We start from the raw sequence: 144,179 nt of genomic DNA on the forward strand, positions 1-144,179 counted from the left end.
AAATGTACAGCACAGAAACAGGCCCTTTGGCCCATCTAGTGATATTAAATATAGGAGCTTAATAGGGTGATGAATCAAAAGTGAAATTTTATAAAAGATCATTACATCTGATTTCAGCAGAATTGTATATCGTATAATATGCCTTTGGAAAGGGATTTAAGAAAGTTGTCTCATGATTGATGCATTTTCTTTCAGTGTAAACCTAACTCACTTCAACATCATTCTTTTGTCAATTATGTTACTTGCCATCACATCAAAGTGCACGAATGATGCCAAAGTATTTGTACTTTTGGATCCGGATGCTGTATAATCTAGCAATTGAACAGTTAAATATGGCTGAGTACAGCTGCAACGGACTAGTTAGTACTGACGCAGATGAAGGTCATGGCGTAGATTTTGGTCTGTCCTTGAATCCCTTATCAAGAAAGTGCTTTGAATGACTGCTGCCAAGTTTTTTTTGCTTATGTATAAATAGACCTTTGTTAAACTTAAAACTTCTATGGCACAAATTAGGATTCACTGTCTACTCCAATATAACTTTTACAATTATAAGAACATAAATGTAAACAGCAACTCCTTTGCATGTCTAACTGTCTTTGCATGTTCTGTGCTCTATCATTCTTTCGCGGCATTTATGCAGGAACAGGACAATAGTCGTTAAAGAATGGCATAAGCAATCATTAAAATAAGAATGGAATAATTAAGAGGTAAATGGAAATATAAAACTTATTTGTTTCTGACTAATGGCGTTACTATTCCAGGAAATTGACTTCAGTTTGAATGATTAAATACTCACTCGGACACTACACACTGTTTGAAGTGGCAATTAAATTGACTCTCACTTCAAACATAATAGGTGCAATGGGTGACAACAAATAATTAATGAGGTGTGAGCCGAGTACAGTGGAAACATTATTCTCCATTGCTTGAGCATCAAAGGCTAGGTTTAGGGTTGCCACCAGTTAGATCAAGTTAATCAGGATAAACCTTAAGTTTCTTTGCCATAAAAGGTGCATATTTTATCAAAACTGTTTGGGAAGATATTCATCGTAAAAGTATATTTGCACAGTCAAAATGTACGCTATATATAAATATATTTTATATATCCTTGAACTTGATCTTTGAATGTAGACTCCATGGCAACTTTATTAGGTACACCTGTACACCTGCTCATTATACTTTATACTTTATTGCCGCCAAACAATTGATACTAGAACGTACAATCATCACAGCGATATTTGATTCTGCGCTTCCTGCTCCCTGGATTACAAATCGATAGTAAATATTAAAAATTTAAATTATAAATCATAAATAGAAAATAGAAAAGGAAAAGTAAGGTAGTGCAAAAAAACCAAGAGGCAGGTCCGGATATTTGGAGGGTATGGTCCAGATCCAGGTCAGGATCGGTTCAGCAGTCTTATCACAGTTGGAAAGAAGCTGTTCCCGTACGAGTCTTCAAGCTCCTGAAGCTTCTCCCGGAGGGAAGAGGGACAAAAAGTCTGTTGGCTGGGTGGGTCGTGTCCTTGATTATCCTGGCAGCACTGCTCCGACAGCGTGTGGTGTAAAGTGAGTCCACGGACGGAAGATTGGTTTGTGTGATGTGCTGCGCCATGTTCACGATCTTCTGCAGCTTCTTTCGGTCTTGGACAGGACAACTTCCATACCAGGTTGTGATGCACCCTAGAAGAATGCTTTCTACGGTGCATCTATAAAAATTAGTGAGGGTTTTAGGGGACAGGCCAAATTTCTTTAGTTTTCTCAGGAAGTAAAGGCGCTGGTGGGCCTTCTTGGCAGTGGACTCTGCTTGGTTGGACCAAGTCAGGTCATTTGTGATATTGACCCTGAGGAACTTAAAGCTTTTGACCTGTTCCACTTGCGCACAACCGATGTAAATTGGGTCGTGCGGTCCGCTACTCCTTCTGAAGTCAACAACCAATTCCTTCGTCTTGCTGACATTGAGGGATAGATTATTATCTTTGCACCATGCCACCAGGTTCTTAATTTCCTCTCTGTACTCAAACTCATCATTACCTGAGATACGGCCTACAATTGTGGTGTCATCAGCAAACTTACATATTGTGTTCGATAGAAACTTGGCTACACAATCATGGGTGTACAGTGAGTACAGCAGGGGGCTGAGTACACAGCCTTGTGGGGCACTGGTGCTCAGAGTGATTGTAGAGGAGAGCTTGTCCCCTATTTTTAGAGCCTGGGTCCTGTCTGTGAGGAAGTTGAAGATCCAGCTGCAAATCTGAGTGCTAAGGCCCAGATTCCAGAGCTTAGGAATCAGTTTATTTGGAATGATGGTATTAAAGGCAGAGCTGCAGTCAATGAAAAGGAGCCTTACGTATGCGTCTTTATTCTCCAGGTGTTCTAAGGAGGAATGTAGGGCCAGAGAGATGGCATCTGCCGTTGACCTGTTGCTCCGGTAGGCGAATTGCAAAGCATCAAGGTTGACCGGTAGGCTGTGGTTGATGTGTGCCATAACCAATCGCTTGAAGCACTTCATAACAATTGATGTCAGAGCCACAGGTCGATAGTCATTCAGGCATGCCACTTTGCTCTTCTTCGGCACTGGGATTATCGTTGCCTTCTTAAAACACGAGGGGATCTTAGACTGAAGCAGTTGAAGATCTCAGCAAACATTCCAGCTAGCTCGCTTGCACAAACCCGGAGAACCCGTCCTGGGATGCCATCTGGGCCCGTCGCCTTCCTTGGATCTATCTTCAAGAAGGCTCTTCTAACGTCCTCCTCGGTGACGATGAATCACGATGCCAACAGGTCCAGTTCATCCGGAGGGAGCGGGACACTTCTTCTGTTCGAATCTTGCGTAGAACACGTTAAGTTGGTCAGGAAGAGAAGCGCCTCAGTTATTGATATTCCCAGCCTTTTCTTTATGCCCAGTGATCTCATTTAGACCCTGCCATAGTCTACTGGTATCCCTCTGGTTAGCCTGGGCTTCCAACTTGGCTCGATATTGCCTCTTGGCGCCCTTAATGGCTTTCTGGTGTTCACGCCTGGATTCCGTGTAGCGACTGGTATCCCCGGACCTAAAAGTCACAGCTGTAGCCTTCAAAAGGGACTTGACCTCATAATTCATCCAAGGTTTTCGGTTAGGAATACCCGGATCATTTTGCGAGACACACAGTCCTCCATGCATTTCCAAATAAAGTCCGTGACGGCTGAGGCATACTCATTGAGGTTAGCTGCCGAGTCCTTGAATACTAACCAGTCCACCGATTCAAAGCAGTCACGGAGGACCTCATCCGTTTCCTCCGTCCAACGTGACACTACTTTTGACACCGTGACCTCCCGCTTCAGTTTCTGTTTGTAAGCTGGGAGGATGAGTACGGCCTGATGGTCCAATTTTCCAAAGTGAGGTCGTGGGACGGAATGGTAGGCATCCTTGACTGCTGTGTAGCAGTGGTCAAGTATATTCGGGCCTCTAGTGGGGCAGGAGACATGTTGGTATAACTTTGGCAGCGCCTTTCTGAGGTTGGCCTAGTTGAAGTCCCCGGATGTAATGAGCAAAGCCTCCAGATACCTGGTCTCAAGTTCACTGATGTTGGCATACAGTATGTTTAGAACACACTCCATGTCCGCCTGGGGGGGAATGTAGACCGCTGTCAGTATGACCAAGGTGAATTCCCGTGGCAGATAGTAGGGACGACACTTCACCGACAGGTGTTCCAGGTCCGGGCTGCAGGAGCTTGTCAGTGCCACTGTGTCCGAGCACCACGCAGTGTTGATCAGTAGGCAGACACCACCTCCCCTCATCTTTCCCGAAGACGCTGTACGGTCCATCCAATGGATCGAAAATCCCTCTGGTCGGATGGCACAGTCGGGGGTGGTAGGGGAGAGCCAGGTCTCGGTGAAACAGAATACACAGCAGTTCTGCATCTTCCTGCAGTAGGTGAGTCTCCCTTTAAGATCATCCACCTTGTTCTCTATGGCTTGCACATTAGCTAGTAGGATGGTGGGCATAGGGACCCCGAAGCCCCTCAGCTTCAATTTGACCAGCAGCCCAGCTCTTTTCCAACGCTTCCTTGGTAAATAGTGCATCTTTCCAGGTTTCCATCGATGCAGTGTGTTGTTGTCAGCTCTTTGAGGTTGGTGGACGCGTCCCGCGGGGATTGATCGGCGAGTCGCGTCGTCGGGCACTCCGGGTCGGGCCGAGTGACAGGGGAGGCTCCACTGCCACTTCCAGCTGCCGGGGGCCCAGGCTGTCGATTGGGCCAGGCTCCTGGCCGAAACAAGTCCGTAAGCCGAGTCACAGTTGCGGAGGCCTCCGCTCCAGCCGAGCCTCGGGCTCGATTTCCAAGGTCGGTGACGGAGGCCTTACTTTTGGCAGTTGTGGATGGCCACCAACGGGGCTTTACAGTGGTTGCTCCAAGGAAGCGTCTGGGGCACCTTGAGGTCTCCGCCATCACTTTTGTGTGGTCGGCTGCTCCAGAGCGGTGCTGGTCAGAATGGGCTGTGTCTCCAAGCTCTCTGGCATGGTAGCAGGCCACGGGTCTCCAGGAACATGGTGGGCCTCGGACCAGGCCTCGCTGGTCGGGTCCAGGTGCGGTCTGGAGTTTAAGAAGTAATTCTGGCGTGGTGGTCTCCAGCTGGGTCAGTAGCTTTGCCAGGGTGTTGTTGATCTTGCTAGATGTAGCAGTTTGGAGGTTTAGAAGGGTTTCTCGGGTATAGGGTAGTGTAGATAGCAGTTTGCTCGGGAGTGAACACGCAGAGTCGCCAGTTACCTGCACCATCTTAATGAAAAAAACATTAATGCAAGTATCTAATCAGCCAATCATGTAGCACCAACTGAATGTATGAAGGCATGCAGACATGGTCAAGAAGTTCAATTACAAACTTGAGAAAGTCTGCAGATGCTGGAAATCGAAAGCAACACACACGCAAACAAAATGCTGAAGGAACTCAGTAGGTCAGGTGGCATTTATGGAAAGGAATAAACAGTCGATGTTTCGGGCCAAGATCCCTTCTTCAGGATTGAGAAGGAGGAAGATGCCAGAGTAAAGAAGGTAGTGGGGGGGGGGAGAGGGGAAGGAGGCTAGTTGGAAGGTAATAGGTGAAGGCAGGTGGGTGGGAAAGAACATAGAACATAGAATAGTACAGCACAGTACAGGCCCTTTGGCCCACAATGTTGTGCCGACCCTCAAACCCTGCCTCCCATATATGCCCCTAACTTAAATTCCTCCATATACCGGTCCAGTAGTCTCTTAAACTTCACTAGTGTATCTGCCTCCACCACTGACTCAGGCAGTGCATTCCACGCACCAACCACTCTCTGAGTAAAAAACCTTCCTCTAATATCCCCCTTGAACTTCCCACCCCTTATCTTAAAGCCATGTCCTCTTGTATTGAGCAGTGGTGCCCTGGGGAAGAGGCGCTGGCTATCCACTCTATCCATTCCTCTTATTATCTTGTATACCTCTATCACGTCTCCTCTCATCCTCCTTCTCTCCAAAGAGAAAAGCCCTAGCTCCCTTCATCTCTGATCATAATGCATACTCTCTAAACCAGGCAGCATCCTGGTAAATCTCCTCTGTACCCTTTCCAATGCTTCCACATCCTTCCTATAGTGAGGCGCCAGAACTGGACACAGTACTCCAAGTGTGGCCTAACCAGAGTTTAATAGAGCTGCATCATTACATTGCGACTCTTAAACTCTATCCCTTGACTTATGAAAGCTAACACCCCATAAGCTTTCTTAACTACCCTATCCACCTGTGAGGCAACTTTCAGGGATCTGTGGACATGTACCCCCAGATCCCTCTGCTCCTCCACACTACCAAGTATCCTGCCATTTACTTTGTACTCTGCCTTGGAGTTTGTCCTTCCAAAGTTCAAGTGCTGGAGAAGGAAGTATCTGATAAGAAAGAAGAGTGGACCATCGGAGAACAGGAAGGAGGAGGGGACCCGGGGGAAGTAATAGGCAGGTGAGAAGAAGTGAAAGGTTTACTGGAAAGAGAAATTAATGTTCATACCATCAGGTTGGAGGATACCCAGATGGAATATAAAGTATTGTTCCTCTACCCTGAGAGTGGCCTTATCTGGACACATCTAAATGACTTTGCACATGGAGTGATTGTTGGTGCCTGAGTTGGTGGTTTGAAAACCTCAGAAACTGCTGATCATTTGAGGGTTTCACATGTAAGTCTCTAGAATTTACAGAGAATAGTGTGTAAAATGAAAAAAAGGCCATCCAGTGAACAGCATTTCTGTTGGCAAAAATGCTTTTTTAATGAGAGAGGTCAGAGGAGAATGGCCAGACTGATTCAAGCTGACAGGAAGGCAGCAGTAACTCAAATAACCTTGTGTTACAGCTGTGGTGTGCAGAACAGCATCTCTGAATGTACAACACGCTGAACCTTGAAACGGATGGGCGACAGCAGCAGGAGACCATGAACATACTCTCATTGCTCGCTTTATTAGGTGCAGGAGCAGATGCTGGTATGATCTTCTGCTGCTGGTTCATAATCTGATACTTAAAGGGAGATAAGTTCCTGAACCTGTTGATGTGGGACCTAATGCTCCTTTATGTTATTTCCAACAGCGGCAGTGAGAAGAGAGTAGGGTCAGGCTGTTGAGGGGCCTTGAAGGTGGATTCTGCTTTCTTGCGACAGCATTCCTCGTAGATGTGCTCAGCAGTGGGGAGGACTGGGCTGAATCCACCACTTTTTGTAGGCTTTGGTGTTTCCATTCTAGGCTGTGATGCATCCATTCGGGATACTCTCCACTGTGCATCCTGTCAAAGTTTTAGATGGCAAGCCAAAACTGCGCAAACCTTTAAGGAAGTAAAGGCAGTACCATGCCTACCTTGTAATGGCACTTAAGTGCAGGTCCCAGAAAGATCTTCTGAAATGATACCACAAAGGAATTTAAAGTTACTGATGCTCTTCACCTCCAATCCCCTAATGTGGGCTGGTTCGTGGACCCCCGGTTTCTTCCTCCTGTAGTCAAAAATCAGCTCTTTGATTTTTGCTGATGTTGAGTGAGAGGTTGTTGTGCATGGACGGAAGGCGGCACTTTCTCAAGGCAACAGATTAGATTAGATTATGAGGACTCGCAGTCCTCTTTTATTGTCATTTAGTAATGCATGCATTAAGAAATGATACAATTTGTTCCTCCAGAATGATACCACAGAAACACAATACAAACCAAGACTAAAAATAAACTGACAAAAACCACATAATTATAACATATAGTTACAACAGTGCGAAGCAATACCATAATTTGATGAAGAACAGACCATGGGCATGGTAAAAAAGAAGTCTCAAAGTCTCTCGAAAGTCCTATCATCTCACGCAGATCCCTGCCATGAGCTTTCAGCGCTGCAAACTTGCCGATGCAGCATCCTGGAAACACCTGACCACAGTCCGACTCTGAGTCCGTCCAAAAACTTCGAGCCTCTGAACAGCCCTCTGACACCGAGCACCGAGCACCATCTCTGCCGAGCGCTTCGTCCCCGGCCCTGGCAACGGGCAATAGGCAAAGTCGAGGATTTGGGGCCTTCCCCTCCGGCGATTCTCGATCGCACAGTAGCAGCGGCAGTGAAGCGGGCATTTCAGAAGTTTCTCCAAATGTTCCTCCGTGCTTCTCACGCCCGTCTCCATCAAATCAGGATTGTGCACGGCCCCTATTTAACAAATACGATATCAATTTGGAGTGGCTGCGCGCGCTGCGTCACGCCGCCATCTTCTTCTCCCCTCCAACTTGCTTTTTGCTGTGTGAAACACCAATCTAAAGGAGAAAAAAAAATGATATTAATCTAAACAACACCACTATGTCATGAAATTGATAATTTAGCAGTAGCAGTACAAGTATAAAAACAAAACTGAATTACAGTAAGTATATATATATATTAAATAGTTCAGTTGAAATAAGTAGTGAAAAAAAACCAGAAATTTAAAAGGTGAAGTTGTGTATATGGTTTCAATGCCCATTTTGGAATCGGACACCAGAGGAGGAGAAGAAGCTGTTCCTGAATTGCCAAGTGTGTGCCTTTAGGCTTCTGTACCTCCTTCCTGATGGTAGCAATGAGAAGAGGGTATGTCCTGAGTGATCGGGTACTTAATAATGGACACCACCCTTTCTGAGGCATCGCTCCTTGAAAACATCTTGGATACTACTTAGGCTAATACCCAGATGGAGCTGACTAATTTTATAACTTTCTGTAGCTTTTTACGATCCTGTGCAATAGCCCCCTCAGACCAGACAGTGATCCAGCCTGTCAGAATGTTCTCCATGGTACATCTTGTAGAAGTGTTTGAGTATTTTAGTTGACGAACCAAATCTCTTCAAACTCCTAATGAAATGTAGCTGCTGTGTTGCCTTCTTCATAGCTGCATTGATATGTTGGGACCAGGTTAGGTCCTCAGAGATCTCGACACCCAGGAACTTGAAATTGCTCACTCTCTCCACTTCTGATCCCTCTATGAGGATTGGTTCATGTTCCCTCATCTTACCTTTTCTGAAGTCCACAATCATCTCTTTGGTCTTACTGACATTGAGTGCAAGGTTTTTGCTGTGACACCACTCAACTAGTTGATATCTTGCTCCTGTACACGCTCTCATTTCCATCTGAGATTCTGCCAACAGTGGTTTTATCATCAGCAAAGTTTTAGATGGTATTTAAGCTATACTTAGTCACACAGTCATGGGTATAGAGAGAGTAGAACAGTGGGCTAAGCACACACCCCTGAAGTGTGCCAGTGTTGATTGTCATCAAGGAGAAGATGTTATTACCAGTCTGCACAGATGGTGGTCTTCCGGTTTTGAAGTCAAAATCCAATTGCAGAGGTAGGTACTGATGTCTCCCACTGTAGCTTTTCAATCAGGACTGCAGGAATGATGGTGTTAAATGCTGAGCTACAGTCAATGAACATAGGTGTTTGTGTTGTCCAGGTGATCTAAGGCTGTTTGAAGAGCCAATAGGATTGCATCTGCCGTTGACCTATTGTAGTGACAGGCAAATTGCTGTGGGTCCAGGTCCTTGCTGAGGCAGGAATTCATTCTAGCCATGACTAACATCTCAAAGCATTTCATCATCACTGTAGAGGTGCGTGCTACTGTGCAATAGTCATTAAGGCAGCTCACATGACTCTTCTTGGGTACTGGTATAGTTGTTGCCCTTTTGACCGTAGCAGTGAGAAGTTGAAAATATCTTTGACTGCACTAGCCATGAGTTTTCAGAGCCTTACCAGGTACTCCATTGGGGCCGACCGCCTTGCGAGGGTTCACCCTCCTGAAAGACAGCCTGACATTGGCCTCCGAGACACCAGGTGCAGCAGAGATCTTTACAGCTGTAGCTATATTCTCCAAAGCAGGCATAAAAGGCATTGAGCTCATCCGGTAGTGAAGCATCTCTGCCATTCATGATGTTGGGTTTTGCTTTGAAGGAAGTAATGTCCTGCAAACCCTGACAGAGCATCTGACCTCGCCTCCAACCTCACTCGGATCTGTTTCTTCGCTCTTGAAATAGCTCTCCACAAGTCATACTTGGTTTTGTTGTGCTGACTTGGGTCGCCAGACTTAAAAGCCACAGATCTGGCCCTCAGCAGACAATGAACCTCTTGGTTCATTCAAGGCTTTTGGTTTGGTACAGCAAGTTTTTGTAGGCACACACTCATCCCCACAGGTTCTAATGAAATCGATAAACAATCTGGCATACTCATCCAGATTCGATGATGAATTCCCTAAATACAGTCCATTCCACCGATTCAAAGCAGTTCTGTAAGCGCGTCTGTGCTTCCCTTGTCTGTACCTCCTTAGTCCTCACTGCTGGTGCTGTAGTCGTCAGTCTCTGCCTATACTCAGGAAGAAGATGTACAGACAGGTGATCAGACTTTCCGAAATGTGGGCGTGGAATAGCATGATAGACATTCTTGCTGGTGGTGTAACAGTGGTCCAGTGTGTTGCTTCCTCTGGTATTACAAGTGATCTGTTAATGATAATTATTTAGTGACATTTTCAAGCTGGCCTGGTTAAAATCCCCCATACTGATGGGGAAGGTGTCAGGGTGTGCTGTTTCATATCTGCTGATCACAACGCTCAGATCACCTGTTTGACGTCGGCCTGAGGTGGAATGTACACTGCTATCAAAATGATCGCTGAAATCTCCCAAGGCAGGTAAGCTGGGCAACATTTCATTGCAAGATACTCTATGTCTGGTGAGCAGAATTGGGACATCACTGACACGTTTGTGCACCGAGAGGAGTTGATCACGAGGCATACACCTCCACCTCTGCTTTTGAGAGACTCGACAGTCCTATCTTGACGTCAGGATAGTGAACTGGTCAATCGGAATCTGATAATTTGCCAAATTCTAGTGTGTTCTAGGCTAATTGACCAACCTCTCCTCAAACGACTCTTCTACCATCCCTGGAATCAGTTTGGTGAACGTTTTTATGGTAAGGATGCATACAATACTCCAGTCGTGATTTTACTAAGGCTCAATATAATGTAGACAGATAAGCTTACAGTTCTGTGGTAAATCAAGATTCCTTTCAGTATGTCATTGTTTCTTAATCTATTATTACTTAAATGATAATTTTCAATTCTGTTCTCCCTGTCAAAGTAGATAATTTCATATTTACCCAGCATGGCAATGTAGCAGTTAGCATAATGCTCTACAGCACCAGCAATTTAAAGATTGGGGTTCAAATCCTACCATTGTCCCTAAGGAGTTTGTATGTTCTCCCTGTTATTATATAGGTTTCCCCCAGGGTTCTCCAGTGTCCCCTCACATACCAAAGACATATGGGTCAGGGTTAGTAAGTTGTGGGCATGCTGTGTTGATTTCTGGTCAAAATGGTCGACATCTTCTGGATAGATCATGAAACCATCTTTTTCACTTCTTTTATGTCTTTTATGTTTGTTTCTCTTCTTGAATGTGATTCTCGAACTGCTGGAGTCCATGTTTTGCTGCTTGGAAATCATTTGGGTGTTCCAGTGCTCTGCAGTCTCCAAGAGGATTCTAGGAGGAAGATCCAGCGTGCGTGAACCTCGTAGCGGGTGAGCTGTGGGAGGGGGGGCGCAAGCTGATCTTTGGCTCCATTTCGCTGATTAAAGCTGCCATTGTTCGCCAATTAAAGCGATGAGCGAGACTGAAGCATTAAAGCAAGTGCAGAGGGTGAGCGCCGGCTGCCTGCCTCTTGATCGGTTGCTCTGAACCAGAGAGGGGAGAGTCTGCTGTTGCTCCCGGTACAGAGTTAACTAGGTTTCTTTTCTGTGTTTTGGATGTGGACTTATAAAAACAGAATATAAAAACTATAAAACTGAAAAATAGAGTCTATAGTCCAGACTCTATTTTTCAGTTTTATAGTTTTTATATTCTGTGTTTTTTTTTTGCCCGATCTTCTTGATTTTTTTGGAGAGGGGGATTTGGGGGTTGATGTGCCTGTTCCATTATGGTTCTTTTTATTTGAGAGGAGCTGTGATTTGGGATTGATGATCATGCCATCTTTGCTTTTATTTCTTTGTTTCATGACTAGCAGGAGAATTGAAGAATTTCAGAGTTGTACACTTTGATAATAAATAAACCTTTCAAACTTTGAACCTTTGCAAAGCATGGTGGCACTTACCATCTGCCCCCAGTACATCCTCGGACTGTGTTGGCTGTTGATGCAAACAACATATTCCACTTTTTTTTTGATGTTTTGAAGCACATATGACAAATAAAACTAATTTTTAACAATTTGATTGTTGAGATTGAGTCTTTACTCATGTAATATTGCATCTGCCATATAACTGCCCACTTACTCAGTTTGTCTAAATTGACAAACTTTTACCAAAGCTAGCCTCTTGTAGGTTTAATGAATTATGTTGTTGTGATATTTTGTTTTCCTCTGTTTTTCTGTATAAGAGAAGAGTAACTTGGCCTTTAGAACATAGAATAGTACAGCACAGTACAGGCCCTTCGGCCCACAATGTTGTGCGACCCTCAAACCCTGCCTCCCATATAATCCCCCACCTTAAATTCCTCCATATATCTGTCGAGTAGTTTAGACAAAAACTTCTGCTAGAAAACTGATGTGTATGTATAGGGGTGGGCTGAGCTGCAGTGACTCTTGTTGTCAAGTAGGCCACCAACATTCAAGAGAGCTGATTTTAATACAGATGGGTAGTGGACCCTAGACCATTGCAAGGTCCGGGGACACAAGAGATTCTGCAAGTGCTGGAAACCTTGAGCAACACATGCAGGATGCTGGAGGAACTCAGCAGGTAAGACAACATCTATAAAGGGAAATAAGCAGTCCATGTTTCTGGCCGAGACTATACATCAGGATGAAGGGTCAAGGGTCAGTCCTTGACTACATTCGATCATGCAGGTACCCAGTTATTCTCAAATGGGAGACAACTCCTGCAAAATTTAGAACTTAAGGGGAGAAAGAGGCAACTGGCAGTGTGAACCTTGGACTGACTAGCAGCAGGTAAATAGCTCTTTTTGAACAAGGAAGCTGTTGGCCTGGGCTCAAGCTGAAAGGAAATGAACATTTCTCAGCTCATTTTCTGAAAGGATTCATGTTGCCCAATGCAGATAGACTGTGCACCTCAAGATTAACCCATCCTGATCATAAGACTCCTGCCAGGATTTATCAGGGCCAGGAATATTTATTACCTTGTGACCAATTTTCCCTCTAAATTTTAGTAGTCAGTGTGTGCAAAAATCTAATATTGTGCAAATTTTTTTTCCTGTGACAAAAGTATGTGCGCACTGAATGCATACATGGCTCTGTTTACGTAGGTTTACAAAATATTTGACATAACACTGCACAGAATAATAACGAAATAACATACATATTTAAGCCACTCAGTTATTTTTTCTCTCTCCTGTCTTTGGCATTTATCCATTCTTTGTAGACTCTATCTAGATTAATAGAATTATTAATTACTACATTATTTTAGGTAACTAACCTTCTGTGTGCACATTAACTTCCTTTGTGCGCTGGCTGAAAAACGTGTGCGCACACGCACATGCACACAGCTTAGGGGGAACATAGCCTGTGACCAACGTTTATAACTTCGCGCACTGCAATTCCGAGTTGATTCCACAACCTACAGACTCACTTTTAAGGTCTCTGCAATTCCCGTTCCCAGTGTTATTTATTTTTCATTTGCATAGTTTGCCTTCTTTTGCACATTGATTGTTTCTCAGTGTTTGTTAATGTAGAGTTTTTTGTAAGTTCCATTTATTTCTTTATTTTTCTGTAAATACCTGGAAGAAAATGAACCTCAAGATAGTATGTGGTAACATATAAATAATCTGATAATAAATTTACTTTGAATTTTGACTTTGAGGATTCTGTTGAATCTCAACTCCTTTTAAAAGCTAGATATTAAAGTCACCTGCGTAAGGACCTCACCTCAGGTTTCCACACTTGGAGTAAGTATGGGAAGTAAGAGATCTGTGCTTTAATGACTTTCCCATTTAGACCAGGCGGAGATTTAAAAATTCACCTCCCGACATAATGGTGAAAGTTAGTGATGATGGACAAGAAGGCTGAAGCCATTGGTACCTTGGAATGGGTCAAAAATTTCATGATGGAAGAGGTGAAAGGAAGAAGAATGGACATTGTATACAAATTATAAAGTAATACATTGCATAATGATTTTAATAATTGTTTTAAATTAAATAAGAACTGGGCAGACCATTCTGTGATGACAATGTTGTCTTAGCCAAATCACAGTATAATTTGCCCAATCACAGTATTTGACATTTGCTGTTCAAACAGACTTCCATATTATCTACCTGCAGTAGTCATACTACTTCTGCTGATTGTTTTGACAATGTCATTCCTATCTAATGTAAACCATGGTTGTCATTCTGATTAGCTAAATTAATCTATATTAATTGCACTAAATACACTATCTGTATAAATACATTACCCAATCAAGGCATGGCTGTTAAGCAATCTACAGGTGGCTTGCACAAACCTGAATAGATCAGATCAGACAGGAAGAATTTTGCGCCTAATCTTCTTCCTTATGACTACAGTTAATTGCGTTTTAGCTCTTTCCATTTCCAACACGCCAACTGTATCACCTCAATAGAATAATGGATATTGACTGACTTACATGCACTAAGTTTACAAAATCAACTTCATCAAATGCTTTATAAAATACTAAGAACATATAGGGTAAGATAACATATAGGGTAACACTAAGAACATATAGAGTAAGATAACATATAGGGTAACACTAAGAACATATAGGTAAGATAACATATAGGGTAACACCAAGAACATATTGGGTAAGATAACATATAGGGTAACACTAAGAACATATAGGGTAAGATAACATATAGGGTAACATAAAGAATATATAGGGCAAGATAACATATAGGGTAACACTAAGAACATATAGAGTAAGATAACATATAGGGTAACACTAAGAACATATAGGTAAGATAACATATAGGGTAACACCAAGAACATATTGGGTAAGATAACATATAGGGTAACACTAAGAACATATAGGGTAAGATAACATATAGGGTAACATAAAGAATATATAGGGCAAGATAACATATAGGGTAACACTAAGAACATATAGGGTAAGATGCTGAGATACATCCTAAGATGCACTGGGCCACATCATCAGTGATGTAACCTGGGGTCATTGGGTGTTTCAGGTTTTTCAACATCAGACAGCTTCACCCAGGCAACCCAGCTGTTGGCTAGAAGAAACTGCAGTCTGATCAAGGACAGGAGAAGCAGACAAGTTACTTTGTTTCCCCCATTTTGTGGGCTCTGAACAGTTTCTTGCTCTTGGATAGTCTAATCAGAGCAACTGAACGTGGACATAGGAAGCTTCAGGTAATGACCTGCTAAACCTGAGACCATCTTCAAACAAATAGCCATTTGTTACGTAAAGGACATGGACTCTGAAATGATCCTTGCTCCGGGACAATCTAATCAGAGCAATATCCCTGAGACCATTCTCAGAGTAGCTACTGGTTTTGCAAAATGCCAGACCTGCAATCGGTAATCTCGTTAGACTCGGTCTGGGTTGCCTCATTTAAGTGGGTTGGACCAGTCAAAGTATAAAGACACAAACACACAAGGCTGGGGTGGGCAGAGCCATGGAACAATGTTGGCTGTAGCCCTGGACAATGACCAGTAAGAAGGTGACCCAGGTAGGTCAGGTGATCTTGAGCCAATGGAGTGGAGATCCAATGGTTCAATTGTATAAGAGTCAGGAGCTCCAAATTCACAGGGGCGATAACTCTCCAGCAGCCAGAGACCAACCACCGCCGATAAGGAAGACCCCGCGGACACATGGAGATCGGGACCACGAGGAACGCCTAGCCGGCATAGATTCTTTTCCTGGGTAATATCCTTTTCTCTTCATTGACTGTTCATGGACTGTCAGGGAATTCTAGTAGGGTGCACACAGAGACAGTTCGTGAACCCACGTACTTTTAGTTGAAACAATAAAAGTTACTTGCTGGTAACTACAGATTCTCTGTGCCTCATTATTACAAGGGGTGATTCTTGAAACACAGCCATGGTTGATCAGGCCTCAGCTTGTGTCCCAGCAGCAGTGATCCACAGCTCATACCTCTTAATCCATAGCTATCTGGAGGCTCGCTCAGCAGTCTCTATGATGGTCCTGATGCCTCCACCCCTGTTATGCCAAGGAGAGAGTAGGTTCTGGAGAGCGAGCAGGCTGCAGAACCTACATACCCCACCTCTAAAGGCTCACAACGTGCCCTTCACCCCTGTCTCTGCACTGTTCTGCCAGTTCCTATTTTACAAAATCACCTTTATCAAGTGTGTTATAACATCAATAACATTTAGGATATGAAGAATTATTACAACCAAGCACAACTTGCCCTAAAAGAGCACAGCTGCCACTGGACATTTAGATCAGGTGCAACTGATAGTGAACCGACTACACCAGCTTGGTCAGGTAGCTTACTGACAGTGCCAAAATGCAAATATGAATGTCTGTTGCAATTTGCAATGAGAGGCTAGAGAAATAACTTAAATAAAGATTCAAAGTACCTTTATTATCAAAGTATGCATGCTGTATACAACCCTGAGATTTGTCTTCTCACAGACAGCCATGAAACAAAGAAAACCATGGAACTTCAAAGAGAAACTTCTAACCCCCAACGCACAAAAAAAACTGAGCGAGAAACATAGAATACAAAACACCAAATCAGAAAGTAATCGAAGGAGTCCTGGCATATTCGGTTCAGCTCAGTTCGGTTCAATCCAGCGCTGTGTAGCTTGCTATCTGCATGCCGCATGATCAAAATCACTCCTAAACAGCAGCAAAAACAAGGAGTGAAGAGAAACTCACTTTACACCACACGCTGTTGGAGCAGTGCTGCCCGGATAATCAAGGACACGACCCACCCAGCCAACACACTTTTCATCCCTCTTCCCTCCGGGAGAAGGCTCAGGAACTTGAAGACTCGTACAGCCAGATTTGGGAACAGCTTCTTTCCAACTGTGATAAGACTGCTGAACAGATCCTGACCCGGATCTGGGCCGTACCCTCCAAATATCCTGACCTGCCTCTCGGTTTTCTTGCACTACCTTACTTTCCCTTTTCTATTTTCTATTTATGATTTATAATTTAAAATTTTAATATTTACTATCAATTTGTACTCCTGGGAGCACGGAGAGCAGAATCAAATATCGCTGTGATGATTGTACGCTCTAGTATCAATTGTTTGGCGACAATAAAGTATAAAGTAAAGTAAACCAGAAACACATCATAATGTGAACTACAGAGTCGAATCCACACACAGAGATAGACTTAATCCTATGGTTGACTAATAACATAATGAGTTGATAAGGTACATTTCACTTACCTAACTGTAAGACAGTTACATACAGTAAATTGGGGCAGCACAGAAGCATAACGGTTAGCGTAAAGCTATTGCAGAGCCAGTGACTCGGGTTCGATTTCCGCTGCTGTCTGCAAGGTGTTTGTATGTTCTCCAACGAGGTGCACGGGCTTGTAGATTAATTAGTCCCATGGGAGTAACTGAGTGGCGTGGGCCCGTTGGAAGGGGCTGTTACTCTGCTGTATCCCTACATAAAATAAAACAATCTGGAAAGTAATGTTAACATACTGAGGTGGAAAATAACTTTTGAAATTGGACGGCAAATGTCGCTCTACTTAGTAGTATCTTGGTCTCATTATATGAATTAACTGATGGGGCAATGTAGATCACCAGTCTGAGTTTTGGCTGTTGATTAGGTAGCTACTGCAGCGGTTCATGATTTAGAATCATTTTAATTTGTCCCAAGAGGTGACTTGAGTGAAGTTCTATGAATCATGTTACTTAAAAATAGCTATGTTTTGTTTCGATTGTACTCTAGATAAATAGGAGTCTTCTTGGCCATCGTCACCTCAGCATCATACTCTTTTAACGGTAATCGCTTCACGTTAATGTCTATAGTAATATCATACCTCTTTAAATCCTGTTCAACTAGTTTTGAATTTTGTTTTTATTTGACAAATATTTTACTTTCTCTTCCATGGGTGATGTTTCCTTGCTAATGACTTAATGAACTGTTAATCCTGAATAATTTCTTGTACAAACAGTGACATGGACTTGTATCATCTGCCAAGCGGTATGTTTGCACTGGCAAGTGATTAGGAGATGGAATCCTTCAAAGTAAAATCACAGGGTGAAATAAAAGATTGCACCGACGTTCACTACAGTGAGAATAACAATGCTTGAGAAGTCAAGAGCAATTTCTATTCATCTGAGCCTGCTTACTTAAATAGATTTTTCCCCATCACTCGCAGAACCACGCTGATGATGAATGTAGCTATTCAGTTTAACAATGATTAATGTGTCTTGGCTCATATTAGTAATGTTATGGTGATCCTTAAGGATATGAAAAGGATAACCATTATGGTTTTGTTATTCTATGGAGTTGTAATAGCAGAAAAACAGTGCTTCTTCCAGCTGATTAAAAAAAAGGTTCAGTAAAATTCACATTATGTTCCAGTGAGGTAGCTCCAATTTGAAGGCATGAATATTGATTTCTCCTTCTGGTAAAAGAAAATTGTCCCTTCTCTTCCCCTTTTCTCCTATTCCCCACCTCTTCTCAACTGCCTATCATCTCCCCATAGTGCCCCTCTTCCTTCCCTTGCCCCTGTGCTCCACCCTCCTCTCCTATCAGATTCCTTCCTCACCAGCTCAAAGTTTCCTCTAAGGTGTGTATGTGTACACATCTTTTATTTCAAGCACACAAAGGAATTTAAACTGTGAACAAAAGGTTATCGTCGTCTACCTCATTGACATGTTAAGTATATTTCACAATTGGACACAATCACATTTCCTTTTCCAGTTTCTGATACAGATGGTGTTGACAACATAGAGTTTGTGGTAATTTGTCTGCAGATTTTAGAAATGGCTTGTTGAAGAAATTATTCAGTGTGCACATGATGCAGTCACTGGGCAAAAAAATTGCACAGCACAAGATTTTTGCGCACACAGGTCATTACAGATTAGCTGGAACATTGCTCCAGCCCCTTACTTTTCCCTGATCTCACCTATCACCTTCTAGCTATCTTTCTTCCCCCCCGCTGCCTTTTTATTCTGGCATCTTCCCCCTTCCTTTCCAGGCTTGAAGAAGGGTCTTGGCCCAAAATGTCAAATGTTTGTTCAGTTCCAGGATGCTGCCTGACCTGCTGAGTTCCTTCAGTATTTTGTGTTTGTTGCTTTGGATCTCCAGCATCTGCAAAATCTCTTGTGAGTAGGTTCAGTAAACAAATCTTTTACATCACACAAACTGAAAAGATTTCATGCATCAGCTAGAGAAATTACATCTATGTGATAAACCAAATTCTCACTGTAGACACCTGCTGTTGAGGCTCAGAGTCACAGAGTGTTACACTATGGAAACTTCGGTGATGGACAAATGGGACAAGTTTAGTTGGGAATCTTGGTTGGCATTGTCCTTCAGTCTGCCTGGACCATGTCAACCAAGGTTCCCATCTAAGCTAGTCCCATTTGCCTATGTTTGGCCCATATCCTCCTAAGCTTTTCCTATCCATGTATCCGTCCAAGTCCCCTTTAAAAGTTGTTAACGTATCGGCCTCAACTATTTCTTCGGCAGCTCTTTCCGTGTATAGACCACCGGCTGGGTGAAAAAGTTGTCCCTCAAATTCCTATTAAATCTCTCCTTTCTCGACTTAAACCTATGCTCTCGAGTTCTTGATTTCCCAATCCTGGGAAAAAGGCTGTGAACAATGACCCTCATGAGTTTAAACAACTCAAACATCATTCCTCATGTTCCAGTGATAGAAATCCTAGTCTACTCAGCCACTCTCCACAACTCAGTCCCTTGAATCCCAGTGGCAACCTTGTAAATTTCTGCCTGCTCTCCAGCCTAGTGGCAATTTTCCTATAGCAGGGTGGCGATAACTGAAACTGGAACATAACATCTTAATTTCTATACTGATGACAGTCAGCATACCAAAAGCTTTCTTCACATGGACTTGTGCCCTTAGGTCCCTCTGTTCTACAACATTCCCCAGGGTCCTACTGTTCACAGTGAAAATCCTTTCCTCATTTGTCTTCCTAAAATGTAACCCGTCATACTTGTCCAAATTAAACTCCATTTGCCATTCCTTGGCCCATTTACTCTGCTGATCATGATCCCTCTGCAATTCCTGATAACTATCTTCACTGTCTATATCACCACATATTTCTGTAAAATTTGCAAATTTACTAACCATGCCTTGTACGTTTTCATCCAAATGTAAGGGGTTTCTTCTTTCATGTTACTGCTTAGGTTAATCAAAACAGCTTCTTTGTTATGTTATAATTAAAATGGTTTCTTTGTTATGTTAAATGCTGAGAAAATTCTTTCGCTGCAGCTTGTTTGGGTTATATTATTGATAAGAGAGAAAATGAACTAATGGGTGTCCATGTTATACTTTTTTGGGGTGATATTCTGTCTCATATGGCTGGGAAACAATGTTTTTGGCGGGCTTTTGGAGGAGAGACCGTGAGTAAGACGGGCGTGCCGGGAGCGCTCTGATCAACCTCCTTGGGTGGTCCCGAGTTACGAGTCGAGGGGGTCGGCGTGGATCGTAGGGTGAAGAGAGACGGTCCTGAGCTCCAACTGTGTGCACGAAGAAATTGAACTTTGATAAGTCTGGTGCCTTTTTCTTTTCCTTTTATATTGTATCTCTATTAATCTCATAGTCGTAGTAAGATCTATAAATTGTAATCTGTAAAATGTACATTGTGTGTTGTCTGATGATTGATGTTTGAGGTTGAATCAGGTGGCATTGCACAGCAACTGAGGCAAACGGGAGACATGGTTGGGCGGCGGACGGAGTTTCCCCTAGATAAATACGAGCCGATATAGCTGAGTGTTACACAAATAATTAACATAGGTGACAAACAGCAATGGGTCTAGAATAGAGCCCTGGGAAACAACATCATCTTGAGCTTTCTACCATCAAGGCATTGCTTACTCTTCTTGGATCTCATGTAACTGATTTTTCCATAGCAGCTTACCATTCAGAATCTTATCAAAGCTCTTTCTAAAGTCCATATAGACCAAGGGTTCCTAACCTTTTTTATGCCATGGATCCATCCCTACCAATAACCAAGTGATCTGTGAATGCCAGGTTGGGAACTCCAGATGTATACCATGTCTACTGTCCATCTGTCATCAATCTCCTTGGTTACGTCTTCAAAGAAAAACTATTATGGGTATGAAATAGAAAAGCAGCCAGTATCTGTCTGTAGAGGTATGAAATTCAATTGATGTTGATTGGTCAGTCGAGGAGTTGAGTTGAGGGTTGACTGCTGGACTTGAACATACGAGATTGTGAGGGACGGTCATTTGTCAGAAGCAACAGGTGAGGTTTGCAAATCAGTGGATGAAGAGATGCTCAGAAGGGGATATAGTGAGGGTATTAGGACTGAATGTCTTTAAGGGAACCTTTTTGAGATGAATTACCTGCATTATGGTCAGACAAGTTCCCTTTAAGAAATACTGTTACAGGCCAGTTGTACTTGAAGGTGCAGTTGAAGACTGCTTCCTCACAAATGGTCTGCAGACAATGAGGATCATAATGCATCAATAGAAACTGTATAAGTGTGTGTTTAGGTCAGGATTACAGAGAGAAAAACTGAGTGTAGATCCTCACTTTTTTGAAACATTTACTTTTAAATGAGCCTTGTAAAGTGCAAAACTATGGTACTGGACATTGTGAATTTTCCTCACATATGTTTATTGTTACGGGTTAGTAAATAATTTGATCTTGCTTTTGTACTTTAGATGCCTGAAAGATGAATATAGTATAATAAGAATTTGTTCCTGCACCTTAGCTTGTTACAGTCTTTATTAATTGCTTAGACAAAGAGACCTGGTTTAATGGATTCAGGTTTCCAGTGATACAGAGTTGGATGGGAAAAGTCTGAAAAGGAAGCTTCCAGAATTCTGAAAAGGGACTTGGGCAGATTAAATAGTGAGACAGGAATTTGCTGCAATGTGGGGAAGTGCAAAATTCATCACTTGTATGAAGTACTGCAAAATAGAATGAGCTTGAAATTTGGTAGTGTGGAATTGTGTTTTAAAGCAAAAGTATTTTGCAATGGTAACTTTTATCACAGTCTTCCTTGGGTGTAATGTTATTGAATGTGAAGGCTACAGGGTACGGTTGGTGCATATTGCATGATTTAAAGCTTTTTATCTCAAATACATGCCCATAAAATGGAGTGGGTCTCAAAACATGCAGCTGCAGACCACAAGGTTGTTTCACACCTCATCTGGAGCAATCTGCTCCAATCTGTGCTAATGTTGGGATCATTCCAGTGAAGCAACACTTGGAACAGTCACTTTCAGCCCTGCTGTCTTCTGTATTTCTTCAAGAGAAAACCCACAGTGATTAGATGCCTAAATCTGGTAACACAAAATTCCACTGGAGATGTGTACTGCTGTCCACTTTAGATGAATCAAATATCGGAAGCAAGTACGACATTCATGAATGTACCCCTTACCCCTTCTGTTCTCCTCACCTGCCTATCACCGCCCTCTGGTGCCCCCCTGCCTTCCCTTCTCCCGTGGTCCTCGCTCCTCTCCTATCAGATCCCTTCTTCTTCAGCACTTTATCTTCAGCACCTATCACTTCTCAGCGTCTAACTTCATGCCCCCTTCTCCATCTATCTAACCTCCCTCCCCCTCACCTGGCTTCACCTATCGCCTCCCAACTTGTCCTCCTTCTCCTCCCTCCAGCCATCTTATTCTGCCTTCCTTCCCAATACTGATGATGGGTCTTGGCCTGAAACATTGACTCTTACTGAATTCCTTCTGCATTTTCTACATGTTGCTCTGGATTTCCAGCATCTGCAGAATCTCTTATCTTTATATCAACACCCAACATTAACTTTTTTTCTCTGTAAACTGCCACCTGACTTATTGCATATTTATGGCATTCTTTATTTTTATTTATAATAAACTTGTTTATTTAATATGCAAGTCCACAAAGAACTGAAGACTTGCCCAGGGATTATAGCACTTAGACTTAGTAGCACACAAATTATAGCCACTTGTGGTGTCAAACACATATTTCATATATGTTTAAGACAAATCATTCTATCCACACAGAACCACTTAGCACAAATGTCTTTTATTAACTATAAAAGCTAAATGCTTCAGAACAGACTCATCAGTGGCTGCCAATGGCTTTTTCTTCAGTCAGTCCCACATTAACAGGACTCCGACAGTCCCCTCTTTGATAACACAGTGAACTGTCTGGGCATTTAGTCTCACATCCATTGACATTTTGATGGTAACAAGTTTCAGATGCTGTGGCTGGAAGTGGGGAAGAATAAAATGGCCCACTTCAGCAATTTGGCCACACAGTCTCCACACAGTATAATGCTCTACAGGCATGCGGCTCGAGTCAGAAGGGTAAAGGGAAGATAGCTGGCTGTAAATCAGACTTTAGGGAGCATCAACTGTTGGCTGCATGATGAGGGAAAGGGAATTGCACTCGACTTAAACAACTGCAACTATTGAAAGAGCTCTGCCACAGGATCTCAATCATGTTACTTACAAACACACTGATAAGGCTATCTGTAGTTTTATGTCTTAATGTGCTGTCCTGACTTAAGTGGTTAATTATCATCTTTGAATAACACTGAGCAAAGAAGCTTCTTTCACCTCTGATTTTAACCTCAGCCTTGTCCAGTTTTTTTTTAAAAAAAGAAACTCAAGTGCTTGTTGAGGTAATGTCATTTTGAAGCCAGAGAAGGCTGGACAAAGTCCCTAGATTTCTATACACAGCCAAACAGTGCAGTGGAAATCCTCTGAGACTTAAAGCTACCGAACAAAAATATGAAAGCAGACCAAGAACATACTTCAAAATAAACGTACAGTTTAATGTTTCATAACTTTTAGGAAATATGATTATGTGCATTTGGAGAATAATGTCAGTTTAGCAAGCTTGGCGGAGTTTTTGATCCCAGGCCAAGCTGAACATAAAGCTAGATGTTCAAAGTTCAAAGTAAATTTATTATCAAAGTACTTACATGTCACCATATACAACCCTCAGATTTATTTCCTTGCAGGCATTCTCAGTAGAACAAAGAAATGCAACAGAATCATTCTTGGGTGCCTAGGCGCGACTCGAGTAGCAGCAGTACTCTCAACAGATACGATTAAATATTCCCGTTTCAGTCTGCTACAGCTAAAAAGCACAACTGATTAGGTCAGTACAGTCAGCAAAGATGTCTTATTGCATTTAAACAAACTATTGCTACTTAAAACTGATGGAAACAATTGTGGTCGGAAGGGCCCACGGAGGACACCACGGAGGTTGCACGGGCATAGATCAGGGTTACAAGCTTGTTTAAGGAAACGGGGTTTTAAACTCCCTATACTGACTAACTTGCTGGCGAACGTGCAGTCTCTGGTGAATAAAATCGATGATCTCAGAGCTAGGGTGCTGAATCAGAGGGACATTAGGACCACATGTGTCCTTTGGTTCACGGAATCCTGGATAACCCCTTCCATACCAGATGCAGCGATCCAGATCAACGGGTTTACTATACATCGTCAGCATAGATCTATAGAGTCTTTCAAAAGCAGAAGTGGAGGAGTATGCCTCATGATCAACTCTTCTTGGTGCACAAATATATCTGTGCTGTCCCAATTCTACTCACCAGACCTGGAATATCTAGCAGTAAAGTGCCGTCCTTTTTACCTAGCATGGGAGTTCTCTGGAGTCATTTTGGTAGCAGTTTACATTCCACCTCAGGCCAATGTCAAGCAGGCTTTAGATGATCTGGGTAATGGGATCAACATGCATGAAACAGTGCACCCTGATGCTGCCTTCGCCATCGTTTTGGGAGATTTTAACCAGGCCAGTCTGAAAAAATCACTTAGCAATTACCATCAACAGATCACTTGCAATACCAGAGGAAACAACACACTGGACCATTGTTATACCACCATCAAGAATGCATACTGTGCTATTCCACGCTCTCACTTCGGGAAGTCTGATCACCTGGCTGTACTTCTACTCCCTGAGTACAGGCAGAGACTGAAGACCGCAGCACCAGCAGTGAGGACCAAGAAGGTATGGACAAGGGAAGCACAGGAGCGCCTACAGGACTGCTTTGAATCGGTGGATTGGACTGTATTCAGGGATTCATCTTTGAACCTGGATGACTATGCTGCAGTTGTTACTGACTTCATTAAAACCTGTGTGGATGAGAGTGTCACAAAGTCTTACTGCACATTCCCAAACCAAAAGCCGTGGATGAACCAGGAGGTACGTCATCTGCTCAAGGCTAAATCTGTGGCATTCAAGTCTGGCAACCCAGGTCTGTGCCAGAAAACCAGGTATGATTTGCAGAGGGCTATTTCAAGGATGAAGAGACAATTTCAAATGAGGTTGGAAGCGTCATTGGATGCACGGCAACTCTGGCAGGGTCAGCAAGATATTACTTCCTACAAAGCGAAATCCAATAGCTTGAATGGCAGCGATGCTTCACTACCAGATGAACTCAACGCCTTCTATGCACGCTTTGAAAGGGAGAACACAACCACAGCTGTGAAGATCCCTGCTGCACCTGATGACCCTGTGATCTCTGTCTCAAAGGCCATGTTAGGCTGTCTTTAAAGAGAGTGAACCCTCGCAAGGCATAAGGTCCCAATGGAGTACCTGGTAAGGCTCTGAAAACCTGTGCCAACCAACTTGCGGGAGTATTCAAGGATACTTTCAACCTCTCACTGCCATAGGCAGAAGTTTCCACTTGCTTCAAAAAGGCAATAATTCTACCGGTGCCTAAGAAGAATAACGTGGGCTGCCTTAATGACTATCGCCCGGTAGCACTCACATTGACAGTGATGAAATGCTTTGAGAGGTTGGTCATGACTAGTCTGAACTCTTGCCTCAGCAAGGACCTGGACCCACTGCAATTTGCCTATCGCCACAATAGGTCAACGGCAGATGCAATCTCAGTGCCTCTCCACATGGCTTCAGACCACCTGGACAATACAAACACCTGCGTCAGGATGCTGTTCATCAGCTATAATTCAGCATTTAATACCATCATTCCCACAATCCTGATTGAGAAGTTGCAGAACCTGGGCATCTGTACCTCCCTCTGCAGTTGGGTCCTTGACTTCCTATCCGCAATCTGTGCAGATTGGTGATAACATCTCCTCCTTGCTGACGATCAACATTGGTGCACCTCAGGGGTGTGTGCTTAGCCCACTGCTTTACTCTCTGTATACACATGGCTGTGTGGTTATGCATAGCTCAAATACTATCTACAAACTTGCTGACAATACAACCATTGTTGGTAGAATGTCAGGTGGTGACGAGAGGGCGTACAAGAGTGAGATATGCCAACTAGTGGAATGGTGCCACAGCAACAACCTGGCACTCAACGTCAGTAAGATGAAAGAGCTGATTGTGGACTTCAGGAAGAGTAAGATGAAGGAACACATACCAATCCTCATAGAGGGATCAGAAGTGGGAAGAGTGAACAGCTTCAAGTTCCTGGGTGTCAAGATCTCTGAGGATCTAACCTGGTCCCAACATATCGATGTAGTTATAAAGAAGGCAAGACAGCAGCTATACTTTATTAGGAGTTTGAAGAGATTTGGCATGTCAACAAATATACTCAAAAAATTCTATAGCCTTACCGTGGAGAGCATTCTGACAGGCTGCATCACTGTCTGGTATGGAGGGGCTACCTCTCTGAAAGAAGCTGCAGAAGGCTGTAAATCTAGTCAGCTCCATCTTGGGAGCCTACAAAGTACCCAGGACAACTTTAAGGAGCTGTGTCTCAGAAAGGCCTCTAGCGCCCAGGGCATGCCCTTTTCTCACTGTTACCATCAGGTAGGAGGTACAGAAGCCTGAAGGCACACACTCAGCGATTCAGGAACTGCTTCTTCCCCTCTGCCATCTGATTCCTAAATGGACATTGAATCTTTGGACACTACCTCACTTTTTAAAAAAATATACAGTATTTCTGTTTTTGCACATTTGAAAAAATCTATGCAATGTATGTAATTGATTTACTTGTTTATTTATTATTTTTTTTTGTTTATTATTTTATTTTTTTCTCTGCTAAATTATGTATTGCTTTGAACTGCTGCTGCTAAGTTAACAAATTTCACGTCACATGCCGGTGATAATAAACCTGATTCTGATTCTGATTCTGAAAAAATACACACAAAAACTGACAAACAACCAATGTGCAAAGGAAGACAAACTGTGCAAATACAAGATAATAATAATAAAATAATAAATAGATAGATAGATAGATAGATAAACAATAATAATACTATGAATTGTAGAGTGCTTGAAAGTGAGTCTGGGCAGGCTGTGTTCAGTGATCAGGTCAGTCTTCTCAATGATATCTGAACCAGTTCAACTTCCCAGCCATCTCAAAGACCAAAAACATACATTAATGGGCACCTACAATAACAAAATGTGATGAGTTTTAATTAAACTGCAGAAAATAAAAGCATTCTGGGCAATTGTGAGAGAACTCACCAGTTATCCGGGGCACCAACACTTTCACAAAGGACCCTGTGGATCAGTCTACATAACGAGGATGATTAAGAGGAAAGAAAAGTTTTCCTTAGCAGAGCAGAATAACTTTTATATAAAACCAACCTGTCAGGTCTAGTGATTCATTCAGAACCAGTCATAATTCTAGCTTGCTTCAGGTTACAGGTCTCCAAATTTCACGCGAACTGTCAAGGCAAGTCTTTATTTGTATTTCATTTAGAGATACAGCACAGTAACAAGCCCTTCTGACCCATGAGTCTCTGCTGCCCATGTGACTAATTAACCTTCTAACCCCTATGTCTTTGGAATGTGGGAGGAATCCAGAGCACCCGGAGGAAACCCACGCAGTCATGGAGAGAATGTGTGCACTCCTTACGGACAGTGGAGTGAATTGAACCCAGACTGCTAGTGTTGTAATGGTGTTACACTTACCACTATGCTACTGTGCTGTCCCACACACTGAGCAAGCTCCGTGGGGCTATTTATGCATTTTCTTTATTTCTATTTTCAGTTATGGCTTTTGTTTTTTTAAAATTATAAAGCTCCAAAACCTTCTTGGTGGGAGATACATATATACACATATTTTGGCCTACAGCTTGAAATCCTGCATGCTTTCTCAAATTCATCATCTTTAAAAGGCACAGAGTCTAAAAGGAAAACAGAGTGATTTTATTTCCCTAAAGGGAGTGATACTGTATCATCAGAAACCATCCTAACAAATCTTATAGCAAAGAAAAAACAGAAATCATTGTTATGGTTGGCAGTTGTAATAGTTCTTGAGTTTATGACTAAAGTGATAAATAACATGTGGTTTAAAGCATACATGGGCAATCTACTAATTACAGACTAATGGCATAGCCTTCACTGTATTTTTTGTCTTGCCATGAAGTTGCAGATCTATGTATTGCCAGGTTATGCCACCAAGAGGTAACTTTCCAAAAATAACAATTCACGGCCCGAAGATCAACTCAATTTGCCATCTACATTTACATGTATTAGGAATTTGCCGTGGTGTGTTGGCGTGACATGCAACAACAAAAGAAAAATCAATAATTATGAAGAATTGTATAAAAAAAATAAAGTTACAGGTTAATTGTCACATTATGGAGTAAAAGTATTTTATCATAGTTAACTAAACCGTAAAACATAGAAAACAGAACGGTACAGCACAGGAACAGGCTCTTTAGCCCAGAATGTTGCACCAAGCTAATTAAACTAGCAATTAAATGCCAAGTTAAACTAATCTCTTTAGTCAACATAATGTCCATATCTCTCCATGTGCCTATCAAGTGGATCTGAATTGCCTGTCGCATTTGCCTCCAGTCCCATGCCTGGCAGCCCATTTCACCAAACACACCACACTTTACATAAAAAAGCTGCTCCTCACACCTCCTTTGAATGTACGCCCTCTCACCATAACTGCATATGCTTAAAATAATATATAATCTCAGTTACCAGTAAAATCTGAATCATTTGGAAGATCCCTGAATGAGTAATTTCTTTCAACGTCATACTTTTTTTATTAGTTTACTTCTGACCTTTCAAGCTGCACCGCCCAACAACCCCCGATTTAACGCTATCCTAATCACTGGACAATCTACAATGAACAATTAACTTACCAACTGGTACATCTTTGAGCTGCAGGAGGAAACTGAAGCGTGGGGAGAACGTACAAACTCAATGCCTTCAGCAGCGGAAACTGATCCCAGGTTACCTGTACTGTCAAATGTTGTGGTACCGTGCCACCCTGCACTTGTTGCTTTTAATGATTTTTTTTGACAAATATCTTCCTTTCTTAAACATGTCCCAGCCAGCCCTCTATTGTTGTCTCTTCATAAAAATGAGCTAATCCAAAGTTCTGCTTCAATTATTCTAAAGTAGATTGGGACCAGTTTGCACACCAATGCTAAACCAAATTGCTGCAGATTCTGGAAATCTGAAGTAAAACCAGAAAATGCGGAATTTCTCAGCAGGTCAGCCAGCATCTATGGAGAGGGAAATAAATTATAAACACAAGAGACTCTGCAGATGCTGGAAAGATCCACACAAAGAGCAGAATAAACCCTACAACCCCATCAAGTCTGCTCTGCCATTCCATCATGACTGATTTATTATCCTTCTCAACTCCATTCTCCTGCTTTCTCCCCATAACCTTTGGCACACTGATTAATCTTCTATGATATTATTGGCTATCTTACCTTCATATTTTATCTTTTTTCTCTTTATGGCTTTTTAGTTGCCTCCTGTTGGTTTATAAAAGCTTCCCAATCTGCTACTGTCTCACAAATTTTTTGCTACATTATATGCACTTTCTTTTCCTTTTATGGTGTCTTTGACTTCCCTTGTCAGCTAAGGCTGCCTCATTCTGCCCTTAGAATACTTATTCAGCTTTGAGATGTATCTTTTCTGCATATGGCCAAGTGGTTAAGGCGTTCGTCTAGATATCTCAAGGTCGCTAGTTTGAGCCTCAGCTGTGGCAGCGTGTTTGTGCCCTTGAGCAAGGCACTTAATCACACATTGCTCTAGTCTGTGCGAGGAGTGGTGCCCCACACAGACTTCCAATCTGCGCCTTGTAAGGCATGAAAATGCCCGACGCAGGCCTCTCATGGTCTGAGTCGACATTCCCTTTTCTGCACCTTCCAAATTTCACCCAGAACATCTGCCTGCACTCACTACTGCACTCTTCTTCTCCCCTCTTCTGTTCTGAGCCACAGAACCAGACTCAGTGCCGGAGATCTGTTTGCTGCAGCTTCCCACTGCTACGTTGCTTCCCCGCCAACAGTTTCCAAGCGACATGCTTATTTCTGAGGGGCTTGGCCATAGGGGTACTCTGCAGTAGCTGTCTGTTACTTTTCCCTCTCCCAACAGTCACCCAGGGACCTGTTTCCTGAAAGTTCAGGGTGACTATTTCCCTGTTGCTCCTATCTATCTCTTCCTTGTTATCCTGTGTGAGACACAGGTCACAAAGCTGCAGCTCCAGTTCCTCAGCACAGTCTCTCAGGAGCCATACCTTGGTGCCCTTTCTGCGGGTGTAGTTACCAGGGAAACTAGAGGTCTCCCAATGTACCCATATCTCACACAAGGAACATGCCACTAACTCTGGATCATTCTCAGCGCACTAGTTATGTACTAACAAAAAAAAACTTAATGGAAATTTACTTAGAACCTCTGCCCGTGGTCACCCAAGCCTGTTGAGCCAAAACCCAGACCGCTCTAACACTGGCCCACTCCAACAATGGCCGCTTCGCTTACACCTTGTTTCTTTTAATTGGCCCCTGCTGATTACCACCCACCACAAAAACAGCCGAAGGCACTGGAGCTCTTTGTAAACCCAGAGCTGTGACACCAATGAACAAATTTCCATGCTGATTGCCGTCCACTGAGAAAAAAGCTTAAAGACCTGAGCTCTTTTTAAACTTCACATTACATCATCAGTGAATAACCTCTTGACCTCTAGGAACTCAGAAGATAAAGCAACATCTATAGAGCTGAATAAACAGTTGACGTTTTGGGCAAGACTCTTCATCAGGACTGGAGCAGAAGTTGAAGAAGCCAGAATAAGAAGGTGAGGGGAGGGGAAGGTGTAGAAGCTGGCGGGAGATAGGTGAAACCAGTTAAGGGGGAGACGGTGGGTGTGTTAAAGTAAGAAGCTGGAAGGTGATAGGTGAAACCAGTTGAGGGGGGGAAGGTGGGTGGGTGGGGGAAGGGGTGTTAAAGTGAACCCTGATATCCCCCTCCCCTACACTAAAAAAAGAGAAAAATTGGGTGAAAAACACAGAATAGTCCAAAACCATATCTATATCCATATCTAAAACACAAAAAACCTCAGTTACATTTTCTGGCCACAGCAGGAGGTCACACATTCTCCCCTCTCTGGTAGCAGAGCGATCCCAACAGCGATCAGAAGGCAGTCAGTCAGTGCTCACCTTCCACATTTGCCTCGATGTTTCAATCTCCCTCGTTGCTTTAATCTGCGAACAAAAATTGATATTCATGCCATCAGGCTGGAGTTTACCCAGATGGAATATAGATAGATAGATAGATAGATATACTTCATTAATCCCGAGGGAAATTTGGTTTCGTTACAGCCGCACCAACCAAGAAGAGAGCGTAAATATAGCAATACAAAAAACCCCAACAATCAAACAACAAAATGCAAACTATGCCAGATGAAAATAAGTCCAGGACCAGTCTATTGGCTCAGGGTGTCTGACCCTCCACGGGAGGAACTGCACGTTCGATGGCCACAGGCAGGAACGACCTCCCGTGCCGCCAAGTGTTGTATCACGGTGGAATGTGGCTGAAGTCCAACAGTAAAAAGTTCAATATCCAGTCTGCAAACATGTTCCTCAATCGTAATATGCCCTGGATTGCACCATCCGTTGTTAGCCAGAACAGTAAGCACCCAACTCCTGTACGCTTACCGCTCTCAGTGCACCTCCGGTGAGGCGGAACGGTATTACCCACCAAACTCCTCTTCTCCAAAAGTCTCTGTTGTCCAGACCCAGTCCTCTTTCCTCGGCTTTGTGATCCCCCTCTGCATCCTCTGTGTTTTCCTCCGGATTTCAGCAGGGGTGTCCGCCGCTCTGTTCGCTAAACTGGCCGGTATTTGCTGGTCCGTGGAATACACAATGCGACCTTGCTTCTGTCCCACGTGTTGGGATGTAACCATTTCCAGCGCTAAAGAAAACCCAAATAAAGTTTGAGAGAGACAAAGCTGACAAGACCAATTTCAGAACTGGAAAGATATTGAGATAAACAGATCCCAAGCAAGTGCAGACAAGGAGAGGAAGAAAAATCAGAAGGAAAATCTGCATCTGTAGGAATGCAGATAAATTAAATAGCAAAGGAATTATAATTTTTTAAAAAAGAGGATGTTAAAGGGGCTATCAATGAAATGAAATAAGGATCTGGAGGAGATGGCAACAGCAGACTCACTAAAAGCAGTTTCAGTCCAAACAAGATGAACCTGGTATCTGAGATCTGAAGCTATCAGCTTCCTTATTCAATTCTGTAGACTCTTCAGAAATCTCCTACCACAGCAGTTGCAACATCCTTTCCCACTCCAAGTTCCAAAGAGCTTCTCTCTCCCAAACTCATGCACATAAAACTCCATGTCGGAATCACTCCATTTGGATTTCTGCCTTTGCCACAGCATCTCGCAAGTGGAAGTGAGATTATCTATGCTGCACCTGTAGTGAAATACCGTCCCCCTGCATCCGCCTCACACTACATTCCTCTGGACCTCTGCATGGGTTTTATCCTGATTGATCACACTGTGCTCTTACAATCCTTCCTGCTGTCACGCTGCCGTGAGGAAGCTGCCCCCACTTTTCTCACCTTTCCAAGAGTTAATAGAGAATCACTTACAGTGTTCCTGCTCCCCAAGGCATTATTGTTGTCCCCTCTGACTTCTTCTTATCTACATACTGCCTCTGCCTTCAGCAAAACTGAGGATTATACTGTAAACTGTTGGCACTCCCCCTCCTCTCTCTCATTCCTAATTCTTTGTCTGCTTGCTTATATCAGAATGAGCAAAAAATTCCTACAGTTAAATATTGGGAATACCAAAGTTAGTATTTTCATCCCCAAAGCCCATTCAAAATCAAAGTCAATGTAAAATTTATTATCAATGTGTATATATGTTTTCATATGCTAACTTGAGAGTCATTTACGGGAAAATAAAGAAATACATTAGTGTTTACGGACACTATACATAAACAAAGTCTGAAACACAAACAATTGTAAAAGAAGACAACTTGTACAAATACGTATAAAAGCTAATAATGAGAACGTGAAATGTAGTGTCCTTGAAAGTAATCCTTGTAGGTTCTTTGTAGATTGTAGAATTAATTCAGAATTGTGGTGAATGAAATTATCCACACAGGTTCAGTGCCTGATATTTGAAGGAAAATAACTTCTCTCTCTCGCTCTCTCTCCACTGCCAATGGAAGGGTGATCCAGGAGCCACAGAACTCACACAACCAGGTTCAGGAACAGTTATTACCCCTCCACTATCAGAGTCCTAAACCAGAAGAGATAACTTAGCTCAACATCACTCTCCCCTACACTGAACTGTTCCCAAAACCTATGGACTCACTTTCAAGGAATCTTCATCTCATGTTCTCAATAATTACTGCTTATTAATTTTTTTCTCTCCTTTTTTGGCATTTTCACAGTTTGTTGTTTTTGCACATTGATTGTTTGACTGTCCTGTTGGGTGCAGTCTTTCATTGATTCTATTGTGTCTCTTCTATTTACTGTCATTGCCCGCAAGACAATGATACTCAGGGTTGCATATATGTTCTTTGATAATAAATTTACTTTGAACTTTGAACTTGGCGGAATGTGGGACCCAGGCTCCTGTACCTCCTACCTGATGGTAGCATTCTATTCCCTCAAAACCAACATCATTGCTCACCCTCACTGAAACAGATTGTTCTGAGTCTTAATCTTATAGTTAAGCTTCAACGGCCAGTGCCCCGGACTTTGGAGTTCTCCCCTTTAAATCTCTCTGTCACAGCTTCCTCTTTTAATACTCTCCTTATAAATTGCCATCTGTTATCTGTCCAAATATCTTCTTAGGCGGTTCCGTGTTTTGCTTAGCAACTCTCTGGTGTACCATCTTGGAATATGTTACTACACTAAAGAAACTACACAAATGTAAGTTTATTATTGTTAGCTTCTTCCTCCCTTTCCTGAAGACAGGCTCGTTCTGCAGTGGATTAATTTAAATGAGCTGCTATCTGTCAGTTCATATGAGTAACATACATCAAAGATGCTGGTGAACGCAGCAGGCCAAGCAGCATCTATAGGAAGAGGCGCAGTCGACGTTTCAGGCCGAGACCCTTTGTCAGGACTAACTGAAGGAAGAGTGAGTAAGGGATTTGAAAGCTGGAGGGGGAGGGGGAGATGCAAAAAATTCCTGTTGTTTGTGTTTAAGTTCATATGAGTGTTTGTTTTCCATATTTAAACTAAGAAAATGGATGTCACTGTGAAAACCATCATGGACAAATCTTTCTCGGTGCATATGCAGGGAATGTGATCTCTCCAGAAAGAATGTGCAGATGGTAGTTAGGACTGGAGATATCTGTGTAATCTTCACTAGTCCACAACAGTAAAGCCAACTGGACACTACAGCTGCATTGTCTAGGATTGTGAAATTGTCATCAAAAGGCATTTGTTGAAAAAAATGCAATTTTTAAATTATACCAGTGTGATGCTGTGCCACATATTTAGCAACATATTGTAATTTTGTTGTGGGAGAGAAAGGAGGGAATAATGCACGGTGAAATAACGAATTGACTCATTCATAAGGGGGAGGCAAAGTAGTGTAGCAGTTAACATAGCACCTTACAGTGCCGGCGATCACATGATCCAGGGTCCATTCCTGCTGCTGTCTCTAGGAAGTTTGTATGTTCTCGCCGTGACCGCATGGGTTTCCTGTTTCCTCCCACATGACAAAGACGTTCCGGGTAGTAAGTTGTAGACTTGCCATCTTGAAATTGAAAGGATGGCAACACTTGCGGGCTGCCCCCAGGACATCCTCAGACTGTGCTGGTCATCGACACAAACCATAAGACCATCAGATATAGGAGCAGAATCATAAGCCCATTCAGCCTGCTCTGCTATTCCACCTCTTTTTCACCATATCATATGCTCTCTCTTTTCCCTTCAGGCTGTCTTTGAGTTCCCTTGTCAGCCATAGTTGCATCATCCTCCCTTTAGAATATTTCTTCATCTTCATAAGTCACCTGGGCAGGTGGACTACATCCCTGGGTTCAGAAAGAGGTAGCTGAAGGGATTGTGGAAGCGTTAATAATGATCTTTCAAGAATCACTAGATTCTGGAATTGTTTCAGAAGAATGGGAAATTGCAAACGTCACTCCACTCTTCAAGAATGGAGAGAGGGGCAGAAGAAAGGAAACTTGAGGCCAGTTAGACTGACTACAGTGATTGGAAAGAGGTTGGAGTCTATTATTAAGAATGAGATTTTGGGTAACTTGGAGGCACATCATTAAGGACCCCCACCACCCAAGACATGCCCTCTTCTCATTGTAACCATCAGGAATGAGGTACAGAAGCCTGAAGGCACACATTCAGTGACTCAGGAATAGCTTCCTCCCCTCTGCCATCCGAATTCTGAATGGATATTAAACCCATGAACACTATCTCTCTACTTTTTATTTATATTTTTGCACTATTTATTTAATTTAACTATTTGATATACATATATGGTTGGTTGGCTTCCATCTGTCTCGAAGGACAATGGGTGATGATGATCATCATCAGGAGCCTGGGTGGAAGGTATGGAGATCCCGAGATGCCCAGTCATCAAGATTCTCCTCACAGCTTCACCAGTGTAGTCCAAAGGAAAGCTTATGAAGCAATGCATTTGGCATCAGCTTGGCTGCAGGGGCTGCCGGAAGGATGGTCAATGATGTCAGGCCATCTTAGGGGCTCCACTCTGGATTTGCTCTCTGAGTTTATTCCACGGTCTTTGCCTCTCCCAAGGCTGCCCACAAGGCAGTGGGGATATTTACCCACAGCCGGGGATCTGATTCACGAGCACCAGGACATGCCCACACACCGGTGGGCCTGCGTGTCATGTGCACAGGGGCCAGACATCCTTCCTGCCCTCTATTGTTCAGCCTGAGTCTGAAAGGAGCTCCGTTTCCGTGCATCACCAGTGAGGGGGCTCTACATGAAGCTTGCTGCTGGAGAGGCTCTGTGCTGGCAGGGAGAGACTGACACATTCATCCCTCCATTTTGCAAGACTGCTAGTCAGTGGAGGAAGCTGGAAGTAAGAGCAACAAGCACTGCCCTTTTCACTACCACACAAGACACATCACAACAACCATTTTGACACTATGTATACTTACTGTAATTTACAGTTTTTTCCCCATTATTATCATGTATTGCATTGTACTGCTGCCGCAAAGTTAACAAGTTTCACGCCATAAGCTGGTGATATTAAACCTGATTCTGTTGATGAAATAGGCCAAAGTCAGCGTGGTTTTCCAAAGGGGAAATCTTGCCTGACAAATCTGTTGGAATTCTTTGAGAAAATAACAGGCAGGATAGACAAAGGAGAGTCAATGGATGTTGATTATTTAGATTTTCAGAAGGCCTTTGACAAGGTTCCGCACATGAGGCTGCTTAACAAGTTAAGAGCCCATGGTATTACAGGAAAAGTACTAGCGTGGAGTGTGGGCACGTGACCAAGTGGTTAAGGCATTGGACTAGCGACCTGAAGGTCGTGAGTTCGAGCCCCAGCCAAGGCAACGTGTTGTGTCCTTGAGCAAGGCACTTAATCACACATTGCTCTGCGACGACACTGGTGTCAAGCTGTATGGGTCCTGATGCCCTTCCCTTGGACAACATTGGTGTCGTGGAGAGGGGAGACTTGCAGCATGGGCAACTGCTGGTCTTCCATACAACCTTGAGTGTAGACTTTCCAGGCGCAGATCCATGGTCTCGCAAGACTAACGGAGGCCTTTACTAGCGTGGATAGAAGACTGGCTGACTGGCCAAGAGTGGGAATAAAGAGGGCCTTTTCAGGATAGATCCTGGTGATCAGTGGTGAGCCACAGGGTTTGGTGTTGGGATTATTTCTTTTCACATTACATATCAATGCTTGCAAGCAAGAATTGATGGTTTTGTGGCCAAGTTTGCAGATGATACGAAGATAAGAGGAAGGGTAGGTGCAGTGCCTTGAAAACTATTCAGCCCCTAACTCTTTTTTCACATAAATGAGCATTACGACTAGGGATTTTGATCAATTTAAGTGTGAATTTTTATTTATGGAACACATGACCCTTTTATTTTACACAGTGGAAGCCAAAAAACATTATGTAAAGCATGAAAGACCAAATATTCAAAAACTGAAATGTCAGCAGTTCAAAGGTATTCGTCCGCCTTTGCTCAGTACTCATTTGAACCACCCCTCATGGCTATTACAGCCAGTAGTCTTTGTGGATAAGTCTCTGCTGGCTTTGCACAATGTGATGGAGCAAGATTTACCCATTCTCCTTTGCAAATTGTCAAGCTGTTCCAGGTCAGTTGGAGGCTGGTGTGTTCCAGGTCAGTTGGAGGCTGGTGTGTTCCAGGTTAGTCGGAAGGTGGTAGTGGACAGAAATCTAGAGGTCTTGCCAGAGATGTTCGATTGGGCTAAGGCCAGGACTCTGACCAGACCAGTCAAGGTCATCAATTTTGTCCATTTGAAGCCACTTTGTGGTTGCTATGGCAGTGTCGCCGTGCTTCTGGCACCAACATAGCATGCCCACAACTCACTAATCCTAACTATACATCTTTGGAATGTGGGTGGAATCTGGGAACACCAGGAGGAAACCCATGTGGCCATGCGTGGGCTGGTGGGGGGCGGGGGTGGGCACGGTGGGAGAACATTCAAACTCCTTGAAGACAGCAACAGGAATTGAGCCTCAATCTTACAGAGGGTGCTGTGATAATGTTGCACTAACCGAAGAGAAGGGTTAGATTGGTCACATGGGGGCCTGTACTGTGCTGTAGTGTTCAATGTTCTCGACAGCTAATCAGTTAGAGAAGATTACCTTGATCAAACAAAGCCAAGGTGGCATAGACAAAGTTATTGGAGTTCTTTAAGGAAGATGGCAAATGGAATCGATATAGGCAAACCTGCAGCTGTAATTAATTTCAGCTTTTAGAAGGCTGACAAGGTGCCACATGAAAAGCAAGGGTAAGGTAAGACACCAGGGACAGTGTGGTGAAGTAGACACTAGACAGGAAGTTAGAAGAGACTGCTCTTCATAAATGTACAGAATACTGCAAGAAGCAACTTGATAATGGATTTGCATTACGGTATTTCAGTGAGTTTCAGGAAGTTTCCTTCTCGTTCCAATATTCAGCCCTTGAAGACATTGAACATGCAGAAAATTACTTAAATTAGATTAGGAATAAGTAAGGAAGTCGCTTAGTAAGGAAAACTGTATTAGGTGAGGGACAAGTAGAAACATCATCTTTTTTCTTGTTTCCATCCATTAAAGTTATAGATTCCTCCACTGCCAAGCATTATGGTTTTGGCAAAACCAGCTTTGAGATACAGAACGACCACAATTCGGGCATTCCTATGCAACCTCTATAAAGCCATTGAAGTAGATGGTGCAATTAATATATAATGTAATATATTTTTTAAATTATTATGTTTTGCATTGTACTGCTGCTGCAAAGACAACAAATTTCATGACGTATGCCAGTGATATTAAATCTGATTCTGATGACCAATTAAATCACTCAAAAAATGCTAAGGTACTTTTTTCCTGTATTCTTATGCTCTCACACATCGATATGAATACATACATACCTTGGCTTTTACATTCAGCCATCAAATTTCTTTGAAGTCAGATAATAACTTTTACTGTAATAAGTACCTAGTGCTTTCCCGACGATTACGATCAATGAGCTCTTCTCGGGCTTTCAGCCAGGTCCAGGTATCAATTATAACCAATGTTATGATGGCAGCTCTGTCATCTTCATCGGGGATGATGCCCAGGCACTTCTAGTCCCGTGGTATTTATGCCCACATAATCCGTCCCTTCTGATTGGTTAGTCCTCATCCAATCAGGTTTCCACTCTCCCATCTTGCCCACAGTCAGATTCTAGTTGTTACTTCGAGCGATATAGAAGATTTTGAAGCGTATATCAGCCAGACAGGATGCACAGTGGAAACCGGTGTCAAGGAGCACAGGAGGTGTATCTGTTCGGGTTACCAGGAGAAATCGGCTGTAGCAGAACACTACATTCACAATGACCATAGGATTGACTTCTATAGCACAAAACCACTGTGCCGCGTCAGTGGCTTTTGGGACCGCGTGGTAAAGGAAGCCATTGAAATAATACTAGAGGAAAATAATTTTAACAAAGATGAAGGTAAGTAAGACTCACAACATGCTGGAGGAACTCAGCAGGTCGGGCGGCATCCGTGGAAGCGTTGACTGATTGTTTCCACGGATGCTGCCCGACCTGCTGAGTTCCTCTAGCGTGTTGTGGGTATTGTTGACCCCAGCATCTGCAGATTATTTTGTGTTTACTCTAAGTAAGGACTGGAATTTGATTGTAAGTGAGGTGGGACAGTGGAAATCTGATTGGATGAGGACTAACCAATCAGGAAAGATGGACAACGGCAGTATAAATACCACTGGACTAGACATGCCCAGGCATCATCCCTGATGAAGATGGCAGAGTTTGTCGTCATAATGTTGGTTATAATCGATATATGTACCCAGCTGGAAGCCCAAGAATAGTTGATTCATTTTACTGCGATATTTGCTGACATTGATATTCTATTACTTTACCATCCATTCTATTGAATGCCAAGTGCAGAACTGTGTTTAATTGCCATGATAGACAAGTGAAATATCCATTAGGGGCACATTATGCAAATGACAGTATGTAAGCTTTGAGATCAGACCATGGTTAACAGGGCAGCAAATTTAAGTTGAGAGAATGCTATATTATTATAAAATCATGAAACTCAAGTTTAAAAAATCATATTTATTTTCCTTTTCCTAACTATACCATGTTGTTCCTACTTACAGCTGTGGGAATAAAGAGGACTGAATCAACTTACATCTATATTCTTCAGCTGACTGGCAAAAAATTTCCATTGCGAGCAAATGATAATCTTCCTAGTGAAGCGTAGATACTCCTTTTCTCAGTGAGCGATACAGATGAAAACTGAGTCATCATCAGAGCTTAATGCAGCTCATCATTTAGTTCTTTGATGTTCCAACACACAATGAGGTTGGTGGTGGTGCTATTAACATTCCATATGAATGGGACGGGCCTGAGTGATTGTAGTCTTAAAATAGACTATCATCAGTTAGATGAACTTTGGGAATGTTCTGTATTCAAATAGAAATAGAATAACCTCCACATGGCACTGCAAAAGTAGCACAATTTATTTTCCCAAATAAAATATTTGGACAGGGTTCAAACCTTAGAGCCGAAATACCATTTGTCAGTAATATGCAGAACATGGGTGAAATACTTAAAAAAATGCATTCTGAGATGTAAAGACTTATCATTAATTATAATAAGAAGACTCTTATCTGTATCTTTTAATTAAATGGTCAATCAAATCTAATGATAAACGTCTCAGTGGTTCCTGAACTTTATTTTTCTCATCAAATCAGGAGGTGAGTCACACATTCCTGCTGCCGTCAGTTACGGACCAGTACGGACACATAACTGATCAAGCATTCCTTATGACTGAGAAACATCTGGTTTGTGAGCCGGGAATCAATTTTGCAAAGAGGTACACAATGTTGAAAGAGTAACATTGAATTTTAGACCATTTATCCTCTTACCATACAATTCCATGGATGTATCTTCTAACTGCAAATGATGGCTATATTTTTAAAAAATGCATCCGTTAGTCTTGCGAGATGATGGATCTGTGCCTGGAAAGTCTTCACTCTCCAGGGCGCAGGCCTGGACAAGTTTGTATGGAAGACCAGCAGTTGCCCATGCTGCAAGTCTCCCCTCTCCACGACACCAATGTTGTCCAAGGGGAGGGCATCAGGACCCATACAGCTTGGCACCAGTGTCGTTGCACAGCAATGTGTGATTAAGTGCCTTGCTCAAGGACATAACACGTTCCCTCGGCTATATTATTTACCTACTATAGTCATATGTTTTACTGCTGTGAGGTGAATGCTGGCTTGTCTCCCGATCAATTGGGATCATCTGTCCGTGCAAGCAAGAGGTACGAGGGCTGGTCAGTCAGCAAGCCCGAGTTCAAACCTGGAGTTTGCAGTTTCGTCATTGGCTAGATTGGAGGTCAATACCGAAGGTTGATCAGAAGTCCGGAAGCTGATGCCCAATGGCTGAAACCTGAAGTCAGGTGGCTGGAGGCCCGAAGGCCTGACCCGGAGTTGGGAGACTCTCCAGGTGTATGGGTGGATGAGGGGGACAGGGAGGGAGGAAAGTGCCTTACTCAGCTGCTGCTGTTCTGTTGCTTGCGTTCTGTGAGTTTTGCAGGCATGCTATGTTGGCAGCAGGATGTGTGGCTGTCCCCAGAATAACATTAGGTGTATTGATTCTTCATGCAAGTAACACATTTCGCTGTCAAAATCACTGATCAATCTGAATCTGAATCTATCTGGTCGACAGCAACAAACTGTAGTAGTACTATTTTCAATTCAACTCAAGTTTAATTGTCATTTAACAATATATAATTATAACCAAACAAGACAGTGTGGCTATGGGGCTGTAACAATATTCAGTCTCCACTCTTTCTTTGACTGGTTTATTAGATGACACATACTGCGTGATTGTTACACATTTGCTCTGTAATGAGCAGAAATGAGGGGCATTTTGGAGTAACTTGGCATACTTTTCCATTGTTTTCCATTGTGATTACAGAGATGCTGCAGCTTACAACGGTGAGCCTAATTCTCCACAATCAATATCAAAGGCATCAAACATTACTGGAGTGGATAGCGTTGTAGCGGTTCAACAAAATAGGCACACCAGGAATGATGGGAGGTGATGCATTTCAAAATCTATTATAGCTTCCCGTTTCTGCAATCTCTTACCTATTAATCCCTCACTTACTGGATTTCAGTCAACAGGAGTGATAGTTTGAGCATTTGTTAAGAGCTAGCGATATGCAATTGATCATTTTAATGTAAATTATGGACATTTGGACAACTGCAGAAGATTAATCATTCACATACATAATCAGATACTCGAAAGAATTCGAAGTACATTTATTATCAAAGAATGTATAAATTATACAGCCTTGGGATTCATCTGCTTACAGTCAGCCACAGAACAAGAAACCTGAAAGTACTGAATTAAAAAGAAGGAAGACAAACACCCAATGCGGGGCGAAAGAGAGAAAAAACACAAATCATGCAGACAATAGAAGCAGGCACAGGAATCTGAACCAAATTGAGTCCTTAGATCTGAATCCCCAGAGCAGCCCAAAGGTAGGCCCAAAGCTCTCAGTTTCAGTTCACCACGCAGCGGGGCCAACGGCCGCAAAGCTCGTAGACACGAAGCACATGGCAACCGCAGTACCGGGAGGAGTAATTGTTGTGGAGCAGCGAGCGGAATCAGCCCCATCCTCACCTCCGGTCCCGACACCCTGCCTTTCAGTCTATCTAGGTCGGCGATTAAATGATCCAAACACCCCAGCTTGGGGCCCGCTGCAGCGACGCACTCTGGATCGGGTTAGGATAAAGTTCTATATGCATCTTAACAAGCACCTATATTGTTTTCAGGGGAGTGCTAGGAAGCACGAGGCACGTTAAGCTCTGTGCAGAAGGTGAAGCTCGGTGACCATAGGTGGCTGTTACTAGTTGAAGGATTAAAAGGTAAACCACTTCCTAGTTCTGCTGGCATGTTTCCTCTGTAGACACACTAATAGCTATTTCTTCCTTTGTTGGACAGGGCTTCTATTTTGTGTGAAAACAATAGCATTTCTAATCACAAAAACAACGTGATAAATGCCTTTTATGCTTACTAAAAGATGAATGGGTAAAATTCTCCAGATTATTTCAGGTCAGAGGGGTTATATTAGAAATCTAAAAAAAATACCTGGAAAAATACTAGCAGGCTGCTGACTGTTGTGACTTAAGTATATTTATTTTATATTTATAATATATCTGCAAATGCTTATCTACATATACCTTGGCGTTTTCAAACAGGAGCATTCATTAAAATCATAAATCAGAAACAAATCCCAAAATTTTTCCCACCCATCAATTCTAGTGTAGATGAAACAACACTATTCCTGTAGAGTTTAAAATAAGCTTTTAAGATCGACTTCTATTATTTTTCATTGATAAATACATTTCTATTTTCTTATTATTGAATATTTCAGTTGTCTAACTTTTTTTTCTGTTGCCCTCAACACTGATATAATTTTAGAGTTAATATCCTTGGAAATATCTGCTCTATGTTAAATCACTGATAGTTTTCAAAAGTTGTTAGAAGAGATTACAAATTTGTATTTTATCTGCTGACACCTATCCAGCTTTGACTATTACCTACAATGCACAAAATGGCAGCTGAAGGCATTATTTTAAGTCTATGTCTCCTGATGTCTCAATGTGCCTTTTCAATGAATACAAACAGCTGCAATCCCAGTCTGTTCTGGGTTGGATAGAGTAGTGGTTGTAGAGCTGTTGTGATGAGCCTAATGTGGTAGCGTAGTGGGTAGTGTCTGTCGCTCCCGCTTTCACCTTCCACCGCTGGCTGGCAGTCTCACGAGAAGGAAAGCTGAATGTGTAGGTCTCTCCCTGTCAGTACGTAGCCTCTCCAACAACAAGCGTCATGTAGTGCCTCCTTGCTGGTGACACACGGAAACTGAACTCCTCTTGAGCTCAGGCTGAACTGCAGAGGATGGGAAGGAGGTCTGGCACTTGCACACGTAGAAACAGGCCCATCGGTGTGTGGACACACCCTGGTGCTCGTGAACCTATGGGTAAATAGTTCCACTGCCTTGTGGGCAGCCTCAGGAGAGATGAAGGCTACGGGAGTAAACCTAGATGGCAAATCCAGAGTGAAGCCCTTAAGGCAGCTGGTCATCATTGAACATCCTTCTGGCAGCCCCTGCAGCCAAGCTAGTGCCAAGTGTATTGCTTTATAAGCTTCCCTTTGGATTACACTGGCGAAGCCGAGAGGGGGTCTTGATGACGGGGCATCTCAGGATCTCCATACTGTCTGCCCAGGCTCGTGATGATGACCATCATCACCCATTGTCCTTTGAGATGGACAGATGCCAACCAACCAATCACATTCTCCTACCTTCTCCCCGTGACCTTTGACACCCTTGCTAATCAAGAACCTATCAACCTCCGCTTTAAATATACCCAGTGGCTTGGCCTCCTCAGCTGTCTGTGGCAATGAATTCCACAGATTCACCACTATCTGGCTAAAGTTATTTCCCAGGATAGTAAGCTAAAAACTCAAATTCAAATGACAGTGTTATGTAAGAATACATAAAATGCTGGAGAGAATCAGCAGGTCAAGCAACATCGATGGAGGTCAACATTTCAGATTGAGCCCCTTCATCTGGACTAGAAGGAAAAAGTGGAGATTGTATAGGAAGGTGGGTGGAAGTGGTGGAGTGAGAACTGGCAGGAGGTAGGTGGGTCAAGTTGAAGTCAAGTAGCAATAGATGGACGTGACAAAGGGCTGAAGGAGATGGAATCTGATTCGAAAGGGTAAGGGCAGAACTGAGTTAATACAATGCCACTATGATTGAAAATCTTAACATTGACTGTCCAGTCTCAAAGCAGACACAAGATCTTGTCATTTGGATAGGATGTCAAGGCTGACCAGTGGCAAAGGCACTGCAAGTTAGGACCAACTTCTGCAGGGCGTACCACGGAGAGCATTCTAACTGGTTGCATCGCAGTCTGGTATGGAGAGGATAATGCACAGGATTGCAAAAAGCTGCAGACAGTTGTAATATCAGACAGCTTCATCTCGGGCTGTCCCAGTGTTCGCAGTGTTAAGCCGATTCCTTAAACAAGAAGCAGTCATCGTTAAAGACCCCATCACACAGGATATACACTCTTCTCATTACTACCGTCAGGGAGGAAGCTCAGGAACCTGAAGACACACACTCAACATTTTAGGAACAGCTTCTTTGCCTGTGCCATCAGATTTCTAAATTTCACCTTACTCCTTTAGTTCTCTTTTTTTGCTCTGCGTACACACAAGTATGTATATATGTTTGAGTATGTGTGCATATATGTTTCATATTGTAAGTTATAGTATATTTTATGTATTGCACTGCGCGCTGCTACAGAACATCACATTTCACAACATACGCCACTGATAATAAACCCGACTCTGATTCTGATTCCAGTCAAGGTTTTCAGCAGAGGAACCAAGAGGAGCAATTCAGTGTTGGAAATAAATGGGAAAGCAACAGAAAGCACATTTGGCCCGGAGTCAACCAAGAAACACGTGCTTTTGCATTTGCACCTCCAAGGCAACCTGTCAGATAAAAACAAAGTTATAATTTGCATTTACATTTCACCATCATCTCCTCAGGGCACCGCAAAACCCTTCACAATGAATTAATTACTGAAAGGCTGCGGCCAGGCACGAAGGAATAAAGATCCCAAATTAGAATGTGTATTAACAAATAGGTTTAGTTACATTTGGTGCTGTTGGCTGAGAAAGAAATGTTGACCAGGACAGTGGGAGAAGTCCCTGCTTTCCTTCAAATGTCATGTAGCCATTTACAGTATATCCAAGTGCCTTGCAGAATGCTTATGTATGGCCTCCGTTTAAAACCGCATTTAAATCGGGCACTGATAATGTCAGCAATGCATTACAGCCACGGAGCAGCATGCTGAGATCCCTTTAATCTTAATGCAGCCATCCCTAAATCAGAGGTTTCGTGTCAAAAAAACAGAATTAGAGAAAAGCACATTACCAAATGAAGCAAGCTGACACAACAAAAGTATGTTGTGTATCAAAATGTTATTTACTTTGGAGAAAACGCACTGGAAAGATCGTGCCCCCACAGAAATACTTATAGCATTACCAATGTTAAGTTCACTGGAAAAGTTATCAGTCACTTTTCAATGTTTTTGCTGCTCATGCTTTCATCTTTGATGACATTCCCATAGCCTTTAGGCCGATCCTGCTGTCAGTTCTTGGAGATAGACCTGAGAGATTTAAAATTACATGCGTCTGGCAAGCCGGGGGGGGGGGGGCGGGCTGGACAGTTGTCACTCACGTTGGCCCCACACGTTAGCAAAGGGTTTCGCTGTAAGTATCATGTATTTCAACTCCATTTCCAGGATTTGTAAGGACTGTGAGTTAATTTAAAGGGCACAACTATAAACGTTTTGGGGGACTTCAGATTCTTGGGAGGTTTCATGACAGTTCAAAGAAAAGTTTTTTTTTCCTCCTTTTTTTCGTCACCAAAATTTTTTCAACCTTTAAAACAATGTTTTTTTTTCTTGGGACATTGTAAGAGTTGCCTACATCGATGTACTCTTGTTAGTTTTGGATAATAATAACAAAAAGATTTGAAAAGATTGTTCAGTGGATCCATTTCTTCCTCACTAGCACCCTAAATACTCCGTGAGAATCAACCGGCTCGGCTGTTCGACGGAAGACTGAGAGATGCTAAACTCAACAATATACCCCAGAGATATGCTGGCCCCTCCTACCAGTCTCTGCACTGATGCGATCGTGGAATGAGATACACACAGTCCCTTTCTCTGAAGGAACGTTATCACTGTAAGCTGAGTAGCTAAGTTAAGTTTGTGTAAGCACAAGTAACCATATGCTGATTGGTGCTATATATACAGCCTGATCTGAGAATATCACATATTAAAGTCAATGTATTAGTGCACTGAAAACAGCACGTCAGTTCATGGCCCCCTCTACTGCTATGATGAAGCACTCTCAGGTTGGAGGAGCAACATCTCATATTCCATCTGGGTAGCCTTCAACCTGATGGCATGAATGCAAACACCAGGAATTCTGCTGATGCTGGAATTTCAAGCGAGACACATCAAAGTTGCTGGTGAACACAGCAGGCCAGGCAGCATCTCTAGGAAGAGGTACAGTCGACGTTTCGGGCCGAGACCCTTCGTCAGGACTAATGTTAACAGTTAGTCCTGACGAAGGGTCTCGGCCCGAAATGTCGACTGTACCCCTTCCTAGAGATGCTGCCTGGCCTGCTGCGTTCACCAGCAATTTTTATGTGTGTTGATGGATTGAACATTTATTTCTCTAACTTCCCATAATTTTTCGTCCTTCCCCTTCCCTCTTCGTCCATTCCCCATTCTGGCTACCCTCTTACCTCTTCTCTGCTCACTTGCCTATCAGTTCCCTCTGGTTGCCCTCCTCCTTCCTCCTTTCTCTCATGGTCTGCTCTCCCCTTCTATCAGATTCCTTCTTCTTCAGCCTTTACCTTTTCCACTTATCATATCCCAGCTTCCCACTTTATCCCCCCCCCACCACCTACCTACCTTCCCCACCATTTTGCTTCACCTATCACCTGCTAGCTTCTGCTCCATCTCCTCCCCTCACATTCATATTCTGACTTCTTCCCCTTTCCTTTCCAGTCCCTATGAAGGGCCACGGCCCGAAACATCAACTGTTCTTCCTTTCCCCAGATGCTACATGACCTGCTGAGTTCCTCCAGCATTTTCTAAGTGTTACTCTGGACTGCCAGCATCTGCTGAATCTCTTGTGTTTATTGAAAATAGCATAACTGGGATAGTCTCATCTACTGTGACAGAATCATGGATCTGAGCAACACAGAACTGACTATTCCAGCCAATTAGTTCATGATTCACAAGGACCTGCTTCCACTTCAACCTATCAGTACTTCTTACTGTTCCTCATGAGATAAAGGTCTCATTATCATTCCACTGGGATAAAATGTGAATCAAAATTAACTTCTTTTCCCAAGCTAACATTCTTAGCATTGAAATCCTTCTTATATCCCATCCGCATTGATGGGCAGGCCTTGGCAAATGTGTGCCTGATACTAGCCTCCCAGAAGCTGGTTCTCTGTTCCAGCCTCTATCATGGGAGATTGCCAGACAGACGGAAGAAAAGATTCAAGAAAAACACAACCTCCCCTTTGACTCCCTGGAGTTCCAGGCTCAAGCCAACTTGGAGGGGAAAAGGAGCATTTGGAATGGCACTCAGAACCTCAAGCCCATTCACTGACGGCCCGTGGAAGCCCAGTACAAGCGCTGGAAAAGGAGTTCCAACAACTGTCTTGTCAGGCACTTCTTGTCCTTTCAATGACATGGTCTATGGGTCCCACACCTCAGAACATAAGAAATAGGAGCAGGAGTCAGCCATCTGCACCGTCGAGCCTGCTCTGCCATTCAGTAAGATCATGGCTGATCTGGCCATGGACTCATCTCCAGCTACCTGCCTTTTCCCCACAACTCTTAATTCCCCTTCTGTGCAAAAACCTATTCAACCTTATCTTAAATATACATATTTACTGAGGCAGCCTCCACTGCTTCATTGGGCAAAGAATTCCACAGATTCACCACTCTCTGGGAAAAGCTGTTCCTCCTCACCTCTGCCCTAAATCTACTCCCCTGAACCTTGAGGCTATGTCCCCTCGTTCTAGTCTCACCTACCAGTGGAAACAACTTTCCTGCTGATCCCAGAATGCTGAAATGTAAGCAAGTCGTCCTCAATGCCAAAGAAGAAGAAAGGTGATTGTGCAAGTTGTGACATAAATGAGCAAATTGCACATTCTCGTCACTACTTCACTTGCTGTGTGAATTACTGGATTAGATTTATAGTCCCTGATATCAGTGTGACACAGGAAGTGTAATCAGAAAAACTGGCCCAGTCTGTTTAGATATCCAAAACTGCATTTGTCGCTGGTCGGTGAATCGTCCCCAACATCATACTGATGAAGGTACTCGCCCAAACCTAGCAGGTCATTGATGCCACGTTATTGTAACAACAAGGCTGCTACTTTAGAACATAGATCATAGAACATAGAACAGTACAGCACATTACAGGCCATTCGGCCCACAATATTGTGCCGACCCTCAAACTCTGCCTCCCATATAAACCCCCAACTTAAATTCCTCCATATACCTGTCTAGTAGTCTCTTAAACTTCACTAGTGTATCTGCCTCCACCACTGACTCAGGCAGTGCATTCCACGCACCAACCACTCTCTGAGTAAAAAACCTTCCTCTAATATCCCCCTTGAACTTCCTACCCCTTACCTTAAAGCCATGTCCTCTTGTATTGAGCAGTGGTGCCCTGGGGAAGAGGCGCTGGCTATCCACTCTATCTATTCCTCTTATTATCTTGTACACCTCTATCATGTCTCCTCTCATCCTCCTTCTTTCCAAAGAGTAAAGCCCTAGCTCCCTTAATCTCTGATCATAATGCATACTCTCTAAACCAGGCAGCATCCTGGTAAATCTCCGCTGTACCCTTTCCAATGCTTCCACATCCTTCCTATAGTGAGGCAACCAGAAATGGACGCAGTACTCCAAGTGTGGCCTAACCAGGGTTTTACAGAGCTACATCATTACCTCGCGACTCTTAAACTCTATCCCTCGACTTATGAAAGCTAACACCCCATAAGCTTTCTTAACTACCCTATCTACCTGTGAGGCATCTGTGGACATGTACCCCGAGATCCCTCTGCTCCTCCACACTACCAAGTATCCTGCCATTTACTTTGTACTCTGCCTTGGAGTTTGTCCTTCCAAAGTGTACCACCTCACACTTCTCTGGGTTGAACTCCATTTGTCACTTCTCAGCCCTCTTCTGCATCCTATCAATGTCTCTCTGCAATCTTCGACAACCCTCTACACTAACTACAACACCACCAACCTTTGTGTCGTCTGCAAACTTGCCAACCCACCCTCCTACCCCCACATCCAGGTCATTTGGAGCTGACTGCTCCAGGTCGCACCCTCACAAGCATGAGCATCTCCGCACTGCTCTTCCGCTTCTCATAGACATAGACATGTAGTACAGAGAGAAAGAGAGAGCCTGTTAGTCCTCACGTTGGTGGGGTGCTTGGAAAAGTGTAACATGGGAACAATGAGCTGCTGGTCTCCACTCCCGTGGTTGCAGGAGCGACTTCTCCCTGCCTCATTGAGAGAGAGAGAACCCATCTGAGATACCAAAGTGATGGCTTGTGGACTGTAGTTTTGATGGACTCTAGATCAAGGAAGACTCTTTCTGCCTTGAGCTGTTGCTTGCATGGTGTGGGAGGGGTATCAATCCTTTTGCTGCTGCACGTGTGAAAGGGGGGTAGTTTTGGGCCTTTGATGATTCTATCATTGATTCTATGGGGTTTCTTGATTTGTGGATATCTGTGAAAAGTACGGATTTCAGGTTATATTCCCTGATGTTAAATGAACCTTTGAGTGTTTGAACACACTGCTGGAAGACAGAGGAGGGGGAGGAGAATTGGGCTCTGCACAGAAGGTGAGGTCCATGCAGGAAGTTCAAGGAGCATTCCTCTCACCAGGAAAGTTGTGCAAGACCCATCTGACTTCAATAATGATGCTGTTTGCTGCAGCAACAGAGCAGGGCAATGACCTGGCTGTCAGTGGCTGTAAAGGTAACTATGGCAGTGAACCTTTATGTAATGGTCTCCTTTCAGTCTGAAACTGGACGTACTTGCAACATCCAACAGTGCGTTGCCCAAGAGAGGTCACTGAGGTTTCCAGTTCAAAGCCAGCCAATGAGATTCCACTCTTTTTTTTCTGCTATAACTTTTGCAACATCCTGCACACCCTCTTTGAACATTAAAGTCTACCGCCGTGATGGCAGCAATCTGGCTTTGACTGGTGCCTGTCAGTTATTAAGAGGTTTCTGGCTGGACAATGTCCCTTGCTGCCATATTGATCAGCAGGTGACAGTGCACGGGTGGGGCAGCAGGCTTAACAATGGAGTTGGCCACTATTTCCATACTAAATCAAATAAGCTACAACGTCTAAAGAAACTTTGGTGCCAAATTACTGTCAGAATTTGCTATGTTCCTTAGTATTGAGCACAAACATTTTTGGAAGGTTTCCAACTGCACCAAACTTCTTGCAACTGCTCAATTATTCCTCACGTGAGCACGCTGTGGGAGATATTTTGCCTGCCCTTGCTCTCTTGAAAGTGGCTTGCTTTTCTCACTGAAAACCAAAACGTACTGCAGAGGATTCAAATGTGGAGTATTCAAACAAAACGGGGGAGAGACTTAGCAGGTCATGCAGCATCAGACGAAAGGGTCTTCTGTTTGAAACATTGACCCTTTCACAACACACACAAAATGCTGGAGGAACTCAACAGGCCGGGCAGCGTCTATGGGAAGGAATAAACGGTTGACATTTCAGGCCGAGGCCCTTCATCAGGACTGGAAAGGAAGAGGGAAAAAGGATGGGGTAGGGAAGGAGTACACGCTGGAAGGTGAAAGGTGACTCTAGATGAGGGGGAGGTAAGTGGGTGGTGGGGGGGGAGGTTGAAGTGAGAAGCTGGGAGGTGATAGGTGGAAAAGGTAAAGGGCAGAGGGAGAAGGAATCTGATTGGAGAGGAGAGTGGACCATGGGAGATAGAGAAGGAGGAAGGGCACTGGGGATGGTGGTAGGGGAATGGAAAAAGAGAGAGGGAGAAAATTAGAGTTCAATATTGACTGACCTGGTGAGTGTGTCCAGTAGTTTCCGTGGTCATTACCATTCCTTCTGTCCTAGGCAAATGTGCCACATGCCGATAATTTGCTTGTTGATGGGAGGTGAGCTGTGAGGATAATGTCACCTCACTTGGCTTCAGCCCAGTTCTGACCATTCCCTGAACTAAAGACATTCCAGTATTGGCCAGCACCATCCTCCGCGATGGAGACCAAGTCTGTGGGTATATTTAAGGTGGAAGTTGATAGTTTCCTTATTGGTCAGGGCATTAAAAGATATGGTGAGAAGGCAGGTGTATGGTATTGAGTGGGATCTGGGATCAGCCATGTTGGAATGGTGGAACAGACTTGATGGGCCAAATAGCCTAATTCTCATCCTATATTTTATGGTCTTATTGACTCCAGCACAACATAGACAGCTGAGCCTGCAGTGCATCACCCCCTCACTGATCAGGCTCTCCCTTGCCGACCGCTCACTGCAAGCAACCTTCACCTGTAAGCAAGGCTGAAGTGCGTCAGTGTGTGCTGTGCAGAGTAGGCTTTTGTAAATAAAATGGCAGAGGCATTTTAAGTTTAAGGGAAAACCTAACAACTGGTTGTTGCCAAAACTTCACATGATTACATTATCAAGTCAGAGCAGCCTCTTAAAGTGAACCTCAACACAGTTGTGAATTATGCATCTTTCCTCCCATTACATTACCCTCCTTAGGCTCAAATTCTGGCAGTGTGTGTGCAGACATTGCGATGTGGACGTGCAGGTGTGTGCTTTGCTGCAGTATCAGCTGTATGAGCATGTGGTGCCACGTATGAGAGATAGGCTAAAGTCCTGATTGACTGTAATTACTGGGAGGTGAGTGATAAAGGATAGAGAGAACTTGACACTATCTGGGCTAATGTTGCAATAGATATGATATGAAGCTACAGAAAGTTGTAAAATTACTTGGCTCCATCACGGGTACCAGCCTCCGTAGTATCCAAGACATCTTCAAGGAGTGGTGCCTCAGAAAGTCAGCGTCCATTGTTAAGGACCCTCGTCACCCAAGACATACCCTTCTCTCATTGATACCATCAGGAAGGAGTACAGAAGCCTGAAGGCACACACTCAGTGATTCAAGAACAACTTCTTTCCCTCTGCCATCCGATTCCTAAATGGACATTGAACCCATGAACGCTACCTCACTGTTTTTGCACTATTTTAAATTTAATGATTGAATATACATTTATATACTTACTGTAATTGATTTATTTTTTCTCTGTTATCATGTATTGCATGTACAGCTGCCGTTAAATTAACAAATTTCACGACATTTGCCAATGATATTAAATCTAATTCTGATTCTGATATGATGTACCACTGGAAAGAACTTTATCTGATCTGTATATTATGTGAGAACATTGAACATCTTGTGGTAATGCATCAGGGTCCTCTGTGTTTGACTCCTGTAATAACCCATAAACATAAATGTATTTTTGATGCATTGTTGCTATTTTCTTAATGTCAGACAAAACCATTATAGATTAAAGATAGAATAACCCTGCAAATATTTATTTTCCTGGTGAATGAAAATTTATTGTTCTCACTCCAATATCAGTTACTAGTCATTTAAATCTGAAATTATTGCTTTAATCAATAGAAATGTACCATGGAGAAAATTCTCTGTGTTGACTCCATGTGTACTGGTTTCTATAATCTCTTGTCAAACATACGGCAAGGCATGACGTTGCCATTGCAACAACATGCAAAATAATCCCTTGCTAAGGATAACCATTTCAAGGACTGCTTTTCATCAGTCTGTAAAAATGGCCACATATATATATAAGCACTATGTCTCAGCATTTATTTCAATATTAATCCAACAAAAGGTAGTGGATTCAGCCCAGCATATCATGAGTAAAACCCTCCCAACCATTGAACACATCTACATGCAATGTTCTCATAAAAGAGCAGCATCCATCATCAAAGATCCTCACCATTCTTTTCTCGCTGCTGCCATCAGGTAGAAGGGACAAATGCCTCAGGACTCTCGCATTATCAGATTCAAGAAAAGTTACTACTGCTCAGTCATCAGGCTCTTGAAAAAAAGGGATAACTACACTCATTTAAGGACTCTTTTATCTTGTTATTTCAGGCTCATTATTTATGGCTACTTATTTATATCTGCATTTGCAGTTTGTTGTCCATTGATCCTGTTTACAGTTACTGTTCTGTAGATTTGCTAAGTATGCCCACAGAAAGAAAAAGAATCTCAGGGTTGTGTTTGGTGACATGTATCTACTCTGATAACAAAGTTTACTTTGAACAACATTCATGGAAAATGAGCCGTCTCACCTACAGCTTCATTCACAACATCCGTTTCTCTCCTGTGACTGATATACTTCACTGAAAGTTCAGTTGAACTAACTTCTCAACTTTGAAAGCAAAAACATTGCAAAGGCGATGGATATTCAGAAACTGGTCCCGCAGCACTCATTTTTGATGTAAAGTTCACCTAAGGGACAGCAAATTGTCTCACATAGTTAATTCCATTCTCAGTGAGTGCTGAGTACTAATTAAAGCAAGCATTAGATCTATCCATCTGTAAATCAGTAGGCAAATACTTAGGTTAGGACTCCAAATACATATGTTGTGCTCCACCTATGTTTTGAATCCTCTGGTATTTCTTCCAAGTTATCAACAGTGTGTTTAGTATTGGCTTTAAGCCAGCATCATTGAAACGAAAATGAAGGCACAGCAGCACCTCTACTTCCTGAGAAATTTTGCACAGATTTGGCATGTTATATAACACTTCGACAAACTTCTATAGGTACACGTTGGAGAGCTTGCTCAACGGTTGCACCATGGCCTGGTATGGAAACACTGATGCCCGGAAATGGAAAAGCCTACAAAAAGTGATGGATATGGTCAGCCCATCACAGGCAGATCCCTCAACCAGCTTTGCACATCTATAAGACATATTGCCACAAGAAAGCAGCATCTGTCATCAAGGACCCCACCATCCGGGCTATGTTCTCTTTGCACTGCTGCCATTGGGCAGGAAGCACAGGAGTCTTAGGTCCCATACCAGCTGGTTCAGGAACTGGGACTTAATTGGGACGGACCCCAATTAAGGAATTTTAACCATTCCCATCCATTTTTATAGCTATTTTAAAATTAACAGAAATTATGGTCACTGGTCCCAAAATACATCCCCCACTGACGCGTCTATCATTTGCCCTGGCCACATTTTTCAATAGGAGGTTCAGTGTTGTGCCCTCTTTTATAGAGCCATCTAATCCTTTAGCACTGTGGTAGCCGCAATCAATATCAGGGAAGACAAAGTCACCCCGTACAGCGGTCCTATTTGCAATCTCCCTAGATAGTACACATAATAATTCTTACACACTGTATACGGAATAAGGCAGATGATCTTGTAGCACAGTTAGAGATTGGCTGGTATGACGTTGTAGGCATCATAAAGTCTTGGCTGAAAGATCACAGTTGCTAAGGACAGGCAGGCAGGCAAAGGGGATGGGGAGGCTCGGTTTGTAAAAGATGAAATCAGATCCTTAGAAAGAGGTGAGATAGGATCAGAAGATGTAGGATCCTTGTTGGCAGAGTTAATAAACTGCAAGGGTAAAAAGACGCTGATGGGAGTTATATGCAGGTTTCTGAACAGTAGCCAGGATGTGGGCTAAAAATTATACCAGGAGATAGAAAATGCTTGCCAAACGGGCAATGTTACAATAGTCATGGGTGATTTCAACATGTAGGTTGATTGGGAAAATCAGGTTGGCCCTGGATCCTAAGAAGGAAAATTTGTAGAATGCCTATGAGATGGCTTTTTAGAGCAGCTCATGTTTGAGCACACTAGGGAAAGCCGATTCTGGATTACGAGTTGTGTAATGAACCAGATTTGATTAGGGAAGCTAAGGTAAAGAAGTCATTTTGAGACAGTGATCATAATATAATAGAATTCACTCTGCAATTTGAGAGGGAGAATATAAAGTCAGATGTGTCAGTATTACAGTGGAGTAAGGAAAACTACAGAGGCATGAGAAAGGAGCTGACCGAAGTTGATTGGAAGGGGTCACTATTAGACATGACAGCAGAACATCAGTGGCTGGAGTTTCTGAGAGTAATTCGGAAGGTGCAGGATAGATACATCCCAAAGATGAAGAAGTATTCAAAAGGGAGGATAAACAGCAGTGGTTGATGAGGGAAGTCAAAGACAACATCAAAGAAAAAGAGAGGGCATATAGGATAGCAAATATTAGTGGGAAGTTAGAGGATTGGGAAGCTTTTAAAAACATACAGAATACAACTAAAAAGCCAGAAGGGGTGAAAAGATGAAATACGTTTGTCAGCTAGCCAATAATATAAAATAGAATACAAAATGATTTTCAGAAACACAAAGAGTGAAAGAGATGTGAGAGTGGACATCGGACCACTGGAGAGGTAGCAAGGGGGAACAAAGAAATTGCAGATGCGCTTAATAAGTATTTCCTGTCAGTCTTCACTGTGAAAAACACTAGCAGTATGCCAGAAATGTGAGAGTATCAGGGGGCAGAAGTGACTATAGTTGGTGTTACTAAGAGAAGCTGCTTGGGAAGCTGAAATGTCTGAAAGTAGACCAGATGGACTACACACTAGGGTTCTGAAAGAGCTATCTGAAGAGATTGTAGAGGCATTAGTAATGATCTTCAAAGGAACACTAGATTCGGGAATGGTTCTGGAGGACAGAAAATTGCAAATGTCACTCTACTCTTTAAAAGGAGAGGGAAGCAGAAGAAAGGAAGTAGGCCAGTTAGCCTGACTTCAGTGCTTCGGAAGATGTTGGGGCTCACTATTAAGGATGAGGTTTACTTGGATGATAAACTAGGTCAAAATCAGCACGGTTTTCTCAAGGGGAAATCTTGCCTGACAAATCTGCTGGAATTCTTTAAGGAAGTAGCAGGCAGGATAGACAAAGAAGAGTCAGTGGATGTTATTTACTTGGATTTTAAGAAGGCCTTTAGCATGGTGCCGCACATGAGGCTACTCAACAAGAGAAGAGCCAATGGTACTATAAGAAAGTTACTAACATGGATAGGAGATTGACTGTCTGGCAGGAGGCAGGAGTTGGAATAAAGGGGTCCATTCTGGTTGGCTGTCAGTGACAAGTGTTGTTCCAAAAGGGATGGTATTGTGACTGTTTCTTTTCACATTATATGTCAATTTTGGAATTAATAGCTTTGCGGCCAAGTTTACAGATGATACAAAGATAAGTGAAGGGACAGGTAGTATTTAGGAAGCAGGGAGGATGAAAAATGACCTATACAGAATAGGAGAACAGGCAAAGAAGTGGCAAATAGAGTACAATGTAGGGAAGTGTATGGTCATGCACCTTCGTAGAAGGAATAAAGGCATAGCCTATTTTCTAACCAGGAAGAAAATTGAAAAACTTGGTAGTCCCTGTGCAGGTTTCCCTAAAGGCGAACTAGCAGTCTGAGTTGGTGGTGAGGAAAGCAAATGCAATGTCAGCATTCATTTGAAGAGGACTGGAACATAAAAGCAACGATGTAATACTGAAGCTCTGTAAGGCATTGGTCAGGCCGCATCTGGAGTATTGTGAACGGTTTGGGGCTGCTTATCTAAGAAAAGATTTGCTGGCATTGGAGAGAGTTCAGAGCAAGTTCATAAGGATGATTCCAGGTATGAAAGGGTTAACATATGAGGAGCGTTTTATGGCTCTGGGTCAGTACTTGCTGGAGTTCAGAAGAAAGGGAGGGATCCCATTGAAACCTATCGAATATTGAAAGACTTAGAGGTCTGATTGTGGAGAGGATGTTTGCTGTAGTGAGGGTGTCTCGGGCCAGAGGGCACAGCCTCAGAATAGAGGGACATCCATTTAGAACAGAGATGAGGAGGAATTTCTTTAACCAGAGTGTGGAATTCTTTGCTGCAGACGCTTGTGCAGGCCAAACCATTATGTATATTTAAAGCAGACGTTGATAGGCTCTAGATTAGTCAGGATGGCCAAAGTTACGGAGAGAAGGCAAAAGAATGGGGTTGAGATGGAAATTAATCAGCCATGATGGAATGGCAGAGCAGACTTGATGGGCTGAGTGGCCTAATTCTGCTCGATGCCTTACAGTCTGAAAGTCTATACTTGTTGCTGTAATTCCTGCTGACTATGGGAGTACAAGGGTACAATCCCAGGAAGGTGTACCCCTTTCTTATTTCTAAGTTACACCCAAATAGTCTCATTGGATGATCCCCCAAGAATATCCTCTCGGTGTTCTGCCATAATCTTCTCTATAATCAAAATTGAAACTCTTGCTCCTCTCTTACCTGCATCTACCAGGATCAGCCATGAATGAATGGTGGAGCAGACTCGATGGGCCAGATGGCCTAATTCTGCTCCTATGTCTTATGGTTTTATGGTCCTTACTCTGAGAGTAAAAACACCTCATCTATGCTTTGAAAGGATAATGCCCTTATTTTAAATAATGATTGCAACTTCAAGATGACTAGGAACATTTACTTGCCACCCTCTTCCACCCATGTCAAAATTCTTTGAGATATTTCATACTTTATAATTTTCTAAACTCTAGCAGACAGAGGTCCAACCCATTCAAACTTTTCTCATGAGAAAAACTCATCCATTCCACATCTCAGTCTTATTAACTTTCCCTCAAACTCTTCCAATATGTTTTCATTCTCCTTACATCAAGAAGCAAAAAAATCTATAGTCCTCCAGATATAGGCTCACAAACGTCCTATATAAATGAAAAATAACATCTCTAATTTTATATTTAATTCCTTTGGCAATAAACAATAATAGAAACATAGAAACATAGAAAATAGGTGCAGGAGTAGGCCATTCGGCCCTTCGAGCCTGCACCGCCATTTATTATGATCATGGCTGATCATCCAACTCAGAACCCAGCCTTCCCTCCATACCCCCTGACCCCTGTAGCCACAAGGGCCATATCTAACTTCCTTTTAAACATAGCTAATGAACTGGCCTCAACAGTTTGCTGTGGCAGAGAATTCCACAGATTCACCACTCTCTGTGTGAAGAAGTTTTTCCTAACCTCGGTCCTAAAAGGCTTCCCCTCTATCCTCAAACTGTGACCCCTCGTTCTAGACCTCCCCAACATCGGGAACAATCTTCCTGCATCTAGCCTGTCCAATCCCTTTAGGATCTTATACGTTTCAATCAGATCCCCCCTCAATCTTCTAAATTCCAACGAGTACAAGCCCAGTTCATCCAGTCTTTCTTCATATGAAAGACCTGCCATCCCAGGAATCAATCTGGTGAACCTTCTTTGTACTCCCTCTATGGCAAAGATGTCTTTCCTCAGATTAGGGGACCAAAACTGCACACAATACTCCAGGTGTGGTCTCACCAAGGCCTTGTACAACTGCAGTAGTACCTCCCTGCTCCTGTACTCGAATCCTCTCGCTATAAATGCCAGCATACCGTTCGCCTTTTTCACCGCCTGCTGTACCTGCATGCCCACTTTCAATGACTGGTGTATAATGACACCCAGGTCTCGTTGCACCTCCCCTTTTCCTAATCGGCCACCATTCAGATAATAATCTGTTTTCCTATTTTTGCCACCAAAGTGGATAACTTCACATTTATCCACATTAAATTGCATCTGCCATGAGTTTGCCCACTCACCCAACCTATCCAAGTCACCCTGCATCCTCTTAGCATCCTCCTCACTGCTAACACTGCCACCCAGCTTCGTGTCATCCGCAAACTTGGAGATGCTGCATTTAATTCCCTCATCCAAGTCATTAATATATATTGTAAACAACTGGGGTCCCAGCACTGAGCCTTGCGGTACCCCACTAGTCACCGCCTGCCATTCTGAAAAGGTCCCGTTTATTCCCACTCTTTGCTTCCTGTCTGCTAACCAATTCTCCACCCACACCAATACCTTACCCCCAATACCGTGTGCTTTAAGTTTGCACACTAATCTCCTATGTGGGACCTTGTCAAAAGCCTTTTGAAAATCCAAATATACCACATCCACTGGTTCTCCCCTATCCACTCTACTAGTTACATCCTCAATAATGTTCTATTCACGCTCATAAGTACTTGTAACTACATTTGATAAATTGGTAAATTGGAAAATTGATTTATAATTGTCACCTGTACCAATTTACAGTGAAAAAATTTCCTTATAAAGTATTCATACAGATCAATTAATTACTACAGTGCATTGAGATAGTCCAAGGTAAAACAATGAAGGCAGAATAAAGTGTTACAGTTGCAACAAAAGTGAGATACAGGTAGGCATTTAGGTGCAAGATCATAATGTGGTAGATTATGAGGTCAAGAGTCTAAATGATCATACAAGGAAACCATTCAATAGTCTTATAATAGTGGGGTAAACTTGTACTTGAGCATGGTATATGCAATTTCAGGCTTTTTCACCTTCTGCCTGCTGGAAGAGGAGAGAAGAGATGATGTCCATTGTAGATGGGGTCATTGTTTGGGCTGCCTGATTTGCTAACACAGTGATAAGTGTAGACAGAGGGGAGAGGAGGCTGGTTTTCCATGAGTACTATATCATCATCAAATCATTTTGTGATGATTTTTCAAAATCACCATTTTGTGAATCATCACTAGGATCTTTAGGGCTCTTTGTATCTCAGAGCTTTGCATTCTCTTATCAGTTAGATAATATACTTCTGTTCTATCTTCCCTGTCAAAGTGGACAATTTCACAATTTGCCACGTTATATTCCATTTGGTCACTTTACCAATCTATATCCCTTGTGACTCTTCCTAATCTTGCTTCCTACCTATCTAGGTAGAAATACAGAGCCTTTATCCCAGAGTAGAAATACCAAAAATAGAAGGTATAGCTTTAAGGTGATGGTGGAAATTTTAAAGAAATGTGTGGGTCGAGCTTTTTTTTACACAGAGCTTAGTAAAGTGTGTGGAACATGCTGCCAAGGGGACCAGTGGAAGCCAACATGATGGTAGCATTTAGATACATGAACATGCAGTGAATGGGGAGATATGGATCAAATGCAGACAGAAGGATTTAGTTTAATTTGGCATCACTGTTGACACAAACATTGTAGGCCAGAGGGACTGCTTCTGTGGTATATTCTCTTGTCTATGCTACTCACTGTTTCCCCCTATCCAGCCAATCTTCTACTCTTGTCAGTCTTATCTTCTACACCAGGATCTTTTATTTTCCTTAATAACATTTGTTGCAGCATCTTTATCAAATGCCTTCAGGACGTCTAACCATAGTGGGTCCATCACTTTCCCTTTCCCCACCGCATATTGCTTTTGGCCAGCTGATTATATTGCTAATGGAGAGTTTCCAATTGTGTCACCTCTAAGGCACCGATGGGATGAGTATCCCAACAGCTAAATGCTATTGGCTTAAGCACAATCTATGAACTTCGCAGTACTTGCAGTCAGTTTCCCAGCTTCCCAATTGCTCTCCCACTGCCAGCAATGTGCTTCTTTAACTGCACCAAAGAAGCAAGATTTGTTTTGTGATCATACATCTGCTGCTCAATAACTCTCACTTATGCCAGGAAAAGAGATAAACCTACCCTGCCTGATATACGATTTGCACATAACAAGCAAATGTTGATGTGTCTAGACTCAGGTGTAAAAAAGGCCCTCTCTTTTGATGGAGAGTGAGAACATGCCGGTCCTCGAGATGGTGGGGTGGGTGGGGTGTTGTGCTTGAAGAAGCAACAGGGAAGATTGCAACATTGGAACAGTGAGGTTCTGGTCTCCACTGGTGTTGTTGCAGGAGCGATCCGGTAATGGACTGTAGTTTTGATGGACCCCAGATCAGGGTCCCTTTGGAGGCTGTTGCTGTTGCTTGCATGGTGGAGGTGGGGAGTGTTGGTGCTTTTGCTAGCACGAGTTGGGGGGAGAGGGAGTTTGATGTCTTTGTTGCTGCTTCTGTGAAGGGTGTGGGAATGGAGTTTACGGGCTTCAATATTCTATCATTCATTCTATGGGGTCTCCTTCCATGGATGTCTGTGAAGAGTACAAATTTCAGGTTGTATACTGTAATCATTCTCTAATATTAACGGAGTCAAAATCTAAAAAATCTGGTATCTTGGAGGGGTTATTGGAAACGATTGAAAGAAAGGTGTTATCCATAATGTGGATTAGGAAGATAGCTTTTACTGACTCCTCAACAATATTTTTGCAAAGTTCTCACATAAGTGCTGAGTTAACTGCTTTAAGAAGACCACATCCTGTAGATGATTTTTTGAAACCCATTGGCATCCAGACATCACCAGTGTCAATGCCCAATTTCAAGTTCACCCTCCTTGTAATACAAAATCAAGTGATTCAAAAAGGATTATTCTGAGTTTAAGCAAATATCTGATAGAGCAATTCCTTCACTCCCATTTGCTCTCTGTTTCTCTTCACCCAGCAGATTACAGTTCCTCAAGTGCATTACCAATTCCTTTTAGAAGTCACTGATTGGAGGCAATGTTCCCTCTAATTTGTAATGACCAGTGTGTACAAAAATCTTTTTCGGTGCAACAGTTTTGCCCAATGACAACACCATGTGCTCACTGAATAATCTCTTCAATAAAAACATTATAAATAAGCCAGTTCTAAAATCGGCCGAAAAATCATTGCAAATTCCATGTTGCCAACACTGTCCGCATCAGTAATTTACATATTACTATTTAACTATTTATGGTTCTATTACTATTTATTATTTATGGTGCAACTGTAACGAAAACCAATTTCCCCCGGGATCAATAAAGTTTGACTATGACTATGACTAGTAACTGGAAAAGGAAATGTGATTGCGTATGATTGTGAAATATACTTAATATGCCAACGAGGTAGACGGTGACAACCTTTCGCGCGCAATTTAAATGTGCTAGTAGCAAAAGATGTGCGTGCACGCACACGCGAACACCTTAGAGAGAACATTGATTGGATGTGTCCATCAGCATTACAGACAAGTTCCAGATTGTACCAGCATTCATCTTTTTTCTCATAATTTTTCTCATTCACCCCGGTAACTTTTAAAGGAAAGTGTACATCTGTGTCCTTTAGTCCAGTGGTCCCCAACCTCCGGGCCGCGGACTGATACCGGGCTGTGAAGCATACAGAGGTGCAGTGGTAGCCGGAGCGCACCCAGCACATCTGCAAGAAAAAAGCTGAAATAAACAAGCTAATTAATTAGGTGTCACCCAGAAGCCAGTCTTCATTAGAGGAACTGAGGTGGAGAAGGTCAATAACTTTAAATTCTTCGGCATTAAGGATCGATGTTTCTCTCTGAAAAGTGTCCTGGGACCAGCAGGTAACTGTCATTACAAGGAAAGCACGGCAGTGCCTATACTTTATTAGACGTTTGTGCAGATTCAACATTGCACCTCGATCCTGACAGCCCTGTCTTTTCAGCCTGTCTGGGCTGGCTTTTAAATTGACCAAACAATGGAACAGCTAAAGGCTCCAGCTCCCCGGAAAGAGGAGTGAACATCGCGTACAGCAAGTGAAATCGGCAGTCGCCTCTGATCTGGGCCAATGTTTACGTGCCGGGCGGCACCTAATTAATTAGCTTGTTTATTTCAGCTTTTTTCTTAAAGATGTGCTGGGTGCGCTCCGGCTACCGCTGCAGCCCTGCATGCTTCGCGGCCCGGTATCGGTCCGCGGCCCAGAAGTTGGGGACCACTGCTTTAGGCCTTTAACCATTCGTTAATGAGCTCATTTACCATCATCTTACTCTCTTTGAACCGCCTATCTTCTGTATCTTTACTCAATCTCCTTTCTTCTTTTCTCCAAGGAGAATGATCATGCCTCTCCAAATAACCACGGAGCTGAAATCTCTCATTCATAGTCTTACAGTCATAAGGCACGGAAGCAAGCTCTTCGCCCCATCTTATCCATACTGATTTTGTAGTCCAGTGAGCTAGTCCCATCTAGCTGTGTCTGGCCCATAATGCTCTGACCCACTCCTAACCATGTACTATCTAAAGGGCTTTTAACCTGCCTCGATCACCATTTTGGCAGCTCATTCCAAAGCACTGCCCTTTGTGCGAAGAAGCTTTGCGTGCCATGGTTGCAGAACTGTTAGTATGATGCTATTACAACGAGGGTCATTGGGGTTTGGAGTTTAATACTGGTGACCTCTGTAAGGAGTTTGTGTGTCCTCCCCGTGGAATGCGTGGGTTTCCTCCGGGTGCTCCAGTTTCCTCCCACAGTCCAAGATGTACTGGTTAGTAGGTTAGTTGGTCATTGTAAATTATCCCATGATTAGGCAAGGGTTAAATCAGGGGTTGCTGGTAGCACAGCTTGAGGGGCTGAAAGGGCCTATTCCGTTCTGTGTCCCTAAATAAATAAATAAAATAAAACTGCCTCTGATGTCCCTTTACATCTTTCGGTTCTGATCTTAAACCGACGGCTTCTCGTTTTTAGCATCCCCTCCCTGTGAAAAAGACTGCGTCCTTTCACCCTGTTCCTGCTCTTCACGATCTGTACCCCTATCTGACCACTCCTCAACTGGAACAATTCATTTTGATTGCATCTGATTAGGACCTCACAAAAGTGAGAAGTCCAGAACTAAATGCAATGCTCCAATAATTCCATAATCAGAATTTCAACAGCTTCAACATAGCCTCTTTGTTTTTGAAATTGTGCCTTTATTTACGATCCCAGTATCCCAGATGCTTTATGAGCCGCTCTTAAAGATTTATAGCCATAGACCATCATGTCCCTCTAATCCCGACCACTGTTGAAAAGCATGCCTGACATCAGTCAATGTTGTGTCCTCTGGTTCTTGTTGTCACAAGCTGTCATCACACTTGTGTGTTTAAATCCATCTGCTCTTTCTGCCAACCTATCTATGACCTCATGCAGTCTGTAACTATCCTCCTCAAATATTTTCCACAATTTTAAGCTTTGAATCTTCCAATTTTTTAAAATTTTACTTGCAAACTAATATCTGACCTTCACATTTATTAGAAGCAAAAACAGTGACCTCAACACTACCCTTGGGAAGACACCTCTGTGTACCATACTCTGGTCTGTAAAAGAACAGTTTATCAGTTATTTCCAACATCTGTCTTTAAGCCGACTTGCTGTTTGCCAGTTTTCACCACAAGCAAATTTCCTGACTGGTGTTTCATTTTTATTAAGGATTATATACAGAGAAAGACTGAACAAGTTGGGTCTTTATTCTTTGGAGTGTAGAAGGTTGAGGAGGGACTTGATAGAGGTGTTTAAAATTATGAGGGGGATAGATAGAGTTGATGTGGATAGGCTTTTTCCATTGAGGGTGGGGGAGAACTCCTCTTCTTGAACTACTTCATCTCGCAAAGCACTCCTTGTATTAAACTCTTCCCTTCGGATAGGATCCTTCAGGCGACTTCCATGTTTCTTTCCTCCCCAAAAGACCACAAACGGGACTACTGTCCGCCAGAAATCTCTCTCTGCCCAGCCCTCTCTAGAACCTTCTCTCCATCCCACCATCCTGATTGGCTGACACAACATTCCTAAGTTGGACAACATGGCGCCTTTAGCCGAAACAAAAACATTTTCTCCAGCAGGATGTACTGCTTTTACAGAAAACTGTTGGAATGAAATACCTCATAGCATAGCAGTAGAAATCGTACCCAGGGCATTACACATGTTATAAGGAACTGCAGACTCTTCATTATCACAATCTGTCACCTTTTGATCGATATTCTGCTTTCCTTTGCCTCTGACCAAGTTTGCCGATAACACTAAATTAGGGGATCTGGTTGGTGGTGCAACAGTTTACAATGAATTCCAAAGCAATCTTATGGCGATGGACTGAGGAATGTGAAATGGATTTCAGCTTGGATAAGTATGAGGGGATGCATTTTGGACATTCAAACCATAGTAGGACATATACAGGGCATTGACAAGTGTTGTGGAACAGAGTGATCAGACAGGTCAAGGCTCACTTCACTAAAAGCAGCCATGCAAGTAGACAGTGGTGAAGGAGGCTTCATCAGTAAAGGCATCGAGTTTCGGAGTGGGGGCATTATGTTGCCACAAAATAAGTCATTGATGAGGCCACAGTTGGAGTATTGTGTAAAGCTTTTGTTATAGGAAATACATCATCAAGGAGAGTGTGCAGAAAAGATTTTATGAAGATGCTGCCTGGACAAGAGGACTTGAGTTATAGGGAGAGGCTGGCCACACTCTTATCCCTGAGATTCATTTTCTTGCAGGCGTTCACAGCAGAACAAAAAAATACAAAGAATCAATGAAAAGTGCCATATAAACAAAGATTGACAATTGATTGATGGCATCTGTCTGTCATGAAGGACAATAGATAGCAACACTGGACTGACCTCTCCAGGGCACATGCCTGAGCGGAAGGTATGGCGATCCTGGGATGCCAAACTCTGAGGGAAATTGTGTCAATGTTTCAACATTTTCATTTTAATTATTTGGAAATTCAATTGTACAACACTTTCCCTTCAATATTATTGAACTAAAACTCTTTGCTCTTGCGTGCTTGTCTCTCAATCACTGGAGGTGTAAGTACAAAAAAAGGTATTGAGCAAATTGCTACACATTAAATCCCACGTCAGTTCCTTCAATTAACAATCCCTTTCACACATTGGTCAAACTGGTGGCTTCGTGCACTTATTCCGAAAACACTGTGTTATAATAAATTAAAACCAGAATATTGTTTAGTCGTTCAACTTGCTCTGCCTGAGAAATGGTGCAAGAGTTAGAAGTGCGGAGCGAGGCTGGTAGGAATTTGTGCTGTATTTTTAATAATTCTTTCACAGTGTGCACACGTTGCTGACAAAGCTAACAACCCTTGAGCTGTTTCTGAGAGTTTCTGATTAGGCCATTTTTAAGGGCTGTTAGGAGAAAGATAAACTGATAGACCTGCGGCTTACTAATAGGCCAGAAAGCATATTCATGAACCAAATGTCTCTGTGCTGTTATTAATTCTGTACTGTCTCCCTGACACGCCTGTCAATTCAGTGGTGTAGAATATTCAGAAGAACAATGCCAGTGAAATGATAGCAAATGTTGATGGAAGAAGTATCGTTGAAGACGACGTCAATGAATGTAGGTAATTTGACTCGCTCATGTTGGAGATGGTTATCATCTAGCACCTTTGTAGCATAATCTTACTTGACCATGTTTGCATGTTGTCTATGCCTTAATGCATGCAAGCAATGTCTGCTCAGAACATAGAAAATAGATCAGTACAATACACGAACAGGACCTTCGTCTAACAATGTTGTGCTGACTTTTGTCCAACAATGTCGTGCCAAACCAATTCAACTAGTAAGCAAATATCTAACTAAAGTGATCTGTTCTGTCTATACAATGTCCATATCCTTCTATTTTCCACACGTTCACGTGTCTATCTAAACATCTCTTAGAAGTCTAATGTATCTGCCTCTACCACCACTCCAGGAAGTGCATTCCAGGTACCCACCTCTCTCTCTCTGTAAAAAACCTACCCCTCCTTTGAAATTACCCCCTCTCACCTTAAGTGCATGCCATCTAGTATTAGACATTTCAGTTCTTAGCAAAGGATATTTTGTGTCTACTCAGTGATGGTGACATGGAAAACCGAGAATGTTGTCTTAGACAAGGCACCTTCCAAACCTGACACCACTCCACAGGCCCAGAGGCATGATCCTGAAGCACCCAAAAGACTGAACCTTTACAACCGTGAATTTAGTTAAGGACTGTTATTGTGAAAGCATATTTATTTGGAATATGGGTTTATGAAAGGGAAATTGAATGTTCCGTACATATACAATGTTATGTTGCCTTAATCTAAAGGGGGAGGAAGTGCAATGTATAGATTTATTTCTTTTACAGCAATGTCCCCTCCCCCCTTAGCACTATGAAGTGATCAGTTGTCTGCGCATATGCTGTTGTCTATGGATGAGCATTGTTCTCTCTCTTTTTCTCTCATTGCAACGCGAACACACCAGTTAAAACCATCTCCTGCGTGTGTGCTTTTATTTTATTGGTCTGTAGTTGCGTATAGGCACAACACAACCTATGCCTCTCATAATCTTATAAACCTCTATCAGACCTCCCCTCAGCATCCGCCACTCCAGAGAAAACCACCCAGCTTCATCCAACCACTCGTTATAGCACATCGTAAACCTTTTCTGCACCTTCTCGACATCCCTCCTATAGTGAGGCGACTAGAACCGTATGCAAAACTCCAGATGCAGCCTAAATATAGTTTTAGAAAGCTGCAATATAACTTACTGACTTTTGAACTCAATGTTTCAACTAATAAAGGCAAGTATGCCATCTGCCTTCCGAACCACCCTGTCAGCCTGTGCAGTCACCTTCAGGGAGCTATGAACTTGGACACCAAGATCCCCCTGCTCATCAATCTTACTCTAAACAGTGTACTGTCTCCTTGCATTTGACCTGCTAACATACAACACTTCACATTTGGCCGGGTTAAGCTCCACTTGCCATTTCTCCATCCAAATCTGCAACTGGTCTATATCCTGTTGTATTCTTTGCCAGTCTTCTATGCCATGTGCCAGAACACCAATCTTCGCAACATCTGCTAATTTACTGGTTCCCTTCTTGAATAATGGAACAACATTAGCTACCTACCAGTCCTCCAGGACCTCACCTGCAGCTAGGGAGGACACAGAGATATTTGCCAATGTGCCAGCCATATCTTCTGTTGTTTCTCTCAATAAGCTGAGGTACATCCCATCGAGTCCTGGATATCCACAGGCCATTTACGAATAAGTGCTGCTTGATGGTAAAGTCCACTCTACCTTCCACAACTTTACTAACAGTTGCAAGTCCATCAGTGGGGCTGATATTTTCCGGATTGACTTTTACTTGCTTTTGTGGGCAAGACACACCAGATTGGCAGGCAGATGCTGTTACTTTTACTTGCTGGAGAAGTTCAGTTGGAAGAGAGCCTGACATTGGAGTACAAGTCTTCAGTCATGTCACAATCAGAATCAGGTTTAATAGCCCTGGCACACATTGTGAAATTTGTTGTTTTGCAACAGCAGCACACTGCAATCTTATTTCTTCTTAAACCCATCACCCCTACATGGGCTTAGGCCGCCAACAGCAGCTTGCTAGAGTGCTCTGTTCTGGGCCGGTTTTTCAAATTGTCTCCAGGTGTAGCCCATCATTGAAGATCCTTCTCCTGACGACGAGGCCTTTGAGGTTTCTGTAGCACTGGGATTTTATGGGATGCGGTTGCTAGGCCCATACCCAATCCTCCTCCTTTCACAGCTGGGCTTTGAACTGTCCATGGCAGAGTAGTACATTCCAATACGTAATAATAAAAACAGCCTGGATGCTGTCTGGTCCCACAGCTTTTCTGTATCCATTGCTCTCAGCCAATTTATGATATCATAGGAACTCAACTAGGTTGGCTGAGATTGATTCCTGTGCTGCTGGGAACCTCCAGTCAAACCCAAGATGAATCATTCACTTGGCACTTTGGGCTGATCTGAATGCAAATGATCCAGTTTTGACTTTATACTCGAATGCTGCCACACATGACTACAAAGAAGTATTTGCAACTAAATCCGTAAGAAGTGCTCAAGTGAATAGACATGTACTCAGAGTCTCTGCCTTGCATTAGGTGAATAATTGTCCACCGTCATTCTTTGCTAGACTGATGAGCTCTGTTCCGGTCCATTGGTTGTGAAGTTGTTTAGCACTTTCCAGTTTATTACTTTTGCTACTTGCCGTGTTGTAGTTTTACCAAGTGTGGGCGCGTGGCCAAGTGGTTAAGGCATTGGACTAGCGACCTGAAGGTCGTGAGTTCGAGCCCCAGCTGAGCAATGTGTTGTGTCCTTGAGCAAGGCACTTAATCACACATTGCTCTGCGACAACACTGGTGCCAAGCTGTGTGGGTCCTAATGCCCTTCCCTTGGACAACATTGGTGTCATGGAGAGGGGAGACTTGCAGCATGGTCTTCCATACAACCTTGCCCAGGCCTGCGCCCTGGAGAGTGAAGACTTTCCAGGTGCAGATCCATGGTCCCGCAAGACCAACAGATGCCTTATAGTTTTACCAGGGAGGCACCTTTATCTGGTGATGTTCCCTGCCCTTCTGCACTGGGTGATCCCCTGGTTGATCCCTTGATTATCCTGGAAATAATGGTAGAGTGAGGTGTACACTAATCCATGAAGTTTCAGGTTGTGGAATACAGTATGTCTCATCATAATGCCACAAGATGAAGTGGAGAGGTCTAAAACTCACAGATGATGGTGCCAGAGTCTTGGGACTTGGGTGAGGTTTAATCGACATGGTCTGTGGATTGGACTCTGCAGTTCATGTTATAATATGTTCATAGTTTCCTTTTTCCTTGCTATTTTGTGCTATTTTAATTGGGGTGGACTCGCTCTGCAGCCTGGAGCCAACGAACGACACAGCACTAAACTGAATGGAACTGGACATTCCTAGGCTGTTTCAATGTGTTTTGGTGTTTTATATTCCATGTGTTTTTCACTCATTCTTTGCCGTTTGGGAGATTTGTGTTTTTTTTTTGCATGTTGGGAGTTTGATGTTTTCGTTGAGCAGGTTCCATGGTGTATCTTTGTTCCGTGACTGCCTGTGGGGAAGATGAATCTCAGGGTTGTACACTGCATACATACTTTGATGGTAAATGTACTTTGAATCTTTCACTTTGAGTCAGAGAGACAGAGTCATAGAACACCAGAGCACAAAACAGGCCCTGTAGTCTGTGCCGAACTATTATTCTGCCTAGTCCCATTCACTGGCACCTGGAACATAGACCTCCATACCCTTCTCATCCAGGTACTCATTCACACTTCTCCTAAATATTGAAGTCAATCCTGCATCCACTACTTCTGCTGCAGCTCGTTCCACACTCTCACTACCCTCTGAGTGAAAATGTTCCCCTTAAATAGTTCACCTTTCACCCTTAAGCTATGACCTCTAGTTCTAGTTCCACCCAACCTCAGTTGAAAACTAGTTTGCTTGCATTTACCGTGCCTACATCACTCATGATTTTGTATACTTTTCTCAAATCTCCCCTCATTCTCCTCATTGTTGTAAACACTGGCATGTTTATTGGACTGAATAGCCTGTTTCTGTGTTGTAAAATAGAGTAAAATTAATGCTCCCCTGCTACTGGAGATGAGATGTATGTGTAGTGAAAGAATCTTAAAAATCTCTGGACATTTTGTGGTAAACTATGAAGAGTACATTTGCCAAAAGCCTTTTCTTCTCTGTATCCGTCGTGCGCAATACTCAGAAGCTATTTTGATACGAGTGTGAGTTGGACTTGGAGTCATAGAGCCACAGAGCAGGCCCTTTGGTCCATCTAGTCTGTGCCAGCCTGGTGCTACCTACCTGCACTCTGACCATAGCTCCCTGTACCCCACTCATCCATGCACTATCCAAACCTCTCTTATTTGTTACACTTGAACTTTCATCTACCACTTGCACTGGTAGCTCATTCCATGCTCATGCTCCCTCTGAGGGAAGAAGATACCCCTCAGATCCCCCTAAAATATTTCACCTTCCACCCTCAAACCTGTGACCTCTAGCTCCAGACTCACCCAGCTTGAAGGGAACAAGTCTCCAAGCTTAATATGTTCCCGAGAGATTCATAATGGAAACTGGATGCACACTGGCAGATGCAACACTGAATTCAACGGAGACACGGCAGGGTTTTGTGGACATAATCTGCGGTAAGTTCATTCAGCTCAGAAGAGGTTGTAAGTGGCCAGCCAAAAGCTGTAAAGGAATCAGAATCAGAATTGTGATTTTATATATTCCACCGATTCCACCAACGTGTGCCACTGAACACCACAGGAGTTCCTTTCCCCCTGTGGCTATAAGCCTCTATAACTCCTCCTCCTTAAGTATTTAGGTACATAGTTGCAGTACACATCTGTATTTTGCACTATTACTTCTTAATGCATATTTTATTTTCTCTTTCGCACCTCCATGCTTGCATTTTGTATTTTAAAGTAGATATTTCTGACCGAGTAACCTTACATCAATAATTTCCTTTGGGTAAATAAAGGTATATCTTACCTTAAACAGGAACATATTGTGATTTCAAACACAAAAGATTCTGCAGGTAATGGCAATCCAGAGTAACACATACAGAATGCTGGAGGAACTCAGCAGGCCAGGTAGCATCTATGGAGGGGAATAAACAGTCAACAGTTTGGACGGAGATCCTTCATCAGCAATCATTTGATGATTCCCCTTCGAACAGTACGAATAGAATCATTATTTTCTGGCACTATCTGCAATTCCTATTTAGATTGCTGTTCTCTGAATTCACACTCAAATGTGGTGTGGTTGAGGTCAAATGAATGCACTTTTGTGAAGATTCCCTAAGGTAAAGAGGCTGCTGATGCTCATTATCTACCTACTCACAAAAAAATGGTGAATTACTGGAGGTCTATTGGCTCTGGAGGACTCAAAGGTGAGTTTACCGTTTTGAAAGGAGTACAGAGAAATAGAGGGAAAATATCTCTGCAAGGAGAGGATAAGTCCTTTAGAAATATTTGCAGATTCTTATGAAAGCAAAATGAGTATTTTCCTTTTACTGTAATGTCATTTTCATAAACCAATGCATTGAGGTTCCCTGTTCATGTAGATCTGGGGTTTGCAACCTGGGATCCATGGTTAATGGTCAGGGTCCATGGCATAAAAAGAGGTTGGGAACCCCTGATGTAGAATGATATGGCCACGCAGGTGTGAACTGTGAGTAAACATCTTAACCCACAACTTGTGCGTGAGAAATATAATAATTGTACAAGGGTATGTCACCACCTGTTTTCCAACCTGCCTGGAGTAATTCATTTTGTTTACCCTCACCCACCTTCTCCAGTCTCAGGAGCCTGAAAAAAATACTTTTATTATTTGCAATCTGCACACAGAGGTAGTCATTAAGGTTGATGCGTAGTTTATTGTTGCTAGTCTAGCTGCCTACCCCAACAGGTGCCAGGCACCCTCCTGTAAAATATTGACCCTGAATTATGTGCACAGGCAATGACGAATTCTGTTTACATGTACGACTGCTTTCCTTTGCACCCAGCTTGTACTGGTAATAAAAGTTTATAACTATATGTTACCTTCAGATTCATTCCTATCCTCCCATCTTGGCTAATAATCTAAAGGTTTATTTAGTTAAATTAGGTTAGGTATCGTGAATTGGATCACTGCTGGTAAATTAAATGCAGCCTCGAAACCCAGCTATTTATTAAAAGAATGAATTGGCCGAGTGCCCAGTTTTGGGAATGTGTTTCTCATACTCTCTGCAAACCTTGGACATTGGCAAACAAATGTTTCTGAAATGTTTTTTTTCTTTTTCTAAGCTGAAAATGTCACGCAGCCTTGAGAATAAAATAAATGAAATATTTAGACCAGCTGAAAATGATAACACATGAATGTGTTTTATTCTGCAAAAAAGAGCAGTTGAGATAAATGTAATTGGTCGACAATTTTGTTTTTGAGCGAAAATGCGAGCACAGAAACCATGGAAGATTGCGCAAGCGCTGGAGGGGAGGAGAACGGCTCGGGAAGAGGAGGAGGGTTTTAGTCTTGTTTGATGCAGTTCAGTTGAACAAAGGTTGGAAAAAAATGTTAGACGGAGTCAGAACAGCGTTGAGGGGAAAACAACATGTCCTGTTGATCCTTTCAGCTTTCCCATCTATGCAATAGTAAGAAAATTATTGGTGATGCTCAGCATTCTGTTGCTCCTTGTAGTTCAGTGGATCAGTCTACTGCTCAGGAACAGGAACTTATCCTGAGACCTTTTAGAATGCAGGCTTATTCTTCCGATATCAGCCACACCTGAAAATTTGAGGTCACGCGCAGAGGATGAAGTACTTGGAGGTCTGATAATTCTCATAAATTAGCAGAAAGTCCTGGTCTGACACTTATATGCCAGCATGGCATTGGGTCATGCAGACCAGAATGGCCTAGATCTTTGGCTGTGATCGTACCAGGAACCTTATGGCTGGCCTCAACGTCCTGAGCCAGCAGCAACAGAATCATTGCCCTCGCTCCTGGTCACTTTCAATGACCTTAGGTGGAAAGTGCTTGCTCATGCTGGGTGAAACAGGATCAGGATCATTGATAAAACTCAGTCCATATCTGATACCGATAGAACACAATACAACATGTAGTTAATATGTTTTGCGAAGAGGACTATAAATACGGCACGTTGGCGACTGGGTGGAAGAAGAAAAGAACAAAATAGTTTTTAAAATATTTTTGTATAATCATAGATTAATAAGAACAAAGGAGGCCAGGAGCCAATTGTGCTCATGCCAATCTCTACAAAGAGCTCTTCAATCCACTACTCCTGACATGGCATTATGTAATTCTTTTTCTGCTTCAGGTACATGGCAAATTTTGCTTTGAAAGCTATCATTGAATCTGTTTTAACCAGCCTTTCAGGCTGTGCTGCTTGCTGTGGTTTTGGTTTTAAATGGATATCCATGTCTGAATATCACATAGGTGTTTTTAAACTTGGACCAGGATCTGGATTCCTATCACTTGCTGGAGATTTGCAAATCCAGAGCGAACTAGCAGTAAAATTGCTGGAATTTACCAACATTAACAGCACATGGCCCGCTTGTTAAGAGCTTGCATCTCCAAATGGGCTTATAAATTTGTGATGACCATGTTATTTCATTTCTGGTGAAATACTGGGTCATAGCACATTGAGTCGTACAACATGGCCACAGGCTCTTCAGCCCAGTGAATACTGGGTCATAGCACATTGAGTCGTACAACATGGCCACAGGCTCTTCAGCCCAGTGAATACATTCTAATCATTGTGTCCAGACAGTCGGCCCCAGTTTACTCTCTTTAGCCCGTATCCCTCTCAGCACTGTCCCTCCATATACTGATCCAGGTGCTTCTTAAGTGATACTGTTATACTCACCTCAACCACTTCCTCTGGCAGTTCGCTCCATATACTCACCACCCACAGCAGTAAAAATTTGCCCCCAGGTACCTATTAAATGGAGGGCTATGGTCCCAGTGCAGGTCGATGGGAGTAGGCAGTTTAAGCAGTTTGGCATGGACTAGATCACCCGTAGGTCCTGTGTCAGTGCTGTACTTTTCTATGACTCCACGACTCTAAATCTATGCCCCCTAGTTTTGGACTCCCCTACCTGGAGGGAAAATATTCTTACCACCTACCTTATCTATGGCCCCAATAATTTTAAACATTATTATCAGGTCACGCCCTCATTAACCCACGTTTCAAGGAATAAAGGTTTAGCCTCTGCCTAGGACCCAAACCCTCTAGTCCTGGCAACATCCTTGTAGATATTTCCTGCACTCCTTCCAGTTTAACCATATCTTTCTTGTAACAGGGTGGCCAAAACAACACAGTGCTTCAAGCGTGGCCTCACCAACAAGTTACACAGCGCCAGCATAAAGTCCCAACTCTTACACTGCCTTTGACACAGTAGACCACAACATTCTCCTGGATCACCGTAAGAACTGGGTTGGTCTCTGCAATAGTGCCCTTAATTGGTTTTGTTCATGCATCATAGAGAGAAAATTTTTTTGTCTGTCTTGGAGACCAGTTTTCTAAGAATTACAATGTGCTGCTCAGGGAAGCTGAAAGGGCAAGTAACATTATGAAGCTTCCCACCCACTCTGTCCAGGGAACACTTGTCCTACTTCCATCACCTCTAGAAGGCTATGCAGCATCCACACCAGGACAACCAGATTCAGAAATTGTTAATTAAAGGCATCTGTTAGTCTTGCGAGACCATGGATCTGCGCCTGGAAAGTCTTCGCTCTCCAGGGCGCAGGCCTGAGCAAGGTTGTATGGAAGACCAGCAGTTGCCCATGCTGCAAGTCTCCCTTCTCCACAACACCAATGTTGTCCAAGGGAAGGGCATTAGGACCCATACAGCTTGGCACCAGTGTCGTCGCAGAGCAGTGTGTGATTAAGTGCCTTGCTCAAAGCCACAACACGTTCCCTCGGCTGGGGCTCGACCTTCAGGTCGCTAGTCCAATGCCTTGGCCGCTTGGCCACGTGCCCACAATTGAAATTGTTACTCTTCCTCCAAGCAGTGAGGCTGATCAACATCTTCAGCCACTAAGTCACCCCTCCACACTCCCAACCACCACTACTTTATCATTTCCTGTCAGTTACCACATGTATGGACACTCCCGTGCCTAGTATTACTTTATGGACATACAATCAATCTGTGTTTATAAGCTATCTTCAGTATTTATATTTATTTTGGTTTTTTTAAAATCACAATTGTGCTCCTTATCTTATAAAGGATATTTCTGAGCTGTATTGGATCTGGAGCAACAATTATTTCATTCTCCTTTACACTTGTGTACTGCAAATGACATTAACTAATCTTAAATCGTGAATCTTGAATCTTGGCCCCCTGCTCTTCTCGTTACACACGCACCCCTTAGCAGACCTCATTAGAGAGCATAAACTTCATTTCTAGAGTTCTGCAGATGCCACACAATTGTATATTTCTGTTGAGCCTGATGATGATAACACCCTCTCTCTCTGACTTCTGGCATGGCTGCAATATACAAATGGATGAGCAATGATTTCCTAAAACTAAACAAAAATAAAACTGATATACTTTTGGTCGGTCCCAAAACAGAAAGAGGTAAACTTCTTGATAAACTTGAAAACTTGGCTCGGCTTGTAAAATCAGAAGTAACAAACCTGGGTGTTCTTGATTCAGATTTGAATTTTAAATCCCACATAAAGGAAGTGACCAGAGCAGAACTTCTACACTTAAGAAATATTTTGCAAAGGTGCAGTATGTCCATTCCTATCACATGGTGATGCTAAAAAACCAACTCACACCTTTATATCAAATAGACTAGATTACTGCAATGCACTTTTTACTGGCCTTCTAAAGCAACCTATTGACAGACTTTAACTCATTCAGAATACTGTGGCTGGACTTTTAACTCAAACCAGGTTGTTGAAGCATATCTCTCCCATATTAGCCACTCTGCATTGGCTTCCTCTGTCTTTTAGAATTGATTTTAAAGTTCTCTTACCTTTTTGAAAGCTCTCAATGGTGTGGGACCAGAGAACATCACAGAATCGCTTTTGTTCTATAATCCTCCCTGAGCTCTCAGTCGTCTTCTGCCGGTCTCTTAAATTTAAACAATCTCCCTCAAAAGATAATTGGCAGGTCAGTATCCCAAACATTGGAACTCAATACCTAAAACTAAAAGGGATGCAGACTCAGTTGACGCTTTTAAGTACCAGCTCAAAACCTATTTATGTAATCTTCCTGGTGAATGCAGCAGGCCAGGCACTATTTCAGGCCGAGACCCTTCGTCAGGACTAACTGAAAGAAGAGCTAGTAGCTCTTTTATGTGTGTTGCTTGAAATTCCAGCATCTGCAGATTTTCTTGTGTTTGTGTTGTATAATCTTTCGTTTAACTCACGTCATTTTGTCTTCAATTTTTATGTTTGCACTTTATCCCATTGTAAAGCACTTTGAACTACATCACTCATATGAAAAGTGCTCTGTAAATAAGATAATATTATTATCGCAGTCAATTTTTTGACTGATAAACACTATTTTCATTACCCTCTTTACCTGTGATGCCCATTTCAATGATCTGTGTAGTTGTACTTCCAGATTTCTCTGTTCCATTTCCTCCCTATTGCCCTACTATTCATAGCATAAGTCCTCTGCTGGTTTGATTTTCCGAAATGCATCACCTCATGCCTACCTGCATTGAAATCCATTTTCCACTCCTCTCCTCCCTTCCTTCACCGATTAAGATTCTGAGTATTTATTTATTTCGAGGTACAGAGCGGAATAGGCTCTTATGGCCCTTCGAACTGCATCTGCCAGAAACCCACTGATTTAACCCTGGCCCAGTCATGGCACAATTTAAGTGACCATGTAACCTACTAACCGGTACATCTCCGCCTGTGGGAGGAAACCTGGAGCACCCAGAGGAAACCCATACTCACATGGGAAGGAATGTACAAAATTGCTTAGAGAGGACCCCAGAATTGAGCTCCGAACCCCAATGCCCCAGGCTGTGATAGTGTTGTACTAACCGCTGCACTGCTGTAGCACCCCAAGATCCCCCTGTAGTTAAGATAACCTGCTTCATTATTAACAATTTGTCTCCATTTCATGTTGTCTACAAATTTATCGTTCAAGCCTTGTGTATTTACATCCAAATCATTGGTATAAATAACCAATACAAACAGTCCCTGTGGCATACCAATTGTCGTCGACCTCCACTCCAAGAAACAAGTTTCAACCACACGCTCTGCTTTCTATCTCGGATCCATCTAGCTATTTAGCCCAGAACATAGAACAATACAGGACAGGAACAGGTCCTTGAGCCCACAGTGTTGTGCCAGACCCGCTAAAAAGCAAATCAAAAACACCCAAATACTAATCCCTCCTATCTACACAATGTCCATATTCCTCCATCTTCCTCCCAATCACGTGCCTATCTAAATGTCTCTTAAAAGCCTCTGATGTATTTGCCTCTACCACCACATCAGGCAGCATGTTCCAGGCTTCCACCTCTCTCTGAGTAAAAAAACCAAACCCTCACATTCCCTTTGAACCTACCCCCTCTTATCCCCAATGCATGCCCTCTGGTATTAGACATTTCTACCCTGGGAAACAGATGCTCCCTCTCTAATCTATCTATGCCACTCATAAACTTATAAACCTCTATCAGATCTCCCCTCAGCCATTGCCGTTCCAGAGAAAACAACCCACGTTTATCCAACCTCTCATGATAGCACGTGCTCTCTAAACCAGGCAGCGTCCTGGTAAATGTCTTCTGCACCCTCTCCAAAGCCTCAACATCCTATGTATAGTGGGGTGACCAGAACTGTATGCAATGCTACAGATGTGGCCAACCCAGAGCTTTATAGAGTTGCAACAGAACCTCTTGACTTTTGAACGCAATGCCTTGGCTATAAAAGCAATAATTCCACCCTATCTTAACCACCCTATTGACCTGTGTAACCACTTTCAAGCAGCAATGACCTTGGATCCCAAGAACTCTGCTCAGCAACACTGTTAAAGATCTTGCCCTTAACAATGTACTGTCTCCTTGCATTTACCCTACCAAGTTGCAACACCTCACATTTAACTGGGTTAAACTCCATCTGCCATTTCTTTGCCCATATCTGCAACTGGTCTATATCATGCTGTATTCTTTGCCAGTCAACTACACTATCCATAACTCAACCAATCTTGCATCATCTGCAAACTTACTAACCACGCAAATACATTTTCATCCAGGTCATTTATATACATCACAAACAGCAGAGGTCCCAGCACAGATCTCTGTAGAACATTAATTACAGACCTCCTGCTCGAATAGGTCCCTTCAACCACTATCTTCTGTCTTCTATGTGCAAGCCAGCTTGAATCCAAACAGCCAATTCACCATGGACCCCATGCATCCTAATCTTCTGGATGAGCCTCCCATGAGGGACTTAGAAAATGCCTCGCTGAAATCCATATAGACAACATCTACTGCCCTACCTTCATCATTCTCTCTAGTCACCTTGTCAAAAAACTCAATCAACTTGGTGAGACATGACCTGTCCTGCACAAACAAGAGAAAACCTGCGGATGCTGGAAAACCGAGCAACACGCGCAAAATGCTGAGTTCTGCCAGCATTTTGCATGTGCTGCCCACACAAAACTATGTTGACTCTTCCTAATTAGGCCATGGGTTTCCAAATGCTTATATATCCTATCCCTGAGAAGTTCTCCAGCAATTTCCCTACAGCCAACATGAGACTCACAGGTGTATTGTCCCAGGATTTTCCTTGTTCCCTTCTTAAATAGAGGTATAATATTAGCCACTTGCCAGTCCTCCGGGACCTCACCTGTGGCTAGAGAGGACAAGAAGATACTGGTCAAGGCACCACCAATCTCGTTTCTTGCCTTCTTCAATAATCTGGGGGAAATCCCATCAGGCTTTAGGGACTTAGCTCCCTTAATACTTATTAGGAGGCCCAACACTTCCTCGTCCTTGACCTCTAAATGCACTAACATATTTATACACTCAGTACTGATCTCCATGTCCTTGAGTACTCATTAAGTACCCCATGTACATTCTCTGTATCCAGACAAGTGTTTCCCCCTTTATCCTTGAGTGGTCCTACCCTCTCCCAAGTTATCCTCTTGCTCTTGATGTATGTATAGAATGCATTGGGATTCACCTTAATCCTACTTGCCAAGAACTGTTCATGGGTCCTCCTGGCTTTCCCAATTTCCTTCTTTAGTCCTTCTCTGGCTTCTTTATACTCTACATGTGCTTCATTTGATCTTAACTTCTGAGGCTTAACATACTTTTCCCTTTTCTTCTGGACTAAAGTCATCACCTCTCTGGACATCTGAGGTTCTCAGTTTTCCATCTCTGCCCTTCTTTCTAACAGGAACATACCTCTCCTGTACTCTGTGCAATTGCTCTTTAATCACCCTCCTGTCTGATGTGGACTTGCCAGAAAAAAGGTGTTCCCAATTAACTCTTCTTAGTTCCTGCCTAATGCCCTACTCCAATTTAAAACTCTTCCACTAGGACCATACCTATCCTTATCTATAGCTATCCTGGAAGTTAAGGAGTTGTGGCCATTGTTCCCAAACTGTTCACCTGGCCAGGCTCATTATCCAACAACAGGTCCAGTACAGCCCCTCCTCCTATTGGACCAACCACATGTTGATTTAAGGAACCCTCCTGGATAGACTTAACAAATTCTGCCTCATTTAAACCCCTTCTAATAAGAAGATCCTAGTTTATATTAGGGAAGTTGACAAAAGCCCTGTTCTTTTTACACAATTCTGAACTCTGATGGCATATTTGTTCCTCAGCGTCCCAGTGGATATTGCGGGGGGGGCGCGTGGTATAGTACAATCCTATCAATGTGATTGCACCCTTCCTAACCCTGAGTTCCACCCAAGTGGACTCAGTGTCTGACCCCTCCATTAGGTCTCCCATGAGCACAGCTCTGACATTGTCCCTGTGAAATTATTAGTAGTGGAACTCCCAGCCCCCAGCCCCTTACCTCCTTCTTTATCTTTTCTAAAACTTCGAAAACCTTGTACATCCCTCTCTCAGCCAGGTTTTAGTACAACATCATAGTTCCACGTACTGATCGATGCTCTAAAGTTCATTACCCTTACCCAGAATATTCCTAGTGTTAAAATACACACCCGTCAAACTATCTGACTCATCATAGCTGTTAGTTCAACTTTGCTTTTCAATTCTTTCCCTGACATTTACCTTCCAGTCTGAGCCTTCCCTTATTGACCTGGGGTTCCGGTTCCCAGGCCCCTGCAAAACTAACTGAAACTCTCCCGACAAGCATCAGCAAACCTCCCAGCCGGGATACTGGTTCCCCTCCAGTTCAGATGTATTTTCTCCCTCTTGTACAGGTCACCCCTTCCCCAGAAAAGGTTCCAATGATCCAAGAACTTGGAACTCCTGTCCCCTCATCTCCACGTCATTCTTATTCATCCATGCTACCACCCCATTGCTACCTGGACGAGCCCTTGATACTGGGAGTTATCCGATGATTACTACCTTGGAGGTCCTTCTCTTCAGCCTTTTTCCTAACTGTATATACTTACTCTGTAGGACCTCTTCCCCTTTCCTGTCTCTGTTGTTGGTGCCAAAATGCACCACGACCTCTGGCAGTTCGCCCTCCCCCTTGGGAATATCCTGCAACCACTCTGATACGTCTTACACCTTCTGGGAGGTAACACACCACCTTGATGTCTGTCTTGCAGCCACAGAATCTCCTTTCTGTCCCCTTAATTACAACAGTGCAACAATACCATAACTTGATGAAGAACAGACCATGGCACAGTAAAAAAGTTCAAAGTCTCTTGAATGTTCCACATCTCACACAGTCGGGAGAAGAGAAGAAAACTCTCCCTGCCATGCCCGACCACAGTCCGACTCTGAGTCGTCCAATCAGCCCTCCGACACCAAGTACCGAGCACCATCTCTATCCGAACGCTTCGACCCCAGCCTCGGTAGCCAGCAGCAGGCAAAGCCAAGGATTTTGGGGCCTTCCCTCCGGAGATTCTCGATCGCACAGTAACAGCGGCAGCGGAAGGGCGTTTCAGAAATTTCTCCAGATGTTCCTCTGTACTTTCACATCTGTCTCCATCAAATCAGAATTGTCCACGGCCCCTATTTAACAGATACGATATCATTTCACCGGAGAGCTGCGTGCGCTGCGTCGCGCTGCCACCTTCTCCTCCCATATCCCTCATTCTCTGCATTTTCATGTGCCTATCTAAGAGTCTGTTAAATCTCTCTATCTTATCTGTCCACCCTCACCACTGGTAGTACATTTGAGGCAGATGTCACCCTTCTATGTTAAAAATCTTCCTGCATACATGTCCTTTGAGCCTTCCGCCTCTAACCTTAAATACATGCTGTAGTTAAGTCTATGGTATTTGCTGTTGTGATGTATGGCTGTGAGAGCTGGACTATGAGTAAAACTGAACACAAAAGAATCAACGCCTTTGAACACAGATGCTGGCGGAAAGTGTTAAGCGTTCAATGAACAGCAAGAAGATCCAACAAATCAATACTTGAAGAAATTCAGACAGACTGCTCACTAGGAGGCTTGATTATGAGACTAAAGCTCAAATATTTTGGCCACGTTATGAGCAAAGAGGATTCCTTGGAGAAGATTCTCATGTTAGGTAAAACAGAAGGTAAAAGAAGGAGAGGATGACAGATAATGGATAGATAATATTACTCAGACAATGCGTATGACCTTGGGGGAATCTTGGGGAGACAGCTTCAAACAAGAAAGCTTGGTGCGCAAGAGTCCATGAGGTCACTTAACGACTGAACAACAACAAAAGTATTAGAAAACAAAATATCGTATTTAAGATGTTGTCCTTTGCACACTGGTTGCCCGCCCTATTGGTGCAGCCATTATAGTTATTGGATTTAGTGAGTGAAGTGGGACTGGCTCAGATGGGAAGCTTAGTTGTCGTGGACTGCCTGGGCGGGAGAGCCTATTTCCATGCTGTATGAATCTGTGGCCCCATCCCGGCCGTGCTTGCTGCTCACTGCTGCCATCAGGGGGTAAGTACAGGAACTTCAGGAACCACGCCACACCAACAGTTATTACCTCTCAACCATCAGGCTCCTGAACCAAAGGGATAACTTCACTTCACTCTCCCCATCATTGGAATGTAATAATGATTTCTTCTTTTCTTTCTTTTTGTATTTACACAGTTTGTTGCCTTTTGTACGTTGTTTTTTTTTGTCCTTTCTGTTGGGTGAAGTTCTTCATTGGTTCTGCTGTGTTTCTTGTATTTACTGTGATTGTCTGCATGAAAACAAGTCTCGAGGTTGTATATGGTGAATTATATGTACTTTGATAATAAATTTACTTTGAACTTTGAAGCTGGAAATCTAGGAAGTGTAAATTCAGATTTATTTATTTCATGTATCATCAAAGCTTGTCACACCAGACAGCCAGCCACTCTAGTGTTGTTTGGTTGATGTTGAGCAGGTCAGTGTCAGCTAAATCAGGTGAGAGTGGGCAGTTGCGCAGAACGTGTTCAATGTTCTGCACCCTTTCGCCACACTCACATGATTCGCTGGTCTTTAAACCCCACTTCACTATATTGTCTCCTGTCCTACAAACTCCCGCTCTCTCTCTGTCGAGAGCGCACCACTTCCGTCTGTCAAGCAGTGCCTCGTCTGGTAACATTTCTGTGGGGTCTTGCACTGTATTGTTTGGTGGGGTTCTGGCTTCTGTTTGTTTCATGTACATTGGAATATACAGTAAAATGTGTTTACATTAATGACCAACACACTCAACGGGCACAGCCAACAAGTGTCACCACACATACCTGCACCAGCATAGCGTGTCCAAAGTATCCAGTAAAACTGCACGGTGGCAGACAGGAAGGCTCTACAACAGGTAGTCAAAACTGCCCAACGCATCACCGGCACCGTCCCACCTTCCACCATGACATATATACAGAAAGCAACCAGTAACATCATGAAGGATCCCACCCACCCCGCTCACGGACTGTTCGTACTGCTCCCATCAAGGAGGAGGCTACGTAGCATCAACGCCAGGACCACCAGATTCAAAACCAGCTACTTTCCCCAAGCAGTAAGTCTGATCAACACCTGCACCCAATGACCCACCCATCCACACCCCCAGCCACCACTACTTTGTCAATTCCTGTCAGTCACCTTACGTACAGATGCTTCTGTACTTAGCATCACTGACAAACTATATATATAAGCTATCTCATGTACTTATATTTATTGTGTTTTATTACCATTGTGTTCCTTATCTCATTGTGTTTTGTTGTGCTACATCAGATCTGGAGTAACAATTATTTCTTTCTCCTTTACATTTCTGTACTGGAATTGACAGTGATCAATCTTGAATCTATATATGCACTGTAAAATAATATAATTTAGAAATATTTCAAACTTGACTTCCTTAACTCTTTCTGATTCGCATTTATATTTAATGTTGTAATAGACTAGTACAATGCAATAGAAAAAATAGAAAGGAATTTATCTTAATAAAAAAAAACAAGTTAAATATTGTACAGCAAGAGCAGAAGTGGGAGAGCAAGTGATTTATGACAACTTAAAACACTCCTTTTGTGATCTGGAACAACCGGAGCTGAATTTGCAATGAGACCACTTCCATAAATCAAATCTGCATTATATTGTCTATTGATAGCAATCATCAAATTGGAAGCAAATACTTAGAAAAATAGTTTGCTCTCCTTTTGACAAATGACAAAGAAAATTCCTTACACGCAGGCAGAAGTAATATTGTTGAGTTGTGAAATCAGCTCTTTCATGAGAAATAAGTAATGTATATTGCATTAAACTGCATATTAAGGTGCAAAACAAAGGGTCAAGGCACTTCCACAATAGACTTTTAAGATTAAAGAAGTTCCCTACACTTACTAAGATACAGATGGGTGGTGGAGAGTATATTAAGTGGCTGCATCATAGCCTGGAATAGAAACACCAATCCCCTTGACCAGAAAATCCCACAAAAAGTAGTGGATACAGCCCAGTCCTACACGGGTAAGCCCTCCCCAGCACTGATCACATTTACAGGAAGCATTGTCACATGAAAGCAGCATCCACCACCCAGGCCATGCTCTTTTCTCACTGCTGCCATCAGGAAGACGGAACAGGAGCCTCTAGACTCATACCAGCAGGTTCAGGAATAAGGGGATAACTTCACTTAACTTTACTTGCCCCATCATTGAAATGTTCCCACAATCCATGGATACACTTTCAAAAGACTCTTTCTCTCGTGTTCTCTATAGTTATTGTTTATTTATTTATTTACTATTCTTATTTCTTTCTTTTTGTATTTGCATAGGCACATGAATGTGAAGATTCTTTTGCATAGTGGTTGAACACGCAAGTCGGTGCCATCTTTCATTGATGCTATTATTGTTATTATTCTAATAAGGATTTATTGAGAATGCCTGCAAGAAAATGAATCTCGGGGTTGTATATGGTGATAGACATATACTTTAATAATAAACTTTCTTTGAGATAGGTCATTTGGAATGATGAGAAAGTGGCTGACGATTATAACAAATTTCTATCCCTTTATTGCAAGAGATTACATTGATGTCTTTGAGGATAACTTTAGTTTCTGGTAATAAAGTAAAATGAATGTCACCCCTGCTGGCTTTCTTGTAGAACATAGAACAGGGACAAGCCCTTCAACCCACAAAGTTGTGCTGAGCCAATTAAATAAGTAAGCTAATAGCTAACAAAACTAACCCGTTCTGCCTACACATTGTGTATATCCTTCCATTCATGTGCCTATTTAAACATTTCTTAAATGTCCCTAATGTATCTGCTTCTTCCACCACCCCAGCAGCACATTCCAGCCAACCACTACTCTTTGTGTTAATCCTTTCCCCCAAATCTCCTTTTAAATTAACCCCTCTCACCTTAAATAAAGACGCATACGTAAGGCTCCTTTTCATTGACGACAGCTCTGCCTTTAATACCATCATGCCAAATAAACTGATTCCTAAGCTCCAGAACCTGGGCCTTAGCACTCAGATCTGCAGCTGGATCTTCAACTTCCTCACAGACAGGACCCAGGCTCTAAAAATAGGGGACAAGCTCTCCTCTACAATCACTCTGAGCACCGGTGCCCCACAAGGCTGTGTACTCAGCCCCCTGCTGTACTCACTGTACACCCATGATTGTGTAGCCAAGTTTCCATTGAACTCAATATATAAGTTTGCTGATGACACAACAATTGTAGGCCGTATCTCGGGTAATGATGAGTTTGATTACAGAGAGGAAATTAAGAACCTGGCAGCATGGTGCGAAGACAATAACCTATCCCTCAACGTCAGCAAGATGAAGGAATTGGTTGTTGACTTCAGAAGGAGTAGTGGACCGCACGACCCAATTTACATCGGTGGTGCAAAGTGGAACAGGTCAAAACTTTAAGTTCCTCGGGGTCAATATCACAAATGACCTGACTTGGACCAACCAAGCAGAGTCCACTGCCAAGAAGGCCCACCAGTGCCTTTACTTCCTGAGAAAACTAAAGAAATTTGGCCTGTCCCCTAAAACCCTCACTAATTTTTATAGATGCTCCATAGAAAGCATTCTTCTAGGGTGCATCACAACCTGGTATGGAATTTGTCCTGTCCAAGACCAAAAGAAGCTGCAGAAGATCGTGAACACAGCACAGCACATCACACAAACCAATCTTCCATCCTTGGACTCACTTTACACCGCACACTGTCGGGGCAGTGCTGCCAGGATAATCAAGGACACGACCCACCCAGCCAACACACTTTTTGTCCCTCTTCCCTCCGGGAGAAGGCTCAGGAGCTTGAAGACTCTTACGGCCAGATTTGGGAAAAGCTTCTTTCCAACTGTGATAAGACCGCTGAATGGATCCTGACCCGGATCAGGGCCGTACCCTCCAAATATCCAGACCTGCCTCTCGGTTTTTTTTGCACTACCTTACTTTCCATTTTCTATTTTCTATTTATGATTTATAATTTAAATTTTTAATATTTACTATCGATTTGTAATCCAGGGAGCAGGAAGCGCAGAGTCAAATATTGCTACGATGATTGTACGTTCTAGTATCAATTGTTTGGCGACAATAAAGTATAAAGTAAAGTATAAATGCATGCCCGTTTATATTAGACATTTCAACCTTGGGAAAATATACTGTCTACTCTATATATGCCTCTCATAATCTTATAAATCTCTATGAGATCTCGCCTCAGCCTCTGCCACTCCAGAGAAAACAACCCAAGTTTTTCCAAACTCTCGCTATAGCACATGCCCTCTAATCCAGGTGACATCCTGGTAAAACCTCTTCTGCATCCTCTTCAAAGACTCATCATCCTTCCTATAATTGGGTGACCAATACTCCAGATGCAGCCTAACGAGAGTTTTATAAAGCTGCAACATAACCTGCTGTCTTTTGAACTCGATGCCTTGATTAATAAAGGCAAACATGCCATATGACTTTCAAGGAGCAATAAACTTGAGCCACGAGATCGCTCTGCTCATCAAAAGTGTTAAGGATCTTGCTCTTAACAGTGTACTGTCTTCTCGCATTTGACCTACCAATGTGCAACTCCTTACATTTGGCTGGGTGAAACTCCATTTGCCATTTCTCCACCCATATCAACAACTGATCTATATCCCATTGTATTCTCAGCCAGTCCTTTACACTGTCCACAATGCTACCAATCTTCATTTGCCAAGTTCCTAACCAACCCATCTACATTTTAGTCCAGGTCATTTATATACATCACGAACAGCAGAGGTCCCAGTACAGATCCTTGTGGAACATTTAATGCTGATCTCCCTATCTCCCAGCACAAAATAATCTGCAGATGCTAGGGTCAAAGCAACACTCACAACACACTGGAGGAACTCAGCAGGTCGGGCAGCATCTGTGGAAAAGATTGGTCGACGTTTCGGGCCGGAACCTGACGAAGGGTTCCGGCCCGAAATGTCGACCGATCTTTTCCACAGATGCTGCCCGACCTGCTGAGTTCCTCCAGCATGTTGTGAGTGTTCCCTATCTCCCACATCCTCCTTGGTAAATACTGATGTAAAATACTCATTAAGGACCTCACTCTCATCCTCCTTTACCCCTGAGTGCTCCTCCCCTCTCCCTAAGTGTCCTCTTGTTCTTGCTATATGTATGGAATGCCTTGGGATTCTCTTTAATCCTGCTTACCAAGGGCTTTTCATGGCTCCTCCTGTCTTTCCTAATTTCCTTAAGTTCTTTTCTGGCCTACTTATAATCCTGAAGAGTGCTGTTTGGTTCTAGTTTTCTAAGCTTTGCATACTTTTCCCGATTTGATTCTTGATTAAATTCATCATCTCTATTAGCAGCTAAGGTTCTCTTACCTTTACATCCCTCTTCTTCCCTCTAACTGGAACATACCTGTCCTGTACTTTCTGCTTAAGTATCTGGAGGTACTTAAATATCCTCCGCATGTCAGATGTCGACTTGTTTATAAACGGCTATTCCCAATTAACTCTCCCTAGTTCCTGCCAAATACTCTTGTAATTTGCCCTGCTCCAATTTAATACTCCTCCACAAGGGATATATTTAACCTTATCTATAGCTACCTTAAAATTTAAGGAGTTGTAGTCATTGTTCCCTCTCTAACCCACTGGCCAGGCTCATTAGTCAACAGCATGTCCAGTACAGCTTCTCCTCTTGTTGGACTATCTACATATTGATTTAAGAAATCCTCCTGGATACACCGAACGAATTCTGCCCCATTTAAACCTCTTCCACTAAGAAGACCCATGTTTATGCGAGAAAGTTGAAGTCCCTCAATGTCAACAAACCTATTGTTTTACACCTTTACTAAATCTGCCTGCATATCTGTTCCTCGGTGTCCAGGTGTCTATTGGGAAGTTTGTAGTACAATTCCATCAGAGTGCTTGCAAACTTTCTATTTTGAGTTCTGGCTACATAGACATCCTTCGTTGCTTACATAATTCATTTTAGGTTATATGTAAAAATACATGAATTGCATATATCACGACGTTCCCATGTGATACATGTGCGATCCAGTTGAAGTAATGGACGAGCTCTCCATTATGTCCCCTCTGATTACAGCTTTGGTACTGTCTCTGTTTAGTAGTGTAACTCCACCAGCTCTTACACCTCCCTCTCTATCTTTTCTAAAACTTCAAAGCCCCTGGGATATTAAGCACCTATTCCTGTCCCTCTCTCAACCACCTCTGTAATAGAAACATAGAAAACCTACAGCACATTACAGTGAACAACATTATGCTGACCATGTAACCTACTCTAGAAGCTGCCTAAAATTCCCCTACCGCAAAGCCCTCTATTTTTCTAAGCTCTGTGTACCTAAGAGTCTTTTAAAAGACCCTATTGTATTCGCCTCTACCACCTTCACTGGCAGTGCATGCCACGCACCCACCATTCTCAGTGTGAAAAACGTACCTCTGACATCCCCCTTGTACCTACTTCCAGGCACCTTAAAATGATGCCCCCTCATGTTAGCCATTTCAGCCCTGGGAAAAAGCCTCTGACTATCCACACTGTCAATGCCTCTCATCATCTTATACACCTCTGTCAGGTCACCTCTCATCCTCCGTCACTCCAAGGAGAAAAGGCCAAATTCCCTCAACCTATTCTCATAAGGCATGCTCTCCAATCCAGGCAAAATCCTTGTAAATCTCCACTGCACTCTTTCTATAGTATCCACATCCTTCCTGTAATGAGGTGACTAGAACTGAACACAGTACTCCAAGTGGGCTCTAACTAAGGTCTTATATAGCTTTGAGTGTCCTATGGACATGGACCCCAAGATCTCACTGATCCTCCACACTGCTAAGAGTCTTACCATTAATATTATATTCTGTCTTCAAATTTGACCTACTAAAATGAACCACTTCACACTTATATGGGTTGTACTCCATCTGCCAATTCACAGCCTTGTTCTACATTCTATCGATGCCCTGCTGTAACCACTGATAACCCTCCAGACTATCCACAACACCCCCAAACTTTTGTGTCATCAGCAAACTTACTAATCCACCCTTCTATTTCCTCATCCGGTCATTTATAAAAATCACCAAGAGAAGGGGTTCCAGAACAGATCCCTGAGGCACATCATTGGTCACCATCCTCCATGCGGAATACGAACCATCAACAACCACCCTTTGCCTTCTGTGGTCAAGCCATTTCTGGATCCACAAAACAAGATCTCTTTGGATCCCATGTCTTATTACTTTATGAACGAGCCTCACATGGGAACCTTATCAAATGCCTTACTGAATCCATATATACTACATCCACTGCTCTACCTTCATCAAAGTGTTTTATCACATCCTCAAAGAATTCATTCAGGTTCATAAGGCATGACCTGCCCCTGGCAAAGCCATGTTGACTATCCCTAATCAAATTATGTTTCTCCAAATGTTCATAAATCTTGCCTCTCAGAATCTTCTCCAACAACACCAGTGAGTATAGGAATAGAGTGAGGTGGAGGATAAATGTGTGGCTGGGGGATTGGATGGCTCAGGGGCAGGAATGGTTACTTAGAGTGCCAGGCCTTACATGTTTCAGAAAGGACAGGGAGGAAGGCAAAAGAGGTGTGGGATGTGGCATAGTTGATCAGAGATAGTGTCATGGCTGCAAAAATGGAGGAAGACATAAAGGGATTGTCTATGGAGTCTCTGTGGGTGGAAGTTTGGAACAGGAAGGGGTCAATAACTCTACTGGGTGTTTTTTTATAGACCACCCAATAGTAACAGGGACATCAAGGAACAGATAGGGAGTCAGATTCTGGAAAGGTGTAATAATAACAGGATTTTTGTAGTGGGAGATTTTAATTTCCCAAATATCAATTGGCATGTCTCTAGAGCGAGGGGTTTAGATGGGGTGGAGTTTGTTCGGTGTGTTCAGGAAGATTTCTTGACACAATTTATAGATAAGCCTACAGGAGGAGAGGCTATACTTCATCTGGTATTAAGAAATGAACCTGGTCAGGTGTCAGATTTCTCAGTGGGAGAGCATTTTGGAGATAGTGATCACAATTCTATCTCCTTTACCATAGCATTTGAGAGGGATAGGAACAGACATGTTAGGAAAATGTTTAATTGGAGTAAGGGGAAATATGAGGCTATCAGGCAGGAACTTGGAAGCATAAGCTGGGAACAGATGTTCTCAGGGAAATGTATGGAAGAAATGTGGCAAATGTTCAGGGGATATTTGCATGGAGTTCTGCATAGGTATGTTCCAATGAGACAGGGAAAGGATGGTAGGGTACAGGAACCATGGTGTAGAAAGGCTGTTGTAAATCTAGTCAAGAAGAAAAGAAGAACATATGAAAGGTTCAAAGAAACTAGGTAATGATAGAGATCTAGAAGATTATAAGGCTAGCAGGAAGGAGCTTCAGAAAGAAATTAGGAGAGCTAGAAGGGGCCATGAGAAGGCCTTGGCGGACAGGATTAAGGAAAACCCCAAGGCATTCTACAAGTAATTGAAGGGAAAGATGATAAGACATAAGAGAATAGGACCAATCAAGTGTGAAAATGTGTATGGAACCAGAAGAGATAGCAGAGGTACTTAATGAGTACTTTGCTTCAGTATTCACTACGGAAAAGGATCTTGTCAATTGTAGGGATGACTTACAGAGGACTTGAAAGCTTGAGCATGTAGATATTAAGCAATAGGATGTGCTGGAGCTTTTGGAAAGCATCAAGTTGGGTAAGTCACCAGGACCGGACAAGATGTATCCCAGTTTACTGTGGGAGGCGAGGGAGGAGATTGCTGAATCTCTGGTGATAATCTTGGCATCATTAATGGGGTTGCGGGAGGTTCCAGAGGATTGGAGGGTTGTGGATGTTGTTCCCTTGTTCAAGAAAGGGAGTAGGGATAGCCCAGGAAACTATAGACCCGTGAGTCTTAATTCAGTGGTTGGTAAATTGATGGAGAGGATCCCGAGACGCAGGATTTATGAATATTTGGAGAGGCATAATTATAGTCAGCATGGCTTTGTCAAAGGCATGTTGTGCTTCACGAGCCTGATTGAATTTTTTGAGGATGTGACTAAACACTTTGATGAAAGTAGAGCAGTAGATGTGGTGTATATGGATCTCAGCAAGGCATTTGACAAGGTACCCCATGCAATGCTTATTGAGAAAATAAGGAGGCATGAGATCCAAGGGGACATTGATTTGTGGATCTAGAACTGGCTTGCCCACAGAAGGTAAAGAGTGGTTGTAGATTGGTCATATTCTGCATGGAGGTCGGTGACCAGTGGTGTGCCTCAGGGATCTGTTCGAGGACCACTACTCTTTGTGTTTCATATAAATGATCTGGATGTGGAAGTGGAGGGATGGGTGAGTAAATTTGCTGATGACACAAAGGTTGGGGATGTTGTGGATAGTGTGGAGGGCTGTCAGAGACATTGATAGGATGCAAAACTGGGCTGAGAAGTGGCAAATGGAGTTCCACCCAGATAATTGTGAGGTGGTTCATTTTGGTAGGTCAAATATGATGGCAGAATATAGTATTAATGGTAAGACTCCTAACAGTGTGGTGGATAAGAGGGATCTTGGGGTCCAAGTCCATAGGACACTCAAAGCTGCTGCGCAGGTTGACTCTGTGGTTAAGAAAGCATTCAGTGCATTGGCCTTCATCAATCGTAGGATTGAGTTTAGGAGCTGAGAGGTAATGTTGCAGCTATATAGGACCCTGGTCAGACCATACTTGGAGTACTGTGCTCAGTTCTGGTCACCTCACTATAGGAAGGATGTGAAAACCATAGAAAGGGTGCAGAAGAGACTTACAAGGATGTTGCCTGGAATGAGGAGCATGCCTTATGAGAACAGGTTGAGTGAACGTCGCCTTTTTCCTTGGAGCAATGGAGTATGAGAGGTGACCTGATGGAGGTGTATAAAATGATGAGAGGCATTGATTGTGTGGATTGTCATAGGCCTTTTTCAAGGGCTGAAATGACTAACACGAAAGGGCACAGTTTTAAGTTTGTTGGAAGTAGGTAAGAGGAAGAGGAGTAAGTTTTTTACACAGAGAGTGGTGAGCTCGTGGAATGGACTGCTGGAGACGGTGGTGGAGGTGGAACGATAGGGTCTTTTAAGACACTCCTGGACAGGTACATGGAGCTCAGAAAAATAGAGGGCTGTGGGTAACCCTAGGTAATTTCTAAAGTTAAGGATATGTTCAGCACAGCTTTGTGGGCCAATGGGCCTGTATTTGCTGTAGGTTTTCCATGTTTTTAATTTGCCCACCACTGAAGTAAGACTCAATGGTCCATACTTTCCTGGGTTATCTGTATTCGCTTTCTTGAACAAATAAATGTTCTTGAACATTGTTTCTTGAACAACATCGAAGTTCCATGTACTAAATTCATCACTTTTACCCATAATACTCTTAGCATTAAAATATGCACACACTTCATATTAGTTGTTTCTATTTCTTTACTCCTGTCTGTTTTTACTGGCCCTGACATCTACCTTCCTCTTCACCCCTTCACTCTCTAATCTGGTGCTCTGGTTCCCATCTCCTTCCAAGCTAATTTAAACCCTCCTGAGCAGCAGTGGCAAACCTCCCAGCCAGGATATTGTTTCCTCTTCAGTTTAGGTGCAATGTGTCTCTCTCTTGTCACCCCTGCCCCAGGAAAGTTTCCAATTATACAAGAAGCTGAAACCCTGCCCTCTGCACCAGTTCCTCAGCCACTCGTTCATCTGTACTACCATCCCGTTCCTAGCTTGACCGGCATGTGGCATTGGGAGTAATCCAGAGATGACTATCTTGGAGATCTTGGAGTTCAGTCTCTTCCCTGACTCCCTATACTCACTGTACAAGACCTCTTTCCCATTTCAACCTCTGGCATTGATGCCAATATGCACCACAACCTCCCCCTTGAGAATATTCTACATCCGCTCTGAGACATCTTTGACCCTAGCACCTGCCAGGCAATGCACTGTCCTGGCATCTCTTTCACAGCCACAGAATCGCCTGTCTGTCCCATAACTATTGAGTCTCCTATCACTATCACTATTACTCTGTCTGGCTTTACCCTTCCCTGCTGAGCCTCAGCTGGCCACATGGTCACTGGCCCGGCTGCTGCTGTCGTGCCCCATCAGCATTCTCCAGAGGGTTATACTTGTTGTTGAGGGGAATAGCCCTGGGGGATCCCAGCACTGCCTGCTTACTTCCTTTACTTTCCCTGGTGGTCACCCATCCACTATCTCTGCACTCTGGGTGTGATCACCTCAGGAAATGTCTCATCTATGAGTTTTTCAGCTTCCCGGGATGTCCTGACTACATCCAGCACCAGCTCCAGTTCCTTGAGCTTGTCTGAGCTTGGGTGCACTTCCTGCAAATGTGGTCATGAGTGAGACCGTTAGGTATTCTGCAGTCCCACATCTTACCAGAGGAGCATTCCGCTAGCATTCCTGCCTACACTTGTTATACCTTTGGCTCTGACTTCTCAAGCTTAAGTTGTACCATCAAATAAATGACTCCAATAGACTCAGCACCCTTAGCCTCTGTCTGTCCTCACTGAAGCCAGTTTAGCCAAAGCCTGACAATGGCTCTCTCCAACAATGGCTGCTCCACTTAAAACCTAATTTCCTTTTACTGGCACTTGCTAGGTTATTAATAACCCAAGAAATCTCCTGCTCCACAGACAAGTCCCAACAGGCACCACTCACTTTTTAAAACTGGTTTTCCTTTCTGATCTGATAGCACCTTGGTTAAAAATTCCATTTACTCTTGTCGGCCAGTGGATTTAATACCTTTAATGTCCAGGAAATATCATTCATAGTTTTGAAACAAAATTGAAATGTAAAATTGAGATTATTTCAAATGATATATGTAATACACGCAGTGCTGTGCAAATGACATCAGTAAACTACAGTTTGTCCTCCTCCTGAATAAATTGAATTTAGGTCTGAAGTGAAATTGATTTGGAGTTAAATAGTTTTTCGTTTTAGTCTATTTATACATATATGCATCTTCACTTTGATCTCCGAAAATGATTTATGGTAAAATCACCAAGTAAGTCTTCACTTTCACTTTATTTTGGTATCAACTTGTTTACTTTTGTAATGTGTTACAACTTTATTTGAAGGTCGGATAATCGGTAAGCAACACTGATTCAGATTGCGTGCTTAGTGTTGATATGTAACCTGTGTGCATGATTCTTTGAATATGAAATCTTTGATTCCAATTGAATCACAAAACAGAGTTATCAAATAGAAATTAAACATTTCCCAACAGGAAGAAATAAAAAAGACTTAAGACCAAAAACTCTGCGTATGGATTGAAAGCGAGATAACTCCGCTTTGCAACAGCATTTTAGTTCCCACTTTGGCTTAAGAGGAAAGGAATAAACATTGACAAGTTATCAGTTTGAACAACAGCTTACAGGTAAGCAGGCTCTGAATGAAGACCTGCAATAGAGAGCAGTAACTCAACAGAGAATAAAGAGGCAAGGGGTGTTTTCTCAAAAATAGGGTGCAAACTCCAGCACATTATTGCTCTGCCATCTTGTTTACAAACTGCTCCACGTGTCAAACAAGTGAACAGCATGTTGGGCAGAGGATTCGTGCAGTAAGGCTGACTGATAGTAATTTTCTTCTATAAATTCTTCCAAAGATGCATAGTGAAGAGTATCCTGACTGGTTGCATTATGGTCCGGTATGGAAACACCAACACCCAAGAACTGAAAACCCTACAAAAAGTGGTGGATGCAGCCCAGTCCATCACAGGCAAAACCCTCCGTGACACTGAGCATATCTACAAGGTGCACTACTGCAGGAAAGCAGTATCCATCTTCAAGGACACCCACCATCCAGGCCATACTGTCTTCTCGTTGCTGCCATCAGAATACTGGTACAGGAGTCCTTGGTCCCACACCCCCAGGTTCAGGAACAGTTACTACCCTTCAATCATCAGGCTCCTGATCCAGTGTGGATAATTTCACTCACCTCAGCACTGAACCAACCTATGGACTCACCTTCAGGGACTCTATAACTCATGTTCTCGGTATTATTTATTTATTCATTCATTTACTATTATTTGATTTTTTTGTATTTGCACTTTGATTGATTGTTGGTTGCCTTGCATAGTTTTTCATTGATTCTAATATTCTACTGTGAATACCTGCAAGAAAATTAATCTCAGGGTAGTATATGATGGCGTACAGTGTAAGCACATAGATAATAAATTTATTTTGAATATTGAACTTTGACCTTTCCCCCCTCTATCCAGTAGGATATCTGGCACATTTTGTGAAAAGCTGCCTTGAGCAATTCATTAAGGGTATACAGATAATACAGCAAAGGGAATGAATCTAACAGGCTGATATTCTCATACCAAATCCATTGAGCTCTGTTACACTTGATTTAAGCGGTTAGATTGCTGCTCGCAGGTAAATGGAATAAATGCGCATGTATAAATTAACTGAAGTATGTAAGACTACTGCTCAGTTGGGCAAGGTGGTTCTGTAGGACATATTCTGGAATTAGAGCATATAGCAAATATTTACTTTAGCAACTAATCTTGAGATCTGTAGATTAAATTTAAAATGCAGTCCTGGACAATGGCTTCCAGGAGCCGTGAATACCAGTTAATTGAAAACCAGGCAATGCTGATGAACATTATTTTGGTGTCTGCAGTGTAGGTGCGAAGAAGGAGGTGTGAACATTATATGTAATTCAGAGGAAGCATTGTAGGTACATTATAAGTATAGAATTGTCCTGTTGCTACCTTTGATCTCTAGCATATAATATGGGATCACACAGATCTCTTCCTCCAAGAGTGTCTCATTTTGTTGAATCCACTCTGTGTCCACTAGCTTCAATGTCTCTCTGGTGACGTTGCTCATGCTGAGTTGCACCCTAGGGTTCTGAAGGAGATGGTGATAGAAATTGTGGGTTCATTAGTAATGATCTTTTAAAAATCATTGGACTCTAGCATGTTGCCAGAGGACTTGAAAATTACAATTGTCACTCCACTCTTTAAGAGAGGAGGAAGGAAGCAGAAAGGAAATTATCAACCAGTTAGCCTGACCTCAGTGTTTGGGAAGACATTGGAGTCAATTGTTAAGGATGAAGTTATGCAGTACTTGGTGACACAGGACGAGGTAGGACAAAGTCCGGCATCATTTTCTTAAGGGAAAATCTTGCGTGACAAACCTGTTGGAATTCTTAAAGGAGATTACAAGTAGGATAGATAAAGGGGATGAAGTAGATATTGCATATTTGGATTTTCAGAAGGCCTTTGACAAGGTGCCATACATGAGGCTGCTTACTAATTTAAGAGCCCATGGTATTACAGGAAAGTTACTGGCATCGTTAGAGAATTGGCTGATTGGTAGGAGGCAGCAAGTGGGAATAAAATTATCCTTTTGTGGTTGGCTGCCAGTGACTAGTAATGTTCTACAGGGGTTGGTGTTGGGATTGCATCTTTTTTATGCTGTATATAAATGATTTAGATGATGGAATAGATGGCTTTGTTGCCAAGTTTGCAGGTGGTACGAAGATTGGTGGAGGGGCAGGTAGTATTGAGGAAGCCAAAAAGCTGCAGAAGGACTTAGACAGATTAGGAGAAAGGGCAAGAAAGTAGCAAACAAAATACGGTGTTGGTAAATGCACGGTCATGCACTTTGGGAGAAGAAATAAATGTGCAGACTATTTCCTAAATGGGGAGAAAATCCAAAAATCTGAGATGCAAAGGGACTTGGGAGGCCTTGTACAGAACACCTTAAAGGTTAACTTACAGGTAGATTCGATGATGAGGAAGGCAAATGCAATGTCAGCATTCATTTCAAGAGGTCTAGAATACAAGATCAAGGATGTGATGCTGAGGCTTTATAAGGCACTGGTGAGGCCTCACTTTGAGTATTGTGAACAGTATCGGGCTCCTCATCTTAGAAAAGATGTGCTGGCATAGGAGAGGGTCCAGAGGATGTTCACAAGGATGATTCCAGGAATGAAAGAGTTGTTTTGAGGAAGGTTTGATCGCTCTGGGTCTCTACTTGATGGAATCTAGAATGGATCTCATTGAACCCTTTCGTACGTTGAAAGGCCTAAAGAGAGTAGATATGGAAAGGATGTTTCCCATGGTGGGAGAGTCTAGGACAAGAGGGCACAGCCTCAGGATAGAGGTGCATCCATTTAAAACAGAGGTGCAGAGAAGTTTCTTTAGCCAAAGAGTGGTGAATTTGTGGAATTTGTTGCAGCTGTGGAGGCCAGGTAATTGGGTGTATTGAAGTCAGAGATTGATACGTTCTTGATTGGATATAGCATCAAAGATTATGGGGAGAAGGCTGGGCTGAGGAGCGGAGAAAAAAGATCAGCAATGATTGAATAGAGGAGCAGACTCGATGGGCCCAAAGGCCTAATTCTATCCCTATGTCTTATGGTCTTATGGTCTCTGCTACAGCAGTTCATCGCATATGAGATGGGATGATCAGCCAGTTTCCATATGATAAATTCCATATATGATATAATGTAGGAATCAATATCATGTAAATTAGATTTGAAAATACATATTATAACTTATATGGTTATTTTAGAGAGTGCTGTTTATGGCTTTAAATCCTGAAACAATGAGATCCTGACTTTGTGGCTCATTGAAGGCAAAATCATTTTGATTTCTCTTCAAATTCACATCTGTTGATTTCCGTGGGATTTTATGGACACGGATTTATTTAGAACTTGGGATGTATACAAATTAATTTGTTACCTTCTTTCAACTTATATGGAACTTGATGTGTGGTATATGCCAATGCAGCCTATGAAGACAAAAGCTTTGGAACCTCTTCTTTGTAATTTGTACTTCATCTTCTTCCGTACATATCCATAGCATAGTGCTTTCCTCATACAATTGTAACGTAAATGATAATTTCAATAGCAACTTGCTTTATACCTATGACGGTGCCACTGAGAACAGCTATTCAAGTTTGCGGACACCACTGCTATTAGACCTATTGACTCACTTTCAAGGACTCCACAACTCATTTTTGCAGTTTTGTTTGTTTGTTTGTTTATTTATTTATTTAAACTGTTCCTTTTGTATTTGCACAGCTTGTCTTTCCCACATCGGTTGTTTGTCGGTCTTTGCTCGTGTGTTGTTTTTCATTGTTTCTATTCTACTTCTCGGTTTGTAATGTGAATGCCTACAAGAAAAATAAATCTCAGGGTAGTATGTGGTGACATATGTGTACTTCTATAATAAATTTACTTTGAACTTTGAACTTTTAACGGTACGATTCCTAGTACTGTTTTGCTGGTATGAAACATAAGAGAGCAGTATTGAAATTTGGACTATGAATGACTCTGGAAGCATATGCTCCCTAAATGTTACTTACATAGCAGCATACTGCATGATACATTGTCATCCTGTTGCATATGTCCATACAACAGTAGTCTGAAATGAGAGAAATGTTTCATTTCCCTAACTGTTTTTTTGAAGGAGTATTACATTCCAAAAGTTACTTAGGACATTGTAAACTAAAGTAAAATAGACCACAAGAAAACAATTGACATTTGATCAGTAATTGACTGCCATGGGTAACAAGATATTGACACAAGATCTTTGGGTCAATTGGTCTTGTTGCACTTCTTTTTAAATACGGTGACTTATTATAAACAAAATGGGGGTAATTTTAATTTAATTGTTGTGTGAAAATAGTAAGGAACATAACATCTACCTGTAAATATGACAGATTCTTGCTGGGACATGAATTCAGTTTGCCGGCTTGATCGTCTGTATCCAAAGTCAAAGTCAGAGTAAATTCAAAGTTCAAAGTACATTAAACATCAAAGTATGTATGCAGTTTTCAACCCTGAGATTCGTCTTCTCCTCAGACAACCACGAAGCAAAGAAAACCATGGAACTTGTTGAAAGAAAAACATCATTGACCCAAATGGCAACAAAAAAGAGTGAAAAACACAGAATATAGAACACAAAATCGAAAGAGTCCAGGCATATTTAGTTCAGCTCAGTGTTCACTGTCTGCTGGCCACCCCGATTAGCATTGGCCAATATAACAACAAAAAAAGGAGCTACCAGAAACCAGAAACACATCATTAAGTGAACTGCAGAGGCCATTCCTCAAACTGTGTTGATCAAACTTTGCCCAAGACCCAGGACTCCAACACCATTCTCCAACGGAATTGAAGGAGAGAAAGACCATTGGAACGCAGGGACCTTCCTCCGGAAAGAGAGAGAGAGACTGTCACATGCAAACTCCTCCCTTCGGCAGCAGTTACAGCGATGCTGGTAGATGGCGCGGAACACCCGCCCACCTTCCGCACTCACCTCCATGATTTTAATCTTCCTTGGCACTTTAACCAATGAGATCAGCGAGAAATGGAGCCAATCAGGGGCTTGCTCCCTGTCTCCAGACTTCTTGGCCTCAAGGTCACACGCCTCACAGAATCCTTTCGGAGACAGCAACATGCCAGATCACTCAACCAGCCTGAAAAAACACCATCAAAATGTAGATTGCAGGCTCCCAGAACCACATCTGAAAGAAAAAGAAGACGAGAAAGAAGTGAAAGAAGCCGTTTTGTGAACCGTCTGGAGGAAGTCACCTTTAGCCAAGTTGGTCACTGGCGCCATCTTCTTCCGTACTGACCAAAGTACGTATATGTTACCATATACGACTTCGAGATTCATTTCCTTTCAGGCATTTATGGGAGAATAAAGAAATACAATAGATTTTATGGAAAAAAGACGCATCAGCGTATGTCTACTACGCAAATAAAAAAATATATACGCAAACAAGAACGCGAGTTGTAGAGACCTTGAAAGAGAGCATATAAGCTTGCAGAATCAGTTCAGAGTCGAGGTGAGTGAAGTTATCCATGCTGCTTCAAGAGCCTGATGGTTGTAGTGCAATAACTGTTCCTGAACCTGGTGGTGTGGGCCTGATGGTAGCAACAAGAAGAGAGCATGGCCTGGATGGCGGGAGGCCCGGATGCTATTTTTTTATTGCCAGAACTCTTGTGTAAATGTGCTGAATGGAGCTGAGGGTGTTGCCTGTGACAGACTGGGCTGTATCTACTTTTTACTGTAGGGTGCACCAGCTCTCCTCTCCATTATCCAGACCCCAGTCTGCTTAACTAGGTATTCATTAGAAGCACATTGCTCATCTTCCAATCCTCTAAAGTCAAATTAATTAGGCTTAATCTCCCTTGATTAAGATGTTTTTATTTGCTCTTTCTTTACAGAGCAAATGTGATTTTTCATTTAACGCTGATAAACAAATACACAAGGCCAACGTTACACTCAGAGGCCTGCATAAGTGCATCCAGTCAACGAGCCTGATTAATCTTTCTCTTCCTGGAATCAAAAAGCCATTCCTTACAGGTATGTAAAAACTTCAGTTGGGACATTTGCCCTAAATTCTGACCTTGCATTTGCAGCGTGTTCAACCACAAAATCACAAAGCGTCAGTTCAAAGAAAAAAAATGGATTTCATTTTCTGCAGGCCTCCACACTCGACAGAGAGCACAGTGATTTCTTCTTTGACCCTCTGCTACCATGGTGTAATTGGCAGTTTAAACAGTAATTGGCCTTAAATCATTGATCATATTGTTGACACATTGTTTGATGTGGCTAGCCAGGTATGTGGGTGGGCTGGAAGGGGTCTGTTTCAGTTGGCACTCACTTCACCCATAATCCCAGAAATCTTTCGGTAAACAGGTGATTCAAAGTAAGGTTATCAAAGGTCGTCAAAACTGAAATGTACCTCTAGAAGAACAGGCTCAAGAAAATGCAATTTAGAGATTCATAGCCACAAAATGAATTAATCAGCAGAAGCTGAAATTTGGTAAGTCCATTAAAGCTTGTTTTAAATTTATACAAGTTTGAACATTGTTTTTCAAATATTGATATAATAAGCAAATATTCAAGAAAATTTCATTAATAAACACTATTTGCAAATTAAACTTATAGAATCATACAGAGATGAGGCTCAGGAACAGGCCTTTTAGCCCTCCAAGGCTGCGCTAATCATCAACTATCTATTCATCTGTTGATCCGAAATCCAGGTACGACTTACAGAAGGTTGCTTGAAGGGCAAAGAAACAATTCTGATTGAGGTCAGAGACAGAATTGGATGCACGTCAGCTGTGGCTGGGATTGCAGGCCATTACCTCCAACAAGGCCGTCACTGAGTGACTGGGCCTGTGTTGGAGAGGGGAGTTGAGAGGCTTTGGTGAGGAGAGACGTAGGCCGTAGGTGGAGTTCTCCTTTGTTATTTATTGTTTGGTTCTTATTGCACATTTAGGGCAGTGGAGATGGCACAAAGGAATAAAGGATAGTGGAATGTAGGAAGTTGTCCAGTGCCCCTGACGATTACACCTGTAAGAAGTACATCCTGCTGCGGCTTCTAGCCGACTGTGTTAAGGAGTTGGAACTGGAACTTGATCATTCGGGAGGCTGAGGGGTTGATAGACAGGACAGCCAGAGAGATAGTTACACCCAAGGTACACGACACAGGTAACTGGGTGGCCGTCAGGGGGGGAGAAAGGGGATAGGCAGCCAGTGCAGAGTACCCCTGTGGGGTTCCTTTCAACATCAGGTGTACCGATTTGTAAACTGTTGGGAGGATGACCAGTTTGAGTAAAATCAGAGTTGTCATGTCTCTGGCACTGAGTCTGATTCTGTGGCTCAGAAGAGAAGAGGGAAGAATAGACAAACCGTGGTGATAGGGGATTCATTGCTTAGGAGAACAGAAAGGAGGCTCTGTGGATGACAGCAGGATTCCCAGATGGTATGTTGCCTCCCAGGGTCAGATTGAGTCCACAGCATTCTTCAGTGGAGGGTGAGCAGCTAGAGACCTTGGTCCATATCGGTACCAATGACATGGGTAGAATGGGTAATGAGGTTCTGCAAAGTGAGTTCAGGGAGTTTGGTGCTATATTAAAGGACGGGGCCTCCGGAGATGTGATCTTCGGACTGCTACCAGTGCCATGTGCTAGGAAGGTCAGAAATTGGGAGAGCTCCTGAACAGAGAGTGGAGCTCTTGTGGAGAAATATGCTGTTAAGCCTACATACGAAGTCAGGAATCAAGAAATCAAGCATGGTGGGACTAATATTCTGAGCTCCATATATTTCAATGTAAGGAGTATTGTAGGAAAGGCGGATGAGCTTAGGGCATGGATCAGCATGTGGAATTATGACGTTGTAGCCATTAGTGAGATTTGGTTGCAGAAGGGGCAGGGCTGGCAGTTCCACGTTCCAGGGTTTCATTGTTTTAGACGTGTTAGAGCACGAGGGATTAAAAGGGTGGCATTAGTAGTCAGGGAAAGTGTCATGACAGAGCTCAATCCGGACAGAATGGAGAGCTCGCCCACTGAGACTTTATGGGCAGAACTGAGGAATAAGAAAGGTATAACCATGTTAATGGGATTATATTGTTGACCACCCAACAGTCTGCAGAATTTAGAGGTGCAAATTTGTAGAAATATCGCAGACTGTGGCAAGAAACATAAGGTAGGTGATTTTTGCTTTCCAATTATAGGACTCCCAAACTGTAAAAGGGCTGGATGGGAAAGAGTGTGTCAAATATGTATTGATAAGTTTCCTTAATCAATACATAGAAATTCCAATTAGAGAGAGTGTGATACCACATCTACTATCAAGGAATGAGACAGGGCATATAACAGAAGGTTGTGTAGGGCAGGGGTCCCCAACCTTATTTGCACCGCAGACCGATTTAATGTTGTCAATATTCTTGCTGGTGTTAATCATGACCGTAATATAGGTGAAACTATGTCACTTATAAGTGGCTAATAATCTACTCAATTTTGTTTCTAAAAGGGTTTATCTAACGAATTTAATATTAAACACACAGCACATATTTTCCCTGTATGAACATATAAAATCATTGCAACACACCAATATTGCTGAATCAATGGGAGCCCTGGGCTTATTTCCCTGCAACAAGACGGTCCCATCGAGGGGTGATGGGAGACAGTGATACTAAAAGGGGGTTCCTTATGTCCAGTCTATTCCGCAATTTAGTTCTCATTGCACTCATTGCAGAAAATCCCGTTTCGCAGAGATATGATGTTGGAAATGGAAGAAACATTTTCAGTGCTTTCGTGGCTATCTCAGGATATTCAGCCTTGACTTTGATCCAGAATGCCGGCAGAGATGTTATGTCAAACATACTTTTCAGCCCACCATCATTTGCAAGCTCGAGGAGTTGATCTTCTTCCCGCACTGACATGGATGATTCACCAGAGACATTCACAAATGGGTCACAGACCCATTCCTTTGCACGTCTTGGGTCATTTGCGGTTGGGAAGTAACACTCAAATTCTGTCGAGGGCGAAGTTGGGTGATCGCGCACCAGCTGTGAGAAAGACGGTGCAGCCTCAGTCTCTCCCAAAATCCCAGCTAATGTTGGGGACATGTCAAATATGCCCCTGTCCACCCGCCGTCCCCACATTTCCAGTTTAGCTTTGAAAGCAGACACTTTATCTGCCAACTTGAAGACAGTTGTCATTCTCCCCTGAAGTGACATATTGAGTTCATTGAGCAGGTTGAAGATGTCACACAGATAAGCGAGTTTTGCTATCCACTGCTCATCACTGAAGTGTGCTGCCAGTGGTGACCTTTTTCCTGAAAGAAATCTCTGTAGCGATTAGACAGCTATCACACACATATCACACACAGGGGGCTTGGAGCGTGCGAGTCACCAGTTGCAATAAAGCCATATTTTATGAACAACTCGTCGTATTTTCTGTTGAAGGAAGCTTTGTTTTTTTTTGCAGTGTCTGCCTCAGCTGTCTCTGTGTTATCATCATCGTAGGCCTTTTATGTCCCCTACCACCTCTTCCAAAGAAACTCTCAAGCGACGTTTGTTTTTTTACTCATACCGACTGATGACCTCGCGTGCGTAATGACCTCGCGTGGGTTCAAGCTCAACAGTGGGCGTGACAGGGAATGAGGAAAGGTGCAGCTGACCCTTATCGCTTCATATCGCCAAATCATATCGTTTCCTCGCGGCCCGGTAGCATATGCTTTGCGGCCCGGTGGTTGGGGACTGCTGGTGTAGGGGAACACTTTGCATTTTGCGATCTTAATGGAAGAAGATAGGTCTGGTCCTCAGGTTGAGATTCTAAACGGGAAAAAAAGCCTATTTTGATGGTAGTTGAAAGGGTTGAGCAAGTGTAGATTGGGACAGGCTGTGTTCTGGAAAATGATTTACTTGGTAAGTGGGACGCCTTCAAAAATGAAATTCTGAGAGTAGAGTATGTATGTTTCTGTCAGAATAAAAGACAAGGATAACAGGTTTAGGGAACTTAGGCTTTTGAAAGATATTGAGACATGGTTTTAAGAAAGAAAAGGAGGCACATAGCAGGTATAGGCAGGTAGGAACAAATGAGGTACCTGTGAAGTATAAGAAATGCAAGAGAACACTTAAGAAGGAAACGAGGAGGACTAAAGAACGTATGAGCTTGATCTAGCAGACATGTTAAAGCAGAATCCTAAGGGCTTCTACAGATATACTAAGAGCAAAAGGATATCAAAGGAAAATATTGATCCTCTGGAAGATCAGAGTGGGCATCTATGCGTAGAGCCAAAAGAGGTGGGGAAGATCTTAAATGGATTTTTTGAATCTGTTTTTACTCAGATGACAGATACAGAGCATAGAGATGTGAGGCAAAGCAGCAGCAAGGTCATGGACCCTATAGAGATTACAGAGAAGGAATTGTCTGCTGTCTTGAGGCAAAGGGAGGGGAGGAGAAGATGGCAGCGCGATGCAGCGCGCACAGCCACTCCGAAATGATGTCATATTTGTAAGTAGGTACCGTGCACAATCCTGATTTGATGGAGACAGATGTGAGAAGCACGGAGGAACATCTGGAGAAACCTCTGAAATGCCCGCTTCGCTGCCGCTGCTACTGTGCGATCAAGAATCTCCGGAGGGGAAGGCTCCAAATCCTCGGCTTTGCCGATTGCCTGTTGCTGGGGCCGGGGTCGAAGCGCTCGGCAGAGATGATACTCGGTGCTCGGTGTTGGAGGGCTGGTCGGAGGCTCGAAGTTTTCGGAGGGACTCAAGAGTTGGCTGTGATCGGGTGCTTCCTGGGTGCTGCATCGGCAAGTTTGTGGCACTGGAAGCTCATGGCAGGGAGAGTTTTTCTTCCTTCTACCGTCTGCGCGAGATGATGGGAATTTCGAGAGACTTTGAGACTTTTTTTTTTACCGTGCCCTTGGTCTGTTCTTTATCAAATTACGGTATTGTTTTGCATTGTTGTAACTATATGTTATAATCATGTGGTTTTTGTCAGTTTTTCAGTCTTGGTTTGTCTTGTGTTTCTGTGATATCATTCTGGAGGAACATTGTATCATTTCTTAATGCAGGCATTACTAAATGACAATAAAAGAGGACTGCGTGTCCTCATAATCTAAAAAAAATCTAATTAGAATAGATAGATCCCCAGGTCTTGACAATGTGTTCCCTCAGGCCCTGTGGGGGCTAGTGGAGGAATTGTAGAGGCTCTAGTGGAGATATTTAAAATACTTTAGCCACGGGTGAAGTGCCAGAGGAGTGGAGGATAGTTAATGTTGTTCTGTTGTTTAAGGAAGGCTGAAGAATAAGGCAGGAAGTTATAGGCCAGTGAGCCTGACATCAGTAGCAGGAAAGTTATTGGAAGGGAATTCTAAGGGATATATTGCATAAGTACATGGATAAATGAAAGTATATTTATTATTAAAGTATGTGTACATTATACAACCTTGAGATTCGTCTCCTTCCAGGCAGCCACAGAGCAAATAAAACCCAACAGAACCCATTAAAAATGAAGACAATCAACCACCCAATGTGCATCAAAATAAAACCAAATCGTGCAAACAATAAAAAGCACGCAAGTTGCATTCCGAACCAGAGTTCGCGAAAGTGAGTTCACAACCACAAGGCCAGTCACAGCCGATCCAGCAGCCTTTTAGTAGCAGGCCACAGTTTCAGATGAGTAAACCTCATGGAGCAGTGACCTGAGCACCGGCCGTCTCTTGCCTCTGGCCCCGACACACTTACCTTCTGAGTCTGGCCCTGCGCTGAAAACGGCCAAACATCAGCTTGTTCCCCACTCTCAGGCCTGGGTTCTGCCGCATCGACTCTGCCTCACCTTGGTTCTTCCACTTTGAATTGGCTCCAAGTCCACTCCAGCAATGGCCAAAAGTTGCCTTGTTCCCCACTCTCGGGCCTGGGCCCCAATGCCTCGACTCTGGCAGTTCAAAAGCTCAACTCCAAAAGAGAAGTTACAGGCTGTAGATTGCAGTGATTGTTTTCCAGGAAAAGTGTGATTAATAAAGTAGTTATTAGTTAACAGGTCATCACTATATTTCACCAGCACAATCTTAAATTGGATAGACAAGGGAGAGTCAACATGGGCTTTGTGCGTGATAAGTTGTAACTAATCAGTCTTATGGAGAAAGTTCCCAGGAAAGTTGATGAAGGCAAGGCTGGAGATGTTGTCTACATGGACTTTAGCAAGGCCTTTGACAAGGTCCCACAAGGGAGTTTGTTCAGGAAAATTCAGCTGCTTGTCATTCAAAAGAAAAAAAAGTTAAAGTCTGTCCCGAGCCTTGTGGCCCATCAGGCCGGTGCTTATGCCAGTTTCTGTGGTGTGAAGTGACTGAGATTACGAGACTCCCTCCCGGATAGGGCGCCAGTCTATCGCGAGGTTAACCCCCCAGCATTTGCTGGTACCCATTTTCAGCTGGGTGGACTGGAGCAGTGTGTGGTTAAGTGCCTTGCTCAAGGACACAACACACTGCCTTGGCCGAGACTCGAACCCACGACCTTCAGATCGTGAGCCCAACGCCCTAACCACTTGGCCACGCGGTAGTAAATTTAATTAGACATTGGCTTTGCAGAAGAAGCCAGAGAGTGGTAGTAAATGGTTGCCTCTCCGACCGGAGGCCTGTGACCAGTGATATGCCACATGGATTGGTGCTGGGTCTGTTGTCATTTGTCATCTATATCAATGATCTGGATGATAATGTGATTAACTGGATCAGCAAGTTTGCAGATGACACTAATATGGTGAGTAGAGTGGACTGTGAGGAAGACTATCAAAGCTTGCAGCAGGATCTGGACCAGCTGTAAAAATGGTTTGAAAAGTGGCAGATGGAATTTAGTGCAAACAAGTGCGAGGTGTTGCACTTTGGAAGGACCAACCAGGGTAGGTCTTACACTGTGAGCGGTAGTGCGGTTGGAGTGCTGTTGAACAGGGAATACAGATCCATAATTCCTTGAGAGTAGCATCACACGTAGGTAGTGTTGTTAAAAAAAGCTTTTGGCACATTGGCCTTCACAAATCTATGTATTGAGTACAGGAGATGGGATTCCCAAAGAAAGGGGCTTCCCTTCCTTCACCATCAACACTGTCCTCAACAGCATATCTTCCTCATCTACAACCTCATCAGCCCCGCATCCAGCACGTAATTCTTCTTAACTTCCACCATTTCCAATGGGATCCCACCACCAAGAACATCTTTTCCTCCCCCCCAACTTTCTGCTTTCCACAGGGGATCACTTCCTACACGACTCCCTTGTCCATTCATTCCTCCCCACTGATATCCCTCCTGACACTTATCCTTGCAAGCGGAACAAGTACTACACCTGCTCCGACACTTCCTCCCACACTACCATTCAGGGCCCCAAACAGTCCTTCCAGGTGAGGTGACAGCACCCCTCCCCCTTCCCAGTTTCACCTATAACCTACTACCTTGTATTTCTTCCTCCCCTCCCCCCACCTTCTTACTCTGACCTCTCATCTTTTTACTGTCCTGATGAGAGGTCTCAGACCGAACCCTTCAGCAGGACTGCAGAAGAGAAGATGAAGAGGAGAGTTCAAAGATGGGGGAGGGGAAGGAGAAACACAAGGTGATAGGTGAAACCGGGAGGGGGAGGGATGAAGGTAAGATTTAAGAAGTTGATTGGTGAAAGCAATACAGGGCAGGAGAAAGGGAATCTAATAAGAAAGGCCGTGGAAGAAAGAAAACAGGGAGGAACTCCTGAAGGAGGCGATGAGCAGGCAAACAGATAAGCTGAGAGAGGGAAAAAAGGGATGGGGACTTGTGAAGGAGAGGGGATAGGGCATTACCAGAAGTTTGAGAAATTGATGTTTATGCCATCAGGTTGGAGGCTACCCAGATAGAATATGAAGTGTTATTCCTCCAACCTGAGTGTAGCCTCATCGAGCCAGTAGTGGAGGCCGTGGATAGACATATCAGAATGGGAGTGGGAAGTGGAAATAAAATGGGTGGCCACTGGGAGATCCCACTTCTTCCAGTGCTTGTGAAGCAGCCTCCCAATCTACATCAGGTCTCACACGCGTACAGGAGGTCACACCAGGAACACCCTATCCCCTCTCCTTCACAGTATATGACCCCAACAGACTCACAAGTGAAGTGTCTGGAAGGACTGTTTGGGGCCCTGAATGGTAGTGAGGGAGGAGGTGTAGGGGCAAGTGTAGCACTTGTACCGCTTGCAAGGATAAGTGCCAGGAGGGAGATCAGTGGAGGGGAAGAATGGACAAGGGAGTTGCATAGGGAACGATCCCTGTGGAAAGTAGAAAGTTAGGGGGAGGGGAAGATGTGCTTGGCGGTGGGATCCAGTTCGAGATGGCGGAAATATGTGCTGGATGTGGAGGCTGGTGGGGTGGTAGGTGAGGACAAGAGGAATCCTATCCTTGGTAGGGTGGCGGGAAATGGAAGAGATGCATTTGCGGGCAGTGTTGATTGTGGAGGAAGGGAAACACCTTTCTTTGTTCCATTTCTTTGCCCCATTTGGACAAATTCTCAAAGGGACAGGGAGCGCTCTGCCCAAAATCGACATTAATTTATTATTCTCACCACCTCCACCACCTCACTCCAGATATTGTTGCACAGTCATTGAAAAATTCTATTTCAAGTTTTCAGTGGTGTGATTATCAATCTCAAGTGAAGAAGGAGAGCTAGCTGAAGTATACTTCAATAAGATAGATCAGAACTTTGATTTGCAGCCTCTCATACTAAACTTGTGTCATTGTGTGGTCTGATGTCATTTATGTTGATTGCTTAAAAGGACAACCTCAAAACAGCAATGAAGTGAGCAATTTCTTTCAATACTCAAGCCAAGAATCACATCTCCATCTGAAAAAGTATCAGCATTGTTGAATTAAATGGCTGCATTGTGTTTTAATGAAGGTGATATATAGTCCCGTTCTATGCCATGAAGAGGCTAATTTCCTCCACTGCATTACAACTGGCAAATTGTGCCCTGGGAGGTTTAGAAAATAAAGTCCCTTTTTAGCATTAGCAAGTTGTTAGACTGGAAGCATGAGCTGGACGTGAGGGCTTTTGGGGGATGGTTACAATTGCTCTCCAATCCGACATGAATGAATATGTCACTGAAGAGCAGCTCATTCCGTGGTCAGATTTCTATCCTGCTCCTCACTGGAGCAATAGTGAGTTTGCACAGCAAGAAAAGAGAGGGTGAGGCTTGGCGAAAAATTCAGCTCCAGGGCTCATTCATCTTACACTTAATCCTCCTCCCATTTGGACAAGTTCTCAAAGGGACAGGGAGCACTCTGCTCGAAACAGACCACCATATTATTGTAAGTCAGAGCCAGAGGTAGGCCCCAGGGCAAAAGTCAAAGTAAATTTATTATCAAAACACAAATGTGTCCCCATATACTACCTTGAGATTCATTTTCATAAAGAAAATGAAGAAATACAATAGAATTTATGAAGAATTATACATAAATAAACACTGCAAAATAAGAAAAATTGTGCAAATAAGGAAATAAGTAAGTAACATTGTGAAGTTGAGTTGCAGAGTCCTTGAAAATGTAGGTTGTGGACTCAGTTCAGTGTTGAGAGATGAGTGAAGTTATCCACGCAGTTCAGGAGCCTGATGGTTTTAGGGAATTACAAACTGGTCCTGATAGGTATATCATACAGCTGTAATGGTATTGCAAACGATTCACAAATTAATGTTGGTGGATCTCAACAGGTATCTACAAAACACAGGAAGTTGTATCTTTCTAGAGCCATTGCCACAGACAGCTTTGGAGGCCAAGTCATTGGGTATATTAGTTAGGGCTTCAAAAATTACAAGGAGAAGGCAGGGGTTGAGAGAGATTATAACTCAGCCATGCTGGAGTGACAGAGCAGATTGGATTGGCCAAATAGCCTAATTCTGCTCCTACGTCTTATGGTCTTATGTTATGATTCCATGTACATACTGAAACTCAGAATTAGTGATACAACAGAGGAAGCTTATATTCGTTATAATTAGGAAGCAGATCTAGATCAACATGTGATGGAAAGTCCATAAAGAGACTCACACTATGACTAATGACAGCAAAATGTATTGTTAACTCTGAATATGAATCAGATTTATTGTCACTGATATTTGTCATTTTGTTGTTTTCTAGCAGCAGAAGTACAGAGTAAGCATAACCAAATATTACAAGTTACAAACAAAAAATCAATAAATAGTGCAAAAGAGTAGCATCCATAGGTTTGTTGACTGCTGAGAAATCTGATAGCAGAAGGGAAGAACTTGTTACTGAAATGTTGAGTGTGGGTCTTATTGCTCCTCTCCTCCTCCCTGATAGTAGTAATGAGTAAAGGCCCCCTCGTGCTCATCACACTGAGCACGGGGGCCCCCCAGGGCTGTGTGCTCAGTCCACTGCTGTTCACTCTGCTGACCCACGACTGTGCAGCAATACACAGCTTGAATCACATCACCAAGTTCACCAATGACACAACCATGGTGGGTCTCATCAGCAAGAACGATGAGTCAGCATGCAGAGAGGAGGTGCAGCGGCTAACGGACTAGTGCAGAGCCAACAACCTGTCTCTGAATGTGAACAAAACAAAAGAGATGGTTGTTGACTTCAGGAGAACATGGAGCGACCACTCTCCACTGAACATTGATGGCTCCTCTGTTGAGATCATTAAGAGCACCAAATTTGTTGGTGTTCACCTGGTGGAGAATCTCACCTGGTCCCTCAACACCAGCTCCATAGCCAAGAAAGCCCAGCAGCGTCTCTACTTTCTGTGAAGGTTGAGAAAAGTCCATCTCCCACCCCCCATCCTCACCACATTCTACAGAGGATGTATCGAGAGCATCCTGAGCAGCTGCATCACTGCCCGGTTCGGGAATTGCACCGTCTCGGATCGCAAGACCCTGCCGAGGATAGTGAGATCAGCTGAGAAGATCATCGGGGTCTCTCTTCCTGCCATTACAGACATTTACACTACACGCTGCACCCATAAAGCCAACAGCATTGTGAAAGACCCCACGCACCCCTCACACAAACTCTTCTCCCTCCCGCCATCTAGCATAAGGTACCGAAGCATTCGGGCTCTCACGACCAGACTGTGCAACAATTTCTTCCCTCAAGCCATCGGACTCCTCAATACCCAGAGATTAGACTAACATCCACATCATTTATTATTATATTGTAATTTGTCCTCTACTGTGCCTATTGTCTTGTTTATTATTTATTGTACTGCCCTGCACTGTTTTGTGCACCTTATGTAGTCCTGGGTAGGTCTGTAGTCTCGTGTAGTTTTTGTGTTGTTTTACGTAGTCTAGTGTAGCCTTGTGCTGTCTCACTTAGTCTAGTGTAGTTTTGTGTTGTTTCTTGATGGTGGGGAGGTCTATACCCATGGTGGAGCTGGCCAAGTCTACAACCTTCTGAAGGCCCTTGCTATGGTTTGCATTGGCAACTCCATTCCAGATGATGATGATGCAACCAGTCAGAAAGCTCTCTACTGTACATCTGTAGAAATTTGCTAGTCTTCGGTGACATATCAAATCTGCAGATGAAGTGTAGCCACTGGCATGTCTTCATTGTCATTGCATCAATATGTTGATCTCAGCTTCGATCATCTGAGATGTTAACACCCAGGAACTTGAAGCTGTTCCACTGCTGACCCTTCAATGAGTACCAGGGTATGTTTTCGTTATATCTCCTTCCTGAAGTCCACAATCATTTCTTTGGGCTCGCTGATGCTGGGTGTAAGGTTGTTGTGACACTAATCAACAGCTGCCAGGAGAAAAATGGTACATCCTCTTACTTGCACATGACCTCCATGTGTGCTGTGAGTGAAGAGACAGGATCTGATGTCACCTGTTGATTGGTTCTTTATACAGAAGATCTTAGCAAGCAACAATTTGAGTTGATAAAGGCACTATTTTACTGCTGACAAATGAATCATACACAAGGAAGGTCAATGGCACTAGGCAAAATAATAGTTCAGCACAAACTGGATGGGCTGATTGGCCTTTCTGTTCTGTAGTTTTCTGTGACTTGGATAAGGAAAAGTGCTGCCTCAAGGAAGGTGGATACTTCAAAAGAAAATTGCATTAAAAGCATCAATGGTGAGTAAGGTTTTTGCTTTCTCTAGATGATAGAGAAAATATCTAGATATTTTCTGCCGTCATCAAGAGGAAGGTACCGGAGCCTCAGGACTCACACCACCAGGTTCAGGAATAGTTACTACCCTTCAACCATTAAGCTCTTGAACCAAAGGTATAACTTCACTCAACTTCACTTGCCCCTTCATTGAAATGTTCCTACAAACAGTGGACTCACTTTCTGGGTCCCTGTCTCATGTTCTCGATACTTATTGCTAATTTATTTACTATTATTGTTTCTTCTTTTGCATTTGTACAGTTATCTGTCTTCTGCACTCTGTTTGAACAGCCTAGTTGAGTGGTCTTTCAGTAGTTCTGTTATAGTTATTATTCTGTAGATTTGTTAGAAAATGAAGCTTGGGGTTATATTTGGTCACATATATGTACTTTGATAATAAAATTTACTTTGAACTTTGATTGAAACCAAACGTTTGTTCAGCCACCATCAACGGAGAGAATAAAACAAAAAAAAAGAAAACGCTGGCAAAACCCAGTAGGTCAGGCTACACCTGTAGGGTGAGAAACAGAGTCAATGTTTCAGGTCAGAGACTGGGACGGGAACAGAAGAAAATTGATAAGGGAAGGGTGGGGTAGAGATGTGCCTCTGATGGGATGAAACCAAAGTGACTATGGCAATATGTTCTGGCAGGTCATCTGGTCAATCTGGATGCAGTGAGAAAATGAGACTATTGACACAAGAACTAAGACAAAAGAACAAGGGATCTGCAAAATGCAGAGCCTGTAATGTATCTGCCTCTACACCACCACTGACAGGGATTTCCATGGACCTTTCACTCTGTGTACAGAGAACTTGACATCTGACGTCTCCCCAATACTTTCCTCCATTAACCTTAAAATTTGCCCCTTCTATTAGCCATTTTTGCTCTAGGGAAAAGTCTCTGGCTATCCACTGTATCGGTGTCTTTTATCATCACGTATACGTCTATCAAGTTACCTCTCAGTCTCGATCACTCCAAAGAGAAAAGCCCTAACTAGCTCAACCTGTCTTCATAAGGCATACCTCTAGTCCAGGTAACATCTGGAAAGTCTGTTCTGCACCCTCTTTAAAGCTTCCACATCCTTCTGGTAATGAGGAAGTGTGTAGAATGGAGTGGCCTAACCAGCTACAACATTACCTCGTGGCTCTTGAATTCAATCCACTGACTAATGAAGACCATTACACCATACACCTGCTTAGCCAGTCCTCACCAGTATCTGTATAACTGTACTAATACCTCCCTGTTTCTAAACTTCAACCATTTTGCAATCAAGGGAAATATGCCAATTGCCTCCCTCCCCACATGCTGTACCTGCCTCTTACTTTGTGTAATTCATACTGAGAACACCCAGGTCTCTCTGTGCCTTGCTCTTTTGCAATCTTTCTCTATTTAAATAATAGCCTGAATTACATTCCTCTTTCCAAAGTGCACAATCTCACATTCCTGCATTGAAGTCCATTTGCCAAGTTTTCACCCATTCATCCAGTCTGGCCATATCCTCTTACAGAGTCCAATTATTCTCAGCACCCCCTTGAATATTAAAAAACAAATCTATCAGACTCTTAAATATTTTCAGAACCAGAGTCTCCAGTGCCCCCTTGACAATACAATTCCAAAGATCCATTCACATGAGTAGAGAAGCTATTCTCATTTCAGTCTTGACTTGTCAGCCCTTTATTTTAAGACTGTGATTCCTGGTGCTGTGCACAGCAAACATCGAGGCCCTTATTGGTTTGTTGTTCTATGTGATCACTGGACTAGGAAACATAACAAATGCAGTCTGCTTAATCCTTCCTCCTGCTGTTTCAGGAATCAATCTTACTTTATCCTTACCTTCATAAGTTACCATGTGTTATGTGTACTACTGTGATTTACATCCTGGTTCCGAGAAGTGTTATCTCATTTCTATATACATTATATATATGTATATAGTTACATGACAATAAATGACTTGATTTGACTTTGCTTCAATATTTGAGGAATAAACATTGGGAAACAACCATGAGTAGCCTCATTCCTGGTATTGTAATAGGGGTGTGCTGTTAATGAGTTATTTAAAGATAATTTTCTCTTCATCATATTTTTTGCATTGATTATCACAGCCCTTATCCTTCTCAATCCAGGCAGGAAAAGCCAAGTTTATGCAACCTGATCTCTTCACTTAGTCTCTAAGCTCTGATATATATTGGACTCCCTTCAAGGCCATAAGACTATAAGATATAGGAGCATAATTAGGTATTTCAGACCTTCAGACCTTTTCGTTTCCCAAGTACCTTCTCCCTAGTAATGGCAACTTCCCACACTTCTTTCCCCTGACATTCTCGAAATTCCAACGTACTGCTAGTGTCTTCCACTGTGAAGACTGATGCAAAATATTTATCCAGTTCATCCGCCATTTCCTTGACCCCACATTACTACCTTTCCAGCAGTCCAATATCTACTCTCGCCCCTTTTACACTTTATGTATCTGAAGAAATTTTTGGTATCATCTTTAATATTATTGGTTCGCTTTATGACTCTTTAGTTGCCTTCTGTTGGTTTTTAAAAGCTTCCCAATCCTCAAACTTCCTACTAATTTTTGCTCCATTATATGCCCTCTTTTTAGCTTTTTTGTTGGCTTTGACTTCTCTTATTGGCCACAGGTGTGTCATCTTTCCTTTAGAATGCTTCCTCCTCTTTGGGATGTACGAGGGATGATTGATAAGTTTGTGGCCTAAGGTAGAAGGAGTCAATTTTAGAAAACCTAGCACATTTATTTTTCCTATGTTTACACATTAGTCCAGCGGTCATGGAGCATATGGATCCCTTCTTTGTAGAAGTCGGCGTCTTGGACCTCCAGAAGTGGGTCACAGCCGGGGTGATTGATAAGTTTGTGGCCTAAAGTAGACGGAGATGAGGAGAAATTTCAAAATTTCTGCATTTTCACTCAAAGCGTTGAACTGCACGTGCATGTAACGAGAGCTGTATAACTCATCTCCTTCTTCCTTAGGCCACAAACTTATCAATCACCCCTCATATATATCCTGTGCCTTCTGAATTGCTCACAGAAATTCCAGCCATTGCTACTCTGCTGTCATTCCCGCCAGTGTTATTTTCCAATTAATTCTGGCCAGCTCCTCTCTCATGTATCTGTAATTACCTTTAATCCACTGTAATACTGATACATCTGACTTTAGCTTCCCTTTCTCAAATTGCAGGATGAATTTGATCATGTTGTGATCACTTGCCCCTAAGGGTTCTTTTACTTTAAGCTCCCTAATCAATACTGGTTCATTACAGAATAGCTGATCTCCTAGTGGGCTCAACCATGAGCTGCCCCAAAAAGTCATATCATGGGCACTTGAAATTCCTCCTCTTGGGGATCCAGCACCAGCCTCATTTTCCCAATCTTCCTGCATATTGAAATTCCCCATGACTATTGTAATATTGCCCTTTTGGCATGCATTTTCAATATCACATTGTAACTTGTAGACCACATCCTTACGACCGTTTGGGGGTCTGTATATAACGCCCATCAAGGTCTTTTTGCTCTTGCAGTTCCTTAGCACTACCCACAGCTATTCAACATCTTCTACAACTCTAAGTCACCTCTTTCTAATGATTTGATTTCATTTTTACCAACAGAGCCATGCCACACCCTCTGCCTACCTGCCTGTCCTTTTGATACAATGTCTATCCTTGGACATTTAGCTCCCAGCCATAATATTCTTTCAGCCATGACTCAGTGACTCATACAACCTATCGATTCATAGACAGTGAGAGCTTTGCTCAGGCTGGGGAGAAAAGTTAAAAAAAGGAGCATTTCCCGGGGCTTGGTGCATTAGCGGCGGACCAATCAATTCGAAGAGAGAGAGAGAGCTTTGCACAGGTCAGGGAGAAGAATTTTTAAAAAGGAGCGTTTGGTGGAACCCGGCGCATTAGAATAGTGGGTATAACTGTGAGGCCCGTTTTCTGTTCTGGGTGTGAGATGTGGGATGTCCAGGAGACTTCCAGCCTCCCTGATGGCTACATCTGCACCAGATGCATCAAGTTGCGGCTCCTTAGGGACCGAGTTAGGGAGGTGGAGGCTGCAGTTCGATGACCTTCAACTTTTTAGGGAGATTGAGGAGTTGATAGACAGGAGCTATAGGCAGGTAGTCCTCTGGGGCCAGAGGAGACAGATAAGTGGGTGAACGTCAGGAGAGGGAAGGGAGGCTGTCAGGTAGTGGAGAGTACCCCTGTGGCTGTCCCCCTTAACAATAAGTACTGTTTGAGTGCTGCTGGGGGGGGGGTGCGGGGACTGCCTGGGGGAAGCAACAGTGGCACTGAGTCTGGCCCTGTGGCTCAGAGGGGTAGGGAACAGAAGAGGAGGGCAGCGGTAATAGGGAACTCTATAGTTAAGGAGACAGATAGGCAATTCTGTGGGCGCGAAAAAGAAAAAAGGATGTTCGTTTGCCTCCCAGGTGCCAGAGTTTGTGATGTTTCATATCCTGAAATGGGAGGGTGAGCAGCCAGAGGGCGTGGTACATATTGGTACCTACCAACGACATAGGTAGAAAAAGGGTGGAGGTCCTGAAAGCAGAGTACAGGGAGTTAGGAAGGAAGGTGAGAAGCAGGACCTCAAACATAGTAATCTTGTGATTGCTGCCTGTGCCACACAACAGAGAGTATAGGAATAGAATGAGGTGGAGCATAAATGCGTGGCTGAAGGATTGGAGTAGGGGGCAGGGATTCAGGATTTTGGATCATTGGGACCCCTTCTGGGGCAAGTGTGATCTGTACAAAAAGGACGGTTTGCACTTGAATCCAAGGGGGACCAATATCCTTGCGGGGAGGTTTGGTAAGGCTATTGGAGAGGGTTTAAACTAGATTTTCAGGGGGATGGGAACCAAAGTAAAGAGGCAGAGGATGGGGAGGTTGGAGCACAAGTAGAGACAGCTTGTAGGGAGCTTGTGAGGAAGGATAGGCAGATGCTGGCGCAAAGATGCACCTAGCCTGATGGTTTGAAATGGGTCTATTTTAATGCAAGGAGCATCATAAACAGGGCGGATGGACTTAGAGCATGGACTTATACGTGAAACTGTGACGTTGCTGCCATTACAGAGACTTGGATGTCTCAGGAGCAGAAATGGCCACTGAGTGTGCCAGGCTTCAAATGTTTCAAAAATAACAGAGAGGGAGGCAGAAGAGGTGGGGCATGGCATTGCTAATTAGTGATAGTGTCACGGCTGCAGAAAAGGAGGGAGTCATGGAGGGATTGTCTACTGAGTCAGTGTGGATGGAAATCAGAAACAGGAAAGGGGCAATAACTCCACTGGCTGTTTTTATAGACCCCCCAATAGTAACAGGGACATTGAGGAGCAGATAGGGAGGCAGATTCTGGAACGGTGCATAACAACGGTTAAAGGTTGTTATGATGGGAGATTTTAACTTTTCTAATACTGATTGGCTTCTCCTTAGCACAAAGGGTTTAGATGGGGTGGACCTTGTTAGGTGTGTTCAGGAAAGTTTCCTGACACATTATATAGATAAGCCAAGTAGAGGAAAGGCTGTACTTGAAATGAACCTGGTCTGGTGTGAGCTCTCTTGGTGGGAGAACATTTTGGAGGTAGTAACCACAACTCTATCTCTTTCGCCATAGCGCTGGAGAGGATAGGAGCAGATAATCTGGGAAAACATTTAATTGGGGTGGGGGAAATATGATGCTATTAGGCAGGAACTTGGAAGCATAAACTTGGGAGCATGAATTTCTCAGGGAAATGCATGGCAGAAATGTGGCAAATGTTCGGGGAACATTTACATGGAGTTCTGCATAGATATGTTCCATTCAGACCGGCAAAGGATGGTAGAGTTAAAGAACCATGGTGTACAAAGTATGTAGAAAATCTAGTTAAGAAGAAAAGAAAAGCTTACGAAAGGTTAAAGAAACTAGGCACTGTTAGAGCTCTAGAAAATTACAAGGTTGCTGAGAGAGAGCTTAAGAATGGAAATAGGAGAGCCAGAAGGGGCCATGAGAAGGCCTTGAGGAAAACCCCAAGGCACTCTACAAGTAAGTGAAGAGCAAGAGGATGAGCCATATGAGAATAGGACCAATCAGGTGTGAGAGTGGAAACATTTGCGTGGAGTTGGAGGAAGTAGCGGAGGTAATTAATGAAGACTTTGCTTCAGTGTTCACCGGGGAAAAAGACCTTAGCAATTGTGGGGACGACCTACAGCGGACTGAAATGCTTGAGCATATAGACATTAAGAAACTGGAGCTTTTGAAAAGCATTAAGCTAGATAAGTCACCAGGACCAGATGAGATATATCCCAGGCTACTGTGGGAATTGAGGGAGAAGATTGCTGAGCCTCTTGCGATGATCATTGGATCATCAATAGGGAGAGGAGAAGTATATGGGGATTGGAGGCTTCCAAATGTTTTTCCCTTGTTCAAGAAAGGGAGTAGAGATAACCCAGGAAACTATAGACCAGTGAGTCTGCCTTCAGTGGAGGGCAAGTTATCGGAGAAGATCCAGAGAGGCAGGATTTATGAGGACTTGGGGAGACATAATCTGATTAGAGATAGACAGCATAGCTTTGTCAAGGGCAGTTCGTGCCTTACGAGCCTGATTGAATTCTTTGAGGAAGTAACAAAACGCACTGATGAAGGTAGAGCAGTGGATGTAGTGTATATGGACTTCAGTAATGCATTTGATAAGGTTCCCCATGCAAGGCTCCTTCAGAAAGTAAGGAGGCATGAGATCCAAGGAGACCTTGCTTTGTGGATCCAGAATTGGCTTACTCAGAGAAGGAAGAATGTGGTTGTAGATGTTGCATGGCGGTCGGTGACCAGTGGTGTTTCGTAGGTATCTGTTGTGGGACCCTCCCTCTTTGTGAGTTTTATAAATGACTGGATGAAGAAGTAGAAGGGTGGGTTAGTAAGTTTGCTGATGACATAAAAGTTCGGGGTGTCAGAGGGTCTGGAGGGTTGTCAGAGGTTACAGCAGGACATCGATAGGATGCAGAACTAGGCTGAGAAGTGGAAGATGGACCTCAACCCAGATAAAAGTGAAGTGGTCCATTTTGGTAGGTCCAGTTTGAAGACAGAATATAATATAAATGGTAAGACTCTTGGCAGTGTGGAGGACGTGAGAAATCTTGGGGTCCGCGTCCATAGGATACTCAAAGCTGCGTCGCAGGTTGACAGTGTTGTTAAGAAGGCGTGTGGTGTGTTGGCATTCATCAACCGTGGGATTAAGTTCAAAATCCATGAGGTAATGTTACAGCTATATAAGACCTTGGTCAGACCCCACTTGGAGTACTGTGTTCAGTTCTGGCCACCTCACTACAGGAATGAGGTGGATACTATAGAGAGAGTGCAAAGGAGATTTTCAAGGATGGTGCCTGGATTGGAGGGTGTACCTTATGAGAATAGGTTGAGTGTACTTGGCCTTTTCTCCTTGAAGCGATGGAAGATGAGAGGTGACCTGACAGAGATGTATAAGATGATGAGAGGCATTGACCATGTGGATAGCCAGAGGCTTTTTCCCAGGGCTGAAAAAGCTAGTATGAGGGGGCACAGTTTTAAGGTGCTTGGAAACAGGTCAGGTGTGAGTTTTTCACACAGAGAGTGGTGGGTGTGTGGAATGCACTGCCAGTGGCAGTGGTAGAAGCAGATACAGTATGGTCTTTTAAGAGCCTTTTAGATAGGTACATGGAGCTTAGTAAAATAGAGGGCTTTCCACTAGGGAAATTCTAAGCAGTCTCCAGAGGAGGTTACATGGTCAGCACAACATTGTGGGTCGAAGGGCCTGTAATGTGCTGTAAATTCCTTTGATCTATGTTAGACATGCCAATCTGTAACTGTACTACAAGTTCATCTACTTTATTCCATATACTGCATGCATTCAAATATAACACGGTTAGTCCTGTATTCACTGCTTTTGATTTTGTCTGCCTTTTACACTGCAATTCATCCCGTCGACGGCAATTTTTCCCTGTCTTCAGTCTCCTTGCTAGCATTCTCACTACACCCTGCCTCTGTTTGTAAACCAACTACCTCATCCTCAAAACTACCACTCTGGTTCCCAATGCCCTGCCAATACATCTTTCCTGAGATTCTATTCCCAAACCCAAACTAATGTGCTGTGTTTCACAAACCCTGACATACAAAAGAAAACCTGCAGATGTTGGAAATCCAAGCAACACACACAAAATGCTGGAAGAACTCAGCAGGTCAGGCAGCATCTATGGAAAGGAATAAACGATTTAGATTTCATACCAAGATCTTCATACGGACTCTCAGCCCTAAATGGCAACTATTTATTCTTCCCATAGATGCTGCCTGACCATCTGAGTTCCTCCAGCTCTTTGTATGTGTTACATTGGATTTGCAGCATTTGCTGAATCTCTTGTGTTTATAAATCACTCTGTTTTACTTTAAAACTCTCTTGAAATAAAGGCCAACTCTCCATTGCACTTCTTTGATTACTTTTTGGGTCTGCACACTAAATTTTCAGCAATTTGTGCACTCGAATACCTAAATCTTTTGCCCTTAAACTGCTTCTAATCTTCATCATTGTATCCAGTGCTTTGTGCTCTGATTCACAGTGGATGATCTCACAGTTCCTTCGTCATAGTTTACTTTTCCTTACAGAGAATCTATCTATATATGTCCCTATGTCTAGCTATGTCTCTTTGTCATTTCCTGTATGGATCCAAGTACAGTATAATTTCTAACTGGTTATTTTGGGATGTGAATTCAAATCGTGCATCATTAGCCCAGTGTCTCAAGCACTACAATACCCTTTCCTTTGACCTTGCTTGATCTGAAGAGGGGATAATTCATGGCAATAGTCAAGGTCAGTCTGGACCTATTGAATAGGATGATATGATCCTTTCCTTACAGGGCTATGCAAACTGGTTGAACTTTTACAAGCATGCTCTTCAGGATTTACAGAATTCACTGTCTTGCTACAACTGGATTTATGTCTCAGCTTCTGAAATGCCTTATTCTCAGACATCCCACCTCACCCGGAAGTTCCGGGAGTCTCCCGCATATTAGTACTGGTTCCCTGATGCCCGCAAATTATATACAATGTCCCGGAAACCAATTTTTTTCAGAGAGAGCGAGCGAGAGAAAGCAAGAGGGAGCGCAAGAGCGACCACGAGAGAGAGAGCGAAAGAAAGCAAGCGAGAGCGCGAGAGAGCGCACGAGCGACCATGAGAGAGAGAGCGCGAGAGAGAGAGAGAGAGAGCTAGAGCGCGCCATGGCAAAGTGTTCCAAAAAAAAGAAAATATAAAACGTATGTCACCCCAGACTACACTAAAGTGTACCCCTGCCTAATAGGGGTCAAAATAATGACAGTGTTGCTCGCTGCACTGTTTGCAACAGCGACTGTTCTATTGCCCATGGTGGGATAAGACTGTAAAAGACATGTTGAGGTAAGTTTAACAGGTGTCATTCATTCACTAGCATAGCTAACGTTATTTAAACCAGCTGGCTAGCTGCTAAGGAGCTACTCTATTGCAGACATCCCACCTCTCCTGGAAGTTCCGGGAGCCTCCCGCAAACTGATGGTGCTACCTTCGTGAAATGAGTTTTGCAGGGTGGGATGTCTGTATTCTGTACCACAGTCACCAAGCTATCATGCCTGGTGTTGTTCTCTGTAAATTCTGAGTTCTCTTAGTAGAACAATAGCCTACTTTTATACAGTACATTGCAGTAGCGGTATTAGCAATGAGGATAGTGTAGCGGTTAGTGCAGTGCCCTACAGCACCAGCTATAGGACTGGGGTTCGATTCTCAGTGCTGTCAGTGGTGGGTTTGTACTATATGTCCTCCCTTTGACCTCATGGATTACCTCTGGGTGCTCCAGTTTCCACCAATGTCCCAAAAACGTACAGCTAGTGTTAGTGAGTTGTGGATAGCACCGGAAGCATGGCGACACAGCACAGGCAAAGCTCAGCACTGATTCGATTTGATGCAAATGAGTGGATGTGGCAAAGTTGTTTCCCATGATGGGGGAGTCTAGTATGAGAGGGCATGACTTAAGGATCGAAGGGCGCCCATTCAGAACAGAAATGCGAAGAAATTTTTTTAGTCAGAGGGTGGTGAATCTATGGAATTTGTTGCCACGGGCAGCAGTGGAGGCCAAGTCATTGGGTGTATTTAAGGCAGAGGTTGATAGGTATCTGAGTAGCCAGGGCATCAAAGGTTATGGTGAGAAGGCAGGGGAGTGGAACTAAATGGGAGAATGGATCAGCTCATGATAAAATGGCGGAGCAGACTTGATGGGCCGAATGGCCGACTGCTGCTCCTTTGTCTTATGGTCTTATGGTCAAATCACACATTTCATTGTATGTTTCAATATACATGTGAAGTTTAAAGTTAAGCTTTAATCTTTAAAATACACCAAAGTGTTCCAGGAAACAAAATTTAACAACAAAAACAGAAAACGTTAGAGGAATAGAGTTTATCCAGCATTTTGGTTTTCTGTGTCACATTCCAGTGTTGGCAGTTTTATTTATTTTCCAAAATTTGACACAGAACCACATAATTAAGTCGAGTTTATTGTCATATGCATAAGTACAGTAAGATATAGGTAGAACAAAAAAAGAACAGGAATATACTGTAGATTCAGAACATGCACATACCTGTGATGTTGTTGCAAATTTTTCATTGTACTTGTATCTCATTGCACAAATGAATAAACTCACATTGACTTGGCTTATACATGGACTGACTGACACTGGCTTATAATTGCCCAGGTTTGCAGCTGACCTCCAAATGAAATACCTCATCCAGAAGCCAAATCCATTTCTGACATTCAAACACATTCAGAAAAACATTCAAACCCTGTTAACCTTATTAGAAACTTCCAAAAAACATGACATTTGTAAAAAAAAATTAAAGAAATAAATCCAAATAGATGAAACATAGATGTAGTTAAACACAATAAAATATTAAGTAATCTAAGGAATCCTTATCTTGATCTCTTGAAGCTGTTCACCTCAATTGATAAAAGTTATGAGGCAGTTCCTGCATCAGGAAGTTCAGGCAACTTCCAACAGATCAAGGAAGCCTAGTCAGAAAAAAAAACAGCTGTAAACCATTGACTCCAACCTCATGACTTGTGTTTGCATCTGTAAACCTCAGTGTTCCACACAGTTATGCAGGGAATGGTTGGCATGTATACAAATGAACATAAAGCATTTGAAAACAAGGTTGGGGGTTTTAAATCTGAGAACCATTGGACCAGGGAGTAACGTGGATGAGAGAGCAATGTGCAATGAGTGAATGGGACGAATAGAATATGACCAAATTTTTTGATATCAAAATATCTTCGACTTACATGATATTGGTGATAACCTTAAGGCACCCCCCAGGTGCTTTTCAGCTACCAATGTAGGTTTTGTAGTATATTCTGGTGGAAGAGGGAGGTCCAAATGTAAAGAGGATGGATGAAAGTTTAGGGATTGAAGATAGAAGCAGACTTTTCTTGTGATGGAGTGGATAAGGAGGAGGGAGGAGAAGATGGCGGCGCGACGCAGTGCGCGCGGCCATTCCGAACGAATATCATATGTGTACAATCCTGATTTGATGGAGACAGCCGTGAGAAGCACGGAGGAACATCTGGAGGAACTTCTGAAATACCCGCTTCGCTGCCGCTGCTACTGTGTGATCGAGAATCTCCGGAGACGAAGGCCCCAAATCCTCAGCTTTGCCTTTTGCCTGTTGCCGGGGCCGGGGTCGAAGCGCTCAGCAGAGATGGTGCTTGGTGTCGGAGAGCTGGTCAGAGGCTCGGAGTTTTTGGACGGACTCGGAGTCGGACTGTGGTCGGATGCTTCCAGGATGCTGCGAGTTGGCGGCGCTGGAGGTTCACCATCTGCGTGAGATGATGGGACTTTCGAGAGACTTTGAGACTTTTTATCGTGCCATGGTCTGTTCTTCATCAAATTACGGTATTGCTTTGCACTGTTGTAACTATATGTTATAATTATGTGGTTTTTGTTAGTTTTCAAGTCGGTTTGTCATGTGTTTCTGTGATATCATTCTGGAAAAACATTGTATCATTTCTTAATGCATGCATTACTAAATGACAATAAAAGAGGACTGCATGTCCTCATAATCATAATCATAATGTAGTTTGGAAAGCCAGCTTGATCAAATGCAACATCAAGTTTATGATTTAGATTCAGAAAGCTGACAGAGAGAGAAAGAAAAGGCATGGTCAGGTATTGTGTTTCTGTGGAGTGGGATAATGATTTCACACTTCCTCCTATTTAGTTGGTGGGAATTTCTATCATACAGGACCAGAAGTCAGTGTGACAAATTGCGTGGGGAGGAATGACCATGTGGTTGAACATCAAGCATCTGCTTCAGACAGTTATCATTGTGTTTTTAGGAAATGAGATTTCTCAAATTATTTTCTCACTTTCTCCTTTTGGGCAGCATTTATATGAATCATGATTTTTTTTTTCCCCTCTGAGACTGTGAGGCTACATGTGAATGAGAAATGGAAGATGTGTCCTGAGGATATAGAGAATGATGGGGGTGATAGTGAGATGGTGATTTGAGTGGAGGTGAAATGAGGTGGGGGGCTGTTGATGGGCGGTGGACATGAATTGGGTATCAGAGAAAAGAGGTGTGGGAATTGAAAGGGAGGTTGTTGTTGGAGATTTGCTGGCTTCCAGGTAGTGGATTAGAATAGAAGATCAACACAGCAAGACTGCAGAAAACAGCATTTGGAGTGGATGGTTTGCTGTCAAAGCCTGCTTATTGTTGCCACAGTCTCATGAGGCTTCACAAGAGGCTTTTTTGTTTTGGTAGCTGAACAGAAACTTGATTGGAGCATTCAGACATGGATTTCCCGGAGAACGGACACATGTTTGGGATGGGACTCAATGCTGAATGATGTTCCAGAGAAAGGGGAGGTTGGAGTTTGAATACCAGGCTGTAAGGACAGAGGATTTAACAGAATTTTTTTGGTGGGGGGGATCATGACTGCCAAGAGACTTGAAGCAAAAGGAGCAGAATGGAAAAGAGAAAGAAAGGAATAACATCTGTGGTTTTGCAAATCTAGCTTCATAGAAATAAGTATGTTGCATAGATTCAGCATGTCATTGGAGGGAGGAGAAGATGGCGGCGCAACGCAGCACGTGTGGCCGTTCCAAATGATATTGTATGTGTAACTAGGGGCCGTGCACAATCCGGATTTGATGGAGACAGCCGTGAGAAGCACAGAGGAACATCTGGAGTAACTCTGAAATGCCTGCTTAGCTGCCGCTGCTACTGTGCGATCGAGAATCTCCGGAGACGAAGGCCCCAAATCCTCGGCTTTGCCTTTTGCCTGTTGCCGGGGCCGGGGTCGAAGCACTCGGCAGAGATGGTGCTCGGTGCTCAGTATCGGAGAGCTGGTCGGAGGCTCGGAGTTTTCGGACGGACTTGGAGTCGGACTGTGGTCGGATGCTTCCAGGATGCTGCATCGGCAAGTTGGCGGCGCTGGAGGTTCACTGTCTGCGTGAGATGATGGGACTTTAGAGAGACTTTGAGACTTTTACTGTGCCATGGTCTGTTCTTATCAAATTACTTTGCACTGTTGTAACTATATGTTATAATTATGTGTTTTTTGTTAGTTTTTAAGTTGGTTTGTCATGTGTTTTTTGTGATATCGTTCTGGAAAAACATTTTATCATTTCTTAATGCATGCATTACTAAGTGACAATAAAAGGGGACTGCTTGTCCTCATAATCATAATCATAATCATTTAAAATGTTGAAACTTCTATACGATGGAGAGTATACTGACTGGTTGTATCACGGTCTGGTAGGGAAGTACCAATACCTAGGGATGGAAAAGTCTATAAAAGGTGGTAGGAAACAGCCCAGTCCATCACAGGAAAAGCCCTCCCTACCATTGAGAATACCTACAAGAAGCACTGCCCCAAGAAAGCAGCACCCCTATCAAAGGCACCCATCATTCAGGCCATGCCCTTCTGTTGCTGTTACCATCAGGCTGGTGGTGTAAACGCCTTAGTTCCCACACGATCTGGTTCAAGAACAGTTATAGTCCTTCAACCAGCAGACTCCTGAACCAATGTGGTTAACTTCAACACAACCTATAGACGGACTTTCAAAGACTCAACTTGATCTCAGATATTTAATCTTCCTTTTTATTATATTTATCATCCGCAACTTGTCTTCGTTTGCACATTGTTTGTCAGTTTTTGTTTTTGTATATTTTTTCATGAATTCTATTGTATTTCCTTATTTTCCTGTAAATATCTGCACAAAGGTTAAACTCAAGGCAGTATATAGTGATGTATATATACTTTGATAATAAATTTATTTTGATTTCACTTTGAAAAGATGCTTGACATTCTGCAAGGAGTGAAAAGTCCTTGCTGAAATAAAACAAAATGCTTACTTACATGTTATTTTGTGAATGCTGTTCTTAATATTAACTCAGCAAGTTCACAAGACAACATCATGATGAATAATGACCTGGCAAAATTAGTTGAGAAAGGTGTGTTCACCAGAACACTGGGAGAGATCTCCACTTACCTTTGTGTTGGAATGAGGTCCGTTAACCTCTTGCTGAACTAAAGATTAGGTAGCAAGCTTGATAACTCATCCAAAAGATGGCTGTTTCACAGATGCAGTTCTTCCCCAGTATCACACTATAATATCCACCCAGATTATTTGGTCGTCTTATACTGCAGCTTCAATTGAGGCAAAAGTAGACTGGTGAAATTCATGACATGACTGTACACACAGTAGTTATACAAGAGTTTTAAACATGCTTATCAATATCTGCGCTTTGTTCCTTCTACCTACAAAGAATGACTTCTTCTCAGGCAGTTCGTCAGGATTGAAGGTGACTTGTTTTCCCTACAGTTTTGAAGTGGCTAATGAGGCCAATGCAGGAAAAGAAATCCCTTCTTCAAATGGGGCAGGAGTATTGGCTTATTATGCACCAAGGTACAGTGAGAAGTTTGTCTCGCATACCGTTCATACAGATTGTGTTATTACACAGCGCGTTGAGCTAGAATAGCTTAAAACAATAACAATGTAGAATCAGGTGGGAGTGAGCGAGTGAGGCCTCCGTCGGCCAGGGTCGACCATGGACGCTGCATCCTAGCTATCTAGATCTTTATGTATCCACAGGCAAGAGATAGGAATCTGAAGTTTCAAGACATGTAATACCCACTCAACAACACACATAAAATGCTGGAGGAACTCAGCTAGTCAAAGTTCAAAGTTCAAAATAAATTTATTAACAACGTGCATATACGGTATGTTTCTGCAATTCATTTCCTTGCAGAGGAACAAAGAAATACAATAGAATCAATGAAAACTACACACAAAGACTGACAACCAACCAATGTGCAAAAAGAGAAACTGCAAATGCAAAAAGTAAATAAATAAATAATATTACCATAAAATGTGACCGAGGAGGATGGTCGGGGTTTATCGTTGAAATGTTGCAATCAGTATCGGTAAGCATGTGACTGTTAAAGCCAAAGGATAGTATGGATAGATCTGATAACCAATCACAAAGCTTCCATAGTCAAATAATATTGACAATGTGAGTTATAGATTCCTTGAAAGTTACAGCTGTATCTAGCGAGGGCAATTGAAACGTCGACTGTTTATTCCCTTCCATAGATGCTGCCAGACCCTCTGAGCTCTTCCAGCACTTTGTGTGTGTGTATTGTTCAAAATTTTGAGCATCTCCAGAATCTCTTGCGTTTATACATTCAACCCTTTCTCTAACTGACAGAAGCATCAAAATTATTTTTCTTAAGGTTTGTCAGCAAAGTTCACTAATGCAGCATCTTCCAAATATGATCATATTTGTTTGTTTCTCAGTGTTTTTGTATGGTTAAGTTCTAAACAACAGGAGAATAATCCAAAGCAAGATGCACAAAATGCTGGAGGAACTCAGCAGGTCAGGCAGCATCTATGGAGAGGAATAAACAGTTGACGTTTTGGGCTGAGACCCTACTTCAGGACTGAGAAGGAATGGGAGAATAAAAGATTGAGGGGAGGGGAATGAGGCTAGCTGGAAGGTGATAGGTGAAGCCAGGTGGGTGGGAAAGGCCAAGGACTGGGGAAGAAAGAATCTGATAGGAGAGAAGAGTGGACCATAGGAGAAAGGGAAGGAGGAGGGGACCCAGGGGGGAGGTGATAGGCAGGTGAGAAGAAGTAAAAGGTCAGAGTGGGAAATAGAGGAGGGTGGAGAAATTTGTTAACCAAATGGAGAGGAGAAATCGATATTCATGAGAGTAATTCATCCTTTCTTGGTTAAAAGCTACATAAATGCCACTACAAGGAATTGACAGTAACACCATCAAGTAAATTGTAATGCTTGTGTAAGAGCTTAAATTACTAACTTGCCTGGCCCACCATCAGCTTTGGCACTGATCAAGCCAATTCATCAAAACAGATCAAATAGATATAATAATATTAAGATTTATTAGTGCAGGATTTATGTTAATGGAACCCTTAACTCATGACCCTATCAATTTCCAGCAGCCTATAAAAGATATTCTCATTAAAATATTCCTATGCACCTCCAGGAAAACTGCAAAGCTGCAAAAACAAACAGACTTACATAGAGACATATAAATTAGGCACAGGAATAGGCGGCCTTTTGCCCCCTCAGCCCTGCTCTGTCATTTAATAAGATCATGGGTGATCTGATTGTAACCTCGATACTGCATTCCTGTTGAAAGTCAGATCCCTTACACCCCTTACCTACCAAGTCTCTAATCATTTCAGTTCAGATCAACACTTTCCCATTATAGGGAATTGGCCTCATCTCCTCCTCATTTAATTACAGCAAACTCCTTTCTTTCTGTGGAAGGTTTAGTTTCCAGTGAGGAAATGGGGAAAAATATTCTACAATGTTTGATGTTTTTAGTATCGTAGGTGAAATGTTAAAACTAATTTTTGCTATAGGCATATGTATTCGTTCGTTATGTGGCTTGCCGTATGACCATGATTATTCTTGGCAAATTTTTCTACAGATGTACTTTGCCACTGCCTTCTTCTGGGCAGTGTCTTTACAAGAAAGGTGACCCCAGCCATTATCAATACTCTTCGGAGATTGTCTGCCTGGCATCTGTAGTCGCATAACCAGGACTTGTGACTTACACCAGCGGCTCATACGACCATCCACTACCTGCTCCCGTGGCTTTGTGTGACCATGCCTGTTTGGGGTGGGCTGGGGTGAGGGTGCTAAGCAGGTTCTACACCTTGCCCAGGCGAGCGGAGGGTAAGGGTGCTTTACACCTTCTTTGATAGAGATGTAGCTCCACCCCGCCAGCCAAGTCAAGCAGATACAGGGTACAAATCCCATGATAATTGACTATTTTACAGCAACAACACTGTACATTTCAACATAAAATTTATATGTGAAATTGTGAAACATGATAAATAAGCACAACACTAGTGCTGGATTGGTCGGGAGAATCTTAATATAGCCTGAGGATGTACAAAGGGAAAAATTAGCCTGAGGTATGGACCCTCCTGAAGAAAGGGATTCACTAGTCTTTGTCAATGAAATGGAGAAAAGTGAGAAAGCATGTTGTGATGAAGAAATTATGATTATGCAACAGAATATAGATAGACAGAGTGACTGGACTAAAATCTGGCAAATGGAGTTTAATGCAAGGGAGTGTGAGATCATAGCAAGAGGAATCTAAAGGTGGATTGTACTTGTAATGGAGAGAAAACTGCAAATGAGTAAAGTTCAGAGGGATCTATGTGTTGGTGCTTGAATCACAAGAGGTTAGTAAGCAGGTACAACAATTAGTTCAGAAGGCAAATGCCAAATTGTTCTTTATTGTGAAGGTTGGAGTTTAAGAATTGGGAAGTTTTGTTCCCATTGTGTAAAGTTTTGGTGAGACAGCACCTGGGCAATTATGCACTTTTGGTCCCCTTACCTATAAAAGGGTGTAGTGGCTCTGAAAGCAGAATAACTCCTGGGATGAGAGAATTGTCCTACTAGGAGAGGCTAGTTTGGGTCTGTATCCTTTGGAATTTGGAAGAACGAGGGATGACCTTATTCGAATAGATATGATTAACTGGATAGATGATGAGATGTTTTCACTGGTGGGAAAGACACAAACAAGGGGATTTATAATTTATATTAGTGATCTGGAGGAGAGACAGAAAGCAAGGTTCCCAGGTTTGTTAATAGCACGAATATAGATGAAGTGGTATGTTGCAATGAAGTCATTTGGACTCTGCATTACAGTGTAGATAAGTTGGTGAGTGGCTGAGAAATTTGCAGGTGGAGTTTTATGTGGGGAAAATATGAGACGATGTCCTTCAGTAAGAGGAATTTAAAGGCCAATGAATATACAAATGGAAAAAGGTCATTGCTGAGTGCAGTACAAAAGGATCTAGATGCCCTTGTGTATGAATTGCAGAAAGTTAGCGAGCAGGTGCAGGAAGTGGTTAAGAAGTCAGGGGCACGTTGGACTTTGTGGTTAGAAAGTTGGAATTTAGAAATTGGCAAGTATTGTTACAGTTGTATAGAGTACTGGTGAAGTCACACCTAGTATAGGGTGCATAGTTTGGTCCCCCTTATTTAAGAAAGGATACATTGCATTGAAAGCAGTCCAGAGGAGATTCACTAGATGAATTGACTGCAGTGAGAGGATTGACCTAACACCAGCAGTGAAAGATATTAGAAAATAGATTTTTTGCTGTATAGAAGAATGACTATAAGACCAAAATGTATTGGACCCTAATTAGGCCATTCAGCCCATTGAGTCTACTTCGCCATTCCATCATGGCTAATTTATTATCATTCTCACCCCCATTCTCGCCATAACCTTTGACACACTTACTAGTGGAGAATCTATCAACCGCCACTTTGGGGCAGCATGGTAGTGTAGTGGTTAGCACAGTGCTTTGCAGCACCAGCAGCTCAGGTTCAATTCACGCCACTGCCTGTAAGGCATTTGTACGTTCTCCCAGTGACCGCGTGCGTTTCCTCCAGATGCATCAGTTTCCTCCCACAGTCCAAAGTCGGTAGGTTAATTGGTCATTGTAAATTGTCCCGTGATTAGGCTAGGGTTAAATTGGGGTATTGCTGGGTGGCGTGGTTCAAAGGGCAGGAAGGGCCTATTCCATACTGTATGTCAATAAATAAACATACGCAATGACTTTGCCCGTGGCAGTCGTCTGTGGCAATGAATCTCCTCCTCATCTCTGTTCTGAAGGGGCGTCCTTGCATTCTGAGGTTGTGCCCACTGGGTCTAGGCTCACCCATATCCTCTCCACACCCAGTCTGTCCAGACTTTGCAATATTCAATGAGATCCCCCCTCATTCATCCAAACTCCAGTGAGTACAGGCCCAGAGACAGCAAAAGTTCCTCATATATTAACTCTTTCATTCCTAGGATCATTCTTGTGAACCACCAGTGGACCCTCTCTAACGTTAGCACATCCATTCTTAGATAAGAGACCAAAAACTGCTCACAATAGTCTAAATGTGGTTTGACCAATGCCTTATAAAGACTCAGAATTACATACTTGCTGAGAGATGAAACATAGATCATTCAGGAGCATTACTAGGTAGTTATTGAGTTGTTTCCATAAATGGAAGAAGATTGGACCAAGAAATATGGTTACAAAATTAGGAAGCAAACATTTAAAACTGGGATTCATGGGAATTTCTTCTTGCAGAAGATTAGATTAGATTAGATTAGATTCAAATTTATTGTCATTGTGCCGAGTACAGATACAAAGCCAATGAAATGCAATTAGCATCTGACCAGAAGAGCAAAATAATAGTATTATTTACAAAATAACTCTGAATAAAAAGTAAGTGCTACGACAATACAAATATAAAAGTACTGAGACAGTCCAATATGGGTGCAATACTGCTTAGCGCTGAGATATAAGGTTCAGCAGGGTCACAGCCTCAGGGAAGAAGCTCTTCCTGTGCCTGTTGGTGTGGGAGCGGAGGCTCCTGTAGCGCCTACCGGATGGGAGGAGAGTAAAAAGTCCAGGGTTAAGGTGAGATGCGTCCTTGATAATGGTTTTTACCCTGCCCAGGAAGCGTTTATGGTAGATGTTCTTAATGGTGGGAAATTGGGTGCTGACAATCTGCTGGGCAGTTTTCACCACCCGCTGGAGTGCTTTGCGGTCCGATACAGGACAATTGCCATACCACACTGAGATGCTGTTGGTGAGTATGCTCTCAATGGTACAGCAGTAAAAGTCTGTCAGTATCCTGGGACAGAGGTGAGCTTTCTTGATGCTCCACAGGAAATAAAGGCACTGTTGTGCCTTTTTGATCAGGATGGAGGAGTTCAGGGACCAGGTGAGATCCTCGGAAATGTGGACACCAAGGAATTTGAAGCTTGATACACGCTCCACTACAACTCGGTTGATGTAGATGGGGACGTGAGTGTGGCTCCTAACATGCCTAAGTCCACAATAATCTCCTTGGTCTTCTGGGTGTTAAGGGCCAGGTTGTTATCGGCACACCACGCGGCCAGGTGCTGGACCTTGTCCCTATAGGCCATCTCTGATCAGGCCAACCACCATGGTGTCGTCTGCGACCTTGATTATGGAGTTAGAAACGTGTACAGGAACGCAGTCATAGGTGAAAAGGGAGTACAGAAGAGGGCTCAGCACACAGCCTTGAGGCACACCGGTATTCAGGGTGAGAATGGAGGAGAAGAGGTTGTCTAACTTAACAGATTGGGCTCTGTTAGTCAGAAAGTCCAAGGTCCAATTGCAGAGGGATGAGCTGATACCAAGCTGGCGAAGTTTGGCGATCAACATGGAGGGGATCGCAGTATTGAATGCTGAACTAAAGTCAATGAACAGCATTCTGACATAAGAATTGGGTCTGTCCAGGTGGGTCAGGGCAGAATAAAGTGCCGTGGAGATGGCATCCTCTGTTGACCTGTTGGTGTGATAGGCAAATTGATGGGGGTCCAGGGTAGTGGGAAGATAGGATTTCAGATGTGATAGAACCAGTCTCTCAAAGCACTTTGCAATGATGGGGGTGAGTGCAACTGGACGGAAGTCATTCAGGCCCATGGCAGTGGAATGCTTCGGCACTGGCACGATGGTGGCAACCTTGAAGCTTGTGGGGACAACTGCCTGTGCCAGAGACAGATTGAAAATGTCTTTGAAGACCCCGGCCAACTGCCCTGCACAGACTCTGAGCACACAGCCAGGTATTCCATCCGGACCAGCTGCCTTCCATACATTCACCCTGCTCAGGGTGGCGCAAACATCAGAGGTGGAAAGTGAGTGAGACAGTTCACCAGGTGGGAGATCCGCTTTGAGGGTGATCTCCTTGTTCTCTCGGTCAAAGCGAGCGTAGAAGTAATTGAGCTCATCAGGGAGGGAAGCAGAGCTGGAAAGGGGCACAGTACTAGGTGGTTTGAAGTCTGTAATGACCTGTATGCCATGCCACATGCGGGGGTCCGAGGAGTTGAAATGCTCCTCGATCTTCTGTTTGTATATGTGTTTAGCCTGAGCGATTCCCCTCCTCAGGTTGGCACCGGCTGAGCTGTAAGCCTCCCGGTCTCCGGACCTGAAGACTGAATCTCTGGTTTTGAGTAGGAGGTGAACTTCTCTGTTCATCCATGGTTTCTGATTGGGGAAAACTTTTATTTGTTTTTGTGATATCACTCTATCTACACACTTGTTGATGTGCCCAAGGACAGAGTTGGTATATAAATCAATGTTAATCTGAGAGTCTGTGGTGGCATGGGCAGCAAACGCGCTCCAGTCTGTGTGCTGGAATTGGTGCTGAAGAGCAGAGTTAGCACCCTCCAGCCAGATCTTAATAGTCTTCATTGTGGGTTTCACATGTTTAATGACCGGGCTGTACTTGCGAAGCAGGAACAATGAAAGATGGTCGGACTGTCCCAGGAGGGGGAGGGTTAGATTGGATTAGATTATGAAGACACGCAGTCCTCTTTTATTGTCATTTAGTAATGCATGCATTAAGAAATGATACAATGTTCCTCTGGTGTGATATCACAAAAACACAGGGCAGACCAAGACTGAAAAAACTAACAAAACCACATAATTATAATATATAGTTACAGCAGTGCAACAATACCATAACTTGATGAAGAACAGTCCATGGCACAGTAAAAAGTTCAAAGTCTCTCAAATGTCCCACATCTCACACAGACGAGAGAAGGAAGAAAAACTCTCCCTGCCATGCCGACCACAGTCCGACTCTGAGTCATCCGAGAACTTCGAGCCTCCGATCAGCTCTCCGACATCGAGTACCAAGCACCATCTCTATCCGAACGATTCGACCTCAGTCTCGGTCGCCAGCAGCAGGCAAAGCCGGGGATTTGGGGGCCTTCTCTCGGAAGATTCTCAATCGCACAGTAACAGCAGCAGCGAACCTGCGTTTCAGAAATTTCTCCAGATGTTCCTCTGTGCTTTCATGTCTGTCTCCATCAAATCAGAATTGTCCACGGCCCCTATTTAACGGATACAATATCATTTTCACCCGGGTGGCTTTATAAGCATCAGCCACATTTGTGTAGACATGATCTAAGGTTTTATTTCCCCTTGTGGTGCCTGATACATTTTGGTAAAATCTTGGAAGGACGGTACGTAGGTTACAATGACTGAAGTCCACAGCGGTAATAAAGGCTCCGTCTGAATGCAACGTCTGCAGCTTGCTAATAGCAGTACTGAGGTCTTTCATAGCTACTTCAGCATTAGCATCCGGTGGAACATAAACTGCAAAAGCAATGATGCATGTAAACTCTCGTGGTTAATAAAAACCTCTGCACTTAATAATCGGTATTCCAGATCAGCAAAGCAATAAGTGTCAGCAATGGTAGAGTTAGTACACCGTGATCAATTCACGTAGATGCATAAACCACCTCCCCAACTTTTACCTGTCGCTGTTGCAGCTCTGTCAGCCCTGAAGACCGTGCGCCCTTCCAGTTCCACCAGGTTGTTTGGGACATCACTGTTTAGCCATGTTTCCGTAAAAAACATGACGTTGCAATCCATAAGTCTTCTTTGTATGAGGGTCCAAGTCCTTAGTTTGTCCAGCTTGTTCGTCAGAGACCGAACCTTGGCAAGGAAGATGCTAGGTAGTGCTGGCCAGTGTGGATTTAGCCTTAGCCTAGCACGCACACCTCCACGCTTCCCCCGTTTCGTTTACAGTCTTGGCGCTAGCACCAGGCCCTTCCGGACGGAGTGAGTTGAATGCGAGTCCGCGGTGTCTTTACTAACTCCAGAGGTAGTTGGTCGAAGTCGAATGGATAGTCCAAAACTGTGTTGGTGCATCGATAGTTAATGACCAAAAGTGGCCATTTGCTGTAAGTGTAGTTCGCATAGCCGAATCGAGCGAGCATGCAGGAAACAAGCAGAAAAATTAACACTATTTTTGAAAATAGTGTTAATTATTTGCTTGACATCTCTAACATGGAAAGTTGTGAAGGATAGATCACAGGGGTACCTAAAAATAAAGCTGATAAATATTTCCAAGACAACGGAATTGTGGATTATGTGGAACATGCCCTCTTCTGGTTACCATCATTGCCACCATCAAGGAGGACATACTGGAGCCTGAAGAACCACACTTAATGTTTTAGGAACAGCTTCTTCCCCTCCACCATCAGAATTCTGAACAGCCCATCACCATTAACTCATTATTCTTCTTTTACACTATTTATCAAGCTCCTCCTGCTGCTGTTTTCCTATGTTCCTATCTCTCCAGTCTAGCGGATACTCCAGCACACTTCCCTAAACCGGGCCCAGCTTGCCCCAGGCTACGCTGTCCCTTTCTAGCAACACACATCAAAGTTGCTGGTGAACGCAGCAGGCCAGGGAGCATCTCTAGGAAGAGGTACAGTCGACATTTCGGGCTGAGACCCTTCGTCAGGACTAACTGAAGGAAGAGCTAGTAAGAGATTTGAAAGTGGGAGGGGGGGGAGATCCAAAATGATAGGAGAAGACAGGAGGGGGAGGGATGGAGCCAAGAGCTGGGCAGGTGATTGGCAAAAGGGATATGAGAGGATCATGGGACAAGAGGCCCAGGGAGAAGGAAAGGGGAAAGGGGGGGAACCCCAGAGGATGGACAAGGGGTATAGTGAAAGGGACAGAGGGAGAAAAAGGAGAGAGAGAGAAAGAATATGTGTGTATATAAATAAATAATGGATGGGGTACGAGGGGGAGGTGGGGCCTAGCGGAAGTTAGAGAAGTCAATGTTCATGCCATCAGGTTGGAGGCTACCCAGACGGAATATAAGGTGTTGTTCCTCCAACCTGAGTGTGGCTTCATCTTTACAGTAGAGGAGGCCGTGGATAGACATGTCAGAATGGGAATGGGATGTGGAATTAAAATGTGTGGCCACTGGGAGATCCTGCTTTCTCTGGTGGACAGAGCGTAGGTGTTCAGCAAAACGATCTCCCAGTCTGCGTCGGGTCTCACTAGTATATAGAAGACCACATCGGGAGCACCGGACGCAGTATGTCACCCCAGCCAACTCACAGGTGAAGTGTCGCCTCACCTGGAAGGACTGTCTGGGGCCCTGAATGGTGGTAAGGGAGGAAGTGTAAGGGCATGTGTAGCACTTGTTCCGCTTACAAGGATAAGTGCCAGGAGGGAGATCAGTGGAGAGGGATGGGGGGGACGAATGGACAAGGGAGTCGCGTAGGGAGCGATCCCTGCGGAAAGCAGATAGATGGGGGGAAGGAAAGATGTGCTTAGTGGTGGGATCCCGTTGGAAGTGGCGTAAGTCACGGAGAATAATATGTTGGACCCGGAGGCTGGTGGGGTGGTAGGTGAGGACCAGGGGAACTCTATTCCTAGTGGAGTGACGGGAGGATGGAGTGAGAGCAGATGTGCGTGAAATGGGGGAGATGCGTTTGAGAGCAGAGTTGCATGAAATGGGGGAGATGCAGCCTAGAATCACACAGTTCAGCCTGACCCTGTGTAATGCATGGTCTGCCTCGGCAAAGATAGGCAGCTCACCCTGACAGAACCACGCTGACAACTGCTGTGACTCTACCCCCTCCATAAACCTTTTCCTCTTAAGAAAGGCCATCAGTATTTCAGGACCTTTGAATGTTTCGCTACATTTCTGACATTTGCAAACATTCAGAAACACTTGGAGCATGTAAAAAAAGTAGAAACTAAAATTCAAACACGAGAAATTCTGCAGATGCTGGAAATTCAAGCAACACACATCACAGATGCTGGTGAACGCAGCAGGCCAGGCAGCATCTCTAGGAAGAGATACCCGTCAGGTCTCGGCCTGAAACGTCAACTGTACCTCTTTCTAGAGATGCTGCCTGGCCTGCTGCATTCACCAGCAACTTTGATGTGTGTTGCTAGAAACTAAAATTACTATTTTACATTTCAGGCACCATATCTGCACACTAAAATATAATTTAAATCATGACTAAAATAAATAAACAATATAAAACATTAACCAATATGCAGGTAGATTGGGACGATCAGATTAGTGTTGATCACAAGAGATGGAATTTGTAAAATGCCTACATGATGGCTTTTTAGATAGCTTATGGCTGAGGCCACTAGGGGAAAGGCAATTCTGAGTCGGGCATTGTGTACTGAGCTGAACTTCATTAGGGAGCTTAAGGTAAAAGAATCCTTGGGAGGCAGTGATCATAATATAATAGAATTCACCCCGCAGTTTGAGAGGTAGATGAGAAAGCCAGCTGTATCAGTATTACTGTGGAGTAAAGAGAATTGCAGAGACATGAGAGAGGAGCTGGCCAAAGTTGTTCGGAAGGGGACACTAGCAGGGATGGTGGTAGAACAGCAACGGCTGGTGTTTATGGTGGAAGTTTGGAAGGCCTTGCCTGCCTTGCCTTATGCCTTACAAGGCGCGAAACGAAAGACTGTGTGGCGGGCCACTCTTCACACAGACAGTAGGTAGCCGTTGACTCACAAAGAGTTCATCTGCCCTTTAACAGGTTTTGTTCTTAGTCCTGCTGGGTGCCTGCACACCCTCCTCCCTGGTTAACCGAAATGCACCGGGGGTGTGACGGTTGAGTCGCCGACAACCCGACCCGAGACAGGTAGTACTGGGCTATGTGGTACCAGTAGCAAGGCAAGGCCCTGACCTGACACAAGCCCCCTAGGCCTGAGTCGACGTAGTAGTAGTAGTTTGGAAGGCGCAGGATTGATACACCCCAAAGATGAAGGAGTGTTCTGAACAGAGGATGAGGCAAACATGAGTGACCAGGGAAACAAAAACAGCATAAAAGCAATAGCAAGGGAGCAAAAATATCTGTGGGAAGTTAGAGGATTGGGAAGCTTTTTTAAATACCGACAGAAGACAACTAAAAAAAACATAAGGAGAGAAAAGATGAAATATGAGGGTAAGCTAGCAAAAAATATCAAAGAGGATGCCAAAAGACTTTTCAGATATTTAAAGTGTAACAGGGAGGTGCGAATGGATATTGGACTGCTGGAAAATGACACTGGAGTGGTAGTAATGGGAAACAATTTAGTAAGTATTTTAGCCTCAACAACACCTTATATTCCATCTGGGTAGCCTCCAACCTGATGGCATGAACATCGACTTCTCTAACTTCCGCTAATGCCCCACCTCCCCCTCGTACCCCATCCGTTATTTATTTATATACACACATTCTTTCTCTCACTCTCCTTTTTCTCCCTCTGTCCCTCTGACTATACCCCTTGCCCATCCTCTGGGTTCCCCTCCCCCCTTGTCTTTCTCCCCGGACCTCCTGTCCCATGATCCTCTCATATCCCTTTTGCCTATCACCTGTCCAGCTCTTGGCTCCATCCCTCCCCCTCCTGTCTTCTCCTATCATTTTGGATCTCCCCCACCCCCTCCCACTTTCAAATCTCTTACTAGCTCTTCCTTCAGTTAGTCCTGATGAAGGGTCTTGGCCTGAAACGTCGACTGTACCTCTTCCTAGAGATGCTGCCTGGCCTGCTGCGTTCACCAGCAACTTTGATGTGTGTTGGTTGAATAAGTATTTTGTGTCATTTTTCACTCTGGAGGACAACTGCAGTGTGCCAGATATTCAAGAGTGCCAGGGGGCAGAAGTGAGTGTTGTTGCTATTACTAAGGAGAAGGTGCTTGGCAAGCTGAAAGTTCTGAAGGTAGATAAGTCACCTGGATCAGAGAGACTAAACCCCAGGGTTCTGAAAGAGGGAGCTGAAGTTAATATGTGGAGGCATTACAAATGATCTTTCAAGAATCAGTAGGTACTGGAATGGTTCTGGAGGACTGGAAATTTGCAAATGTTACTCCACTCTTTAAGTAGGGAGGGAGGCAGAAGAAAGGAAATTATAGGACAGTTAGCGTGACTTCAGTGGTTCAGTGGTTGGGAAGATGTTGGAGCCCATTATTATGGATGAGGTTTGGGGTACTTGGATTCACGTGATAAAGTAGGTCAAAATCAACGTGGTTTCCTTAAGGGGAAATTTTGCCTGTCAAGTCTGTTGGAATTGTTTGAGGAAATAGAAGGTGGATAGACAGGACAGCCAATGGATGTTGCTTACTTGGATTTTCCAAAGGTGTTTGACAAGTGCTTCAATGAGGCTGCTTAACAAGATGAGAGCCCATGGTATTAGAGGAAAGATACTAGAATGGACAGAAATTTGGCTGACTGGCAGCAGGCATACAGACGGAATAAATGGAGCCTATTCTGGTTGGCTGTCAGTGACCTTTGGTGTTCCGTAGGGTTCGGTATTGGAAGCATTTCTTTTCACGCTATATCAAACAATCTGGATGACAGAATTGATTGTTTTGTGGCCAAGTTTGCCAATAATATAAAGGTAGGTGTAGGGGCAGGTAATGTTAAAGAAGCAGAGTCTACAGAAGGATGAAGACTGATTGGGAAAATGGGCAAAGACGTGTCGGGAAGTATACGGTCATGCACTTTGGTAGAAAGAATAAAGGCATTATCTATTTTCTATGTGGGACAAACATTCAAAATTCAGGGGTGCAAAGGGATTTGGGAGACTTTGTGCAGGAATCCCTAAAGGTTAATTTGCTGGTTGAGTCAATGGTAAGAAAAAAGCAAATGCAATGTTAGCTTTAATTTCAAGAGGACTAGAATATAAGAACAAGAATTTGATGCTGACAATTTATAAGGCATTGGTCAGATTGCACTTAGAATAGTGTGTGCAGATTTGGGCCCCTTATTTAAGAAATGAGGCTCCAGTATTGGAGAGAGTCCAGAGGAGGTCAACGAGAATTATTCTGGGAATGAAAGGGTTAATGTATAAGGAGTGCTTCATGGCTCTGGACCCATACTCGCAGGATTTTAATAGAATGGGAGGGGGTCTCATTGAAACCCATTGAATATCAAAAGGATTCAACAGAGTGGATGTGGAGAGGATGTTTCCTATAGTGAGTCTAGGTTCAAAGGCCTCAGAATAGAGGGACGTCGATTTAGAACAGAGATAAGAAGGAATTTCTTTAGTCAGATGGTGGTGAATTTGTGGAACTCATTGCCACAGATGATTGTGTAGCCTGTTGTGTGTTTAATATTTCAGTAATAATTAAATAATATTGTAAATATATTGTTTGGTTAAGCATTCTTTAATTGTTTAAATAATGCATTAATGTGCTATACAGTATGTAAAGGTATGTGAACAGCATACGTTATTATGCCACCAATTTACTTTTGAGCACCTCACCAGATAAAACTAAGAGCAGACCTGTTTCCCAGCATCCGGGTTTTTCTTTCAATTTGTTTCTGGAGTCACAAGACATAACAGAGGCCAAGTCATTGAGTATATTTAAAGCAGAGGTTGATGGGCTCTTGTTTAGTTAGTGTGTCAAAAGTTATTTGGAGAAACCATGAGAATGGGTTTGACAGGGATAATAAATCAGCCATGATGGAATGGTGGAGCAGCTTGAGAGGCAGAATGGCCAACTCTACTCCAACATCGTATAGTCCACTTCAGCTGTGATCAAGTGGCAGGGTGAGATGGCCTAATTTTGTTCCTCTATTTGATGGTCTATAAATTAGCAGTTAACGTACTTTGTGGATAGATTACTGTGCAATATTCTGTATTTCCTCAGTATTTCTCTGCCATGTTAAATTTGATTTTGCATTTCAAGTCTCCAAACAGGGGATTAACCCTATAATCTTAGATATAGTTCCACTGAGCCAAGCTGACACGCTACAAGAAGACAAGAGAGTTAAATATGCAGCCTGAGAAATGGCATCAATTTCGGATTTTAATGAGGTCCATGTGACAAATGAGGGATTGTACAGTGACGGATTGGCTAGTTCCTAGGCAAAGCTGGGACTAAAGTCTTCAGCTCGCACAATAACTCATACTGAAGGAGGGTTTTAAAACAACATGATGGGGAAAGGGATCAGATAAAATGAGGCAATAGATGGGAAATCCTCGGTGGTCAGAAGTGTAGAAAAGATAACAGCAGAAACTCAGGAAGTAATAAAGTATTGATCAGAGGGTATAATTGTCCAAACTGATGGACAAATTGCAATGGGGTAAGGTATACAAATCTCAAAAATACATTATTAATAGAAGTGGTGCCAGAGTCTACCAGACTGTTTGTCAAGTAGCATAATGTATGCAAAATTCTCAGATCACACACCTTTCACTGTGATTGAGTAGCCTAGATAAGTTTCAGGATCGAGTCTCATTAGTATTAACTTGACGAGTTGAAGTTACAAAAGGGCTGTAAAAGATAAAAATCAAGCGGGCAGTTTAGTTAGGGTCTGTTAAAGGAGCCGAGTGGGCACTCTGTCAAGTCAGAATAGATTGTTGGTGTCCCTTTAAGGGTGTGTTGATCCTCATTTCACTGGGTCCACGTAAACATTGAGCTAAACACAGTGCATTTTACCTTTTGCAAAAACTGTCTGTTTGTTGCTCTGAGGACTAATGATATGCTTTCTGACAACATGAGCTACGCAAAGTTCCCTTACTCTCTCCTGAACACATCACTGAAGTTTGACACCTTTCACCGAACCTGTTTCGTGCATTTAGTTGCCTCTTCTTGTTTTGGATGGGTACGCTGGTTGCCCCTTTATGAGACTGCAAACAGGCATGGTCGTGTAACGGTCATCGCTTCACTTTTCCTGCTCGTGATCAATGGTCAGGGTTCAATTCCTGTCACTGCTTGTTAAGAGTTTGTACTTTCTCCCTGTGACTGTATGGGTTTCCTCCGGGTGCTCTGGTTTCCTCCCACATTCCAAAGATGCACACACTCAAAACGCAGGAGGAACTCAGCAGGTCAGGCAGCGTCTATAGAGAGGAATAAAAAGCCGGCCTGATGAAAGGTCTCAACCTGCATTTTATTCCTCTCCATAGACGCTGCCTGACCTGCTGAGTTCCTCCAGCATTTTGTGTATGTTACTCTGGATTTCCAGCATCTGCAGAATCTCATATGTGTTTCCAGGTTAGGGTTAGTAAGTTGTGCAAATGCGAAGTTGGCACTGGAAGCGTGATGAGGGCTACCCAGCACAGTCCTCACTGATTTGATACCAATGACACAATTGACTGTATGTTTCAGTATTTTGATGTACGTGAGAAATAAAGCTAATATTGTTTCTTTAAAAATCAATTACCTGTCACACTTTTTCTGGACAGGAAGTATATGACTGAGGGTTAAGTAAGAGATGTAAAGTCAAATAGAAAGGGGACAGATAAAGGAAGGCATGTCGAATAAACATTCTAGTTTATAAAATAAAAGACAGAATTAATCATAGGTTGCATTGTAGGTTTGAAAAGTAAAGATGTTACAAGAGACGTGCAAATTCCCAAACAAATGTGATAGAGGTAGTAAATAAGAACTGTGACTCTATTGGGAATTTAATATAAATATCAAACAGTAAAGGTATGATGGTATGATGTGAGAAGAAATATTGATGATGCAAAACTATGATGATGGATTACATTATTTATCTGAAGTTAGACGGGTTAAAAGTATCATTACAAAGGGCAGGCATGCTTATAAAGTATTCAGGTTTTCTAAGTCAATTGAAGGGAAAGTCATCATGGGGAGGAGAGGAGTGATGTTTTCAAAACTGAAATGGTGATCTATTTTTCTGGGTGGTGGGGTGGAGGTGCGTCGCTACCAAAGGAGCTGTCAAAGGCACTCTTTCCCTCTCCTAGCCTGCAGATCACCCTCGGTCAAGGTGTAGTACCTGCTTAGCCCCCCAGTCAGGGTCCCGTGAAGGCAGGGGAGCAGTTGGTCGATGGTCGTATGAGCAGCTGGTGCACATCACGAGTCCTGGTTTTGCGACCGCTGACGCCAGGCAGACAATCTCTGAAGAGTATTGATAATGGCTGGTGTCACCTGCCTTGTGAAGTCACTGCCCAGAAGAAGGCAATGGCAAACCACTTCTGTAGAAAAATATGCCAAGAACAATCGTGGTCATAGAAAGACCATGATCGCCTATGTCATATGGCATGGCACATAATGAACACTCAATCTATTTTTCACTCAATTTTTTTCATTCCAGGTAGTAGGAACAGAGCTGGGAGACCATGATGCCATCAATTTGGCAAAAGCCAATTTATCAAAGAAAAGATTGATTTCACCATGTGCCACATACAAAGGATTGGAGGAGCTCAGCAGGTCAGGCAGCATCTATGGA

General features: G+C 43.1%; 2 long non-coding RNA genes across 5 annotated transcripts; both read right to left on the bottom strand.

Annotated features, from left to right (window-relative positions):
- Window positions 1-7,121: 7,121 nt before the first annotated feature.
- LOC134343473 (uncharacterized) lies at window positions 7,122-87,640 on the bottom strand. 3 transcript variants are annotated; one of them, XR_010017236.1, is made up of 6 exons: window positions 87,562-87,640; window positions 71,185-71,292; window positions 70,704-70,881; window positions 30,870-31,007; window positions 16,835-17,057; window positions 7,122-7,749 (listed from the first exon to the last, which is right to left on the bottom strand). It is a non-coding gene; the product is annotated as an uncharacterized LOC134343473 (long non-coding RNA). The 3 variants fall into 3 exon arrangements; XR_010017239.1 differs by lacking the exon at window positions 87,562-87,640 and adding an exon at window positions 76,174-76,341; XR_010017238.1 differs by lacking the exon at window positions 7,122-7,749 and adding an exon at window positions 16,064-16,278.
- Window positions 87,641-98,272: 10,632 nt separating this feature from the next.
- Window positions 98,273-113,716, bottom strand: LOC134355740 (uncharacterized). Of its 2 annotated transcripts, none has more exons than XR_010020166.1 (5): window positions 113,638-113,716; window positions 99,497-99,704; window positions 98,886-98,941; window positions 98,544-98,602; window positions 98,273-98,351 (listed from the first exon to the last, which is right to left on the bottom strand). It is a non-coding gene; the product is annotated as an uncharacterized LOC134355740 (long non-coding RNA). The 2 variants fall into 2 exon arrangements; XR_010020169.1 differs by lacking the exon at window positions 113,638-113,716 and adding an exon at window positions 106,233-106,288.
- Window positions 113,717-144,179: the final 30,463 nt, after the last annotated feature.

This window comes from Mobula hypostoma, chromosome 1 (genome assembly GCF_963921235.1).
Source record: "Mobula hypostoma chromosome 1, sMobHyp1.1, whole genome shotgun sequence".
NCBI classification, from domain to species: domain Eukaryota; kingdom Metazoa; phylum Chordata; class Chondrichthyes; order Myliobatiformes; family Myliobatidae; genus Mobula; species Mobula hypostoma.